Consider the following 144,179-nt stretch of genomic DNA (forward strand, 5'->3'; position numbering starts at 1 on the left):
GGAATGCCACCAGTAGCGCGTCTACCAGCGTGCGCTTGTACTCGCGCATCTTACGATCACGCTCCGGTGACGGAATTAAGGACGGTACGTTGTCCTTGTAACGGGGATCCAGCAGCGTGGCCACCCAGTAATCAGCACAAGTTAGAATGTGGGCAACTCGGCGGTCGTTGCGGAGACACTGCAGCATGTAATCGCTCATGTGTGCCAGGCTGCCCAGAGGCAACGAAAAGCTGTCCTCTGTGGGAGGTGTGTCGTCTGTGTCCTCTGTATCCCCCATCCACGCACCAGTGATGGCCATGAGCTGGTCTGGGTGCCACCCTGCTGTGAACATGGTTCCTCCTCCTCCATCTCCTCCTCCTCATCCTCCAGAACTGTGCCCTGGCCGGACAATTATGTACCTTGGGTTTGTGGGTGCAGGAACCCACCCTCGGAGCCATTTGGGAATGACTGGTCTAAAACCCTACGAAATGATTCCTCTTCCTCCTACTCCTCCTGTGCCACATCCTCTTCCAGCATCGCCAGGAGCGTTTTTTCAAAGAGGCATAGAAGTGGGATAGTAACGCTGAGAACTGCATTATCGGCACTGGCCATGTTGGTGGAGTACTCGAAACAGCGCAACAAGGATCACAGGTCTCGCATGGAGGCCCAGTCATTGGTGGTGAAGTGATGCTGTTCCGCCGAACGACTCACCCGTGCGTGCTGCAGCTGAAACTCCACTATCGCCTGCTGCTCGCACAATCTGGCCAGCATGTGCAAGGTGGAGTTCCACCTTGTGGGCACGTCACATATGAGGAGGTGAGCGGGAAGGCTGAAGTTACGCTGCAGCGCTGACAGGCGAGCAGCAGCAGGGTGAGAACGCCGAAAGCGCGCACAGACGGCCCGCACTTTATGAAGCAGCTCTGACATATCGGGGTAATTTTTAAGGAATCTCTGCACCACCAAATTCAGCACATGCGCCAGGCAAGGGATGTGCATCAATCCGGCTAGTCCCAGAGCTGCTACGAGATTTCGCCTATTATCGCACATTGCCAGGCCGGGCTTGAGGCTGACTGGCACAAACCACTCATCGGTCTGTTGTTCAAGGCCCGTCCACAGCTCCTGCGCGGTGTGGGGTTTGTCCCACAAACAGATAAGTTTTAAAACTGCCTGCTGTTGTTTACCCCTGGCTGTGCTGAAGTTGGTGGTGAAGGTGTTTCGCTGACCGGATGAGGAGCTGGTAGTGGATGAGGAAGCAGAGTAGGAGGAGGAAGCAACAGGAGGCAAACTGAAGCGCCCTGCAATCCTCGGTGGTGGAAGGACATGCGCCAAACTGCTATCCACCTCAGGCCCAGCCGCCACTGCATTTACCCAGTGTGCTGTTATGGAGATATAACGTCCCTGACCATGCTTACTGGTCCACGTATCCATAGTCAGGTGCACCTTCCCACAGATGGCGTTGCGCAGTGCACACCTGATTTTTTCCCCTACTTGGTTGTGCAGGGAAGGGATGGCTCGCCTTGAAAAGTAGTGGCGGCTGGGCACAACGTACTGTGGGACAGCCTCCGCCATAAGACCTTTAAAACTATCCGTCTCCACCAGACGGAATGACAGCATTTCAAAGGCCAGTAATTTAGAAATGCTGGCATTCAGGGCTAGGGATCACGGGTGGGTCGGAGGGTGCTTCCTCTTCCTCTCCAGCGTTTGGGAGATGGAGAGCTGAACGCTTCCTTGGGACATTGTGGAGATGCTTGGTGACCCAGGTGTTGGTGTTGCTGGCAGATCCTCTGTTTGCAGGGTGGCATGTGGCACTGTCACTCCAGAGGTGGATGAAGAGGCCGAGACTGCAGCAGAAGAGGAAGCAGCTCGTGCTTTGCACTTAGATGCCTGGTCATGCAGGTTGTGCTAAGGTTGAGAACGTTTATGCCTCGCTTCAGGCTCTGATTGCACAGCGTGCAAACCACTCGTGTCTTGTCGTCAGCACATTGTCTGAAGAACTGTCACGCCAGGGAACTCCTTGGAGCTGGCTTTGGTGTGATTGGTCCCTTGCTGTGGTGCGCAGTAGCAGGCGTACTGTCTGGAGGACGGCCGCTCTGCTTTTGCACCCTGCTCCCCCCGCAGTTGGCACCTGTGTTTCGTCATCATCCGAGACGTGCTGTGATGGTCCTCCCATGTACTCATCTTGAAAGATAAGTGGTTGGGCATCGGTGCACTCAATCTCTTCCACTTCTGGGGCAGGGCTAGGTGGATGGCCCTGGGAAACCCTGCTAACAGAGTCATCAAAAATCAGAAGAGACTGCTGCATGACTTGGGGCTCAGACTGCTTGGCTGATTTGCAAGGGGGTGAGGTGAAAGACTGATGGACATCGGCTGCAGGTGCCAACTGTGGTCTTTCAGCAGGAGACTGGGTGGGAGACAATGTGAAGGAACTGGATCCACTGTCAGCAACTTAATCTACTATTGCCTGTACTTGTTCAGGCCTCACCATTTGTAGAGCAGCATTAGGCCCGACCAAATACCGCTGCAGGTTTTGTCGCCTACTCGCACCTGAGGAAGGGGTTTCACTTGTGCCTGTAGATAGCACAGATCGACCACGTCCTCTCCCTGCAACCGGAGCTCCACCAGCAGCACCACGACGTGGGCCACGTCCCTTATTTGACGCTCTCCTCATATTTTTCGAATTTAGGATCTTGCCCTAAATGGGTGTTTAATTAATAGTAGAATAGAATGACAGTATGTAAAGGGTGTATCTCACACGGCCTGAACCAGACTAGGCCTCAATTAAAGATTTTTTTGCCCAAAATGGCTGTATTTCAAATGCCTGAATCAAACCCCTCTATGTAGAGGGTGTATCTCACACTGTCTGAACCAGTGTAGGCCTGAATTCAATATTTGTGCACCAAATGGCTGTATTTCAAATGCCTAAATCAAACCCCTGTATGTAGAGGGTGTATCTCACAGGTCCTGAACCAGTGTAGGCCTAAATGAAGTATTTCTTTGCCCAAAATGGCTGTATTTCAAATGCCTGAATCAAACCCCTGTATGTAGAGGGTGTATCTCACACTGTCTAAACCAGTGTAGACCGGAATAAAATATTTCTTTGCCCAAAATGGCTGTATTTCAAATGCCTGAATTAAACCCCTGTATGTAGAGGGTGTATCTCACATGGTCTGAACCAGTGTAGGCCTGAATTAAATATTTCTTTGCCCAAAATGGCTGTATTTCAAATGGCTGTACAGGGAGTGCAGAATTATTAGGCAAGTTGTATTTTTGAGGATTAATTTTATTATTGAACAGCAACCATGTTCTCAATGAACCCAAAAAACTCATTAATATCAAAGCTGAATATTTTTGGAAGTAGTTTTTAGTTTGTTTTTAGTTTTAGCTATTTTAGGGAGATATCTGTGTGTGCAGGTGACTATTACTGTGCATAATTATTAGGCAACTTAACAAAAAACAAATATATACCCATTTCAATTATTTATTTTTACCAGTGAAACCAATATAACATCTCAACATTCACAAATATACATTTCTGACATTCAAAAACAAAACAAAAACAAATCAGTGACCAATATAGCCACCTTTCTTTGCAAGGACACTCAAAAGCCTGCCATCCATGGATTCTGTCAGTGTTTTGATCTGTTCACCATCAACATTGCGTGCAGCAGCAACCACAGCCTCCCAGACACTGTTCAGAGAGGTGTACTGTTTTCCCTCCTTGTAAATCTCACATTTGATGATGGACCACAGGTTCTCAATGGGGTTCAGATCAGGTGAACAAGGAGGCCATGTCATTAGATTTTCTTCTTTTATACCCTTTCTTGCCAGCCACCCTGTGGAGTACTTGGACGCGTGTGATGGAGCATTGTCCTGCATGAAAATCATGTTTTTCTTGAAGGATGCAGACTTCTTCCTGTACCACTGCTTGAAGAAGGTGTCTTCCAGAAACTGGCAGTAGGACTGGGAGTTGAGCTTGACTCCATCCTCAACCCGAAAAGGCCCCACAGGCTCATCTTTGATGATACCAGCCCAAACCAGTACTCCACCTCCACCTTGCTGGCGTCTGAGTCGGACTGGAGCTCTCTGCCCTTTACCAATCCAGCCACGGGCCCATCCATCTGGCCCATCAAGACTCACTCTCATTTCATCAGTCCATAAAACCTTAGAAAAATCAGTCTTGAGATATTTCTTGGCCCAGTCTTGACGTTTCAGCTTGTGTGTCTTGTTCAGTGGTGGTCGTCTTTCAGCCTTTCTTACCTTGGCCATGTCTGTGAGTATTGCACACCTTGTGCTTTTGGGCACTCCAGTGATGTTGCAGCTCTGAAATATGGTCAAACTGGTGGCAAGTGGCATATTGGCAGCTGCACGCTTGACTTTTCTCAGTTCATGGGCAGTTATTTTGCGCCTTGGTTTTTCCACACGCTTCTTGCGACCCTGTTGACTATTTTGAATGAAACGCTTGATTGTTCAATGATCACGCTTCAGAAGCTTTGCAATTTTAAGAGTGCTGCATCCCTCTGCAAGATATCTCACTATTTTTGACTTTTCTGAGCCTGTCAAGTCCTTCTTTTGACCCATTTTGCCAAAGGAAAGGAAGTTGCCTACTAATTATGCACACCTAATATAGGGTGTTGATGTCATTAGACCACACCCCTTCTCATTACAGAGATGCACATCACCTAATATGCTTAATTGGTAGTAGGCTTTTGAGCCTATACAGCTTGGAGTAAGACAACATGCATAAAGAGGATGATGTGGTCAAAATACTCATTTGCCTAATAATTCTGCACGCAGTGTATTTCAAATGCCTGAATCAAAACCCTGTATGTAGAGGGTGTATCTCCCACGGTCTGAACCAGTGTAGGTCTGAATTAAATATTTCTTTGCCAAAAATGGCTGTATTTCAAATGGCTGTAATTTAAATGCCTGAATCAAACCCCTGTATGTAGAGGGTGTATCTCACACGGCCTGAACCAGTGTAGGCCTGAATTTTATATTGGTGCACCAAATGGCGGTATGTCAAATGCCTGAATCAAACCCCTGTATGTAGAGGGTGTATCTCACACTGTCTGAACCAGTGTAGGCCTGAATTAAATATTTCTTTGCCCAAAATGGCTGTATTTCAAATGGCTGTATTTCAAATGCCTGAATCAAACCCCTGTATGTAGAGGGCGTATCTCACATGGTCTGAACCTGTGTAGGCCTGAATTAAATATTTCTTTGCCCAAAATGGCTGTATTTCAAATGCCTGAATCAAACCCCTGTATGTAGAGGGTGTATCTCACAGGGCCTGAACCAGTGTAGGCCTGAAATAAATATTTCTTTGCCCAAAATGGCTGCATTTCAAATGCCTGAATCAAACCCCTGTATGTAGAGGGTGTATCTCACACTGTCTGAACCAGTGTAGACCGGAATTAAATATTTCTTTGCCCAAAATGACTGTATTTCAAATGGCTGTATTTCAAATGCCTGAATTAAACCCCTGTATGTAGAGGGTGTATCTCACATGGTCTGAACCAGTGTAGGCCTGAATTAAATATTTCTTTTCCCAAAATGGCTGTATTTCAAATGGCTGTATTTCAAATGCCTGAATCAAAACCCTGTATGTAGAGGGTGTATCTCACACGGTCTGAACCAGTGTAGGCCTGAATTAAATATTTCTTTGCCCAAAATGGCTGTATTTCAAATGGCTGTAATTCAAATGCCTGAATCAAACCCCTGTATGTAGAGGGTGTATCTCACACGGCCTGAACCAGTATAGGCCTGAATTCTATATTGGTGCACCAAATGGCGGTATTTCAAATGCCTGAATCGAACCCCTGTATGTAGAGGGTGTATCTCACACTGTCTGAACCAGTGTAGGCCTGAAATAAATATTACTTTGCCCAAAATGGCTGCATTTCAAATGGCTGTATTTCAAATGCCTGAATCAAAACCCTGTATGTAGAGGGTGTGTCTCACATGGTCTGAACCAGTGTAGGCCTGAATTAAATATTTCTTTGCCCAAAATGGCTGTATTTCAAATGCCTAAATCAAACCCCTGTATGTAGAGGGTGTATCTCACAGGGCCTGAACCAGTGTAGGCCTGAATTAAATATTTCTTTGCCCAAAATGGCTGTATTTCAAATGGCTGTATTTCAAATGCCTGAATCAAACCCCTGTATGTAGAGGGCGTATCTCACATGGTCTAAACCTGTGTAGGCCTGAATTAAATATTTCTTTGCCCAAAATGGCTGTATTTCAAATGCCTGAATCAAACCCCTGTATGTAGAGGGTGTATCTCACAGGGCCTGAACCAGTGTAGGCCTGAATTAAATATTTCTTTGCCCAAAATGGCTGTATTTCAAATGGCTGTATTTCAAATGCCTGAATCAAACCCCTTATGTAGAGGGTGTATCTCACACTGTCTGAACCAGTGTAGACCGGAATTAAATATTTCTTTGCCCAAAATGGCTGTATTTCAAATGGCTGTATTTCAAATGCCTGAATTAAACCCCTATATGTAGAGGATGTATCTCACATGGTCTGAACCAGTGTAGGCCTGAATTAAATATTTCTTTGCCCAAGATGGCTGTATTTCAAATGCCTGAATCAAACCCCTGTATGTAGAGGGTGTATCTCACACTGTCTGAACCAGTGTAGACCGGAATTAAATATTTCTTTGCCCAAAATGACTGTATTTCAAATGGCTGTATTTCAAATGCCTGAATTAAACCCCTGTATGTAGAGGGTGTATCTCACATGGTCTGAACCAGTGTAGGCCTGAATTAAATATTTCTTTTCCCAAAATGGCTGTATTTCAAATGGCTGTATTTCAAATGCCTGAATCAAAACCCTGTATGTAGAGGGTGTATCTCACACGGTCTGAACCAGTGTAGGCCTGAATTAAATATTTCTTTGCCCAAAATGGCTGTATTTCAAATGGCTGTAATTCAAATGCCTGAATCAAACCCCTGTATGTAGAGGGTGTATCTCACACGGCCTGAACCAGTATAGGCCTGAATTCTATATTGGTGCACCAAATGGTGGTATTTCAAATGCCTGAATCGAACCCCTGTATGTAGAGGGTGTATCTCACACTGTCTGAACCAGTGTAGGCCTGAAATAAATATTACTTTGCCCAAAATGGCTGCATTTCAAATGGCTGTATTTCAAATGCCTGAATCAAACCCCTGTATGTAGAGGGTGTGTCTCACATGGTCTGAACCAGTGTAGGCCTGAATTAAATATTTCTTTGCCCAAAATGGCTGTATTTCAAATGCCTAAATCAAACCCCTTATGTAGAGGGTGTATCTCACACTGTCTGAACCAGTGTAGACCGGAATTAAATATTTCTTTGCCCAAAATGGCTGTATTTCAAATGGCTGTATTTCAAATGCCTGAATTAAACCCCTGTATGTAGAGGATGTATCTCACATGGTCTGAACCAGTGTAGGCCTGAATTAAATATTTCTTTGCCCAAGATGGCTGTATTTCAAATGCCTGAATCAAACCCCTGTATGTAGAGGGTGTATCTCACACTGTCTGAACCAGTGTAGACCGGAATTAAATATTTCTTTGCCCAAAATGACTGTATTTCAAATGGCTGTATTTCAAATGCCTGAATTAAACCCCTGTATGTAGAGGGTGTATCTCACATGGTCTGAACCAGTGTAGGCCTGAATTAAATATTTCTTTTCCCAAAATGGCTGTATTTCAAATGGCTGTATTTCAAATGCCTGAATCAAAACCCTGTATGTAGAGGGTGTATCTCACACGGTCTGAACCAGTGTAGGCCTGAATTAAATATTTCTTTGCCCAAAATGGCTGTATTTCAAATGGCTGTAATTCAAATGCCTGAATCAAACCCCTGTATGTAGAGGGTGTATCTCACACGGCCTGAACCAGTATAGGCCTGAATTCTATATTGGTGCACCAAATGGCGGTATTTCAAATGCCTGAATCGAACCCCTGTATGTAGAGGGTGTATCTCACACTGTCTGAACCAGTGTAGGCCTGAAATAAATATTTCTTTGCCCAAAATGGCTGTATTTCAAATGGCTGTATTTCAAATGCCTGAATCAAACCCCTGTATGTAGAGGGTGTGCCTCACATGGTCTGAACCAGTGTGGGCCTGAATTAAATATTTCTTTGCCCAAAATGGCTGTATTTCAAATGCCTAAATCAAACCCCTGTATGTAGAGGGTGTATCTCACAGGGCCTGAACTGTGTAGGCCTGAATTAAATATTTCTTTGCCCAAAATGGCTGTATTTCAAATGGCTGTATTTCAAATGCCTGAATCAAACCCCTGTATGTAGAGGGTGTGTCTCACATGGTCTGAACCAGTGTGGGCCTGAATTAAATATTTCTTTGCCCAAAATGGCTGTATTTCAAATGCCTGAATAAAACCCCTGTATGTAGAGGGTGTATCTCACAGGGCCTGAACCAGTGTAGGCCTGAATTAAATATTTCTTTGCCCAAAATGGCTGTATTTCAAATGGCTGTATTTCAAATGCCTGAATCAAACCCCTTATGTAGAGGGTGTATCTCACACTGTCTGAACCAGTGTAGACCGGAATTAAATATTTCTTTGCCCAAAATGGCTGTATTTCAAATGGCTGTATTTCAAATGCCTGAATTAAACCCCTGTATGTAGAGGATGTATCTCACATGGTCTGAACCAGTGTAGGCCTGAATTAAATATTTCTTTGCCCAAAATGGCTGTATTTCAAATGGCTGAATCAAAACCCTGTATGTAGAGGGTGTATCTCACATGGTCTGAATCAGTGTAGGCCTGAATTAAATATTTCTTTGCCCAAAATGGCTGTATTTCAAATGGCTGTAATTCAAATGCCTGAATCAAACCCCTGTATGTAGAGGGTGTATCTCACACGGCCTGAACCAGTATAGGCCTGAATTCTATATTGGTGCACCAAATGGCGGTATTTCAAATGCCTGAATCAAACCCCTGTATGTAGAGGGTGTATCTCACACTGCCTGAACCACTGTAGGCCTGAATTCAATATTTCTTTGCCCAAAATGGCTGTATTTCAAATGGCTGTATTTCAAATGCCTGAATCAAACCCCTGTATGTAGAGGGTGTATCTCACACGGCCTGAACCAGTGTAGGCCTGAATTCAATATTGGTGCACCAAATGGCGGTATTTCAAATCTCTGAATCTAACCCAAATGTATTAAGGGTGTATCTCACAATGAGATCTGCATCAAAGGCCAACTAAATTTTTTTGGCCCAAACGAGTGTTTGTTTAACAACTGAATTTGACAGCAGTATATAAGCCTGTAATTTCACACGTGCTGATGCTGCAAGGCCTGAAAATACAGTTTTTTGCCAAAAAAGTATGTTTTTAAAACCCCAGAAAATGATGGGTGTATTTCTAGCTTAAATTGCACACTTACTAATACAGATGTTGTAGATTGCCAAAAAGGTGTTTTTTTGGTAACAGAATATGAAAACTGTATATATTAAACTTGAATTTAACACTTGCAGATCAGGAAAATTTTGTTTTTTGCCAAAAAAAAGTGTTTTTTTTAAATCTCAGAAAATGATGGGTGTATTTCTAGCTTAAATTGCACAGTGACTAATCCAGATGTTGTAGATTGCCAAAAAAGTGTTTTTTTGGTAACAGAATATGAAAGCTGTATATATTAAACTTGAATTTAACACTTGCAGATCAGGAAAATACAGTTTTTTGCCAAAATAAATTGTTTTTAAAACCACAGAAAATCATGGGTGTATTTCTAGCTTAAATTGCACACTGACCAATCCAGATGTTGTAGATTGCCCAAAAAAAGTGTTTTTTTGGAAACAGAATATGAAAGCTGTATATATTAAACTTGAATTTAAAACTTGCAGATCAGGAAAATACTGTTTTTTGACAAAAAAGAGTGTTTTTAAATCCCCAGAAAATGATGGGTGTATTTCTAGCTTAAATTGCACACTGACTATTAACTAATCCAGATGTTGTATATTGCCAAAAAGGTTTTTTTTTGGTAACAGAATATGAAAGCTGTATATATTAAACTTGTATTTAACACTTGCAGATCAGGAAAATACAGTTTTTTGCCAAAAAAATGTGTTTTTAAAACCCCAGAAAATGATGGATGTATTTCTAGCTTAAATTGCACACTGACTAATCCAGATGTTGTAGATTGCCAAAAAAGTGTTTTTTGGTAACAGAATATGTTAGCTGTATATATTAAACTTGAATTTAACACTTGCAGATGAGGAAAATACTTTTTTTGGGCAAAAAAAGTGTGTTTTTAAAACCCCAGAAAATGATGGGTGTATTTCTAGCTTAAATTGCACACTGACTAATCCAGATGTTGTAGATTGACAAAAAAGTGTTTTTTTGGTAACAGAATATGAAAGCTCTATATATTAAACTTGAATTTAACACTTGCAGATGAGGAAAATACTGTTTTTTGCCAAAAAAGTGTTTTTATTTTAAAACCCAGAAAATGATTGGTGTATTTCTTGCTTAAATTGCACACTGACTAATCCAGATGTTGTAGATTACCAAAAAAAAATATTTTTTAGGTAACAGAATATGAAAGCTGTATATATTATACTTGAATTTAACACTTGCAGATGAGGAAAATACTTTTTTTTGGCCAAAAAAAGTGTGTTTTTAAAACCCCAGAAAATGATGGGTGTATTTCTAGCTTAAATTTCACATTGACTAATCCAGATGTTGTAGATTGCCAAAAAAGTGTTTTTTTTTGGTAACAGAATATAAAAGCTGTGTATATTAAACTTGAATTTAACGCTTGCAGATCAGGAAAATACAGTTTTTTGCCAAAAAAAAGTGTGTTTTTAAAACCCCAGAAAATGATGGGTGTATTTCTAGCTTAAATTGCACACTGACTAATCCAGATGTTGTAGATTGCCAAAAAAGTGTTTTTTTGGTAACAGAATATGAAAGCTGTATATATTAAACTTGAATTTAACACTTGCAGATCAGGAAAATACATTTTTTTTGCCAAAAAAGTGTGTTTTTCAAACCCCAGAAACTGATGGATGTATTTCTAGCTTAAATTGCACACTGACTAATCTAGATGTTGTAGATTGCCAAAAAAGTGTTTTTTTGGTAACAGAATATGAAAGCTCTATATATTAAACTTGAATTTAACACTTGCAGATCAGGAAAATACTTTATTTTGGCAAAAAAAGTGTGTTTTTAAAACCCCAGAAAATGATGGGTGTATTTCTAGCTTAAATTGCACACTGACTAATCCAGATGTTGTAGATTGCCAAAAAATGTTTTTTTGGAAACAGAATATAAAAGCTGTATATATTAAACTTGAATTTAACACTTGAAGATCCGGAAAATACTGTTTTTTGACAAAAAAAGTGTGTTTTTAAAACCCCAGAAAATGATGGGTGTATTTCTAGCTTAAATTGCACACCGACTATTAACTAATCCAGATGTTGTAGATTGCCAAAAAGGTGTTTTTTTGGTAACAGAATATGAAAGCTGTATATATTAAACTTGTATTTAACACTTGCAGATCAGGAAAATACAGTTTTTTTTCCAAAAAAAGTGTGTTTTTAAAACCCCAGAAAATGATGGGTGTATTTCTAGCTTAAATTGCACACTGACTAATCCAGATGTTGTAGATTGCCAAAAAAGTGTTTTTTTGGTAACAGAATATGAAAGCTGTATATATTAAACTTGAATTTAACACTTGCAGATCAGGAAAATACAGTTTTTTTGCCAAAAAAGTGTGTTTTTCAAACCCCAGAAACTGATGGGTGTATTTCTAGCTTAAATTGCACACTGACTAATCCAAATGTTGTAGAGTGCCAAAAAAGTGTTTTATTGGTAACAGAATATGAAAGCTGTATATATTAAACTTGAATTTAACACTTGCAGATCAGGAAATTCCTTTTTTTTTTTAAGTGTGTTTTTAAAACCATATAACAAAACAATAACAACAAACACAGGTGCACTCTGTAATCTCACTAAACCCTCAAACTGATTTTAAAATTAGCAGGAGGTGCTCGAACCCACATGCAGTTGTGCATATATACAGGGGAGCAAATCCTGCACTTGTGGCCCGTTGCTAATGGCAATCCCCAGCAAAATGCATACGGTGGAGGATGCCCGCGGCGAACCACAAGTACCACAATAGACATCCTACACAAGATAACAAGTGCGGATGTGATAATTAATATAACAATATAACAAAACAATAACAACAAACACAGGTGCACTCTGTAATCTCACTAAACCCTCAAACTGATTTTAAAATTGAGAGATTAGTCAACATGTTCTACGGTATAGAACATGTCTAAGCCCGGGCACCACGCCAAGGTTTCTCAAGTAGCCCGGGACCTAACACTCTCCTACCTGAGCCGTATGGGTGATACCAGGAGCCAGTGGGCAAATTACAGGAGCATAAGGCCGACTCACAAGCAGCTCACCAGTTACCTCCAGCATGTAGCCATGCTTGCAATGGGAGGAGGGAGGAGTCTGCGAGTCCCACTCAAGACTGGCTGATATGTCCCAGGCCTCACAGGTGCACCTAAATGTGGCCTGTAGATGGAAAACAGGCACATTTAAATTGGAGTTTATACACCTCCAGGAATCTATATATACAAACTAAGAAGACAGGTTGGCATTAGCAGGAGGTGCTCGAACCCACATGCAGTTGTGCATATATACAGGGGAGCAAATCCTGCACTTGTGGCCCGTTGCTAATGGCAATCCCCAGCAAAATGCATATGGTGGAGGATGCCCGCGGCGAACCACAAGTACCACAATAGACATCCTACACAAGATAACAAGTGCGGATGTGATAATTAATATAACAATATAACAAAACAATAACAACAAACACAGGTGCACTCTGTAATCTCACTAAACCCTCAAACTGATTTTAAAATTGAGAGATTAGTCAACATGTTCTACGGTATAGAACATGTCTAAGCCCGGGCACCACGCCAAGGTTTCTCAAGTAGCCCGGGACCTAACACTCTCCTACCTGAGCCGTATGGGCGATACCAGGAGCCAGTGGGCAAATTACAGGAGCATAAGGCCAACTCACAAACAGCTCACCAGTTACCTCCAGCATGTAGCCATGCTTGCAATGGGAGGAGGGAGGAGTCTGCGAGTCCCACTCAAGACTGGCTGATATGTCCCAGGCCTCACAGGTGCACCTAAATGTGGCCTGTAGATGGAAAACAGACACATTTAAATTGGAGTTTATACACCTCCAGGAATCTATATATACAAACTAAGAAGACAGGTTGGCATTAGCAGGAGGTGCTCGAACCCACATGCAGTTGTGCATATATACAGGGGAGCAAATCCTGCACATCCAGATGTTGTAGATTGTCCAAAAAAAAATTTTTGGTAACAGAATATGAAAGCTGTATATATTAAACTTGAATTTAACACTTGCAGATCAGGAAAATACTTTTTTCGGCAAAAAAAAGTGTGTTTTTAAAACCCCAGAAAATGATGGGTGTATTTCTAGCTTAAATTGCACACTGACTATTAACTAATCCAGATGTTGTAGATTGCCAAAAAAGTGTTTTTTTTGGTAACAGAATATGAAAGCTGTATGATTAAACTTGAATTTAACACTTGCAGATCAGGAAAAAACAGTTTTTTGCCAGAAAAGTGCGTCTTTAAAACCCCAGAAAATGATGGGTGTATTTCTACCTTAAATTGCACACTGAGTAATCCAGATGTTGTAGATTGCCAAAAAAGTGTTTTTTTGGTAACAGAATATGAAAGCTGTATATATTAAACTTGAATTTAACACTTGCAGATCAGGAAAATACAGTTTTTTTGCCAAAAAAGTGCGTTTTTAAAACCCCAGAAAATAATGGGTGTATTTTTAGCTTAAATTGCACACTGACTAATCCAGATGTTGTAGATTGCAAAAAAAAGTGTTTTTTTGGTAACAGAATATGCAAGCTATATATATTAAACTTGAATTTAACATTTGCAGATCAGGAAAATACTGTTTTTTGCCAAAAAATGTTTTTTTAAAACCCCAGAAAATTATGCTTGTATTTCTTGCTTAATTTGCACACTAACTAATCCAGATGTTATAGATTGCCAAAAAAAATGTTTTTTTTGGTAACAGAATATGAAAGCTGTATATATTAAACTTGAATTTAACACTTGCAGATGAGGAAAATACTTTTTTTTGGCAAAAAAAGTGTGTTTTTAAAACCCCAGAAAATGATGGGTGTATTTCTAGCTTAAATATCACACTGACTAATCCAGATGTTGTAGATTGCCCAAAAAGTGTTTTTTTGGTAACAGAATATAAAAGCTGTATATATTAAACTTGAGTTTAACACTTGCAGATGAGGAAAATAAATTTTTTGGGCAAAAAAAAGTGTGTTTTTAAAACCCCAGAAAATGATGGGTGTATTTCTAGCTTAATTTGCACACTGACTATTAACTAATCCAGATGTTGTAGATTGCCAAAAAGGTGTTTTTTTGGTTACAGAATATGAAAGCTGTATATATTAAACTTGAATTTAACACTTGCAGATCAGGAAAATACAGTTTTTTGCCAAAAAAGTGTGTTTTTAAAACCCCAGATAATGATGGGTGTATTTCTAGCTTAAATTCTACACTGACTAATCCAGATGTTGTAGATTGCCAAAAAAGTGTTTTTTTGGTAACAGAATATGTTAGCTATATATATTAAACTTGAATTTAACACTTGCAGATGAGGAAAATACTTTTTTTGGGCAAAAATCGTTCATTTCTAACGATAATTTGTTTTCCCTTAGTCCAACAGCAGCACAGATGGGGTTAACTGCCCCTGTGGACTGGTAGGACCGGCGGAATTTTTAATGAGCCCAAGAACCAATAAACGATCTTCAGCTCCCTGAAAGGGAGGAGATCGCCCCCCCCAGCCCACCGTGTTTTTAACAAGCATAATGTACTTAGGGTGGGATATTTGTGTGCTGCTGTTAGGACTTAGGGAAAACAAATTATCGTTAGAAATTAACGATTCCCTTACGTCCTACCAGCAGCACAGATGGGGAGATAGCAAGAAGAATCCCCTAGGGAGGGTCCTCATGCCTGGCAGAACTAAGAACTGTCTGCCCAAAGGCCAAAAACTCTGCCATCCTAGCATCTATCCTATAATGGGAGATGAAGGTTGACTCAGAACTCCAGGAAGCCGCCTTACAGATCAACTCTAAGGGGAGAAGTCTTCTCTCCGCAACAGAGGTGGAGACAGCCCTAGTAGAATGGGCTATCACAAACTCCGGAGGATCTAGGGATTGGGAGACGAAAGCCTCCCTAATGGCTTCCTTGATCCAGCGACTAATGGTAGCTTTAGACGCTTTACGGCCTTTAGACTTACCGGCAAACAGGATGAGGAGATTCTCATCTATCCTGAACTCTCTGGATCTATCCACATAGACCTGGAGGCATCTAGAAATATCCAGCGGGTCTCTAGCTGGAGTATCAGAGGAGGAGGCTGAAAACAAAACTGGTAAAGAGATTACCTGGTTAATATTTTGGAAGGTTGGAACTTTAGGCCTGAAGTAGGGTAAAAACTTCAGGAGTACTCTGTCCTGCAGGAAAATGATGTAAGGGTGAATTGCAGAAAAAGCCTGCAATTCAGAGATCCTTTTGGCTGAAGCTACAGCCAGAAGAAAAACCATCTTTAAAGTCAAAAATCTCAATCCCACCTCCTCCAATGGCTCAAAATGGGGAGATGCTAGCCCCCTGAGCACTACTGAAAGATCCCACTGGGGAATAGGTTTCAGTATAGTAGGCTTTAGTCTTTCAGCTCCCTTAAGGAAGCGTTTGATGAGTGGGTCCCGAGAATGTGGCCTGTTGAGACAGGCCGAGATGGCACAAATCTGTACCTTCAAGGTAGCTTGAGAAAGACCTTTATCTAGTCCATCTTGAAGGAATTGTAATATCGCAGGAAGGGGCGGATCTGCAGACGCCACCTGTTTGGAATCACACCATGACATGAAGATTCTCATGATCCTGGAGTAGGCCTTCTTCGTAGACTCTGCTCTGGAATGCGACAAAGTTCTCAGGACCGACTCGGAAAGCCCTTCTATGTTGGGAAGGGACTGATCAACCTCCAGGCTGTCAGGTTGAACCTGTGCAGATCTGGGCAGAGGTGAGTGTCCCACGACACCAGGGTCTGCTCCGGGGGGAGTCTCCAGTTTTGTCCCCGACTCATCTGAATGAGCTGGGTAAACCAGGATCTCCTGGGCCAGAACGGTATGATGGCTATTACCGAGGCCTGATCCTGACGGATTTTCGTCAATACCCTCGGTATCATGGAAAACGGAGGGAAGATGTAAGCCAGCCTGAACCTCCACGGTATCGACAGAGCATCTATCGCCAGGGGGTTGTCTTCCCTGTACAGGGAACAGAACCTCAGCACCTTGGCGTTGAACCTGGTCGCCATGAGATCCACCTCTGGCATACCCCATCTGTGAACTAACTGCCTGAAGATCTCCGGATGCAGAGACCACTCCATGGTCGGTAATCCTCGACTTAAGTGGTCCGCTATCATATTGAGGGAGCCTCGAATATGAGTGGCAGATAGATGGGAAAGGTTTGTCTCTGCCCACCGAAGAATTACCCCGATCTCTGAAAGAAGGGGCAATGATCTTGTGCCTCCCTGCTTGTTTATGTAGAGAACCGCAGTCATATTGTCTGACTGGACTTTCACTGCTTTGCCCCGGATCTGAGGGGCGAAGTGAAGGAGGGCTAGCCGGATAGCTCGCATCTCGCGAAGATTGGAAGAGAGACGCCGCTCCAGAGGAGACCAAGATCCCTGAATTGGGGATCCGTCCAGGTGAGCGCCCCAGCCTACAAGGGACGCGTCTGTAGTCAATATGAGCCAAACTGGTTGGGTCATAGACTTCCCTGCTGGTAGCTGGAACCACCATCTGAGGGAATTCCGGGTTTGACCGAACAGGGAGCACAAGGAATCTAGCCCCGCAGGGCTGCCGTTCCATAAGTGTAAGACCTCCGACTGAAGAGGACGGAGGTGCCATAGCGCCCAAGGGACTGCGTCCGCAGCCGCTGACATGAGCCCCAGCATCTTCATGAGAGTCCGAATGGAGACTCGACGAGGGACATAAAGGACCCTTGCCAGGTCCTGAATCCGCGCTCTCCTTTCTAAAGTCAACCGGAGGGACATCTCCACAGAGTCGACCACGAATCCTAAATAATGGATTGAAGTCGATGGGCTCACATTCGACTTCTGCCAGTTGATAATCCAGCCCAGGCGGAGGAGAAAGGAGATTGTGATCTGAAGATGGTGGGTAAGGATCGGAACTGAAGAGGCTATGAAAAGCCAATCGTCCAGATAAGGAATAATAGTCAGTCCTTGAAGTCTCAAAGCTGCCACCACCTACACCACCACCTTGGTGAAGATAAGAGGGGCAGAAGAGATTCCGAAGGGAAGCGCGGCGAACTGAAAGTGCCTGCGAACCCCTAAGATCTGGACCGCGATCCTGAGGAACTTCCGGGAAGCGGAATGGATCGGGATGTGAAGGTACGCATCCTTGAGGTCCAGAGTAGCCATGACGTCCCCAGGGTTGAGGATATGGCTGACTGACCTTATGGTTTCCATCCGAAACCTGGTTTTCCTTATAAATCGATTGAGGAATCTCAAGTCGATGATCATCCGGAGATCTCCCGTCTTCTTGGGAACCAGGAACACTGGAGAATAAATCCCTAGGCCTCTCTCCCCTGCCGGCACCTCCTCCAGGGCTCCCTTGGAGATATAGTCCTGAAAATAAGACTCTAGAATCTTTTGTTTGGCAGACCCGAAGTTTTGCGTGGCGATGAATCTCTCTGGGGGGGGAAGGGATGAGATCTACCCGGTAACCGGCAGAAATTATATCCTGAACCCAGGGGTCTGCAATCTGCTGGGCCCAAAAGTTTTTGAAGTGGGAGAGATGGCCCCCCACGGGAATCTGGGGGAGGGGTACGGGAAAATCTAGAGGAGATACTGCAGGGGCAGCAGGGCTTATCCAAGAGCCTCGGGGAGGCCCATAGTCAGGAGGGTTTCGCCTCCCTGGTGGGTTTGCGGGGGCGTCTCGAGAATCTACGAGACGGCCCCCCCCAATCTCTGCGCCTAGCCTGCTGCTCTGAACGGCCTCTGCCTTTTTTATCCTGTCTGGGGCGTCCCCGAAAGAGCTGCTGGGGGAGACTCTTCCCTTTCTTGTCGGAGAGTCCCTCCATGATTTTGTCCAACTCGGACCCGAACAGCCTATCTGGCTCGAAGGGGAGCCCACATAGATTAAATTTGGATGCATTGTCCGCGATCCACGGCTTCAGCCATAGTGGTCTGCGGGCAGCTGAAACTAGAGCCATTGTTTTGGCGGCCAGTTTCAACTGCATCTGGGTGGAATCAACACAAGAAATCCATAGCCAGATTGACTGACTTAAAAGCTGTCAAGATGTCGTCTCTGGAAACGCTCTGGTCCACGTCCGTCTGGATCTGATTGAGTTTGGAGCGTAGAAAGGAGTCTACTTCAGTGGCCGCAATTGATGACGATGCGGAGGCAGCGGCCGCCTCGTAACCCCTTCTGAGGGTGCACTCTGCACTCCGGTCTAGAGGGTCCTGCAGGCTAGACCCATCGTCTGCAGGGACCAGAGTGCGCCTGGACAACTTGGCTATTGCCATGTCCACCTTGGGAATGGAACCCCACGATTCCACCAAGGGTTTAGCCATTGGGTACATCAGCTTGAACTTCCTGGTGAGAACTGGACCTTTCTCAGGCTTTCTCCACTCTGTGCGCATCACAGAGAGAAGGGTCTCATCCGCTCTAAAGACACGCTGTGTCCGTCCGGCGGGATCGGAGGACTCCCCCATGTCAACATCCTGGTCCCCCGACCTGATGAACTTCAGCAACTTCTGCGTTTTCTCTGGAGGAAAAAAACAAGAAGTTAATTCTTCCTCCTCAGAAGATGACCCCACCGAACAGGGGGTAGGTCTCCCGACCGGTGCAGCCACTTCCATGGGAGTCTGAGAGGATCCTGGTAGCCTCTCATTAAGCAGGCGCACCTCTCCCTTAATGGAATCATCCACGTAGGTTTTCGTCCACTGGAACATCTCCTGCATCGTGGGTTCCGTGGATGCCTGTGTGCGACAACTTTCACACCTTGAGTAAGGGCAGTTGTCGTCCAAGGGTGTGTTACAATCGTAACTGGCCAAATGCTTCCTTTTGGCCCCGGACTTCCGCTGATCAGAATCCCTAGGGGAAGCCATAACTGTAAAGAAAAGAAAACAGGTCATAACACCTACAAACACCAGGTGGAGGTGAAAAGAGACCATATGGGCGCCCACCAGCACTGAAGCAAAATAGAGCTGGAAGAAAATACCCAAGCCAAGCAATATATCTAAGTAATATATCGAAGCACAGGGAACTCTGGAGCTAGCTTGTGAAAGCGATGCAACCAGAGCACTGAATGACAGGCTCTGGGCGCTTAAAAAGAGGAAGCCCCGCCCCCCGGAACAAACCCAGAGAAGTAATAGAGCCTTATACTAGGCTCAGCTCTCCTATGTGTCTCCCCAAACTTATCCTGAAGTTCAGGATGTTATAAGGTGAGAGAAAAAAACTCACAGCATCGGAGCCGAAGAACCGGAAGTGACGTAGCGCATCTGCGCGAGTTTTGCGAAGAACACCGCTGAGACGCCCGAAGAACCCAGGCGGAGGAAGAGGGGAGGGGGCCACCCCCCCCCCGATGGTACTCTATATCAATATGGCCGCAATTACGCCTAAGATAAAGGCAAACCGCAACAAAGGCGATTTTTTTTTTTATTAAAAAACAAGAGAGCCCTAGCCCTCTTCAGCTCCCTGAGGGGGGGAGCGACACGCCAGTCCACCTGTCCAAAGGACAGAAAAAAATACGGTGGGCTGGGGGGCGATCTCCTCCCTTTCAGGGAGCTGAAGATCGTTTATTGGTTCTTGGGCTCATTAAAAATTCCGCCGGTCCTACCAGTCCACAGGGGCAGTTAACCCCATCTGTGCTGCTGGTAGGACGTAAGGGAATAGTGTGTTTTTAAAACCCCAGAAAATGATGGGTGTATTTCTAGCTTAAATATCACACTGACTAATCCAGATGTTGTAGATTGCCAAAAAAAAGTGTTTTTTTGGAAACAGAATATGAAAGCTGTATATATTAAACTTGAATTTAACACTTGCAGATCAGGAAAATACAGTTTTTTGACAAAAAAGTGTGTTTTTAAAACCCCAGAAAATGATGGGTGTATTTCTAGCTTAAATTGCACACTGACTAATCCAGATGTTGTAGATTGCCCAAAAAAGTATTTTTTTGGTAACAGAATATGAAAGCTGTATATATTAAACTTGAATTTAACACTTGCAGATCAGGAAAATACAGTTTTTTGCCAAAATAAATTGTTTTTAAAACCACAGAAAATCATGGGTGTATTTCTATCTTAAATTGCACACTGACTAATCCAGATGTTGTAGATTGCCAAAAAAATGGTGATTTGCAATGTCCCAAAAGCTCAGAAGCAGTGCTGGTGCACTGAGCTTTCATAAAATGGCCGCCGCCACCACCCACCTAATTAACAGAATTATAAAAGTTTTTTTGTTTTTTTTTGGTCAATGGGCTCAAGGCAGGGTAAAGCGATTGTGCCCTGCACCCACACAACTATTTCTATGTAGATCGCTGAGTTAGATTCTCTCCTATTCTCTCCCTGAAATCACAAGTCCAGCAGCATCCTCTCCCTACACTTGAAACAGCAGAGTGACGTGCAGCGCTATGTGACTCAAGCTTATATAGAGCCTGGGACACATGCTGCTCTGGCTAATCTCAGCCATGCCATTAGTAGGCATGGCTGTGATGGCTTCTAAGGTCAGACAGTTAACCGCTTGTTGATTGGCTGTTGTGCAGCCTTTCAAAAAGCGCCAAGAAAGCGCCGAACACCGAACCCGAACTTTTACTGAAATGTTCGGGTTCGGGTCCGGGGTCCAAAAATCCTAAAGTTCGGTACGAACCCGAACTTTACAGTTCGGGTTTGCTCAATCCTAGTCATTTTCTGTGTTTTAGGGTTAGTGTTTTAGGGTTTCATGTGGGTAGTGATTAGTGTCAGCCTCCTTTGTCTGTGAAAATAAAACCAAAAAAAAGTATTTTTCTGTGTTTTAGGGTTAGTGTTTTAGGGTTTTGCATGGGTAATGATTAGTGTCATCGTCTTTTGTCTGTGAAAAAAAAAAGTCTTTTTCTGTGTTTTAGGGTTAGTGTTTTAGGGTTTTGCATGGGTAATGATTAGTGTCATCGTCTTTTGTCTGTGAAAAATAAAAGTCTTTTTCTGTGTTTAAGGTTAGTGTTTTAGGGTTTAGTGTGGGTAGAGTGATTCGTGTCATCGTCTTTTGTCTTTGAAAAAGAAAAGTATTTTTCTGTGTTTTAGGGTTAATGTTTTAGGGTTTCATTTGGCTAGTGATTAGTGTCAGCGTCTTTTTTCTGTGAAAAAAAATCCAAAAAAGTATTTTACTGTGTTTTAGGGTTAGTGTTTTGGGTTTTATGTGGGTAGTGATTAGTGTCAGTGACTTTTTTCCTGTGAAAAAAAAAAAACCCAAAAAGTATTTTTCTGTGTTTTAGGGTTAGTGTTTTAGGGTTTCGTGTGGGTAGCAATTAGTGTCAGTGACTTTTTTCTGCAAAAAAAAAAGTATTTTTCTGTGTTTTAGTGTTTTAGGGTTTAGTGTGGGTAGTGATTAGTTTTATCGTCTTTGTGAAAAAAAAAAAAGTATTTTTCTATGTTTTAGGGTTAATGTTTTAGGGTTTCATTTGGCTAGTGATTAGTGTCAGCGTTTTTTTTCTGTGAAAAAATAAATAAATAAATAAAAGTATTTTTCTGTGTTTTATGGTTAGTGTTTTAGGGTTTCATGTGGGTAGTGATTAGTGTCAGCATCCTTTGTCTTTGAAAAAAATGTAGTAATTAGTGTCAGCGTCTTTTTTCTGTGAAAAAAACTAAAAACGAAAAAAGTATTTTTCTGTGTTTTAGGGTTAGTGTTTTAGGGTTTCGTGTGGGTAGTAATTAGTGTCAGTGACTTTTTTCTGCTAAAAAAAAAGTATTTTTCCGTGTTTTAGGGTTAGTGTTTTAGGCCCCTTTCACACGGGGGAGTTTTCCTCACGGCATTGCACCCGCACTGAATCCGGACCCATTCATTTCTATGGGGCTGTGCACATGAGCAGTGATTTTCACGCATCACTTGTGCGTTGCGTGAAAATTGCAGCATGCTCTATATTGTGCGTTTTTCAAGCAACGCAGGCCCCATAAAAGTGAATGGGGCTGCGTGAAAATCGCAAGCATCTTCAGGCAAGTGCGGATGCGGTGCGATTTTCATGCATGGTTGCTAGGTGACGATCGAGATGGTGACCCGATCTTTATTATTTTCCCTTCTAACATGGTTATAAGGGAAAATAATAGCATTCTTGAAAGAAGACAAGCCGGGCTGCGCGAACAAGTGGATGAGGTGAGTTAAATTTTTATTTTTTAACCCCTCCATCCCTAATTTATTTAGCATTCTGTATTAAGAATGCTATTATTAAGATCAAGATAAGCGCTTGGCAGAAATTGATATTGGCACAGACAGATCGAATAGCATTAATTAAGATGATTATCTTGCCTATTGTTTTGTTCCCGATATGTGCTTCCCCTATTTGGGTCGACAATATCTTCTTCCATAGATTGGAGATTCTGATTAATGATCTAATCTGGGGAAGGAAGAGGGTGCGTATAAAGCAGAGATACCTATGGTTGTCGGAGGGAGATGGTGGGCTGTCACTCCTTTTTTTCAAGGTTATTTTTTATGTGCACAGATACAGCGTTGTTGCTTTTTGAAAGAGAGTTTACTTCTACGGTATTTGACTAAAGTTTTGGATAAACCAATAGAGAATATTTTTGCATGTTTGGAGACTGGGTATATGGGATTGAGGAAGTCTTTGCTGATACCTTGATCACTACAGAGGGTATGGAATAAGCTGAAGGAGATTCTTAAAGTTTCCAGTCCCTTTGCTTTTACCCCTCTGTGGGAGAACAGGGGGCTGGTGGAATTCTTCAAAATCACAGATTTTGGTTACTGGTCACGTAGGGGTATCAATAAGGTGTCTCACCTTTTATATAGGGGTCATTTTAAATCGCTTGGAGAATTTGGTATTACTTATAGTTCACCATTAGATTTGTTTATGTATACACGTTTAAAACACACATTTGAAGCCTCTAGGAATAGGGGCTGCATTTTTCCACGAGAGAATTTATTCTTTGATTATTGTGACGCTCAGAAGAATGAGAAGGGGAAGATATCTAGATTATACGCTAAACTCCGAATGGCACTGGCAACTGTAACTCCTTTTAAAAGCCCAAGTAAGTGGGAGCAAGAGTTGAACTGCTCTCCACTACAGTGGTCCACTATCTATAGGAACGTGAGAAAGGCAACAGTTTCCAATGCTCATAGATTAATTCAATTTAAGATCCTGCATCGATTGTATTATACCCCAAAAATCCAAGGAAAATTCCCACAAAATAAAGCCCGGGATTGTGGTTGCCCTAAATGTGGATATGTCAATGCGGACTATGTCCATTTGCTTTGGGGTTGTAGTAAAATAAAAAAATATTGGGAGCAGGTCTTTTCTACCCTACAAAAGGAGTCTGCGACGAACTATAACCCGGGGATCTTGACAGTGATCTTGGGATACTATGTGTCAGAAATAGAAACCCCGCTCCGGGTCAGACAGATCTGGATGAGGGGACTGATGGTGGCTAAAGCTATGCTGATCAAGTATTGGGGCTCTGTCTCCCCGCCCTCGATAAGCGAGTGGTGTTTATATCTCCAACAAATTAGAATTTATGAGGATATTGAAAAAAAGAAAAAAAAATGGAGGGTGGCACGCAAGACTACCTAGCTATACTTAATGCTGTTATTAGTCTATAGTTGACGGATTGGAGTGGACGGCAGCCAATAGGGGGGGGGAGGGAAGGGGGGAGGCTGTAGTGATCTGTATAATCTAGCTATAATGATGTTTATAATTGTCATATTATGTAGTCTGATTTGATTAATATTGGATCATGTATTAATTTGTGGCTTCTAAAATAAAAATTTATATTTAGTAAAAAAATGCTATTATTTTCCCTTCTAACCATGTTAGAAGGGAAAATAATAAAATTTACACAGCACCAATCCCAAACCCGAACTTCTGTGAAAAAGTCTGGGTTCGGGTCTGGGTACCAAACATGCTGATTTTTCTCACGCGCGTGCAAAATGCATTAAAACATGCATTTTCCCGCGACGCACCAGCATCCTATCCGGCCCTCACTCGCGACGCCTGTGTGAAAGAGGCCTTAAGGTTTCATGTGGGTAGCGATTAGCGTCAGCGTCCTTTGTCTGTGAAAAAAAAAGGTAGTGACTAGTGTTAGCGTCTTTTTGCTGTGAAAAAACGAACAAAAAAAATGTCTTTTTCTGTGTTTTAGGGTTTTGTGTATATTTTACTTTTCCTTTTTTGCCCCATTGTCCCCAACCCAATAAAGTTTGCCCAAATTCCCTCATTATTTTCCTTATATATATATTTTTTGTATATAAAAACAGATCATGAGTGCACATGGGCATGCCGGCAGCTGTGGTCGTAGTAGGGGAGTTGGTTCCAGTGTTGGACCTCTGCCAGCACGGGGCCGCTCCTCTACCCACGGAGGGGCGGATGCATGTGGCAGGGGTGTCCACCTCATCCGTGATTTTTTTGGGCATGGCAGTCGCCCCATTTAATCTCAAGACGCCGAGGCAGTGGTGTAATTCGTGACACAAGCCATTGTACGGAGTCCTCTGCCCCGGCTCTGAGCAGCAGCAGCTCTCCGCCTCTTGCGGGACCAGCCCCCAGCCCCCAAGACTCGTCCCTAATGCTGTTTGACAGCGACAGTGAGAGGGACATCTTGGGGGTGTTAATGCAGGAGAGTGAGCTAGTGCTTGGTCTGGATGCTCAGTACCTTTTTGAAGGGATGGCGGAAGAGGAGGAGGATGAGGAGGGGGTACTCCAGTGATATCCCTTTCAACTGGTGCGGGTGGTTTCAGCCACAGAACCCCTGCACTTAGTCAGACCCAGGCGTCAGCGAGGGGACAGCGGAGCCAGGTCAGGGGCTCCATGTCTGCTGTTCCCCTCAGTCAACCACTGGTCGACCTTGGGTCTGACATTACAGAGGCTGAAGAGGATGGTGACAGAATGGGTGCCACCTCCCTTGTCAGGTGACAGCAGCACTGATGAGGAAGGTAGGCACCTGAGGCAAAAGGTGCACCAGGTCACCAGGGAGCCCAGTGGCAGAGGCTCCACTGGTAATGGCAGCAGGAGGCAGCAGCAGGTTCCACCTCCACCTGTGCGCACCGAGCCCGAACAGGCGCAAGCCAGCACCACCCCATCTGACAGGAGATCGATGCGTAAGTTTCCTGTTTGGGATTACTTTACCCTGGCAGCAGATGATCAGACAATTACCATCTGTCAGCGGTGCCATGCCAGGGTGAGGAGAGGGAGGTCTGTTGCTCGGCTGGATACCACTGCCCTTACCCAGCACCTGAGAGTCAACCACTGGCGGGCAGTGGGAACAGATGCAGGGTCATCGCAGCAGCAGTGTGCAGGGAACAGCAGCTCCTGCCACTGTCCTGAAGCCACCCCATCTCCTTCCAACAATGCATTCCAACTCCCCCACTCCCTCTCCTAGAGGTACTGGTACCGGCCGCCAGACCTCTGCCTCCTCTGCACCCTATTCTGTCGCCTTCACTGCCGTCCGGCGCCAGCTGTCGGTTGCCGACGCATTTGAATGCACCGCGCCCTACGCCACCGGGGACCGAAGCGTGCTTTCACTCAATGGGCTCCTGGCAAGGGTTATCGTCAAACAACTGCTGCTCTTCAATATTGTGGACTGCAATCCATTCCGGAAGATGTTGGAGCAGGCCCAACCCAGATGGTGGGTCCCCAGCCGCCATTTCTTTGCAAGGACCCACATCCCTGCCCTACACCAGCACATTGTGCAGAATGTATTACTGTCGCAGTCAGCGACAGGGTGCATCTGACAATCACAGAACACACCACCCTTACGTCACTACCTGACACACGCTATACCCTCAATAGATACCACCACCCCACTAACACTCCCCAAAAACACACCATGGAAAAACGCAGCAGCACTGCAAGAAAAATAAAAACAAAAAATAAAACACAAACCACACTAGGCTTCTTAGACACCAAATATCCAAAAAAACGCACCACCGATAGAAAACAAACAATACTACAGAACCCTGATCAAATTAGAGAGCACCCTAGACACTGAACATGCCCACCATCATAAAAAATACTTAAAAAACGCATTGCTGAAAAAACGCACCATCGAAAACGCATCATAGAAATGCAGCGGTACCGCAGGAAAATATATATAAAAAACACAGAACCCCAACATGGATCCTCACACACCAACAATCTAAAATACACACCACCGACAGACTACACCACATAAATCACAATGGATCCCAAAACCGCATCCAAATCCTGGACCAAAATTTAGTAAAATGAGCAAAAACCACAATGGATAACAGGCACACCACCAAAAAATCTATTTCCCCCACTAACACCTAGAACGGCACGCACCACCCCAACCACCCACACCACCTGTCACCAACGTCACCACAGATACACCCTTCGCCAACACACACTCCTACACCCTATACCCTTAAAAAGATATGACCACCACACTCCCCAAAAAACGCACCATTGAAAAAACGCAGCAGTACCGCAGGGTAACAAAAACCACACAAGGTCCCTCAGACACTAAAAACGCACCACGGACAAAACACAGCAGGAAAGACCAAAAGCACAGAATCCAGATCAAATTAGAGACCACAAATTAATAAAGAACAAACCACTGAAAACGGTAGCAAAAGAAAAACCACAGAACCCAAATCAGGGTCCCCAAATAGGCCCAAATACAAAAACGCACAACCAGCAGAAAACGCAACGGTACCGCAGTAAACACAAACACTGCAAAAACCGTAGAACTAAGATCAAATTAGAAACTATAAGTTAACAAAGAACCAAAGCAATAACCAGCAAATACATCACACCGTCAATAGCAGCAAAAAAAGCAAATATATGTATATAAAAAAAAGCAAATAAAAAGAAGATACCCAACCAGTACTTATCCAGATTTTCGATGGAACCATCACACCCAAAAGTCTGGACCATACAAAATGAGATCCAGTCCAGGTCTTTGAAAGATCCACCAGCAGCATAAAAGGCAATACAACGGCAGTCAGAGGGCTACCACTGATGAAGAAGGCAGCTAAGTCCTTCGAAACGCGTCTGGTGACCTCCCTCTAAAACCTGCTAAGAATCCTATCCTGGAAGCGCTTCCAAACAACTGACATCATCCAAGTCCTCTGGATCGAGAAAGACCACCAGCGAGAATCTTAAAACTAAGTCCGGCAAAGAAAAGTAAGACGCCAGAGAAGTGACGTCATACCCACGCGGCACGCCGAAAAAAACGGGAAACAGATACCGCAGAGCGCAGCAAGGTCGCTCCAACAGCCAGGACATCTACACCTCGCAAGGAAGTTAAACAGTCAGGGTGCAGTCTTTTCTAATGTGTGGGACGCCACACTAAGTACAGCACCCGACTGACATACCATTTATAAATTTTTTATCTTTTTACCGTTCTATTTAAATACTACTTATATTTTTCTATGTGACCAATACAGGTCATACATAAAGACAATTTTTTATGAACTGCACACAAATGGACACAGCCATCTACTGTACCTACTGAAGGTGGAAATCACCACCAGACAATCACCGCATTGTCACATCCCCTTTGCACATTTTTTCCACTGTGCACCTCCACCGCTGCATATTGCAAATTATCATTTTTTTCATTTTTAGAACTTTATTATTTTTTAGAACTTCTATATTTTTAGAACTGCATCTTTTAGAACTTCTACATTTTTAGAACTTCTATTTTTATTCTCCATTCTTAAACGTATTCTCATAAAAATAAATACATATTTTTTACTATCATCTGTGTATATTGCTTCCTTAGTATTACTGATAGATGTAGAGTGCCGGTTTTTCACTATATATCTTATTGTCATAAACCTCTCTTCTGATTGGGTGAATCAGTTCAGAACCAGAGCACCTACACATTGTATTGATCAGGTGAGCCACCAATAACCCACCTTCATCTGACAATGGATGCCTGGACCAGCAGACATGGGCAGGGACGATACATCAGTTTTATAGCCAATTGGGTGTCCCTCCGAGGCGTCAGGGAGTGATCATCAGATGTGGCAGCATTTCAGTTTGTGGTGCCGCCCTGGGGTGTCCAGGGGCGAACTGCTGCTTTCCCTCAAGCTACTGTCTCCACCGCTGCTGAGCCCCCCCAGCAAGCATCCCTGTAGCTATGCAAGTGTGGGGCACATCCGGTGCCAGGCCGTGCTCCAGCTTGTTAGCTTAGGGGAATGGAGCAACCTCCTCACCGCCTTTCATGCTGGCAGTCTAACACACATGCCCTGCATGGCACATGTCCTCAACCTTGTGGTACAGAAGTTCCTATGCACATACCCAAGGTTGAGCGACATCATGCAACATGTACTTAGGATTGCCAGCCACTTCCGATGCTCCCCAACCGCCACAGCGTCCCTGCCCAAACTGCAGCAGGACAACAGCCTGCCACCTCATAGGCTGATTGTGGACAGCGTGACGCAGTGGAACTCCACCCGCCACATGCTGGAGAGGTTGTGGGAGCAGCGACATGCGGTGAAAGAATACACCCACTCCCCTACATCACCAATGCGGAGTGGAGGAAGATACACCATTCAAGCAGGGAACCAAGATGGTCAGCAGGGAGTATGTCGGCCTCAATGACGTGCTCCCCATAGTGATCCTGCTGGACAGGACACTAGATCGCCTGCTCAATGCTGGGGAGAGTGCCTTGGTGGATCAAGAAGAGGCAACAATGCTCCACCAAGACCAGGCCCAGGACAAGGAGGAAGAATTAGTTGAAAAGTTTGCAGACGTCCAGGAGTATGGGCCTTGTCAGGAGGGAGAGCCTGTACTGGGGGCACCGTTAGTCTGGGGGTGGGGCGGCTCCCACAGGGAGCAGCAGCAGCAGGAGGACCAAGATGTCATGGTCCCGGGCAGCAAAGAAGAGTCACAGCGGGCTGTCCTCTTCCCCATGGCTGCCCACATGCTGCGATGCCTCAGGAAGGACCCCCAGATCAAGAAAATTAAGGAGAGGGATGATTTTTGGTTCCCCACCCTTTTAGACCCTCGCTGCAAGGGGAAACTGGAGCAGTTAATCCCAGCCAGCCGAAGGGATGCACGTATGAATAACCTGCGGGCCTGTCTGATCTTCTGGCTGGAGCAGGCAAACGCTCAGCCTTACTCTCCAGTTATCCTCGCCCATCTCACCCAGCAGGTGGCTGGCCCAAGCAGCTCCAGCCGAGTAGGTGATCTTATGGGTGAGATGAAGTTGTTCTACCATTCTACATGATTCAGTAGCAGCAGCAGTCACTACCAACGGCTGGCCCACATAGTGGCAGACTACATGGGTTCTGCCGGTGCTTCCGACGGCATGGAGTACTTGGTTGCCAGGCTGGACACCTGCCGTGAGCTCGCTCAGTATGCGTTAGAAGTCTTTCCACCCCCTCCAGCGTATTGTCTGAGCGGACATGAAGCGCGGCAGTTGGGATGGTCACCGACAAACGGACCCGTCTGTCCACTGACTTCGTGGACAGACTGACATTTATCAAAATGAATGAGTCCTGGATCGGCAGCTACTTCTTGGCCCCGCCGTCGGTTCTGGGCGCTGAAGGGTCCCTTGTCAATCCTTCTCCTTAGCTCTCCCTCCCAAACTTTATTGTTTTTTTTAACTTCTGTATATATTTCTTGATGAATTTATTTATTTATTTACTTATTTATTTATGGATGAATTTTTAATATATTTATTTATTTATAACTTTATTTATATATTTCTGTATTGATGAATTTATTTTTGTATTTATTGCTGAATTTATTTATGTATTTATTTATTTATGGATGAAATTTTTAATAAATGTATTTATTTATTTATAACTTTATTTACTGTATATATTTCTGTATTGATGAGTTTATGTATGTATTTATTGATTAAATTATGTATTTATTTATTTATGGATGCATTTTTTTATATATTTATTTATTGATGACTTTATTTATATATTTCTCTATTGTTGAATTTCTTTACGTATTTTTTGGCAATTATAATTTTTTTTTTTCCAATCGAGTTTATTTATCTTTTTTTAAATTAATTTATTAAACCTCTTATTGATTTATTCATTCATTTAACTAATTGTTGATATATATATATATATATATATATATATATATATATTACACATTAAGCCCGTTAGGATAATGGGCGCTAGAACAGTAGTGCATAAACATTAGTAGGAACAGTAGATCTTAAATGTCAAGGGAACCTGACCACATTGGCTTTTTGTGTTGAATAACTCGATTCAATTGATTAATCTTTTCAGCCCTAGTATAGTGTATCCCTTAGTCCTCTGTGTGATCTTTGGACACTGCCCTCTGTTGTGGAAAATTATTGTTCGCCGTATGGTCGCTATCTATCCTATGGAGATGCGCAGATTCGTTCACATCTGCGCAGAAACTTTCGCGCGATGGTCTGGTCGTCCCAACCTGTAGCTGATTTGTGCCCGGCCTGGTATTACTGCAGGATACCAGTGTCATGGCGCCGGCTGAGGCGGGAGGGATGGGGACCGTCGAACAAAGGTTTCTTCATCCACGAGGATAAGCGCGGCAACGGAAAGGGCGCAAATAAGTGTGCAAACTTCATACCATAACCTGTCTTCCCATTGGTCATGATTGTAAGACCGCCTTCCAGCCAATCATTTCGTACCATAACCTGTCTCCCGATTGGTCATGATTGTAAGACCGCCTCCCATCTTCTGGTATAAATAAACCTTGCCTAGCTGTTGGAAGCAGGCACATTATTGGATCCTACTTGAGAACGTCTCTGTGATGTTATTTTGGAGGAATTGCGCACACATCGACGCACACTACACCAAGGATTTCCTGATTGTACTTCTGGCGGTCGTTTTCTGTTGTGAGAACGAGATAAAGGAGCAAACGGCGATATCACCTCCATACATAAACCATACTGGAAAATAGACCTCTCAGATACCAATTGGCACACAGCGCTCCACATTCTGCCCACACCGGTCTGCTCTCAATTTCCATATCGTGCACATCGAGTCTGGAGAAGAACACTGTGGTAACACAGCTTGCCGCGTCGTGTGCTGATTCCTCCAAGCTAGAGGACAGCAGGACTGGTGTGGTTTAGCAGCGGCTCTCTCATCCTCCTTTTGTCTGGAGGAGGAGAAAATTTCAGGGCTTTTAGGGAGAGATGGGGTAGATAGATAGATTATAGCATGATGGACAACATGTATATATCTATCTACCTCATCTCTCCCGGGAAGCCCTGCATTATTCTCCCCCTCCAGACATCTGCATTGTATAGGATGCAGACCGGTTTACTGTACGTTTTTCATGAACTTAAAGGAATATCAATTACTATGTCAAGTCCACAAAGATGAAGCAAAACTACATTCGTTTTGTGGGGTAAGTTTACCGGCTGTTTGATGTAACTCGAGAACACATGGTGCCTTCAAAACAGACTCCAAACTCTGCTCTGCTGGATGACAGTGTAGGTGCTCCCCTGTGCCTCTCAGCCCCTTCCTGGTGAAGTCTGCCCCGGGCTGTGTGACGCTACCCCCCTGTGTGTAGCCAAGCCTCGCAGCTAAAGGCTTAGTTAGCAGCATGACCTGCGATTGATGATCCGGGCTGCACACTGGAGCCGATTGCTGGAGCACGGCGTGTGTGTGGCACTGATCATGTATGGGTCGTGTGATCCGCGGTAACCATGCCTCTTCACAGACAAAAGGAGGATGACAGAGCCACTGCTAAACCACGCCAGTCCTCCTGCCCTCTGGCTTGGAGGAATCAGTACACGGACTGCGTTACTGCAGTGTTTTTCTGTAGACTCAATGTGCCCTATATGGAAACTGAGAGCATACCGCTGCAGGCAGCGTGTGGAGCTAATGTCGTACTAATTTATTGTGGGCTGTACAAACTTAAAATACAATTGATAAACAATTTTGTCAAAGGAAAATATTGCTTTTTGCATGCATGAGAGCACATTCCTGCTCTAGACGCCGAACCTGTTGCTGTAAGAGGTGTCTAAGTTTATTTTTGGTGTTGCCCAGGTCTTGTGTGGGCCCATTCCTGGGAACACATTCCTGCTGCAAACAAAGAACCTGCTGCTGTCAGAGGTGTATAAGTTTATTTTTGGTGTTGCCTAGGTCTGGTGGGGGCCCATTCCTGGGAACACATTCCTGCTATAAACAAAGAACCTGCTGCTGTCTGTTCCTGCTGAGTTAGGCTGAGCTATGTGTAGGCCTTAGACTCGACCATTACCATGTACCTGCTGCTGCTGTCTGTCCTTATCATGTTGAGTTATGTGTAGGCCTTATACTCCACCGTTACCTTTATCTGCTGCTGCTGTCTGTCCTGATCTTGATGAGTTATGTGTTGGCCTTGTCCAAAAGCGTTACCATTTCCCTGCTGCTGTCTGTTCTGTTCCTGCATATTTATGCCCAAATATTTGTGCGCCTAACACTACAGCATTACCATTTTCCAGCTGCTGCTGTCTGTCCTGATATTGCTGAGTTAGGCCCAGCTATGTGTATGCCCTATACTACAGCATTACCATTTCCCTGCTGTTGTCTGTTCTGTTCCTGCTGAGTTAGGCCCAGCTATGTGTATGCTTTACACTACAGAGTTACCATTTTCCTGCTGCAGTCTGTCCTGCTCCTGCTGAGTTTGGTCTAGCTAGGTGTAGGCCTTATGCTATACCCTTAACAGATGCTGCTGTCTGTCCTGATCCTGCTGAGTACTACCAGCATGGACCACTTGTTCACCCTTGGACTTTATCAACTATCGAGTATTAGAATTCTCTTAAACTGGTGTGCATGCTTCATTTTTTGCGCATGTGCTCTGTTCATCATATATTTTATATATATACACTTCTCAAAAAAATAAAGGGAACACTTAAACAACACAATGTAACTCCAAGTCAATCACACTTCTGTGAAATCAAACTGTCCACTTAGGAAGCAACACTGAGTGACAATCAATTTCACATGCTGTTGTGCAAATGGGATAGACAACAGGTGGAAATTATAGGCAATTAGCAAGACACCCCCAATAAAGGAGTGGTTCTGGAGTGGTAACCACAGACTACTTCTCAGTTCCTATGCTTCCTGCTGGCAGTGCTTTCACTCTAGTGGTAGCATGAGACGGAGTCTACAACCCACACAAGTGGCTCAGGTAGTGCAACTTATCCAGGATGGCACATCAATGCGAGCTGTGGCAAGAAGGTTTGCTGTGTCTGTCAGCGTAGTGTCCAGAGCATGTAGGCGCTACCAGGAGACAGGCCAGTACATCAGGAGACGTGGAGGAGGCCGTAGGAGGGCAACAACCCAGCAGCAGGACCGCTACCTCCGGCTTTGTGCAAGGAGGAACAGGAGGAGCACTTCCAGAGCCCTGCAAAATGACCTCCAGCAGGCCACAAATGTGCATGTGTCTGCTCAAACGGTCAGAAACAGACTCCATGAGGGTGATATGAGGGCCCGACGTCCACAGGTGGAGGTTGTGCTTACAGCCCAACACCGTGCAGGACGTTTGGCATTTGCCAGAGAACACCAAGATTGGCAAATTCACCACTGGCGCCCTGTGCTCTTCACAGATGAAAGCAGGTTCACACTGAGCACATGTGACAGATGTGACAGAGTCTGGAGATGCCGTGGAGAACGTTCTGCTGCCTGCAACATCCTCCAGCATGACCGGTTTGGCATTGGGTCAGTAATGGTGTGGGGTGGCATTTCTTTGGAGGGCCGCACAGCCCTCCATGTGCTCGCCAGAGGTAGCCTGACTGCCATTAGGTACCGAGATGAGATCCTCAGACCCCTTGTGAGACCATATGCTGGTGCGGTTGGCCCTGGGTTCCTCCTAATGCAAGACAAAGCTAGACTTCATGTGGCTGGAGTGTGTCAGCAGTTCCTGCAAGATGAAGGCATTGATGCTATGGACTGGCCCGCACGTTCCCCAGACCTGAATCCAATTGAGCACATCTGGGACATCATGTCTTGCTCTATCCACCAACGTCACGTTGCACCACAGACTGTCCAGGAGTTATAGATCCCAGAGAAGATACAAGCGGCACTTCTGCTTTCAGCGGTGCGGTGCGCGCGTCCCGGGAGGAAGATCCACAGATAATGGTATAGTAAGGACCAGCACTCGCTTCAGTAATAATTTCAAATAGATTTAATGGTCACATACAAATGATAAGTGACGCGTGCGTTTCGGCTACTGTGAGCCTTTGTCCAGGAGTTGGCAGATGCTTTAGTCCAGGTCTGGGAGGAGATCCCTCAGGAGACCGTCCGCCACCTCATCAGGAGCATGCACAGGCGTTGTAGGGAGGTCAAACAGGCACGTGGAGGCCACACACACTACTGAGCCTCATTTTGACTTGTTTTAAGGACATTACATCAAAGTTGGATCAGCCTGAAGTGTGTTTTTCCACTTTAATTTTGAGTGTGACTCCAAATCCAGACCTCCATGGGTTAAAAATTAGATTTCCATTTTTTTATTTTTGTGGGATTTTGTTGTCAGCACATTAAACTATGTAAAGAACAAAGTATTTCAGAAGAATTTTTAATTAACTCAGATCTAGGATGTGTTATTTTTGTGTTCCCTTTATTTTTTTGAGCAGTGTATATATATATATATATATATATATATATATAAAAGATTAGTTTGAATAAAATACAATCATGCGGTGTTACGCTTCATTCACCAAAAAACATTTTTTTATTCATTTTATTTAATCTGTTATTATTTTGATTTACTTGGGTTTTGGGCAGCCCTGGTGTGGTTACAAAAACTAGGTGGGGACCGCATGTGGGCTTCCCTTGTCAAAAGGTCTTGTGCAGCTCACATTGTACAAAACTGATTGAGGACCCTAATTAAATGTTATTATTTTATTATTTTCTTGTTTGTTTTAATCAGGATTTAGGTTCGAACATAGTGTTGTCTGTCGTCCTGAACAGGATGCCTGAATTCCATGTTGACCTCTCCTCATGGTTGGGTGTGACTGGCATTATACTCATCCGTGTGGTAATCCTGTTTTGGAAATGGAGCGTTATTGCCGCATGTATATATCTATATATACATTTTTATTTGATGTTACTTCTTGACAACTATATAATGATAGGTTTTCACTTTACAATATAAACTGTGGTATATATAATATTCTTAAAGCTATGTCACCATTTTGAGAGTTATTCTTATAATTTTCAAGGTTTGCTTTCATGTGACCGCATGGGCAAGATGCATTTGTGGCTCAGCTTGCCTTCAGTTTCTGGTGCGAACATGTGATCTGTTATCATGTGAACGCCCTGTCTATGGACACTCGCGGCCTGTGTGTTCCTCCTTCGATGCGATCACATTATTGCATCACATTTTTCTTTATGTAATGCGGAAGCAATGCGCAGTTAACCAAATGGGGCGCTATATTGAATCCATGCTGGTTAGTTCTTGGCCCCCTCCATGATGTTTTTAATCGGTACACAGGATATTTTAATGACAAAATTGCTTTTTGACATATTTTTTTAATCTGTAATTTTGATGAATTAAGGAGATAATATGAATTTGCATACTTTAATGAAAGTTATTAATCTCTTAACAGTATGGATACTTCTATATTATTGCATTTTTTTTACATTTTTTTCATGTTTAGACACAATACGAATCAAACACATTAAATCTAATTCAATTATTAATAGTTTTAATTAAATAATCACCTGAGTTTGTATTTGTACTTGGCACCATTCACTTTTGTCACTGCTTTAGATAGGTCCCATTGTGTGGACTGAAACGTCGCTTTTGGTTGAATAAATGCTAATTTTCTTGAGGCTATGTCGTGTCATGTGTTTATATATACAGTATATATATATATATTTTATTTTATTTTTACTTTTTTTTAAATTCTTGTGGGCTTTACAATCTTAAAAATCCTTTGAAATAATAATTGTCAAAGGAATATATTGCAATTTGTATGCATAAGAACACATTCCTGCGGCCAACAAAGAACATGCTGCTGTCAGAGGTGTATAAGTTTATTTTTGGGGTTGCCCCAGTCTGGCGGGGGCCCATTCCTGGGAACATATTCCTGCTACAAACAAAGAACCGGCTACTGTCTGTTCTAACTGAGTTTGACCCAGCTATGTGTAGGCCTCATACTACACCATTACCATTTACCATTATAGTTGGTTAGTTAGTAAAAGTTCAGTATGGTATAATGTTATTTAGTTGGTTAGTTAGTGCTAGTTCAGTAGAGTATAATTGTATTTAGTTGGTTAGTTTGTGATAGTTATGTAGAGTATAATGTTATTTAGTTGGTTAGTTAATGTTTTTTATGTAGATTACAGAGTTAGTGTCCAGTGTTGCTGTTTTCTATTACTGTAGTCTGTGTTGTCCCCTCATTGTTGGCCCTTTGTTTCTCTACATGTTATGGATACAGAATTATATTGCTGTGTGCACATTTTTATCCTCTTGGCGGGGGCTTGTGACAACCTCCTCTTCCTCATCAGGAGCTGGGGGGGAGATGCGACTGCTGAGAGGGACCAGCCTCTTCGGTCTCCACCTCCACCATTTCACCCACATCAGGTGGTGGTGGAGCATCAGGCGGTCCAGCATGCTCTCCCTCCTCCTCTGCCGAGACCACAACCACCTACATATCCTCTGTAGAAGGCCTGCTCCGTACAGAGGGGACTGGAACCCCTGTAATCACATAGTGTTCAGAATTTAGACAAACAACTCAGAACTCATAACAAATGCAAATTCACCCCTTAATGACCGGGCCATTTTTCACCTTTCTGCCCAGGCTATTTTTAGCAAATCTGACATGTGTCACTTTATTTTACTTATCCAGGCCATTCTGAGATTGTTTTGGGGTGTATTTTTACATATACCCATACTGTGTGTGAGAAATATCTCTGTAAATGACAACTTTTTCCATTTTTTTATACAAAGTTGTCAATTTACAGAGATATTTCTCTCACCCAACATGGGTATATGTAAAAATACACCCCAAAACACATTGCCCTACTTCTTCTGAGTACGGCGATAACACATGTGTGACACTTTTTTGCAGGAGGGCATTTTTAGGCATTTGGATTCCAGACTTCTTCTCACGCTTTAGGGCCCCTAAAATGCCAGGGCAGTATAAATACCCCACATGTGACCCCATTTTGGAAAGAAGACACCCCTAGGTATTCCGCGAGGGGCATGGTGAGTTCATACAAGATTTTTTTTTTGTCACAAGTTAGCGGAAATAGTTTATTTTTTTCTCACAAAGTCTCCCTTTCCGCTAACTTGTGACAAAAAGTTCAATCTTTCATGGACTCAATATGCCCCTCAGAGAATACATTGGGGTGTCTTCTTTCCAAAATGGGGTCATTTGTGGGGTTTTTGTACTGCCCTGGCATTTGAGGGTCTCCGCAATCATTACATGTATGGCCAGCATTAGGAGTTTCTGCTATTCTCCTTAGGCCTCATGCACATGACCGTGTGCTGTCCGCATCCGTGGCTCCGTTCCGCGGCCCCGCTAAAGAAATATAACATGTCCTATTCTTTCCGCACTTTGCGGACAAGAATAGGCATTTATATTGCCGGCGCCCGTTCCGTTCCGCAAATTGCGGAAGTCAACACTGGCGCCTTCCGTTTTTTGCGCATCCGCGGTTTGCGGACCGTAAAAAATGGCTTGGTTGTGTGCATGAGGCCTTATATTGAGCATACGGGTAATGAGATTTTTTTTTTTCGTTCAGCCTCTGGGCTGAAAGAAAAAATGAACGGCCATTCTCTAAAGTTCATAATGGATCTCCAGAATGATATGCTGCTTCTTGGCATAGACCTGGGTGCAGTCGTAGCCCCGCTCCAACATGCGCTGCAGGATAACGATGCAAGCATATAACCCCAATTTTTTTGAATACAAGTATTGAAAATAATGTCGTCAGCAAAACATCAAAAAGTATTTTGTCTTCGAAGGGGAAATATTAGATTTAATGTTACCGTTTTAAGCTCGGATTGTATTGCGATTGTATGTGTGTGGAGTCTGAGCAATCGGATATATTTGCCAGCTGAGCAGAGATGTACCTGTCTAGTGAAGTGACGGTACGGTATGGGGTGTAAAGCTGGTTCGCCTCCCCGTGGTGCACCCTGGGTAACTCTAAATGAACCAGCAAATACTGGCGGTAGGACAAAGAAAGCTTTTACTGAGTCTTGACCAACAGGACACAAACTCTAATCTACAGACTGTGTTTGTGTGTGTGTGTGTGTGTGTGGGGTATATAATGTGCGGCAGGAAAATGGATGTGCAATGTGCATGTGAGAGATATTTCTATGCTGTCCATACGTACATGCTACAGACATACCGTAGTGCTGTGATGTTACAACAATACTTGCACTAATCAGTAATATCTACTTAACCGCTTGCCGTTACACTAACGCCAAAAGGCGTGAGTGCGGCGGCAGTCTCAGGTCACACTAACGCCGAAAGACGTCATCACGCATTAGGCCGAGATTTCCTGTGAACGCGCGCTCACAGGAGCGCGCCTTCACAGGATCGCAAAGTTAACAAGTTGATCTACAGCCTGCCAGCAGAGATCATTCGCTGGCAGGCTGTAGATGCGATTTTTTTAACCCCAGAAAGGTATATTAAACGCTGTGTTGTTTCTAATATACCTGCTACCTGGTCCTCTGGTGGTCCCTTTTGCTTGGATCGACGACCAGAGGACACAGGCAGCTCTGTAAGTAGCACCAAGCACCACACTACACTACACCCCCCTGTCACTTATTAACACCTTATTAACCCCTGATCACCCCATATAGACTCCATGATAATTGATCACCCCCCTGTAAGGCTCCATTCAGACGTCCGTAAGTGTTTTGCGGATCCACGGATCCGCGGATTTGCAAAACACGGACACCAGCAATGTGCTTTCCGCATTTTGCGGATCCGCACATTGCCAGAACTATATAGAAAATGCCTTTTCTTGTCCGCAATTGCGGACAAGAATAGGACATGTTCTATATTTTTGCGGAACGGAAGTGCGGACCCGGAAGTGCAGATCCGCAATTCCGGATCCGAGCGGGACAAAGTCTGTCCCCATAGAAATGAATGGGTCCGCAATTCCGTTCCGCAAAATGCGGAACAGAATTGCGGACGTGTGAATGGGGCCTAAGGGTACCTTATCACCGCCAGTTAGTTAGCTACTTGTTAGGTAGTTAGCGCCCAGCCCACCGCACCGCAGTCACTGATTAGTCGCTGATTAGCGCCATTGCTGTCGCTAATCAGCACTAGTACTATATAGTATCTGTAAGTGATCAAGACTGATCGCAATCAGATCTATATCAGTATATTACGGTCACCTTAGGCTCTACAAAAAATGCAGTGTTCGCCCGATCAGGCCTGATCTTGTGCGCACACTTGCGTTCAGTCCGCCCCACCGCAGTGACAGAAATTTATTTTTTTCTGATCACTGGAAAAACACCGTAAAATCGCTGCGGTGCTATAAAGATCACTTTTGAGCTTTTTGGATCTTTATTAGCGATTGCAGTTTTTTTTTTTTTTGCACATTTTTGGGCAGAGATTTTTTCATCCACATTGATCGATGCGAATGAAGAAATCTGTGCCATTCATTTTTTCTTTCAGCCCAGAGGCTGAACGAAAAAAAAAATCTCATTACCCGTATGCTCAATATAAGGCCTAATGCACACAACCGTGCCATTTTTTGCGGTCCGCAAACCGCGGATCCGCAAAAAACGGAAGGCGCCCATGTTGACTTCCACAATTTGCAGAACGGAACGGGCGCCGGCAATATAAATGCCTATTCTTGTCCGCAAAGCGCAGACAAGAATAGGACATGTTATTTTTTTTAGCGGGGCCGCGGAACGGAGACACGGATGCGGACAGCACACGGTCGTGTGCATGAGGCCTAAGGAGAATAGCAGAAACTCCTAATGCTGGCCATACATGTAATGATTGCGGAGACCCTCAAATGCCAGGGCAGTACAAACCCCACAAATGACCCCATTTTGGAAAGAAGACACCCCAAGGTATTCGCTGAGGGGCATATTGAGTCCATGAAAGATTGAACTTTTTGTCACAAGTTAGCGGAAAGGGAGACTTTGTGAGAAAGAAAAAAAAAAAACAATTTCCGCTAACTTGTGCCAAAAAAAAAAATCTTGTATGAACTCGCCATGCCCCTCACATAATACCTTGGGGTGTCTTCTTTTCAAAATCGGGTCACATGTGGGGTATTTATACTGCCATGGCATTTTAGGGGCCCTAAAGAGTGAGAAAAAGTCTGGAATCCAAATGCCTAAAAATGCCCTCCTAAAAGGAACTCGTTGGACTTTCGGCCCCTTTGCGCATTTTGGCTGCAAAAAAGTGTCACACATGTGGTATCGCCGTACTCAGAAGACGTAGGGAAATGTATTTTGGGGTGTATTTTTACATATACCCATGTTGGGTGAGAGAAATATCTCTGTAAATTGACAACTTTGTATAAAGAAATGGAAAAAGTTGTCATTTACAGAGATATTTCTCACACACAGTATGGGTATATGTAAAAATACACCCCAAAACACATTGCCCTATTTCTTATGAGTACGGCGATACCACATGTATGACACTTTTTTGCAGCCTAGGTGCACAAAGGGGCCCAAATTCCAATGAGTACCTTTAGGATTTCACAGGGCATTTTTACGCATTTGGATTCCAAACTACTTCTCACGCTTTAGGGCCCCTAAAATGCCAGGGCAGTATAAACACCCACAAGTGACCCCATTTTGGAAAGAAGACACCCCAAGGTATTTCGTGAGGGGTATGGTGAGTTCCTGTAAAATTTTATTTTTTGTCATAAGTTAGTGGAATATGAAACTTTGTAAGAAAAGAATGTGTGAAAAAAAAACAATTTCCGCTAACTTGTGCCAAAAAAAATAAATCTATGAACTCGCCATGCCCCTCACGAAATACCTTGGGGTGTCTTCTTTCCAAAATGGGGTCACTTGTGGGGTATTTATACTGCCCTGGCATTTTAGGGGCCCTAAAGAGTGAGAAGTAGTTTGGAATCCAATTGCGTAAAAATGCCCTTTGAAATCCTAAAGGTACTCATTTGAATTTGGGCCCCTTTGTGCACCTAGGCTGCAAAAAAGTGTCACACATGTGGTATCGCCGTACTCAGAAGAAGTAGGGCAATGTATTTTAGGGTGTATTTTTACATATACCCATGTTGGGTGAGAGAAATATCTCTGTAAATTGACAACTTTGTATAAAAAAATGGAAAAAGTTGTAATTTACAAAGATATTTCTCACACACAGTATGGGTATATGTAAAAATACACCCCAAAACACATTGCCCTATTTCTTATGAGTACGGCGATACCACATGTGTGACACTTTTTTGCAGCCTAGGTGCACAAAGGGGCCCAAATTCCAATGAGTACCTTTAGGATTTCACAGGGCATTTTTACGCACCTAGGCTGCAAAAAAGTGTCACACATGTGGTATCGCCGTACTCAGAAGAAGTAGGGCAATGTGTTTTGGGGTGTATTTTTACATATACCCATACTGTGTGTGAGAAATATCTCTGTAAATGACAACTTTTTTATTTTTTTTATACAAAGTTGTCAATTTACAGAGATATTTTTCTCACCCAGCATGGGTATATGTAAAAATACACCCCAAAACACATTGCCCTACTTCTTCTGAGTACGGCGATACCACATGTGTGACACTTTTTTGCAGCCTAGGTGCGTAAAGGGGCCGAAAGTCCAACGAGTACCTTTAGGCTTTACAGGGTTGCTCACAATTTAGCCCCGCCCAAAATGCTAGAACAGTAAACACACCCCACAAATGACCCCATTTCGGAAAGTAGACACCCCAAGGTATTCACTGAGGGGCATAGTGAGTCCGTGGGAGATTTATTTATTTTTTGCCAGAAGTTAGCAGAAATGGAAACTTTATTTATTTATTTTTTTCTCAGAAAGTGTCATTTTCCGCTAACTTGTGAAAAAAATTAAATCATACATGAACTCACCATGCCCCTCCGCGAATACTTTGGGGTGTCTTCTTTCTAAAATGGGGTCATTTTGTGTGTATTTATACTATCCTGGCATTCTAGCACATCAAGAATCATGACAGGTGCTCAGAAAGTCAGAGCTGCTTCAAAATGCGGAAATTCACATTTTTGTACCATAGTTTGTAAACGCTATAACTTTTGCGCAAACCAATAAATATACACTTTTTGGATTTTTTTTTTAATCAAAGACATGTAGCACAATAAATTCTGACACAAACTTGTATAGAAATGTAATTATATTTGAACAATTTAACCAGAGAAAGTTTTTTTGAGAAAATTGCGGCCTATTTGGATTAATATCGAAAAAACAAAAAATCTCAGCATTAATCAAATACCACCAAAATAAAGCTGTATTTGTAAGAAGAAAAGGAGGTAAAATTCATTTGGGTGCCAAGTTGCATGACCGAGCAATAAACAGTTGTTTAGTGCCGATTTGTAAAAAAGGGCCTGGTCGCTAGGGGGGTATAAACGTGTGGTCCTTAAGTGGTTAAACCTGATAAAAAGTGTAGTATGTATTGCGAAAAAAAAACATTTGCATCATAAGTGCCGATTTTCGCAATCGTGAATATTTTATAACACTCTATTTGCATATAAAGCGATTGGTCTGACATGCATGTGAAATGTGAAATTACTACTATAGTGATCAGGATTCAGGAGTTCTTCCTCACTGTCGCGAAAATTGCTTCCGACCATCTTTTTTAATCGCCTCAAACTTTGGGTAGTTTGAAAACAGCTGCTAGGCCACGTCCCTTTTTGCAAATGTGCATTAAGCAAATTTTACATTGCGATTCTCGCAATGAAAAAAAAGTGAACGAAGATAGCAAATTCACTAATATATAACGAATATTCGCCCATATATTCGTGAAATATTGCATAATCAAATATTGCCCCTGCCGCTCATCACTAGTGTCTATGCATCTGTTTCTATATATGTCAGAGAAGTGGCTGCTCTAAACTCCCAATTTTGCATTGTGACTTTTCCTACTCGTACTGTATATATTGTGATTAGAGATGAGCAAATTTCTCAAAATTCATTTTGGGTCCAATGCTATCTATTCAGCTGTCAGATTCGATTTGGTTTGAGTAAATTTGGTCCTAATCAAACGTGCCCCAGTTGCCCTTGTATATGACACTCTGAGGTCTCCTAAGACTGTATCCATCCCCCTTCAAGCTCTTTAATACCAAGACAGTATTATTAATGTCAAAGTGACAGCAGCATATATAGCTGTGGGTAAATGGATGGTACTATACAGATTTTGTATGATTTTTTAAGTTTAAAGGGTCCATAAATTATACCTTTTCTGGTGCATGTTAGATAATATGCAAATCAATGGGTGACGTAACATCACTCACGTCTTTATCATCAGGAAGTTGCCCACTATCAGCACCAGGATTAATATATTATTGTAGAACATTTGTGATTGTGAATGTTGTAATGTCTTTTTTTTTTTTCCATATACTGTATTTTTCACTTTATAAGATGCACTTTTTTCCACCAAAAGTGGGGAGAAAATGGCAGTACGTCTTATAAAGTGAATACTAGTGAGCACTTCAATTATGGAAGAGCTCACTAGTATGCATTAGGTGCCGGGAGAGGGAAGTAAAGCACTGCGAGCACTTCCTGTACTCACCCTCCCTGGTCTTCCTTCCTGGTACAGCATCAGGACGTAGTGTGCGCACTATAACCCGATGCTGCATGCAGTCAGGAGACTGTGCTGTGTAGCGTGTGCTGGAGAAGACAAGGAAGCACAATTTCTAAAGAGACCACCGGACTAAGAGCTACATCGCGGGAGAGGTAAGAGAAGAGGAAGAGGACTACATCGCGGGAGAGGTAAGAGACCTTTTTTTTATTTTAAGGTCTTATGGGGGTCTAGTATGGAGGTCTAAAATGGAGGACTGATATGAGGTCTGATGGGGTTCTGATGAGGTTGTGATGTAATGTCCTGATATGGGGATTTCATGTGATGTCCTGATATGGGGGTCAGATGTAATGTCTTGGGGGTCAGATCTGAGGATTTTATTATTGGGGTATGGACTGAGAATCTTATATGGGATATTTTTTTTCTTATTTTCCTCCTTTAAAACCTGAGGTGTGTCTTATCAACAGGTGCGTCTTAGAAAGTGATAAATATAGTAATTTATTATTTTTCAAAACGACAAAAGAAAAGTAAACTGTGATTGTGAATGCTGTAATGAAGATTAGGATGATTTACATTAATAAGAAATTGAATTACACAGCATTAGCTGCAGCAGCACTTACATAAATAAAAAAAGCTATGTTTTAGAATGAAGGATTGATCTAATTGTGATTGAATAGTAGTGTTTCCCTTCATCCATATGCCCTGTTTGGTAATATGAACATTCCAAAAGGGAGTACTATTCTACTAGCCAAAGTGGAGAGCAACTGTAAGGCTGGTTTCACACTTGCGTTGTCCGGATCCGGCGTGTACTCCATTTGCCGGAATTACACGCCGGATCCGGAAAAACGCAAGTGAACTGAAAGCATTTGAAGACGGATCCGTCTTCAAAATGCGTTCAGTGTTACTATGGCACCCAGGACGCTATTAAAGTCCTGGTTGCCATAGTAGTAGTGGGGAGCGGGGGAGCAGTATACTTACAGTCCGTGCGGCTCCCGGGGCGCTCCAGAATGACGTCAGAGCGCCCCATGCGCATGGATGACGTGATCCATGCGACACGTCATCCATGAGCATGGGGCGCCCTGACGTCACTCTGGAGCGCCCGGGGAGCCGCACGGACTGTAAGTATACTGCTCCCCCGCTCCCCACTACACTTTACCATGGCTGCCAGGACTTTAGCGTCTTGGCGGCCATGGTAACCATTCAGAAAAAACTAAACGTCGGATCTGGCAATGCGCCGAAACGACGTTTAGCTTAAGGCCGGATCCGGATTAATGCCTTTCAATGGGCATTAATTCCGGATCCGGCCTTGCGGCAAGTGTTCAGGATTTTTGGCCGGAGCAAAAAGCGCAGCATGCTGCGGTATTTTCTCCGGCCAAAAAACGTTCTGGTCCGGAACTGAAGACATCCTGATGCATCCTGAACGGATTTCTCTCCATTCAGAATGCATTAGGATAAAACTGATCAGGATTCTTCCGGCATAGAGCCCCGACGACGGAACTCTATGCCGGAAGAAAAGAACGCAATTGTGAAAGAGCCCTAAAATGCATTGCCTTCTCTGGAACACTGAGGGAGAGCATGTGTTACATGGTTGTCCGTTCCTTTGTCCATTCATTTGATTGCTTTTACACACGCTCTGCTTTTAGTAGTTGTGGTACCAGATAACACAATTTTGACCTGTTCACTTAAAGGGGTTGCCATTTTCTGTTTACCAATGTGTTTGCAAATGATGACTAAATGTCACTTAATAATATAGCTTTTGAAATTCTGTGTAATTTTCTTTCTTTATTTCATAAGGTATGTCCCTTTGTTTGCCAAGTCTTACAGGGGTTATCCAGGCTAGGGAGGCTCGTCCCCGTCCGCGACTGCCATTGGCTGCCCCCCGACACCGGACGTTTCAATCCGTGGACCGGGACCAGGAGCACCGCAGGGAGCGGGGGTAAGTAAGGCCCGGCACATAGAAAGGCTGTTGTAGATACTGGATAACCCCTTTAAGTGCTGTCCACACAGAGATCGTGTCCATAACATGGCTGTTAATGGAGGGTCATGTGACCAGGCATATCACCTTCCATGTGATGCCTAATCCTTTCAAACACACTTCACTGTTGGGGTTTTAGTACAGGAATGGTGTGTTTGAATGGAGGAGGCTAAGTCATGTTTCTGAACACATGACTTTCCATCAGCGGCCATCTTATGGACAGGACCACTATGCAGACAGCACAGAAGTTTTGCCTAACAAGGCGATGTGGCTTAGGAAATATAGTAAACGGCACAGAACATCAACAAAGGGTAAATTGGTAAGTGCCACATAGTCATCTTACCTACACATTGGTCAATAGTAACCAGAAAGTGGCCAACCCCTTTAAAACTGTAGGACCATAGCTACGAAAATGTGGCGCGTACACTAAGAAAATCGTTCAGGCCAATGCAAACAAATAAAAATCTGCAGTGTTCATCCAAGTTCTAAAATGATTGGCAGGGGTGATAAGAATCAGACCACTGCCAATCTAGCATTCATGACCTATCCTAAGGGTAGGCTTAGGCTATCAATTTTAAAAGATTGGATAACATCCCTAACTTTGCTGCACTAACTGTAGTGCTATACCTTGCATGTCAAACTAATCTGAAACAGCATTGTGTAAGGTGCCCAGCATGTGGTGCTGATGTGAAAATAATATATTCATAAATTTCATAGGGCTGTGACAATACATTCTCCTTGGTCTCCCTTTCAAATCATCCTCCATTCATCTAATGCATAATGCATAGGTATCAGGCTAAGAATAGCACAAACCTCTAAACTTTCATGTGACATTTGCAGTAAGATACAAAACACAGAATGATCCACGATATAATGCAACATTAATTATTACACAACATGTACTTTAGAGTCATTCTGACAAGAACTTTGTGGAAATTATTAATAGCACACTTTCACCCCGGCTCAACTTCTGCACATAACATATGGGAAGATAATTGATTGTTGTTTAATGCTAAATGAAGACTTGTGCTAGAAATATGGTAGAAATGACCTCCGCCAGGATATTATAGGAGAACTAAATCATGGAGAATATAATCGTCTTTTATGTAAAGATGAATGGATGACAAGAACATATGCTTTACAAATATAAAAAAAAGGACATTGAACGTCGGATGAATCAATGGGACTTGATCTGTGGTGCACAGATTCATATGGGCACTGTTCATCTGTTGCATCTGTTCAGCTCTGTTGCCACTACACTACAAACTTTCCTCATCCTACTCATCTGTGACCCTGTAGATTCTAGAGTTTATGGCAATTTCAGGACTGTAGGATTTTTTTTTAGATGGGTATGAATGCTGATGCAACTTATGCTAACAGAAGGAAGTAGTGGATATACAGAAGTGAGTATGACTGCTGAATCAGACAACACAGAGTTTGTTTTGTTGTCTGTTACAATGGAGACACTTAGGTCTGCATTGGAGCTGTAGACATAGATTGTAAGCAGATATCATCAAAGGTATTTGCCTAGTCACTTGACTTTTATTTTAGATGCATTAAATGCACAATGGTGGATATACCCTTTAACCTTTATGTTTAAGATTGGCTGCATATTTTTCCAATTGTGGAATGTAATTCATAACTTATTATTTTCATCTAGTAGCCACATGCATGCTAAATTTAGCTAATCGGCAGCTCCTGTTTAGTCCCTTTACTTGGTAGCTCACTATACATGTATTCTATTTCTGTGTAATTTTATTAACAGTACATTGTGTAAACCAGAAGGACTTCAGTCTTGCAATCACCATATGCGAGCAATAGCTTACGGTCCAGGTATAAACATGGGAATGTTGGGCAACACACAGTATGCATCAGAACCAGTGATTAGGCCTATGGCATACTGCCAAGATATACCCCATGCTTATATCACTGAGAGCACAGTTGTTTTGTAGCTCCCCTTTAAATTTTGTCTTGAGTTTCTTTGCTTCTTTATAACATTCCAGGTTCCTCATAGATGAAGACCTTTAGAAAGCCAGGAAGGGTTGCTTGGAAGTATTTATAAATCTGTACAATATGTATATTGAGCTAAATGAGCATTTACATATGCTTGCTCACATGACAGGAAACCTCTCCGAATGATTGCCTCACAGGCGCATTAATAGGACAACCCTGTGTTTGGTAAACACGCTTGCTTAAGTCTAGTGTATAAGTACTTTCTTCCTGAACCAATCAATAAGAGCACTGTGTGCAAAAATTTCACTGGCGGTGGAAAAATTTTACTTTCCTTTTTATGTTCACATTTCACAGAAGTTTTCAAAGCTTCTTTCATTGAGAAAACTACTGCGAGGCTGGAAATACGCCTAAGTAGCTCCCAATCTATTAGTATACAGATTTATGAAATTCAAGACACTGTACCCAAGGTGTAAACCTTATTGTTTTTCATATGGCCCACCAAAGGTGGGTAAAGAAAGTGAAAATGTGAAAAAGGGACTTTATTAGTGTATAAGCAATTTTTACTCCTTTTTGCTTGGCACATAATTAGACATATAAACGATTTTATTGGAGAAATATACAGGTGGCTTTCCAGGAAAATAAATAAAGCTCTGTGTTTAAGCAAGTCATAAACAATCAGTAAACTTTAAGAAGAGTGCTGTGTTCCTTGCTAGGCACCAATTTCTAATACTTTCTCACTGTTAGTAATTGCTTCTCACCTCTTAAATTTTTACAACAAAAGTATTTCTCACGTTCATTGGCTGCTCTGTGCATTGTATATTTATGTGCATTGCAACAATCGGGAATTACACAAACGACATTGACATTACATTAGGGAATTACTGGATTACCATTCATTATTCACAATTGCAGGCCCTTTAGTCTGTTACATTTTGCAGTTTCCGGCCCAAGCTCAGTCATTCCATAAAACACATGGTGCTATTAGGATGGAAATACAGAGCTGCATCCACTGAAATCTAATTATGTCAGGAACAGGTAAAACAATTTACCAAGTTATTCAGTGCCGGCCACAGACATAAAACATAAAGACATCACTGCTGGTATTTTGCCGTATATCATGGAATTGGGTCAGGAGACAAAGATGAGCTTCGAGAAGAAGGTTGTTTCAAGGGTATGCTCAAACACAGTTTTTGGGGAATATATGTTACACAGTTTCACAATGTTTGGTTTAATATTTTTCTCTTATTTCAAAGTTCCACATGGAATTTAAACTAATTAGATATGTCAAAGTGAGTTCTAGGAAGATGCAATATACATATAGAAACAGCAAAATATGTTACTAGAGATGGCTTTGCGGTTTGCCCAGCGGTCATTTCGCAGCGAACTTTCCTCTTTCGCGGTTCGCCGAACAGGCGAACATATGGTGATGTCCGCCGGCGCCATATTCTTTTGCATTTTGCCGAACTTTGACCCATGACACATCCATCAGGAGGGACAGGACAGTCAATTGAGACGTTTCAGCACATGGACATACCCCCTACCCTATACATAAACTCGATCTGGTCGCCATTTTACATTCTGTTTTTTGCCAGTGTAGGGAGAGGTTGCTGTGTGGAGCAGAGACAGACTGATAGGGACACCAAATGCTAGCGAATAGGGCCACAAAAGTCCTTTTAAAGACTGGTATAGGTGTGCTACCGATAGGTGTGATATACAGAGGGGTGTGATATACCTATAATATACCTTCTAACATAGAAAGTATATTATAGTGCATTTGTATTGTGCAGCAGTTGTGTGCGGTTCTGCTGTGATACTGCAGCTAGATAGAGGGACAAATGCTATTGGAATAAGTAATTGCAACAGGTGTGATATACCTGTTGCCCCCAAAAAAAAAATGATCGAGGGGTGTGATATACGTATAATATACCTTCTAACATAGAAAGTATATTATAGCGCATTTGTATTGTGCAGCAGTTGTGTGCGGTTCTGCCGAGATACCACAGCTATACAGAGGGACAAACGCTATTCGAATAATTGATTGCAACTGGCGTGATCAGTGGCGGATTATAATTGGGGCGTTTGGGTCGGCAGCCCCGGGCCCAGGGTGAGTGAAGGGCCCACCACCAGACCCAAAGTTACTAAAATATATCTGCAGTAGCGACGCACAGCCAGCGCTTCACTTACACGTGCCGCTGCGTTGCCTGCTGCAGTGCAGACAGTAACAACCGGCCGGCTTGCTTGATCCCGCCCCCGTCAGGAGTTAAAAATGAAGCAGGGCGGATTCGTCGAAAGACAGAGTGCCGAGGAGAGGAGGGGGGGCACGTGACTCAGTCAGTCACTCACTGTAGCTCCGCCTCCTCCGTCACAGAACACAGAAGGCACGCTGCAGTGCTTTATTCCCGCCACCGATGTGCCCGCCCCCGATCTTCTCAGTGCCACCACTACTATTGCCAGCGCCAGGAGTCAGGACAGCCTGGCTGGAGTGGCTGGGTCTGTGAGAGAAAGCAGCAAGGAGGGAGGACCTGCTTCGTCGGGGTTAACTTCCAGCATTCCAGTGAGCAGGCACAGCAGCAGCCAAAGCTAGTACATTTTAATGAATGGTGATGCCTGGGCAGCAGGGCAGTGGGACTGTGGGTTGTGTCTGTGAGTGAGAGGCAGAGCAGCAGTGGCCATTTTAGTCAGATTACAGGTTACAGCCACTCTGCACCTTTGGCTCTAATCTGACTGAAATGGCTGCTGCTGTCTGGCCTCTGCTCTGCCTCTTTTTCACAGGTGCCACTGCCCATCACAAAGTGTGTTTGACTATAAAAATTATGGATTATTACACCAAGTGGTGGATTACAATTGATCCTTCTATTTACAGGTGCCTAGCCCAGCACACCAAGTTTTTGACCATCAAAATGATGAATTATTAATCCCTGTATGATATAGGGATTAATAATCCAGCATTTTGATGTTCAAACACTTGGTGTGCTGGTCTGGGCACGTGTGAGGAGAAGGATCAATAGTAATCCACCATTTTGATGTTCAAACACTACCACGCTACCACGGACCCTAAGTTATGGTTCCTGTTTGCAGAATCCATAACGGAATTCTTAGATAACCCATACCTTATATACCTTATATACCGAACTTGAAAACAGAAGTTCGCTCAACACTACTGGGCACCTGTGAGGAGAGAGACAGAGCAGTGGCACAGAGACATTGGCCAGCAGCCGCCATTTTAGTCAGAGTACAGGTTACAGCCACTCTGCAGCTTTGGCTCTAATCTGACTGAAATGGCTGCTGCTGTCTGGCCTCTGCTCTGCCTCTTTTTCACAGGTGCCACTGCCCATCACAAAGTGTGTTTGACTATAAAAATGGTGGATTATTACACCAAGTGTTTGATATTAAAATGGTGGATTACAATTGATCCTTCTCTTTAAAGGTGCCTAGCCCAGCACACCAAGTTATTGACCATCAAAATGGTGGATTATTAATCCTGTATGATACAGGGATTAATAATCCACCATTTTGATGTTCAAACACTTGGTGTGCTGGTCTGGGCACGTGTGAGGAGAAGGATCAATAGTAATCCACCATTTTGATGTTCAAACACTACCACGGACCCTAAATTATGATATACCGAACTTGAAAACAGAAGTTTGCTCAACACTACTGGGCACCTGTGAGGAGAGAGACAGAGCAGTGGCACAGAGACATTGGCCAGCAGCCGCCATTTCAGTCAGAACCGAGCCAAACCTCCAGAGTGGTTCCTTCTCAAATATAGAGATTACTAATCCACCATCATGTTATATTTATTCTACAGATCTGCTTATTCCACTATCATTACCTCCTGTGAAATCCAGCATCTCACAGAAGTAAAAAACACAAGGGCAGACAGCCCTACAAGAGGATCACAAGCCATTCTTTTTGACGGTAAGAAGCTGTGTCTGTGCAAACTGTTTGGTAGGCAGGTCGCTGGTGAGAAATTCCCTTTAAAGGGGTTGGCCACTTTCTGGTAATTGTTGACCAATGTGTTTCTGAGATGATATGACACTTACCTATAGTCCTTGGTGAAATTCTGCACCATTTTCTATATTTCATAAGGTATTCTCCCTTGTTTACAAAGTCTCTTGTGCTGTCCACACAGAGGTCCTGTCCATAAGATGGCCGATAATGGAGGGTCATGTGACCAGGCAAATCACCTCCATGTGATGTCTCCTCTATTCAAAGCCACTGCATCTGCCATCTGTACTTGTTCTGTTGGGAGTTTAGTACAGGTGCAGTGTGTTTGAATGAATGAGCCATCAAATGGAGGTGACATTATACACTGCTAGTTTCCATAGGTACAACCACCCTATAATCCAGCAGCGGTGGTCGTGCTTGCACACTATAGGAGAAAGTTCCAGACTCACTGGTGGCCGGGACCACATGAGTGCACAATCTTTCCTATAGTGTGCTAGCATTACCGCTACTAATGGATTGCAGGGTGGTCATAATAAGCATGAAAATGAGCAGTTTTATAATGTGATGGAAAAATGCATCCAGCAAAGGAAGCAATATGGACAATCACAATAAATTAGTAAGTGTCTTGTATTAACTTTCTCTACATGATAAATGCCATTTACTGAAGTGAGACAAAGCCTTATACTGTGGTCTCATTATACACAAGGCACATTTACTTGCGCCAACCTTGGAGGCAGTTACTGGGTGGAGAGTGCACATATGATTTTTTAAATATTTTTTGTAATATTTTCGGATGCTAGATTGTTCGTTTCCTGAACATGATTATGGGGGATGTTATAAATGTATGTGGTCTGTAAGAGTGTATGTCCTCTGACACTTACTATTGTATACAGTATAACACTATTGTACATTTTCCAAACTGGTTGTACAGAAAACGGACTTAGTTGTCCCGAGCAACCAATCAGATCCCACCTTTCATTTTTCAGATCTCATTTGGGAAATGAAAGGTGGAATCTGATTGTTTGCTATAAGTAACCAAGTCACTTTTCCTTTTAATTTAGTTTGGATAAATCTTTCCCTGTAATAATAAAAAATAATAATAATCCATTTAATATATTATTTGAAGGACCATTTACCATTGTTATAAAAACTTCAATAAAGGTTCGAAGTTTGCAAAGAATTTCATGTTGTGTAGTTATCTTTAAATATTTACTATAAATATGGGGCAGAACACCGAATGGGGGGGGTCATTGATAAATAGAGGAAAGGGGCCCAAGTTTGGGAAACAGCCCCGGGCCTATGATGCACTTAATCCGCCCCTGGGCGTGATATACCTGCTTGCCCCCCCAAAAAAAAATCGGATTGAGGGGTGTGATATACCTATAATATACCTTCTAACATAGAAAGTATATTATAGAGCATTTGTATTGTGGAGCAGTTGTGTGCAGTTCTGCTGTGATACCGCAGCTAGATAGAGGGACAAACGCTATTGGAATAACTTATTGCAACAGGTGTGGTATACCTGTTGCCACCCCAAAAAAAAATGATAGAGGGGTGTGATATACGTATAATATACCTTCTAACATAGAAAGAATATTATAGCGCATTTGTATTGTGCAGCAGTTGTGTGCGGTTCTGCTGAGATACCACAGCTAGATAGAGGGACAAACGCTATTTGAATAATTGATTGCAACTGGTGTGATATACCTGTTTGTCCCCCCCAAAAAATCTGATTGAGGGGTGTGATATACCTATAATATACCTTCTAACATAAAAAATATATTATAGTGCATTTGTATTGTGCAGCAGTTGTGTGCGGTTCTGCTGAGATACCATTGCTAGATAGAGGGACAAACGCTATTGGAATAAGTAATTGCAACAGGTGTGATATACCTGTTGCCCCCCCAAAAAAACAGATAGATGGCTGTGATATACCTAAAATGTACCTTCTAACATAGAAAGTATATTATTTGTGATCGGGTCGGCTATCAGAGTGTGATACCTAACACTTAGCAGTGGAGGTGTGGCGGAACTGCTTACGGAAGGATAGCCTAAAGGGGCCAAAAAGGAAACACTAGACACAAGTAGAGAAAATAGAAATCATGTTATACACAATTACAACGACAGTTTCTGAAAAGCGGCAGACGTTTCTATGGGAATATACCTGGTATAACAGGAGGACTCCCACCGACCTAATTTCTTGATGATATGAGCCGGTGTATTGTTCTTTGACGCAGCCGATGCCGTGCCTTTTCTGAAAGAATGTCCGGTGATTGACCATGGATTTACCCTTAAGTTGGATAACAAAATCCGTACATGCTTCAAGAAAACTTGAATACTAAGAGGAGCGGAGCCGTGTGCTAATAGTGGTGAATGTACCGTGGCATGTTTAATGGTGTCTAACCAACCGTGTAGAACTGCTACTGGGCACCAAGAATTCCCAGTGGGAAAATATTTTACTTGTACGGTTTCCCCCGGACGAGCGGTTTTGGAATGGCGTAAAGAAAGTGAGAAATAAGAACCATCCCAGGTGAGATGTTTCTTCTGTAGGAAATCTGGTGAAGAACCTGAGCATGTAAACTCGCCCGGACGGAGGAAACCGTAAAAACTCAAATATAGCGCTGTCTTAATTAGTAGGCTGGTGTAGTGCCCAAAAGGCTCATTATTCAACATGTGAGACAGAGATTTAAACATCCCCTGTGACAGGCTTTCGCAACGTTTTTGGTTTAACCGTCGTACACTGTATACCCTTCAAGACGGCTTTAATGGGGTGAGCTAAAAATAATGACGGTCTGTCAGGATGGAGTATATACCAGAAATGTTGGATACCGGTTAAATATAATTTGATCGTGCAATGGGATAGTTTGAGAGTTTTATGGCAATATGTGATGAATGCTAAAATGTATGAAACATGGTCTAGCTCAGATTGAGGGAACAAGCGTTGGAATCTAAGTGTGCACGTTAATTCTGGACAATGCATCTGCGGCCAAATTTGCCTTCCCTGAAATGTGCGCAACTTCATAATGAAAATGATGTTTTAATGCCAACCACACAAAGCATCTCAAAAAGGACATAATTTCCCGGGATGCTGATCTACCTTTGTTTACCAGATCCACCACAGCAGTATTGTCTGAAATAAACAACACTGTTTGGTTTGCCCAAAGACTACCCCAGGCCTGAGCTGCTGCAACTGTGGGGTAAAACTCAAAGAGCGGTGAGGATTTCGAAAACCCTGGGATTCTAGCTACTTCAGGCGGCCAACGACTTGCCATCCAGTGTTTACCATATATTGCTGAGAACCCCACAGATGAAGAGGCGTCTGTGTGTATGACCGTGGAGTCATTGGAGATCGCAGGTATGAATAACGACACTCCGTTCCAGTGCATCAAAAACTGATCCCACATTATGAGATCAGCCATGGCTTGGTGATCGAGATGAATCAGAGCCTCTTGATCTGTAGCAGAACAACAGCCGAAGGAGCCTATAAATGAATGATCTTCCTTGAGGGATTATCCTCATTGCGAAATTTAACATCCCTAAGAGGCTCTGTAGTTCCACTTTAGAAGTTACTCCCCCCTGAATCAGCCTGTTCACTGAATCTCTGATTCTTGACAACTTATCCTTGGGCATACTGGCCTGTAAAGTAGCTGTGTCTAATTGGATGCCTAAAAAAGTTAGCCTGGTGCCGGGCCCATCAGTTTTATTATATGCTACTGGTACCCTGAGATTCCTGAAAACCTGAGTCAACGTGTTCAGGTCACACGGGGACTGAGAAGGAGGTTCAATCAGTAAAAAATCGTCCAAATAATGTATGACGTGGTATGCGTTAAATTTGTTCTCCAAGATCCAATGCAGGCACTTGGCAAATTGATCAAATAGCCACGGACTAGATCTAGAACCAAATGTTAATTTGTTAGCGAAATAATAAGATTCATCCCATTTGATCCCATGCCACTGCCACAACTGAGGTAGTATGGGGAGGAGTTTAAAGGCGTCAGTAATATCCGCTTTGGAGAGCCATGCCTGTTTGCCCAAAGACAGAATGACCTGGATAGCTTCATCTATGGAGGATGGGTGTTAGTGAAGAATGTGGAGCTGACAAATCATAAATTAGTCGCTTTTTTTATTAGAAAATTTCCCAGAGACCACCCCTATGGGATTGATTCTGAATAACTCAAACGGGGGTTTAGAAAATGGCAAGCAGGTAAATGGCAAGCAGGTAAGCCTTCCCTAGTTCGGACTGGATCAGTTGAGAAACTGCCTCTGGGTCCCTCATGGCTGATTGTAAGTTTTTGCATTTAAAAGGTGCCTGGGGTAAGGCAACCTGACCTATATGGAAACCCGATGAAAATCCAGATATAATAAACTTAACCCATTCTGGTTCTGGATGACCCGTCATATAATCAGCAAGTGTGTCTATGTTTACCACGCCTAGTCATGTGGAACTGTGACCTTTTGGTGGGCATGTGACCCGGGGGTGTGCCCTGAAACAATTGGCGCATAGGTGCAATAGCCTGCACTGACTATAGAAGCAACCCCCTGCATTAAAATTATTGCAGATTTGCGACTTTCCTAAATATTTAATGGGCCGACCTAACTTATCCACCCCAGAGACTGTCTTTGAAAAAAATGGATCCGGGGAGCTCTTAGGAATGGGATTATCTGCCCTTGTGTTGGTATTTTAACACCATTCTGATGAATGGGAATAGGAACCACAATTAATACATGCAGGTGCTTTTGGCCCAGCGAAGTGCCGACAGAATAACTCAGTATCAATAACCGCCCAATCAACTGTATGCTGGAATTGGGCTAGTAATGCTGCAGCTTTGGCTGAGAATGAGAAAGAAAGCAGTACCCCCATATTTATGGCCTAGGTCCACCACCTTGTATAGATAAAGGTCTAACTCCTCTCTGCGGATGGGGGATACTGAACAAATCACATCTCTGTATAAGCTAAAGGCCAATACGAATTCCGTAATACTAAGTTTCCTGTTCAGTCTGATATCCCTGGATTTTAGTATGACCGACACTTCGCCACATGCTATTGTTTTATTGTCGGGAACCTCGTGAGTAGCTATCAATAATGAGTCTAGATTAACATCCTTACCATCTAAGATGTCTTTTCTTATGTTAGCTGTAATGAAATGAGAAGGGGCTATGTTAGGAAAATTAGACGGGCAATTAACGGACGTGGCATCGGACCACCGGACCCTGAATGACGGAAGTGGAGGAAGACGCCCTATTTTCAATAGCCTCGAGTCTAGACTGGAAGTTGGACATAGATGAAGACATGTTGTTAATCGCAGCGTGCAGCTGAGTGATTGACGTTTGTATCATGTTCGTCGAGACTGGGGCCTGGTTCCGAATGCAATAGACAATATAATTCGGCCTTCCTGGCTGATGCAGGGAAAGGGATTCCTCTCCTCAGGAGTTCAGCAGTAAGTTTAGGAATAGTCCAGGATCTTAAGGAAGGGGCGTTATCCCTGTCAGACTGAAGATCAAGACTTCTGGGTGATGCGACCGTACCCTGGCTCCCTTGATCTTGTGATGATTCCATCTAAAATAGTACGAGACATGATGACCGCGTTTCCCGAATGTGCCCCCGAATGAGCATGCACTAGTGCACCCAGTACCCCAGATCACCTGTGAAGTAGTAAACTTGGTCCCTCACCAGCCCCTAGTGATGACATTGAAAGATACTATGTGTGAGACTAATGCCACCAGCGTAGTGAGTAATGTGAAGCCTGCCTGCGTGTGGGAAAATGTATGCGACATGACAACAAGTTGAAGACATAAACTAACGCTTGAGCCTAAAAAAAACATATGTCAAACAAACTGAAGGAATTTTTATATATATATTTTTTTTTTCTGACTCCTTTTGTCTAAATGCGTGACAGGATTTAAATTGAGTCCGAAGACGTGACGCAGGCGCAGAAGATTGGGCATGAACGATGCCCGGAGTATTGAATTGCGCAGGCGCAGGATCGGGACTGGGGAGAGTTCTAGCCGCCGCCCAGCGAAGTGAATAATGATGAGCTGGGCGGGGCTTAAGAACGGCAGTTGGGAAGGCTGGCTGGGCACATTTTCACATGAAACGCCGCCCCTTGGGCAGATTGCTGACAGGAGAAGCAGGTTATAAAACTTTATATTTCGCTCTTCATAAGGTGGACAGGGGGGATACTTATATGCTTTTAAAAGGCTGTATAAGACCTGTAATGTGATATATCTAACTATATATGCTGTTTTGGCCTGTCAGTGTCCCTTTAAATCGTGTCCGAAGACGTGACGGACTTACGTATTTGCCTGAAGTCGTGACAGGACTTAAATCGTGTCTAAAGACGTGACGGACTTACGTATTTGCCTGAAGTCGTGACAGGACTTAAATCGTGTCCGAAGACGTGACGGACTTACGTATTTGCCTGAAGTCGTGACAAGACTTAAATCTTGTCCGAAGACGTGAAGGACTTGCGTAATCGTCTGAAAACGTGAATGGGCTCCACGTAGAGTCCGATAGAGTGATGGACTTGTGGTTATCGTAACGGAGCTTGTTTGGGTCGAAATAGGATAATGATGGATTGTACCTAAAATCGTAAGAATTCAGACTTAATCAAAACTCTAGTAACTCCAAAATGCACTTATATCATGGCCAGTCTCCTCCCAATATCGAGCGTGATATCTGGAATCTACCTAAGCTCGTCATAGGTCGCAAGCATTTTCCACAGCAGGGGTTATTTTTTTTTTTTTTTTTTACCTTGCTGTATCCGGAACAAAGCACAAGCTGCCGCCCCGTGGGAAACTCTACTTAAATAACAATAACCTCAATGAGTGTAACCGGGCTTCACGTACTTCGTACCGCCGACCGCACAATATGGATGCTGCTTGAAAGACGCGCTCCACGCCAGCGCATGCGCAGAAGACCCACCGGATTCGTCGACCTCGTAGATCACGTAGGTGAGGAGAGCGCTACCCTCCACCTTAAGTAGGCCGTGCAAGAGCCTCCCCTCACACAAATGTGGCGTCTACCGCTCCTATACAGTGCATTTGTATTGTGCAGCAGTTGTGTGCGATTCTGCTGAGATACTGCAGCTAGATAGAGGGACAAACGCTATTGGAATAACGAATTGCAACTGGTGTGATATACAGTCAGGTCCATAAATATTGTGACTTCGACACAATTCTAACATTTTTGCCTCTATACACCACAACAATGGATTTGAAATGAAACGAACAAGATGTGCTTTAACTGCAGACTGCCATCTTTAATTTGAGGGTATTTACATCCAAATCAGGTGAATGGGATAGGAATTACACCAGTTTGCATATGTGCCTCCCACTTGTTAAGGGACAAAAAGGGTTTCATCCCTGGTGATGCTCTGCCACGCCTCTACTGCAACTGTCTTCAGTTCCTGCTTGTTCTTGGGGCATTTTCCCTTCAGTTTTGTCTTCAGCAAGTGAAATGCATGCTCAATCAGATTCAGGTCAGGTGATGGACTTGGCCATTGCATAACATTCCACTTCTTTCCCTTAAAAAAAATCTTTGGTTGCTTTTGCAGTATGCTTTGGGTCATTGTCCATCTGCACTGTGAAGCGCCGTCCAATGAGTTCTGAAGCATTTGGCTGAATATGAGCTGATAATATTTCCCGAAGCACTTCAGAATTCATCCTGCTGCTTTTGTCAGCAGTCACATCATCAATAAATACAAGAGAACCAGTTCCATTGGCAGCTATACATGCCCACGCCATGACACTACCACCACCATGCTTAATGAGGTGGTATGCTTACGATCATGAGCAGTTCCTTTCCTTCTCCATACTCTCAATACTCTTCTCTTCCCATTACTCTGGTACAAGTTGATCTTGGTCTCATCTGTCCATAGGATGTTGTTCCAGAACTGTGAAGGCTTTTTTAGATGTCGTTTGCAAACTCTAATCTGGCCTTCCTGTTTTTGAGGCTCACCAATGGTTTACATCTTGTGGTGAACCCACTGTATTCACTCTGGTGAAGTCTTCTCTTGATTGTTGACTTTGACACACATACACCTACCTCCTGGAGAGTGTTCTTGATCTGGCCAACTGTTGTGAAAGGTGTTTTCTTCACCAGGGAAAGAATTCTTCGGTCATCCACCACAGTTGTTTTCCGTGGTCTTTCGGGTCTTTTGGTGTTGCTGAGCTCACTGGTGCGTTCTTTCTTTTCAGTTGTTTTGGCCACGCCTAATGTTTTTGCTATCTCTCTGATGTTTTTTTTTTTTTTTTTTCAGCCTAATGATGGCTTGCTTCACTGATAGTGACAGCTCTTTGGATCTCATCTTGAGAGTTGACTGTACCTGTTTCCCCTAAAAAAAATCTGATTAAGGGGTGTGATATACCTATAATATACCTTCTAACATAGAAAGTATATTATAGTGCATTTGTATTGTGCATCAGTTGTGTGCGGTTCTGCTGAGATGCCGCAGCTATATAGAGGGACAAACGCTATTCAAATAACTAATTGCAACTGGTATGATATACCTGTTGCCCCCCAAAAAACTCATTAAGGGGTGCGATATACCTGCTTCCACAAAATACTGATTAAGGGGTGTAATACACCAGCTTCCACAAAATAATGATTGAGGGGTGTGATACACCAGCTTGCACCAAATATTGATTGAGGCCTGCGATATACCAGCTTCCACCAAATATTGATTAAGGGGTTTGATATACCAGCTTCCAGGAAATACTCATTATTGGGTATTATATAACTGTTTCCACAAAATACTGATACAGGGTATTGATATACCGGCTTCCACCAAATATTGATTGAGGCCTGCAATACACCAGCTTCCACCAAAAATCGATTAAGGGGTTTGATATACTAGCTTTCAGCAAATACTCATTATTGGGTTCCATATAACAGTTTCTACAAAATACTGTTAGAGGGGATTGATATATAATTTGCCCAAAAATCGAAATTCTGAAATTTTATCTCCATTTGCCATTAACTCTTGTGGAACACCTAAAGGGTTAACAATGTTTGTAAAATCATTTTTTAATACCTTGAGGGGTGTAGTTTCTAGAATGGGGTTATTTTTGGGTGGTTTCTATTATGTAAGCCTCATAAAGTGACTTCAGACCTGAACTGGTCCTTAGAAAGTGGGTTTTTGAAAATTTAAAGATTTGCTTCTAAACTTCTAAGTCTTGAAAAGTCCCCAAAATATAAAATGTCATTCCCAAAATGATCCTTACATGAAGTAGACATATGGCGAATGTAAAGTAATAACAATTTTTGTAGGTATTACTATGTATTATAAAAGTAGAGAAATTGAAACTTGGAAATTTGCAAATTTTTCAAAATTTTGGGTAAATTTGGTATTTTTTACTCCATTTTACCAGTGTCATGAAGTACAATATGTGACAAAAAAAAAAAAAAAACAATCTCAGAATGGCTTGGATAAGTCAAAGCGTTTTAAAGTTATCACCACATAAAGTGACACTGGTCAGATTTGCAAAAAATTGCCTGGTCCTTAAGGTGAAAACGAGCCCAGTCCATAAGGGGTTAAGGGGTTTGATTTACCGGCTTCCAGCAAATACTCATTATTGGGTTCTATATACCTGTTTCTACAAAATACTGATACAGGGTATTGAGATACCGGCTTCCACCAAATATTGATTGAGGCCTGCAATACACCAGCTTCCACCAAATATTGATTAAGAGTTTTGATTTACCAGCTTCCAGCAAATACTCATTATTGGGTTCTATTTAACTGTTTCCACAAAATATGATAGAGGGGATTGATATACTGGCTTCCACCAAATATTGATTGAGGACTGCAATACACCTGCTTCCACCAAATATTGATTAAGGGATTTGATTTACCAGCTTCCAGCAAATACTCATTATTGGGTTCTATACACCTGTTTCCACAAAGTACTTATAGAGGGGATTGATATATCGGCTTCCACCAAATATTGATTGAGGCCTGCGATACACCAGATTCCACCAAATATTGATTAAGGGGTTTGATTTACCAGCTTCCAGCAAATACTCATTATTGGGTTCTATATACCTGTTTCCACAAAATACTGGTACAGGGTATTGAGATACCGGCTTCCACCAAATATTGATTATGGGGTGTGATTTACCGGCTTCCAGAAAATACTTATTATTGGGTTCTATATAACTGTTTCCACAAAATACTGATAGAGGGGATTGATATACCAGCTTCCACCAAATATTGATTGAGGCCTGCAATATACCTGCTTCCACAAATACTGCTCTTCCATAGGGACATTGTCACAGGGTCATTTTGAAAATTACAGGCAGAGGAAGAGGCAAGCCATTCTGCAGGGGTGGTAGGGGTCAGGCAGGTGCACCAGGCTGGAGCCTAAGTTTGAAGTTGGAGAAGGTGCGTGCGATTACTTCAAAGGACCAGAGTTGGTTGATTGGCTTGCTCAGCTTCCTGCTTCTGCACCCTCCTCCTCCTCTGTATTAGCACCCTCCTCACTCTCTGCTGTGTGCACCCCCAAAGACACCACTACCACCATAGCGCCTCCACTCGAGTCAGAGGAATTTTTTTCCCACCCATTCCCAGACCTTACCGATGTGCAGCAATTCTTGGCATCGGATCAGGAAGAGGAGGTAACAACGGCCGCCACCCAGCGGTCTGATGACAGTACCCAGATCAGACGAAGGAGGGTGGTCTCCAGGGTTGCTGCCTACTCCGAGATCTCTAATGTCAGTGGTGGTGAAGGTGACGATAACGTGTCGATGGACGTCACGTGGGTGACCACAACAGAGGAAGAGGAGGTTAGTTCAGAGGGAAAGACCGAGCAGCAGATAGTGAGGAGAAGGAGAAGTAGCAGGCAGAACTCACAGTGCACAGGAGGCAAAAAGCAGACTGCAAATGTATCTGGAGCAAGCCATCCACCATGCACGGTCACATCTGGCGTTTCCAGTACGCCGCACATGGCTTTTTTTAACATGTCAGCTGCTGACAATAGTGTTGCAATCTGCAGCCTGTGCTGTCAACGCATAAGTCGCGGTAAGCCCAACACTCACCTAGGGACGACCACAGTAAGAAGGCACCTGACGTCCCATCACTGAGCCCAATTGGAGCAACACCATCAGAACCCACAAAGCCACACTCCTGGCGCTCCATGTCCTGCTTCTCCGATTTGTCCTCTACTCCACTTTCCACCGTGCCATTGTTGTGTTCATCTTGCAAAAGGCAGGCTTCCATGGCCCAAATGTTTGAGCGTAAAAAGTTGATGACGCCGGATAACCCTCTTGCCCGATGGCTGACCGCCGGCTTGTCGGAACTGCTAGCCCGCCAAATACTGCCATGTAAACTGGTGGACTCGGAGGCCTTTAGAAAATTTGTGGCCATTGGAAAACCGCAATGGAAGGTCCCCGGAATTAAAAAAATTCTTCAAGAAGGGCATTCCAGAGCTATATGGAGATGTTCAGCAGCAAGTGAATGTATCTCTGGTACAAAGTGTCGGTGCCAAGATACATCTGACCATAGACACATGATCTAGCAAACACGGGCAGGGAAGGTACATAACTTTTACTGCCCACCGTGTGAACCTTCTGACGGCTGTCAAGCATGCAACCCGTGGAACCCATGTGGTTTTGGTGTTACCGCCACAGATAGCATGCAGGCCTGCCTCTTCTTCTCCTCCTCCAACTCCATCCTCCTTCTCCTCCTCGGCTAACTCCTCCTTTACCACTGCTACCGCCTCTTCCACTGCACCCCTTAGCTCCCCAGAACCTATTCAATGTGCCAGGTGAGACGTTGCCATGATGTGCTGCGGCTGTTGTGCCTGGAAGCCAAGAGCCACACCGGTCCTTCACTCCTTTCAGCTCTGCAGTCACAGGCCAATCAGTGGCCAACCCCGCTCAATTTGACAGTTGGTAAAGTGGTGTGCAACAATGGTGACAATCTGCTGAGAGAGCTGTAACAGGGCAAAATTACACACAAGCCGTGCATGGCCTGAACTTAGTTGTGCATCGATTCGTTGCCAAACACCTTGGGGTCCCAGGCGCCTTGCGGCAGGCCAGGAAAATCTCTGGCCATTTTAGAAGATCTTACACGGCCATGGCTCGCCTTGCTGACATTCAGTGGCGACACCATTGGCCCGTCAGACGTCTGATATATGACTGCCCGACGCACTGGAACTCCACCTTGTATATGCTTGATAGGCTGCTCCAGCAGAAATGTGCCGTTAACGACTAATTGTAAGAACTCTGCGGCAGGACAGGTTCTGGGGAGCCTGTTTTTTTTTTCACCACGCCAGTGGCTGCTCATGAGCGACACATGCAGACATCTGTGGCCATTTGATGAGTAGTGTTGAGCGCGAATATTCGAATATCGAATTTTTTCGCGAATATCGGCACTTCGCTAATTCGCGAATATTTCGAATATAGTAAGATAAATTCGATATTTCGAATATTCGTTTTTTTTTAAATTTTTATTGTTATATTTTTTTCTTTCCAACTTCCCTAAAGTTGTTCTTACCTGTCCTTTGGATTCCTGGCTTCCTGGCTGCTCCAGTCAGTGCCCGTTGCCGCTTCTGCCGACTTCCGTGCTCATGGAGCGTCCCCATCACCATGGGAACGTCTCCATATACTAGAATGTACTGTCGGATTTGAGAATTACGTTGAAATCGCAATTCGATTATTTCAAGTTATAATAATCGAATTTCAATTTTAACTTAGCACTGCTATATTTAATTCTAGCCTAATATGGAATATAGCAGTGCTAAGTTAAAATCGAAATTCGATTATTATAACTTGAATTAATCGAATTGCGATTTCAACTTGGACCTGGTTTACTATGGTTGGCTTGGTAGAATTAGCGAATATGACAAATGTATTCGTCATATTCCACAAAACTAATATAACAAATGTATTTGTCATATTCCACAAAACGAAGATAACGCAGTATTCTGCATCTTCGTTTTAGCTACCTATTCATCAACTTCGCTAATTCTAGCAATCATATAGGAAAGTTTACTATAGAGACAGCTAAGTTTAATTCGCTATGCGATTATATGACTGCTTTATTTTTAAAAATAAATAGAATAATTATAATACCTGATAATTATTATAATTATTCTATTTATAAAAAAAAGCAAAGTAATATAATCGCATAGCGAATTAAACTTAGCTGTCTCTATAGTAAACTTTCCTATATGATTGCTAGAATTAGCGAAGTTGATGAATAGGTAGCTAAAACGAAGATGCAGAATACTTCGTTATCTTCGTTTTGTGGAATATGACGAATACATTCGTTATATTCGTTTTGTGGAATATGACGAATACATTCGTCATATTCGCTAATTCTACCAAGCCAACCATAGTAAACCAGGTCCAAGTTGAAATCGCAATTCGATTAATTCAAGTTATAATAATCGAATTTCGATTTTAACTTAGCACTGCTATATTCCATATTAGGCTAGAATTAAATATAGCAGTGCTAAGTTAAAATCGAAATTCGATTATTATAACTTGAAATAATCGAATTGCGATTTTTCACGTAATTCTCAAATCCGACAGTACATTCTAGTATATGGAGACGTTCCCATGGTGATGGGGACGCTCCATGAACACGGAAGTCGGCAGAAGCGGCAACAGGCACTGACTGGAGCAGCCAGGAATCCAAAGGACAGGTAAGAACAACTTTAGGGAAGTGGGAAAGAACAAAATTATAACAATAAAAAAAAAAAAATTCAAGTTATAATAATCGAATTTCGATTTTAACTTAGCACTGCTATATTCCATATTAAGCTAGAATTAACGAATATGGAATATAGCAGTGCTAAGTTAAAATCGAAATTCGATTATTATAACTTCAATTAATCGCATTGCTATTTCAATAGGAGAGTAGCCTTTAAGTTAAAATCGCAATACGCGATTATTTAAATCACATATTAATCGCGATAACAAGAATAATGCCGAATATTCGATTTCGACGAATATAAAACGAATATTCTATCGAATATTCGCGAATTTCGTCAAAATCGAATATGGCACCTGCCGCTCATCACTATTGATGAGATGACTAAACTGGTCAGTCGCAGCCAGGGTGCCATCAGTAACATCGTACCTTACTACCTTATGCCTTCTTTCTGGAGTGTGCATTGCGTAGTGTCATTGATCAAGCCGTCGAGGAGCATGAGCAGGAAGATGAGAAACTCGCAATGCTGAATTAATTCCCAGGGGGAACTGCTCCATCTGAGACAAGTCAGCAGGAGTCTGAAGAAGAGTCAGAGGAGGATGGTGCATGGGGAGAGGAGGAGGAACAAGAAGAGCAGGCTTTAAACTTTTCTGGGATCCCTGGTGTTGTCCGTGGCTGTAGGGAGGAGACCGAGGAGGACATTCTCCTGGACGATGAGCAGGAGCCAGGCCGCTCCAACGCTTCCAATTTAGTGCAAATGGGGGCCTTCATGCTCCAATGTTTGAAGAGGGACCCCCGTATAAAAAGCATAAAGGGCAAGGACCAGTACCAGGTGGCAATGTACTTAGACCCCTGGTACAAACACAAAATGGAGGACATGTTACCAGCATCACAGAGGGCTGTCAGAATGCAGCATTTCCAGGTCTTGCTTCGAGAGATGCTGCATTCTGCTGTAGCGGGCGCTGGCAGAGGAATTTCTAACCACAGAGAAACAGTTGCAGGTACCAATCCTACAGTGCATGCAAGAAGAGGGCAGTTTGAAGATGTGTTGGTCACTTCGATATAAGATCATTCTTGCAGCCAACCCATTGACAGCCACCCTACGGATCCAGCCTCAGGGAACGCCTAAACTGACAGGTGTCTGACTACTTTGGGTTAAAGGCCGATGTGGACGCTCTGAAAAGCGAGAAACCCCTTGACTTCTGGGTGTGCGGGCTTGACCTGTGGCCAGAGCTGGCACAATTTGCCATGGAACTCTTGACTTGCCCCTCGTCGAGTGTCCTGTCCGAAAGGACATTTAGTGCAGCAGGGGGGATCGTGACCAATAAGAGCACTCACCTAGCTCACGACAGTGTGGACTACCTCAAGTTTTTAAAAATAAATGAGGAATGAATCTCGGAGGAATTCAACACCCGTGACGACCACGTGTTATCGAATTCCAACTATTATCATTTGGGGTTTTTTCATGAGTGGGGATTTCGTTAGCCATGTTATTAATCGAATTTTATATTTTTAGTTCTTTTAAACATATGTATTTGCCATATATTTGTACTGGCCTGCAGTAAAATTGATATCCAATGACCGTCTAATATACCCCCAGACAGATAATCACTTGTTCTTTTCTGTACGTTGAATGAATAATTTTTGGGGCCTGTACTCCACTGGCCTAAAGTAAAGTTGCTATTCAATGACTGTCTAATATACTGTACCTCCAGCCACATAATCACTTAATGTTTTCTGTATGGTGAATGCCTAATGTTTGGGGCCTGTACTCCAATGGCCTGCAGTAAAATTGATATCTAATGACCGTCTAATATACCTCCAGCCACATAATCACTTAATCTTTTCTGTACGGTGAATGCATAATTTTTGGGGCCTCTAATCTAACCGGCGAACAGTAAAAATTTTATACAGTGAATGAATAATTTTTGGCGCCTGTAGTCCACTGGCCTGCAGTATAATTGATATCCTTCGACCATCTAATATACCTCCAGCCACATAATCACTTGATGTTTTCTGTCTAGTGAATGTCTAATGTTTGGGGCCTGTACTCCACTGGCCTGCAGTAAAATTGATATCCAATGACCTTCTAATATACCTCCAGCCACATAATCACTTGATGTTTCCTGTCCGGTGAATGAATAATTTTTGGGGCCTATAGTTCCTTGGCCTGCAGTAAAATTGATATCCATTGACCGTCTAATATACCTCCTGCCACATAATCACTTGATTTTTTTCTGTACGGTGAATGCCTAATTGTTGGGGCCTCTGAGGAATTTAACACCTGTGATGACCACGTGTTATCAAATTTTACCTATTATCATTTGGGGTTTATTCAAGAGGGGGGATTTCATTAGCCATGTTTTTATTCTAATTTAATATTTTTAGTTCTTTTAAACATATGTATTTGACATGTATTTGTACTGGCCTGCAGTAAAATTGATATCCAATGAACGTCTGATATACCGCCAGCCACATAATCACTTGATGTTTTCTGTATGGTGAATGTATAATGTTTGGGGCCTGTACTCCACTGGCCTGAAGTAAAATTGATATCTAATGACTGTCTAATATACCTCCAGCCACATAATAACTTGATGTTTTCTGTCCGGTGAATTAATAATTTTTGGGGCCTGTAGTCCACTGGCCAACAGTAAAATTGTTATACCGTTACCGCCTATTGTACCTCCAGCCACATTATCAATTGTTCTTTTCTGTATGGTGAATGAATAATTTTTTGGGCCTGTAGTCCACTGGCCTGCAGTAAAATTGATATCCATTGACCGTCTAATATACCTCCAGCCACATAATGACTTGATGTTTTCTGTCCGGTGAATGCCTAATTTTTGGGGTCTGTACTCCCATGGTCTAAAATAAAAAATTTCTAGGCTCCAGCAGGGCACATTTTTGACAGTTTCCCTTTAAGATGCATAAAAATGGCCCCTAATTAAAATACATACATTTTTTGTGGGAGTTTTTCACTGATCCCCCTCTAGTATGTCACTGTCCATGTTGTGGGACTATTTATGCACTTCTAGTAAGTATTTGGTGGCTGCAAATATGACCTGAAGGTTTTTCAGTTTCACCTGCCATTAAAGTAAATGGGGCACCCCACGAACTTGCCGTTCGCGAACATTTGATCGCGTTCGCGCAATCACGTTCGTGAATCGTCCCGGGCGATGTTCGTCCATCACTATATGTTACTTCAAATGAGTACAATCTCTGTAACACTGGTGTTGGTACAGACTCCAAACACACAGGAGATGTGAGAAAATATAGCGAAGACTTCAACATCCCATCAAAATAGTGTTCCTTGGGTCAACACAGACACCAATGCCTTTCTTGTTTACTTTTGCGAGTCATAGAAAGTGTCGGTCAATGGATGCTCTAACTTTTCACCCAAGCCCTGACCAGTGGTAATCAGAAGTCCAATGGTGTCAGACTAATGGTTAAATATTTGGGGAAACGGTCATATTACAGTTCCATGTCTGAGCTTTTACATACAACCTGAGTTGCCTGTGCATTTCAGTTTTTTTTTTGCTTTCGATATCATGCAGCAGCAAAGTAATGAATAATTCTTGTTGATTGTGAATTCTGTTATTTTTCAGCTGTTTGGATGATCTCATCAAGGGATGCTATTTATACCCAGTAAGAACTCCTCAGGTGTGAGCTCGGCTCTGTTCCTGATCTTGTTCATGGTTATCTCCTTGGATTCCTCATCCGGAACTTGTAGAACCCTTTGGCCTTAGGTGCCTTCAGGGGCAGACTAGCCATAGACCCTACAGGGATATTTCCTGGTAGGCCAATGCCCAGTGGGCCACCTGAGTGCACCTCCTGGCTACTGGCCAGGTACATAATTATATGAGACTCTCAACAAAGCTTAGAACAGCAGGTACCTAGGCACATGACCATCAGCACTAATATTTGGTTATGCTAGGGCAGTATTTTGTGCTATACTACTATATTGCTGGTCATGCCTATGTCTGTTGTCCCTGCCTACTTGTGTTTGCCTGCCTTTTGTCAATTTGTTCCAGCCTACAACATGGGCCGACTTTCAGGTTTTTTTCCAGGGCCACTCTAAGTTCCCAGTCCCATTATGTGATTGCGCAAAATTTTGCGACTTTTTGCATGTGTTCACCACTCCAATATGGATGGAAAAGTGGGCGTGGTGAGCTATATTAATTAGTTTCACTCCAGATTTATCATTGAGAGTTTTTTAAAAGTCTCAAATAAGTCACAATCTCCCTCCAGGAGCAGGGTGGAGTAGGAAAACTGAAGTAGCTTCTCTAGACAGAAGTGTTAGGTTTAAGGAGAAGCAAAATTTATCAAACAACGTGCAACATTTGATAAATGTGGCACAAAGTACTCCAACACAGACTGAAGCAAAACTGACTTTAAATATTCTCCTAAAGATAAATTCCTCCCTATGTGCTGTGAGCCCATTGCTGTGCTGTATCCATGCTTGTCTGCTATCAACAAACCAAGACTATTTGGAGGACCTGGGCAAAGTCAGGGGTTAAAAGATGAAAACTTAGAAATCCCTTTGGCCTCTTTCACACGGGCGTTGCGGGAAAAGATGCGGGTGCGTTGCGGTAAAATGCACGATTTTGCCACGTGAGTGCAAAGCGTTTTAATGCATTTTGCACGCGTGTGAGAAAAATCGGCATGTTTGGTACCCAGACCCGAACACGGACTTCTTCACAGAAGTTCGGGTTTGGGATCGGTGTTGTGTAGATTTTATTATTTTCCCCATAACATTGTTATAAGAGAAAATAATAGCATTCTTAATACAGAATGCTAAGTAAATTAAAGATGGAGGGGTTAAAAATATAATTTTACTCACCTCATCCACTTGTTTGCGAAGCCCAGCTCATCTTCTTTCTTCTTCTCTGAGGACCTGGGAGGAAAAGGACCTTTGGTGATGTCACTGTGCTCATCACATGGTCCATCACCATGGTGATGGACCATGTGATGGACCGTGTGATAAGCACAGTGACGTCACTAAAGGTCCTTTTCCTCCCAGGTCCTCAAAGAAGAAGAAAGAAGATGAGCCAGGCTGTGCAAACAAGTGGATGAGGTGAGTTTAATTTTTTATTTTTTTATTTTTTAACCCCTCCACCCCTAATTTACTTAGCATTCTTGATAAAGAATGCTATTATTTTCCCTTATAACCATATTATAAGGAAAAATAATAAAGATCGGGTCCCCATCCTGATCGTCACCTAGCAACCATGAATGGACCCGGATTCAGTGCGGGTGCAATGCGTTCACCTCATGCATTACATTGAATTGTCGCCCGTGTGAAAGGGGCCTTAGACTCTACAGCCCAGTCCTGCTACACCTATCAGCCTGTAGTTTAGAACATAGCCAGAATGTAGCTGGCATATATTTAATTGTCACCTTACTTCACAAAAAGTGTAATACCAAGTGATCAAAAAGTCATATGCACCCCAAAATAATACCCATTAAACCGTCGTCTCATCCCTCAAAAAATGAGACCCCACCTAAGAAAATTGCCCCCCCCCCCCCAAAAAAAAAACTATGGCTCTCAGAATATGGAGACACTAAAACATATTTTTTTTTATTGTTTCCAAAATGCTTTTATTGTGTAAAACTTAAATAAAAAAGTATACATATTAGTTTTTGCTGTGTCCGTAACAACCTGCTGTATGAAAATATCACATGAACTAGCCCCTCAAGTGGACACCGTAAAAAAATAAAAATAAAAACTGTGTCAAAAAAGCAATTTTTTGTCACCTTACATCACAACAAGTGTAATACCAAGCAAACAAAAAGTCATATGCACCCTAAACTAGTACCTATCAAACTGACATCTCATCCCAAAAAAAATTAGCCCGTACATAAGACAGTTGCCCAAGAAATAAAAAACTATGGCTTTCAGTATATGGAGACACTAAAAAAATATTTTTTAAAAAAAAATGCTTTATAATGTAAAACTGAAACAAGCAACCAAAAAAGTAGTCATATTTGGTATTGTCGCATGCGTAACAACCTGCTCTATAAAAATAGCACATGATCTAACCTGTCAAATGAAAATTGAAAATAACAAAAAAATAAAAACGCGGTCAAAACAACTATTTTTTGTTACCTTCCTCACAAAAAGTGTAATATAAAGCAACCAAAAATCATATGTCCCATAAAATAGTACCAACAAAACTGCCACCTTATCCTGTAAATTCCAAAATGTGGTCACTTTTATGGAGTTTCTACTCTAGGGCCGCATCAGGGGGTCTTCAAATGTGACCACATGGCGCTCGTTTCCTGCTGCGCCCTGCCATGTGCCAGTACAGAGTTTACGATTACAAATGGGGTGTTTCTGTAAATTACAAAATAAGGGAAATAAATATTGAGTTTTGTTTGGCTGTTAACCCTTGCTTTGGTACATGAAAAAAAATGAATTAAAATGGAAAATCTGCCAAAAAAATGAAATTCTGAAATGTTATCTACATTTTCCTTTAATTCTTGTGGAACACCTAAAGGGTTAACAAAGATTGTAAAATCTGTTCTTAATACCTTGTGGGTGTAGTTTCTAAAATGTGATCATTTTTGGGTGGTTTCTATTATGTAAGCCCCACAAAGTGACTTCAGACCTGAACTGGTCTTTAAAAAGTGGGTTTTGGAAATTTTCTGAATGTCCCCAAAAAATAAAATGGCATAAAATGATCCAAACATGAAGTAGAGATATGGGAAATGTAAAGTAATAACTATTTTAGGAGGTTTCACTATCTGTTTTAAAAGCAGAGAAATTGAAATTTGTAAAGTTGCAAATTTTTAAAAATTTTTGTAAATTTGGTATTTAAAAAAAAAAAAATTAAAAAATATTGACTGAAATTGACCACAATCATGAAGAACAATGTGTCAGGAGAAAACATTCTCAGAATGGCTTGGATAAGTAAAAGCGTTCTAAATTTATGACCACATAAAATGACATGTCAAATTTCAAAAAAACGGCCTGGTCCTTAAGGTGAAAAATGGCAGGGTCCTGAAGGGGTTAATGTAGCTGTAGCCTTTCTTGGTTAGAGGTAGATTTTCAGCCTGTTTTTTAAAGTTTGGAAGGTGGGGGAAAGTCTCATGTGCTGGGGTACTATAGTATATACTATCCCAGCATATTATAGACGAAATCTTGAAGAAAATATTGTAAGGAGCAGCCATGCAAAAGCAACGAAGGAGGCCTTGAGAGCAGGGGCGGATTGGCCATAGACCTTACAGGGAAATTCCCTAGTGGGCCCACCAGGCCCGTCATGCCGGTCTGCCAGTGGAAGTTTTTGGGGATGTATTTTGTGCTGCTGGCAGTATTTTGTGATGGACTGTGGTTTTTGGCTCTGTTGGGGTGGTATATTGTGCCACGATATGGTATTGCTGGAATGGCCTTTCATCAATTTGGACCCAACCACAAAACGGGGCTACTTTTAGTATTTTTTTCAGGGCTACTTTAAGTTCCCAGTCTACCTCTGCTTGAGAGGATTGACGTTCACATATGAGGAGGGGACATAACGACCATATGAGAAGTAAGGAGCAAAGTGGTGGGAACAGTATTTCTACTATCTTTGATTCAAGCTAATTGGCCTTGATTTTGTATATGGAAAAATTGTGTTTATAACGTGCTTAGGGCTTATATTAATGGAAAAAGTTTCTCACCTCTCAAACATTATTTTACCGGCAATAAAGTAGTTGTTTAGCATATACAAAAAAATATATATTAAATTACTTTTTATTGATTTTCCAGGGCTATATGTGGTCAATACCAATGTCATGTGTAATATAACATTAATACAATTTATGTAAGATCGTCAATGGATATATCAATGACACCTGACATATCATTCAAATCTGAAAGAAAAAGCTTTTAATCTCATGTGATTCCATGTTTAAAGAGTATGTATGACTTTCCAAGCGGTTTTACATTCTGCTTCTACAGGGAGTGCAGAATTATTAGGCAAGTTGTATTTTTGAGGATTAATTTTATTATTGAACAACAACCATGTTCTCAATGAACCCAAAAAACTCATTAATATCAAAGCTGAATATTTATGGAAGTAGTTTTTAGTTTGTTTTTAGTTTTAGCTATTTTAGGGGGATATCAGTGTGTGCAGGTGACTATTACTGTGCATAATTATTAGGCAACTTAACAAAAAACAAATATATACCCATTTCAATTATTTATTTTTACCAGTGAAACCAATATAACATCTTAACATTCACAAATATACATTTCTGACATTCAAAAACAAAACAAAAACAAATCAGTGACCAATATAGCCACCTTTCTTTGCAAGGACACTCAAAAGCCTGCCATCCATGGATTCTGTCAGTGTTTTGATCTGTTCACCATCAACATTGCGTGCAGCAGCAACCACAGCCTCCCAGACACTGTTCAGAGAGGTGTACTGTTTTCCCTCCTTGTAAATCTCACATTTGATGATGGACCACAGGTTCTCAATGGGGTTCAGATCAGGTGAACAAGGAGGCCATGTCATTAGATTTTCTTTTTTATACCCTTTCTTGCCAGCCACGCTGTGGAGTACTTGGACGCGTGTGATGGAGCACTGTCCTGCATGAAAATCATGTTTTTCTTGAAGGATGCAGACTTCTTCCTGTACCACTGCTTGAAGAAGGTGTCTTCTAGAAACTGGCAGTAGGACTGGGAGTTGAGCTTGACTCCATCCTCAACCCGAAAAGGCCCCACAAGCTCATCTTTGATGATACCAGCCCAAACCAGTACTCCACCTCCACCTTGCTGGCGTCTGAGTCGGACTGGAGCTCTCTGCCCTTTACCAATCCAGCCCCGGGCCCATCCATCTGGCCCATCAAGACTCACTCTCATTTCATCAGTCCATAAAACCTTAGAAAAATCAGTCTTGAGATATTTCTTGGCCCAGTCTTGACTTTTCAGCTTGTGTGTCTTGTTCAGTGGTGGTCGTCTTTCAGCCTTTCTTACCTTGGCCATGTCTCTGAGTATTGCACACCTTGTGCTTTTGGGCACTCCAGTGATGTTGCAGCTCTGAAATATGGCCAAACTGGTGGCAAGTGGCATCTTGGCAGCTGCACGCTTGACTTTTCTCAGTTCATGGGCAGTTATTTTGCGCCTTGGTTTTTCCACACGCTTCTTGCGACCCTGTTGACTATTTTGAATGAAACGCTTGATTGTTCGATGATCACGCTTCAGAAGCTTTGCCATTTTAAGAGTGCTGCATCCCTCGGCAAGATATCTCACTATTTTTGACTTTTCTGAGCCTGTCAAGTCCTTCTTTTGACCCATTTTGCCAAAGGAAAGGAAGTTGCCTAATAATTATGCACACCTAATATAGGGTGTTGATGTCATTAGACCACACCCCTTCTCATTACAGAGATGCACATCACCTAATATGCTTAATTGGTAGTAGGCATTCGAGCCTATACAGCTTGGAGTAAGACAACATGCATAAAGAGGAGGATGTGGTCAAAATACTCATTTGCCTAATAATTCTGCACGCAGTGTATGTTTTATAAGGGAGAGTGTTGTGAGCATACTGTTAGAACTGCGCAAAGGTTACTGTGCAGAGAGGGAGGATTAGCTGAGCCATTCTCATCATCTATGGTATGGTGTAATTTACTGTTATCTGTCTCTAGTTTTGTTATTGAGGTGCTCATTTTTATTGTAATTATGTCTTATGAAAAAAAAGAGATAACTGCTGAAACATGATCTTTGCAAACCCTCCTATTGTGAGGGATCAGGGCTCAAGAGAAAAGTTTTTCAGTATTTCAGGATTACATGGACATAAATATAAAATTCACCGCTTAAAAAAATAATAATACCGTTGCATCAGTTGAGATCCGTTTTTTTAGATGGAAACAAAAGTACTGCATGCATTTTTTTCCGTGTAAAAAATGCATCTCAGATTGAAATAGCTAAACATGTGAACCACAACATCCAAATTGCAATTAATAGTACGGCTTATGTATAGTGTTTGTAGTATAATAAGTCTCTCTCTCTGTCAGTAATTTAAATTCTCTGCCTTTTTTAAATTTTCTTTACATTTTAGAAAGTTAATGTAATAACTAAAGATGAGCGAATCGAAGTTGAAGTGGAATTCGATATGAATTTTAGGAAAAATTTGATTCGTGCTGAAGTCTAATTTCATCACGCTTCGTGGTAATGAATCGTCTTTTTTCCTAAAATGGCTGCTGCACATGTTAGGACATGGAGCGAAGAACTCTGGGAACGAGGAAACACCCACAATGCCATGCCATGGAAAAGGACCTTCGGTGACGTAGTCGCGCTCACCACGTGGTGAGCGCAGTGACGTCAGCGCAGGTCCTGCTGAATGAAGATAGAAGAACCGAAGGTCCTTTTCCAGCCAGGTCCTGCAAGAAGAAAAAGAAAGAAGACGAGCCCGGCTGCGCGATCAAGGGGATGAGGTGACTTACGGTACATTTTTTTATTTTTAACTCCACAATGGACCTTTTACTTAGCATTCTGAATTAAAGAATGCTATTATTTTCCATTATAACCATGTTATAATGGAAAATAATAAAATATACAGAACACCGGTCCGAAACCCGAACTTCAGTGAAGAAGTCCTGGTTCGGGTCTGGGCACCACAGTCAGTTTTGTATCACGCTCTTACAAAACTCATTGCACCCGCGCGATAAAAACTGAACATCGGAACGCAATCGCAGTCAAAACTGACTGAAATTGCGTACCTACTCGCACGATTTTACCTGATCGCAGACACAACATATCCGGACCTAATCTGTACACGATCGTCTACAAGGGGCCTTAGAAGTTCAGTAAAAGATAATTCATAGTGTAGGGAACAGGGTGCAATAGGGGAGTGTACAGCCTGGGTAATAGGAGCGATTCTATTGCACCTTCCTGCACTAACTGGGAATCTAAATTGCTCTTATACTGCTGCTTTTAGGTTTGCACTATATGATAGTTCTGCAATTCCAGCAAACCTTGTTTGTTATTGGGGTGCAAGTGCTGTGTGATACAGCCATTTGCAGGGTGTATTAATAGGAAGTATACATACATCTTATTGGGAGATCTGCAGTGAATTTACATTGCTATACAGACATTTACGGGGTGTATTAATAGGAAATATACGTACATCCTATTAGCTGTTCTGTGGTGATTTTACATTGCTCTACTTTTTTTTGTGGGTGTATTAATAGGGGGAAAAAAATACGTCTTATTTGCCGTTCTGTGGTGAAGTTACATTGTACTACAGCCTTTTTTTGGGTATATAAATTGACTTTTAATTTAATTTGTTTAATTTACAGTATGTCAGACAGACAAATGACAGGCCCTTCAAAGGGAACAGGCAGTGGCCAAAATGTTTCTGTCGCAGGCAGAAGTAGCAGCAGAAGAAGGGGGGATGGCAGCAGGAGTCGCAGCGAGAGACCTCAGCTACCAGTATCATCTAGCTGTTGTGTCTTGACCAGCAACCCAGCGGTACTTGAATGGTTGACTCGGTCTTCGGTTTCATCGCAAGTGACATCAGATACCCCCAGCCAAGAGTCGGTGGGTTCCTCTGACACGACGCTTAGTTGGCATGGCCCGGGAGTAGGCCCTGTGCCCCCAAAAGTCCTCAACCTGCCTCTGTCATTTTCTGCTCCCTCAGCACGAGAAGTATTATATGACGTAGGCTCAGCTCCAATTTTCTGCGAGGACCACCTTCTAGAGGACAGTCAGCAGCTACTGCCCAGCCAAGATCTTGGACATCAGTGACGCACAGACTGTAGCGGATGATGATCATGTAGCCGGCATGTAGGGGTTTTATCATCATCAGGAGAAGAGGGTGGCAGCTTGCTCCTGAGGCAGCGGCTGAGCCAGTAAGATGGTAGCGTGGCCGTGAGTCAGCAGGGTGGAAGCAGTGGGAGGTCGGGAGACAAAAGTGCCCGGGGTAAACCACCCGATTCGCGGGAGCCTACCTGCCCAGAAAGTAGTGGTGCAGGGGTTCATGGAGGAAGCGGTAACACGCAGTCAGTGCGGAGTGTTAGGGGAAAATGCCCTACTTGGCAGTGTGGCAGTTTTTTGTTAAGCTGCCGCAGTAGGTGAACATGGCCATTTGCCAAATTTGTGGGCAGAAGGTGAAGCGTGGCCAGGGTGCCAATGTTAGCACCATGGCCCTGCATCAACACAGGCAGTGTCACCATGAAGTGGCCTGGGAGAACAGTGGCTCCGATGTGGTGGAACCTCTGCATCACCTAGTGGCACACACCCGATTTCATTCAGTCAAGGATCCACCACCTGAGCCGAAGGTAGCCGTCTGTCCTTCCCATCATCTACTGGTCGTGATGCTTCTGCTCCTCGTCCTCCTACTCCTCATCAGTCATTCAACATCAGCAATTGATCACGGAAGCGATTGCCAAGAGACAACAATACACGTGTGCTCATTCAAGGGCGCAGAAGCTGAACGTGCTCCTGAACTGATGGCTTGTGCCAAGTCGAGGTGGAGAGTCCCAAGCTGTCATTTCTTTGTGAAAAAGGCAGTACCAGCTCTGCACACATATGTAGAACAGAAGGCATGCCAGTCCTTGTGCCTGTCGGTGTCTGCCAAAGTGCAAGGCAATGCCGACGGGTGGAGCTGTAACTACAGTCAAGGACAATATAAGTCCTTTACAGCCCACTGGGAAAATGTGGTTCCTCAACAGCCACACCAAGAACTTCGCCAGGTGACGCCGCTTCCGCCTCCACGTTGTCACGTCATTGGTCCTGCTACAATGTCCGCCTCTGCCTCCTCATTCTCCACTTTGTCCTCAGTCTCCACTGCAGGAACAATTCACAATGCTTCTTCAGTATACTACATGTGCAGGGCACGACGGTCTCACTCTGTTCTGCACCTAGTTTGTCTGGGAAAACGGAGTCACACAGGCGAGCAACTGCTCCATGTCCTCCATCAAGAAATCGAACCCTGGCTTTCTCCTCGACAACTCAAAATCAGAATCATGGTGACCGAAAACAGGAAGAACATGGTGTCAGCGCTGCGTCAAGGAGTGCTGAGCCATGCGCCCTGCATGGCACGAGTGTTCAATCTGGTTGTAAAGCGATTCCTGGGTCCTAAAGTCTTCACCCCATCTGAAAGACATCCTGAAAAAGGCCAGGAAACTTTGCATGCAATTCAGCCACTTGTGCACCCCAAAGCACACCCTCCTTGAGCTGCAAAGGCAGAAAGTCGTCCCCCAACATAGGTTGATATGCATTAAAGATAAATGGGTGGTTGGCTCTCACCTAGTGGCTATGACGGGTGCTACTAGCTCACAAATCGGGTGCCCGACCCCAAAGTGATATAAATAATGGAAAAAGAAGGGAGTGAGCACTCACAACACTTGGACCATAGGATATAAGGATATATTTATTATAATAGGACCTGCTGCGTCCAATAAATGAATGACAATCACATATAACATGTACTAAAATGCAATAAAAAATAATTGGTACCAATACATAAAAGTATACTGATAAAGGGGTGGAAACCTTATTGTCACAATCCTTAGACAATTCATGTACAAGAATGTCTCTTTGAAGCACCTAATTCCTAACTGTAAAAATCACTTGCAGTGAAATCACTATTGACGTGTGTGGTGCCGCAAACCGCAAGTTGAATGGAAGTGTCCCAGAAATGCCTGTAACAGGCCACTCCAAGTGATGGTTAATTTCCTAGTGCATACAGATAATAAATAGTTCCAGCGCTGTAGCACAATAAGTCCCTCCAAAAATTGTCCTCTTTCAGCTATTAGTATAACTGCCCAGGACGGTAAATTTTGAGACACTCCTGCTAAGATTAGCAATTCAGGTTCCTACCTAGTTCCTGGTACTGCGTCCCGCTATCGTGTCTCACAGTCCTTCCATGAGGGGCGAGCGATGCCGGCCGCCTCGGCGTCTCGCGTCGCACGTCTCAGACTGATGACGTCACACTATCGCGGGACTAGGCAGGCAGAATTAGTACCTTAACAGTGGCAACCGTTGCTGTATGCTGGACCGGTGATTGTAGCTGGGAATTTTTCTATCGCATGGCCATGCAACACTTTAGTAGAGGTCCAATAGATTAGGTGGGCGCTTTATTTATGACCTATATATACTCTGGATCTGAAACCTGGTGTCATGAAGTCTTATCTGTGTGAATGACCCCCGGAGAAGAGCTAACCCCTCACAATATACACTCACCTAAAGCATTATTAGGAACACCATACTAATACGGTGTTGGACCCCCTTTTGCCTTCAGAACTGCCTTAATTCTACGTGGCATTGATTCAACAAGGTGCTGATAGCATTCTTTAGAAATGTTGGCCCATATTGATAGGATAGCATCTTGCAGTTCATGGAGATTTGAGGGATGCACATCCAGAAAACGAAGCTCCCGTTCCACCACATCCCAAAGATGCTCTATTGGGTTGAGATCTGGTTACTGTGGGGGCCATTTTAGTACAGTGAACTCAGTGTCATGTTCAAGAAACCAATTTGAAATGATTCGAGCTTTGTGACATGGTGCATTATCCTGCTGAAAGTAGCCATCAGAGGATGGATACATGTTCTCATTCTGTTTACGCCAAATTCGGACTCTATTATTTGAATGTCTCAACAGAAATCGAGACTCATCAGACCAGACAACATTTTTCCAGTCTTCAACAGTCCAATTTTGGTGAGCTTGTGCAAATTTTAGCCTCTTTTTCCTATTTGTAGTGGAGATGAGTGGTACCCGGTGGGGTCTTCTGCTGTTGTAGCCCATCCGCCTCAAGGTTGTGCGTGTTGTGGCTTCACAAATGCTCGGTTGTAACGAGTGGTTATTTCAGTCAACGTTGCTCTTCTATCAGCTTGAATCAGTCGGCCCATTCTCCTCTGACCTCTAGCATCCACAAGGCATTTTCGCCCACAGGACTGCTGCATACTGGATGTTTTTCCCTTTTCACACCATTCTTTGTAAACCCTAGAAATGGTTGTGCGTGAAAATCCCAGTAACTGAGCAGATTGTGAAATACTCAGACCGGCCCGTCTGGCACCAACAACCATCCCACGCTCAAAATTGCTTAAATCACCTTTCTTTCCCATTCTGACATTCAGTTTGGAATTCAGGAGATTGTCTTGACCAGGACCACCCCCTAAATGCATTGAAGCAACTGCCATGTGATTGGTTGACTAGATAATTGCATTAATGAGAAATAGAACAGGTGTTCCTAATAATTCTTTAGGTGAGTGTATATATATTTCAATAATAAGTTAAGGGAATGAATAAATAAATAAGAGGTTTAATAAATTAATGAAAGAATAGACAAATAAAATCATTGATTGACAAAAATAAAAATAAATTAATCGATAAATATATACATAAAGAAATTAATTGATAGATAAATAGATCAATAAAATCATCAATACAGAAATATATAAATAAAGTCATCAATAAATAAATAAATACATAAATAAATTCATCAATAAATAAATACATAGATAAATTCAACAATAAATAAATACATAAATGAATTAATCAATACAGAAATATATAAAGTCATCCCTAAATAAATAAACATATTCATTCAGAAATATATACTGAATTTAAAAAAACGATGTTTTAGAGGGAGAGCCAAGGAGAGGGATTGACAAGGGACCCTTCAGCGCCCTAAACCGACTGCGGGGGCAAAGAAGTCGCCACCAATCCAGGATTCATTCATTTTGATAAATGTCAGTCTATCCACGGAGTCTGTGGACAGATGGGTCCCCTTGTCGGTGACCACCCCAGCCTGGCAACCCAGTACTCCATGGGATTGTCGGTGATCATGCTGTCGGAAGCACCGACTGACTCCATGTAGTCAGCCACCATGCGGGCCAGCCGCTGGTCGTGACCGAGCTGCTGCTGCTACTAGATCGTGCAGGCTGGTAGAACAGCCTCATCTCACCCATAAGATCACCTGCTCAGCTGGACTGGAGGTGCTTGGGCCAGTCACCTGCTGGGTGAGATGAGCGGGGAGAACTAGAGCATGAGGCAGAGGGTTGGCCTGCTCCAGCCGGCGGAGCAGCCTGGCCCGCAGGTGTTGCATACGGGCATCCCGCCGGCTGACTGGTATGAACTGCTCCAGTTTCCCCTCGCAGCTAGGGTCTAAAAGGGTGGCCAACCAAAAATTATCCCTATCCTGAATTTTCCTGATCAGGGGGTCCCTCCGGAGGCAGCGCAGCATGTGGGCAGCCATGGGGAAGAGGACAGCCCACTGTGACTCTTCATGGCTGCCCGGGACCAGGACGTCTTGGTCCTCCTGCTGCTACTGCTGCTGCTCCTTCTGGGAGTTGCCCCACCCCCGGCTCTCCCTCCTGACCAGGACCAGACTCCTGGAAGTCAACAATCTCCTAAATAAATTCTTCCTCCTCCTCCTCATCCTGGGCCTGGTCTTGGTGGAGCATTGTTGCCTCTTCTTGCTCCACCAAGGCACTCTCCCCAGCATCGAGCAGGTGTTCTAGTGTCCTGTCAGGAACACTATGGGGAGCACTTGATTGAGGCCAACATGCTCCCGCCTGACCATCTTGGTTGCTTGCTCAATTGGGGCCAACACTTGGCATACCTGGCGTATCTGCCCCCACTCCACATTGGTGATGTAGAGGAGTCGGTGTGATGAGCCGGAAGTGCCTTTGTCTAGCAGGTACTCTTTCTCCGCCTGTCGCTGCTCCCACAACCTCTCCAGCATGTGGAGGGTGGAGTTTGACCACGTCACACTGTCCACAATCAGTCTGTGAGGTGGCAGGCTGTTGTCCTGCTGTAGTTTGGACAGGGACACTTCCAGTGTGTCTCCATTCCCCTAAGCTCACAAGCTGGAGCACGGCCTGGCACCGGACATGCCCCACACTTGCATAGCTACGGGGATGCTTCCTGGGGGGCTCAGCAGTGGTGGAGACAGTGGCTTGAGGGAGAGCAGCATTTATCCCCTGAACACCCCGTGGAGGCACCACAAACTGAGATGCCGCCACATCTGATGCTCCCTCCCCGGCGCCTCGGAGGGACACCCAATGGGCTGTGAAGCTGATATAGCGTCCTTGCCCATGTCTGATGGTCCAGGCATCCATTATCAGATGCACCCTGTCACTGACAGCATGATCCAGCGACAGGGATACATTCTGCACAATGTGCTGGTGTAGGGCAGGGACGTTGGTCCTGGCAAAGAAATGGCGGCTGGGGACACGCCATCTGGGTTGGTACTGCTCCAACATCTTCCGGAATGGATTGCAGTCCACAATATTGAAGCGCAGCAGATGTTGGGCGAAAACCCTTGCCAGGAGCCCATGGAGTGAACGCGCCCGTCGGTCTCCAGGTGCATAGGGCATGGTGCGTTCAAATGCCTTGGCGACCGATGGCTGGCTCTGGACGGCAGTGCAGGCGACAGAGGAAGGTGCAGAGGAGGCAGAGGTATGGCTGCTGGAACCAGTACCTCTAGGAGAAGGAGTGGGGGAGTGGGAATGCATTGTTGGAAGGGGGTGGGGTGGCTGTAGGACAGTGGCAGGAGCTGCTGTCCCCTGCGCACTGCTGCTGGCACTGCTGTAACCACCCTACATCTGGTCCCACTCCCGCCAGTGGTTGACTCTCAGGTGCTGGGTAAGGGTTGTGGTACCCAGCCAAGCAACATACCTCCCTCTCCTCACCCTGGCATGGCACAGCTGAAAGATGGCGATTGTCTGATCGTCTTCTGCCAGGGTTAAGTAAGCCCAAACAGGTGACTTACGCACTGACCTCCTGTCAGATGGGGTGGTGCTGGCTTGCGCTTTTTCGGGCTCGGCGCGCACAGGTGGAGATGGCACCTGCTGCTGCAGTCGCCTCCTGCTGTCATTACCAGTGGAGCCCCTGCCACTGGGCTTCCTGGTGACCTGGTACACCGTTTGAATCGGGTGCCTACCTTCCTCATCAGTGCTGCTGTCACCTGACAAGAGAGGTGGCACCCATTCTTGGTTACCCTCCTCTTCGTCGCCTTCATTGTCAGACCCAAGGCTGACCAGTGGTAGACTGAGGGGAACAGCAGACATGGAGCCCCTGACCTGGCTCCGCTGTCCCCCGGCTGATGCCTGGGTATGACTAGGTGTGGGGGTTCTGTGGCCTAAACCACCCGCATAAGTTGGAAGGGATGTCACTGGGGTTTTGACGGGCGGTACCCCCTCCTCCTCCTCCATCCCTTCCAAAAGGTCCTGAACATCCGGACCTAGCTGCAGTTCACTCTCCTGCATTACCTCCCCCACAATTGTCCCTCTCACTGTTGCTGTCATACAGCAGCAGGGACGAGTCTTGTGCGCTGGGGGCTGGTCCTGCAGGAGGCAGAGAGCTGCTGCTGCTCAGAGCCGGGGCAGAGGACTCTGTGCCACTGGCTTGTGTCGCAAAAGACACTACTGCTTAGGCGTCCTTAGACTAAATGGGGCAGCTGCCACGCCCAAAAAATCTCTGATGAGGCGGACACCCTTGGAACTGGAACCAACTCCTCTACCATGACCACGGCTGCCAGCACACCCACTGTCGGGATTCAAACCCGTGACCAGCCACATCCCAGGCGGTAGCCCTGCTTACTAGACTACCGTCCTCTCTGGACATTCCTCCCTGAAGCCTATTAGTTAACCTCAGTCTTGCCTAGCCTTGCTCATTACCCTTGATTCCCCACACCTGGTACTTCCCTATATAGTCCAGCCCCTTGCACTCCAGTTTGCTGATTATTGAGCTCCTGAGCCTTGATCAAGCTTCTCCTCATCTGTTGCTCCTGCTACTGCTGGAAGTCCACTGCTGACCAGGAATTGCCTACCGACTACTCTTCTGCCTTATCCCTACCTACTGAACTGCTACCACCGTTGCCTTCCGGATTGTCTGACCACGCTTACTGCCGCCTGCCCTGACCCACCGCCTGCCTACCGACTACTCTTCTGCCTTATCCCTACCTACTGAACTGCTACCACCGTTGCCATCCGGATTGTCTGACCACGCTTACTACCTGCCTGCGGTCCTTGCCACTGGGCTCCACTCCTACCTCCAGCCAGCGGTCCTCTGACTCAGGTGAGCCTGTAGGACTGTTACACCCACGTCCACTCATGATTGACACACAATGTTTTAAAAAAATATATATATATATAGAAAGAAAAAGAAGAGGGAATTTGGGCTAACTTTATTGGGTTTGGGAAAATGGGGCAAAAATGAAAAAAAATATATATAGTCACATAACCCTACGATAATGACAGAAAACCAGATAGCAAAAGATTTTTTTTCACAGATGAACGATGATGACAATAATCCCTCCCTAGCACACGAAACCCTAAGACAGTGAAATTAAAACAGCAAGCAAAATACTTTTTTTTTGGTGTTTTTTTTTTTGTTTTCTTCACAGACAAACGACGATGACAATAATCCCTCCCTAGCACACGAAACCCTAAGACAGTGACACTAAAACAGCAAGCAAAATACTTTTTTTTTTTATTGTTTTTTTTTCACAGACGAATGACAATAATCATCATTCACTATTCACTAACTAAGCTACACTAACTATCTCCCCCTAACTAATTATCAGTATTATATATTTGAGCTAACTAACTATATAATGTCCCTGAAACCCTGCACTGGAACCTATCAGGTACATTATTCACTAACTAAGCTACACTGAGTATCTCCCCCTAACTAACTATCTGTATTATATATATATATATATATATATATGAGCTAACTAAGTTTATAATGTCCCTAACACCCTGCACTTGAAACTATTAGCAACACTATTCACTCAGCTACACTGAGTATCTCCCACTAACTAACTATCTTTATCTAATATATAAATCTGAGTGTATGTGTGTGTATGTTCACTAAAGGAATCCGCACCGTCGCATTTGCAATCACGAAATTTGGCGCACAGGTACATCAGGTGTCTGGGAAGGTTTTAGAACAGGTCTCAGCTCTCTAGGATGTACCGTTCCTGTGATAAATGCATTAGCCAATAGAAGCTTGGTCACATGACCCTTATCAACCAATAGAAGCTTGCAGGTCCTCCAGCCTCCACATACAGTTTTACTCCAGGTTTCCATAACAACCCAGCCATTTATTTTCACTGCTGTGGGTCAGCTTTAAAGGAAATCTGTCAGAAGGATAATCGCTATTGAAGTAAAGCCATGACCTAATAGCACTTAGTACCTTATTTCAAGATGTGCCTTTGTTCCAGCAATAGATTTTTTTATCCTCTGAAAATCTAGTTTATCTGGTATGCAAATGAGCCAGTAGGAAGAGCCCAGACATGCCCCCTGCAACAATGTGTCACCCTCAAAAGACGAACCCCCAGGTCCCGCTAAGTTACGCCCCTGTTCCAGTTAGGCCACGCCCCCTCCCACTCCTCCGACAGGGATTGAAAAAATGAAGTTAAAAATCAACTTCTAGGTCCCGCTAAGCCACGCCCCAATCTGGTTAGGCCATGCCGCTCACACTTCTCAGCCGACAGGAATTGAGAAAATGAGGTTAAAAATCAACTTCTGTCAGCTGCAGGAGTGGTAGGAATGGTGATTTTCTTCCTGCAGCTCACACTCAGACAGCACGGTGCTGCTGTCTGAGAGTGAGCTGTTAAAAAGGACATCCTTGTGTCCTTCCAGGCCCTGCGCCAGATGGAGGACAGGGAGTCTGAAAGCCGGACTGTCTGGCCCAAAACTTGACCTCTGGCCACCCTAGGGGACTGCTGTGGAGGTGACAGTTAAGGGAATGGTCCGCTATGGAGGTCAGTGTTAAGGGGCAGATTGCTGTAAAGGCCGTCAAGGGGTGATGTGCTGTGAAAGTCACTGTTAAAGGAGAAGGCTGCTGTAAAGGTCAAAGTTAAGGGGGTGGGCTGCTGTGGAGGTCCAATTTTAAGGGACGGGGCACTGTGGGGGGGTCAGTATTAAGGGGTGGGGGGCTGTGGAGGTCACAGTTAAGGTGGCGGGGTGCTGTAGATGTCACTGCTATAGTGGATAGTGTTGATATCGTTAAACGGCACACACAAACATTAAATCAAATAGATTAAATATACCCGAGCGAAGCTGGGTCCTTCTGCTAGTATATATATATATATATATATATATATATGAGCTATCTAATGTAATGAGTCTGACACAGCAAAGCACAACACTCCTCTCTCTCTCTCTCTCTCTCTCTCTCTCTCTCTCTCACAACTGCAAAAAACAGCAGAAAATGGCTGCTGGGGAGGTTCTTATATAGTAAGGGGTAGGCACCTTTCAATTGGTTGCTAGGGATGTTGCTAGATATTCTCATTGGCCCACAAGCTAGAAGCAGAGAGGGATCATGTGTGCTGCGATTACGAATATATAGCGCTATATTCTAAATATTCTAAATTCTCAAAGTGCCGATATTCACTATAAAAATTTGCAATACAAATATTCGTGCTCAACACTATTTACTATATGGGTCATATTTCTTATGTATCAGTTTTTATGTATATGAGTCATATAAATTATATATCAACTATGTACTTTATACATCAAATTCTTATATATCAGCTATTTATTATGTTATTTATTTATACAGTGTATTAATGATATTTATTGTGCATTTGCTATCAGCCATATTTATTACATAACAGCCGTTTTCCTATAGCAGCCATATTCTTTACATGTCAGATATTTACTGTATCAGACATTTATTATTTCACTTACATTCGCTGTATAGCAGCTATTTCTGTCAGGGTTATAATGTTTTACATTATAGTTTTAGTTTGTTATGCTACGTGGAATTTGTACATAATCCAGTCCATTCAAATAAGGAGCTCATAACCCTAGGCCTGCTGATATTTCTATGTACTCAACACTGCAATTAATTTACTGCTTCTGTATGCAAATAATACCATTAGTCACACCGCCTGATACATAAATGCAAAATTATACACATCCCCTATTCTTATTATACAATGTTTTCCATTGTTAATCTTAATTTACAGAAGTACAAATTTAGCATTTACATGTTCATGTGCAAAACATTTCCATTACTCAATACAAGAGCAAGTATCAGTCAGTGCTTATCAAGACTTGCATTTTCACTTCTCAATTATTCTATTACCTGTTTTTTATTTAAGTTCTTGGAAAATTATTAATGAATAAGAAAATAAGCAGAAAGCTTCTTGTGTTTTACACATATATTTGCAGTATATTTCATGCAAAGTTGTATTCTTTTCAAATTTTATTTCTCCTCTTCAAGCTAAACATGGCTATGCTAAAACCTAGAACTGTCAATAGCTTTATTTATTTATCACTTTCATTACACTGTATAGAATTTTTTTTTTCTCCTTTTCTGGTGTAATCCCCATTAGCAAGTATGTGCTCCATACAATGCAGTCTTGGAACAGCCAGGAGCGTAACTACCATAGCGGCAGACCATGCGACTGCTATGGGGCCTAGGGCAAGAGGGGGCCCAGTCTTAGTTGAGATCTCCTCTTCTACTTGAGGTGAAAACTTGGTCAGGACTCTACTCTCTAAATGAACAACTTTTAACAAATAAAGCAGTGGAAAAATCCCCCAAGGGTCATCGAAAGGGGTTTAGGTAGAAACCCTTCTGTCCTGTGTGGGGTGCCTGGTTTGATCCTTGCTATGGGGCCCTTAAATTGCACATTTGGAAGCCCTTATTCTGTGTCTGAACAAGTGAATTTCAACTCTGAGATCGCTTGATACTATGGAAAAGAGTTTGCTCCCAGAGCTCTCGATGGGATAGATGAGGAGGAGGGTGGTAGTAAGGAGCAGCAGCAAAAGTGAGGTAGATAGCTGGGTACCAGTCAGAAGGTGGGGCAGAGGGACGAGTACCAGGGAGGCTAGCCATGATCTGAAACACTCCAACAAGTTTGCAAAGTTGGCAGAGGAGGGGGATGTCAAATCAGGGATGGCAATGCTGCAGCAAGACACTTCCTCTGACAGTTGGCCGAATATCAGCTCCTATTAGCTGCAAGTACTACCTTCAAGTACTACATTAAGTACAGTAAAGAGATATTGCAGGAGACTGAAGAGATTGAAGAGAGACTGCAAGAGATTGGCTTAGAGTCTGCATCTGGCTCATCTGTGTTGTTTTTTCTGACCATTGCTTGAAAAGAGGTAAGGAATTTGGTCAGGTGTTTGCTATTGTGCGTTTGCTAATGAGCCTAGCTCACTAAGGTGTTACATTTGTTGCTGGGGGAGGAGCTTGGGAAGCAGGGTGTGTATATATAGAGACAGACTCATTAGCTGGCCTAATTCATTAGCTGCAAGTACTACATTAAGTACAGTAAAGAGATATTGCAGGAGATAGTCAGGAGGTAGGCTGGAAGGTGGAAACAATACAAAAAAAAAAGGTAAGATTTGTTTGATTTAAACTTTTTTTTCCCTCCTCTTTAAAATGGCAGACTTGGTTCAGTGCAGGAATTGTTGTGCATTTATTTCATGTTCCACTCTTTGGAGATTCGAATGCTGTCAGATCTGTAGACAGTTCTCCTTACTGCAGCAGGAAATTACATTTTTGAAATCTGAAATATTTAAATTATCTGTTAAACAAACTCCAGCTAGGACTGCTGCAATGCCACTGCCACAGAGGACCCCCATAAATGGCAGATGGGTTAACGTAGGTTCTGGAAGACTTAGAGTGGTGGATAGAAGACATGTCCCACAGTCGGTGGTTCTCCATAATTCATTTGCAGCACTCTCAGAATGTAAGGACAACATGGATATGGACTCAAGCACAGAGGGTGAGAAACCATCGACTCCTATGTCTAATGTATGCAACAAAAAAGATAAAGTGAAGTCTCAAAGGAAGCAGCTGTTGCTGGGTGATTCAATCATAAGAAGTGCGGAGCTTAAAGAAAATGGTTTTGTGAGATGTCTCCCTGGGGCTACTGCTAGAAGAGATAGAAGACGTATTATTAATATTGTTAAGCAAGCAAAGCAGGAAGGGGACGTGGATGTTCTTGTCCATCTAGGGACAAATGACCTGGCTTGCAATGAAGTGTAAGAGGTGAAAAAATCTTTTATCACACTTGGTAATGACGTACAGGATTTTGCATCCACCATTTCATTTTCTGAAGTTCTGCCTGTGCATAATGTTCAGAATGATAGGCAGAGGCGCATAAAGGAGTTCAACATATGGCTTGGTAAATGGTGTCAAGAGCAAGGATTTGGCTTTGTTTCTCATGATAGCTCTACTTGGAATAGAAAGGAACTGTACAAAAAAGATGGTTTGCATCTTTCTCTCAAAGGAACAAATGTACTTAGTGAACAACTCCAAGAATTTGCAAAAGAGTATTTAAACTAGGAAGGGGGGGCAAAAGAGTGAAAATAAAAGAGTCCAATTGCCCCCCGAAACAATGCCAGAACAGGTCAGAAGCACAGAGGTTAAGAAATGATAAGCTCAGAGTCCTGTCTACAAATGCTCGCAGTTTAGGTAAAAAAAATCAATGAACTTGGGTCAATAATGGCATCTGAGAATGTAGATTTAGTGGCTGTTACGGAGACATGGTTTAATGAAAGAAATGACTGGGACATAACCATACCAGGGTACTCTTTATACAGAAGAGACAGAGAAGGCAAGAAAGGAGGAGGAGTGGCCCTGTATGTGAAAGATAGCATTAAATCTAACCTAATACAAGTTGGTGAAGCCAACATAGAGTCAGTTTGGGTTACGTTGCAGTTTGCTAACCATGCAGTAACTCGTGTAGGTGTGATATATAGACCACCTGGTCAAGTTAAAGAACTAGATGATCTACTAGTTGAAGAAATAGCTAAAATGACAATGAAAGGAGAAGTTATCATTATGGGAGATTTCAATCTTCCAGATATAAACTGGAAAACCAAAATAGCAAGTTCTGCCAGGAGTACAGATATTCTAAATTCCCTACTGGGGTTATCTCTACAACAAGTGGTTGAGGAGCCAACCCGGAGGGAGGCCATTTTGGATTTGGTATTCACAAATGGGGATTCGGTATATGATGTCATTATAGGCGAAACCTTGGGATCTAGTGATCACCAGTCAGTGTGGTTTAATATAAGAACTGTGAAAGAGTACCACCACACAAAAACAAAAGTTTTAGATTTTAGAAAAACAGACTTTTCAAAAATGAAATTAGTCATAAATGAGTCCTTATCAGACTGGAACGGATTACATGGAGTCCAGGAGAAATGGGACTACTTAAAAGGTGCATTATTGAAGGCAACAGAAAATTGCATTAGACTTGTCAGTAAAAGCAAAAAAAGGAAGAGACCACTGTGGTACTCAGCAGAAGTGGCCCAAATCATTAAAAATAAAAAGCTAGCATTTTGTAATTATAAAAAAAAACAGCAATGAAGATAAGGAAATCTACAAGATTAGGCAGAGAGAGGCCAAGCAAGTTATAAGAACTTCTAAAGCGCAGGCAGAAGAAAAACTAGCTCAGTCTCTGAAAAAAGGGGATAAGACATTCTTCAGATATATAAATGAAAAAAGGAAATTAAAACAAGGAATGACTAAATTAAAAACAAAGGACGGAAGGTATGTAGAAGAGAATAAAGGGCTAGCCGACTGCCTTAATGAATACTTCTGTTCAGTTTTTACAAAAGAAAAAGGAGAAGGACCTCCACTAGAAAGGATGACTAATAAATCATTTGATGCATGTATCTTTGCAGAGGAAGATGTTCTAAGTTTGCTGTCTAAGGTGAAGACAAATAAGTCACAGGGGCCTGATGAGATACACCCAAAATTATTAAAAGAGCTTAGTGGTGAGCTGGCAAAACCGCTAACAGATTTATTTAACCAATCATTAGTAACAGGAGTCGTCCCGGAAGATTGGAAATTGGCAAATGTCGTGCCCATTCACAAGAAAGGTAGTAGGGAGGAATCGAGCAACTATAGACCAGTGAGTCTGACATCAATAGTAGGCAAATTAATGGAAACCGTATTAAAGGATAGGATTGTGGAACATCTAAAATCCCATGGATTGCAAGATGAAAAACAACATGGGTTTACTTCAGGGAGATCATGTCAAACAAATCTTATAGATTTTTTTGACTGGGTGACTAAAATAATAGACGGTGGAGGTGCAGTAGACATCGCATATCTAGATTTTAGTAAGGCTTTTGACACTGTCCCACATAGAAGACTTATCAATAAACTGCAGTCATTGAGCATGGACTCCCATATTGTTGAGTAGATTAGGCAGTGGCTGAGTGACAGACAGCAGAGGGTTGTAGTCAATGGAGAACATTCAAAACAAGGTCATGTTACCAGTGGGGTTCCACAGGGATCTGTACTGGGACCAATTTTGTTTAATATCTTCATAAGTGATATTGCAAAAGGCCTCGATGGTAAGGTTTGTCTTTTTGCTGATGACACAAAGATATGTAACAGGGTTGATGTTCCTGGAGGGAAACGCCAAATGGAAAAGGATTTAGGAAAACTAGAAGAATGGTCAGAACTCTGGCAACTGAAATTTAATGTGGATAAGTGCAAGATAATGCACCTGGGGCGTAAAAACCCAAGGGCAGAATATAGAATATTTGACACAGTCCTGACCTCAGTATCTGAGGAAAGTGATTTAGGAGTAATTATTTCAGAAGACTTAAAGGTGGGAAGACAATGTAATAGAGCAGCACGAAATGCCAGCAGAATGCTTGGATGTATAGGGAGAGGTATAAGCAGTAGAAAGAGTGAAGTGCTTATGCCGCTGTACAGAACACTGGTGAGACCTCACTTGGAGCATTGTGCGCAGTACTGGAGGCCATATCTCCAGAAGGATATAGATACTCTAGAGACAGTTCAGAGAAGAGCTACTAAACTAGTACATGGATTGCAGGATAAAACTTACCAGGAAAGGTTAAAGGACCTTAACATGTATAGCTTGGAAGAAAGAAGAGACAGAGGGGATATGATAGAAACTTTTAAATACATAAAGGGAATCAACTCGGTAAAGGAGGAGAGCATATTTAAAAGAAGAAAAACTACCACAAGAGGACACAGTTTTAAATTAGAGGGGCAAAGGTTTAAAAGTAATATAAGGAAGTATTACTTTACTGAGAGTGTAGTGGATGCATGGAATAGCCTTCCTGCAGAAGTGGTAGCTGCAAATACAGTGAAGGGGTTTAAGCATGCATGGGATAGGCATAAGGCTATCCTTCATATAAGATAGGGCCAGGGACTATTCATAGGATTCAGATATATTGGGCAGACTAGATGGGCCAAATGGTTCTTATCTGCCGACACATTCTATGTTTCTATGTTTCCAATAATTAGGGAACCAGGAGAGCAGGGATATGCCAGAGAGGTGCTGGTAGTATGGGATTCAATCATTAAGGGTACAGATAGAGCAATTTGTCAAAAAGACCAGGATTGTGGAACAGTGTTGTTGTCACGGTGGGGAGTGGGGGGAACTCCACACCGTACAATGTAGGTTGGTGGGATATGCCACTAGGCCTGGAAACAGGAATAAAGGGAGCAGGTCACCTTCTAGCACATCCCTAAATCCTAGCCGTGACATCCTAACTGAATGAGTGAATCCTAATGGTGGGAAGGCTCATACCCGGTACCTATGGCCCTACTAACCCTAGAGATCCCTGGTAATAATGTCAGGGCTAGGAGACGACCTGTTCATCCATGACACGGATGAACCGGAGTCTCCAGCAGGCCTAGCAACAAGACAGGAGCAGACAGTAGCATAAACCAGATTGGCAGGTAAGCACCCAGCACAAACACACACTGGAATAACAGCACTTACCTGCCACAACAACTGGATGAAACAACAACTGCTACTGACTAGTGGTTCCCCCTCCAGGAAACCCTGGAGTCCCCTCACCGGAGGCACAACACACAGGGAAACGCTTTGCATACATGCTGTATGAACAACACCAAAAGACCAGACATGAAACAACAAGACGTACACCACATCTTGAGCATAAACCCACACCAAACATCAACACAGATAAAGTAGGGAAAATGGAGGATACATAAGGGATGACAATGTCATGCCCCACTCTGACGATGTGCGGAGGTCGGCCAGGATAGCAGTACGAGTTTAGTGTTTGTTTTGGAGCCGTGCTGGATCCGCCTCTCAAGTGCTCTGAGTGGATTATACTCATCATTGTGGTCTTGGAAGCTAGGAAGGAAGGTTGGCTGTCTGTTCCAGCTCAGGAAGATAAGTGTTATTTCAAGTTTGGTTGTTTTGTGTCATCTATCCCATCCAGGTTCTGTGCGAGCAGGCTGCTCCTATTTCCCCACTTCACCATCTCAAGGAATTCAGGGTTTTGTCAGCCCAGGCACGGGGACACCTCATACCTACCTTAAAGGTCTGTAGGTGGGCTGAGCAGTGCAGGGAAAGAGGTCAGGGATTAGCTAGGAGGTGACCCTTCCCCTGTCTCTCGCCCAGAGCCTGGTTGGTGCGTTATCTGTTATACTGAGTGCACGCCCGCCGTGACACTATAATCCGCCATACTGTGACTGCCATCACTCAGCGCTTTTGTGATGGCGTCAATTGATGCACTGGGTGACCGCATGCAGGGTTTATCCCTAGAGGTTGCGGATCTGTGTAGTTCGGTCACACAGTGTCAGAGGGTTCTGGCATCAGGTACAGGTCAAATTAGTGGGGAGCCTAAAGTCGCTCTTCCCGAGAGATTTACAGGGGGTACGGATGATTTTTTCCGCTTTAAAGAGTCATGCAAATTGTACTTTCGACTGCGTCCATTTTCGTCAGGTAATGAAGATCAGAGGGTTGGTATCATCATGTCTTTGCTTAAAGGGGACGCGCAATCCTGGGCTTTTTCTCTGCCGCCCGGTTCTCTGGCTCTCCGGTCGGTGGAGGAATTTTTCCAAGCCCTGGGATTGATTTACGATGACCCAGATCGGGTCTCGATGGCAGAATTGAAATTGCATAACTTACTACAGGGTAAACATACTGCAGAGGGTTACTGCACAGAGTTTAGGAGGTGGGCTACTGAGTCGGGGTGGAACGACCCCGCGTTACGTAGTCAGTTTTGTAAGGGGTTATCTGAAAGGTTGAAGGATGCCCTGGCTTTTCATGAGTATCCGGATACTTTAGAGAATGCTATGTCTTTGGCTATACGGTTGGATAGACGTATCAGAGAGAGGTGTAAGGGTCCCTCCGTGCAGGGGATCCCTCCTGCGTGTGGTTTTGTTTCTCCTACTGCCCAGGGTGATATTACTTATAACTCTGGGGTAGGGGAGGAACCCATGCAGTTAGGTCAGATATCTTGCCATTCTGATAGTAGAGACTTTAGAAAGGTGCACAATCTATGTTACTATTGTGGAAAGAGAGGTCATTTTATTTTTTCTTGTCCTTATGTTAAATCACAGGTGGAAGAGAAAAAGAAAAAAGAAAAAGAAACTTCCCTCACACTTGGTAGTATGAATGGTGTGGTGGAGCAGACACGTATGCAAGCTCCCTGCAGTTCCCGTTTTCTCCTTTCAGCTATGGTGGCGTTAGAGTCAAAAAATGTGTTTGTTGATGTATTCCTTGATTGTGGTGCTGGGGTAAACCTAATTGACTTTCTTTTTCTTCAAGGCCTGGGACTAAGTACGTGCACGTTAGAGAACGAGATTCGTGTTTTTGCAATTGATTCTTCCCCTCTTTCTCAAAGGAGCCTTACTCACATTGTTCATGGTATTCACTTAAGGGTGGGTGATTCACATGCTGAGATTATTTCTTGTTTTGTCATGAAGGATTTGCCAGCTCCTATAGTTTTGGGGTTGCCATGGTTGACTAGACATAACCCAATTATAGACTGGCAAGCGAAATAAATCATTGGTTGGAGCGAGTTTTGTTCTGATAATTGTCTTGGCACATCTATCTCTGGTGTGTCCATTACGGCTTTAACTCAGTATCTCTCAGATTTTGCGGATGTCTTTTCGGAGGGTGGGGCTCAGGAATTGCCCCCTCATCGAGACTATGATTGTCCAGTTAATCTCATTCCTGGGGCTAAATTGCCAAAGTCTCGGCTTTGCAACCTCTCTCAACCCGAAAGAGAGGTCATGCGAAAGTATGTCGCCGAGAGTTTGGCAAAGGGTCATATTAGACCATCTAAGTCTCCAGTGGCAGTAGGTTTGTTCTTTGTGAAGAAAAAAGATGGATCACTGAGACCGTCTTTGGATTTCCGGGAATTGAACTGTATTACAGTCCGGGATCCATATCCCCTGCCCTTGATCTCTGATCTTTTTGATCAGATTGTTGGAGCCAAGGTGTTCTCCAAGTTGGATTTGAGAGGAGCCTACAATCTGATCAGGATCAAGGAGGGGGATGAGTGGAAAACGGCCTTCAATACGCACGAGGGTCATTTTGAGAACCTGGTGATGCCTTTTGGGTTGACGAACGCGCCAGCAGTATTTCAGCGATTCGTCAATGACATTTTTCATCACTTGGTGGGGAGGTTCATAGTAGTTTACCTGGATGACATTTTAATTTATTCTCCTGATCTGAAGACCCATCAGGATCATGTGAGACAGGTTTTGACGATCCTTCGGGAGAATAAGTTATATGCCAAATTGGAGAAATGTTTGTTTGCGGTGCAAGAGCTTCCGTTCTTGGGATACATGCTTTCTGATTCCGGTTTTCGTATGGACCCCGAAAAGGTCCGGGCGGTTCTGGAGTGGGACCGACCAGAGAATCAGAAAGCTTTGATGCGGTTCTTGGGGTTTACGAATTATTATAGAAAATTTATTTCGAATTATTCTACCCTAGTAAAACCTCTTACTGATATGACCAAGAAGGGCGCCGATGTCTCTGTCTGGTCAGATGAGGCATTGCAGGCCTTTTTGGCTGTTAAGGAGCATTTTGCGTCTGCTCCCATTCTGGTGCAGCCGGATGTGTCTCAGCCATTCGTAGTAGAGGTTGATGCATCAGAGGTGGGGGTTGGGGCGGTGCTGTCACAGGGTTCATCTCATGGCAAGTGGGTCCCGTGTGCCTTCTTCTCCAAGAAGCTCTCGGTCGCCGAGAGGAATTATGATGTTGGAGATAGAGAGTTGTTGGCTATCAAGTTGGTCTTTGAGGAATGGCGTCACTGGTTAGAGGGGGCGTCTCACCCCGTTACGGTGTATACTGACCATAAGAATTTGGCTTACCTGCAATCTGCCAAGCGTCTGAACCCTAGGCAGGCCAGATGGTCACTATTTTTTACCAGGTTCAATTTCGTGGTTACCTTTCGCCCAGGGGTCAAGAACGTCAAGGCAGATGCCTTGTCTCGCAGCTTTCCTGGGAAGGTGATTCAGAAGATCCGGCGCCGATTTTGGCGGATGGGGTGGTGGTCTCCGCTCTGTACCCTGAATTGAAGATGGAGGTGTTGGGAGCCCAGGAGGGGGCTCCTGGTTCTTGTCCCCCAGGGAGGTTGTTTGTTCCTGAGGGCCTACGATACAAGGTGTTCAAGGAACATCACGATACTGTTCTCGCTGGACATCCTGGTGGTAAGTCCACCTGTGATCTAGCATCCCGGAGGTTCTGGTGGCCAGGGTTACGTAAGAGCATTGAGAATTAAGTGACAGCTTGTGAAACCTGCGCTCGGTCAAAGGTTGCTCATACTCGACCGGCTGGTTCACTTCTTCCATTGTCTATTCCATCTCGTCCTTGGACACATTTGTCTATGGACTTTATTACGGATCTGCCGAGTTCCTCCGGGAGAACAGTGATTTTGGTGGTAGTTGACCGTTTCGGTAAAATAGCTCACTTTATACCACTAACGAGTCTCCCTAACGATAAGACTCTTGCGCAGATTTTTGTGGATAATATTGTGAAATTGCATGGTATTCCTTCGGATGTGGTCTCTGATAGGGGCACGCAGTTTGTCTCCAGGTTTTGGAGGGCGTTCTGCTCTCGGCTTGGCATTCAACTTTCATTCTCTTCGGATTTTCATCCGCAGTCGAATGGTCAGACGGAGCGTACTAATCAAAACCTGGAGACCTACTTGAGGTGCTTTGTGGCTGAGAATCAGGAGGACTGGTCCTCATTCTTGTCTTTAGCAGAATTTGCGTTGAATAACCGTAGGCAGGAGTCCACGGGTAAGTCGCCATTCTTTGGCGCATACGGTTTCCATCCTCAGTTTGGTACCTTTTCTGGGTCTGGTTCCTCTGGGATGCCAGAGGAGGAGAGATTCTCTTTTACCTTATCCTCTATCTGGCGGAGGATTCAAGGGAATTTGGAGAAGATGGGTGAGAGGTATAAACAAATGGCTGACAAGAGACGTATGACTGGTCCGGACCTGTGTGTGGGTGATCTGGTGTGGTTGTCCACTAAGAATATCAAATTGGGAGTGCCATCTTGGAAACTGGGTCCAAGATTTATTGGTCCGTATAAAATTTCTGCGGTGATCAATCCGGTGGCGTTTCGGCTGGATCTTCCGCAGACTTGGAGGACCCATGATGTGTTCCACAGGTCTTTACTAAAAAAATATGTGAGACCGGTGGAACCATCGCCATTGCCTCCTCCTCCTGTTCTAGTCGAGGGAAACTTGGAGTTTGAGATCTCCAGGATTCTCGACTCGAGAGTTCTTCGGGGTTCCCTTCAGTACCTGGTGCACTGGAGGGGATACGGTCCTGAGGAGAGGATGTGGGTTCTGGTGTCGGATGTCAACGCCAGCCGACTGGTGAGGGCCTTTCATAGGTCCCATCCGGATAAGGTTGGTCCGGGGTGTCCGGAGGTCACCCGTAGAAGGGGGGGTACTGTTATGCCCCACTCTGATGATGTGCGGAGGTCGGCCAGGATAGCAGCACGAGTTTAGTGTTTGTTTTGGAACCGTGCTGGATCCGCCTCTCATCAAGTGCACTGGGTGGGGTCATTAGTTTAAATAGTATACCAGCCCAGTGCTCTGAGCGGATTATACTCATCATTGTGGTCTTGGAAGCTAGGAAGGAAGGTTGGCTGTCTGTTCCATCTCAGGAAGATAAGTGTTATTTCAAGTTTGGTTGTTTTGTGTCATCTATCCCATCCAGGTTCTGTGTGAGCAGGCTGCTCCTATTTCCCCACTTCACCATCTCAAGGAATTCAGGGTTTTGTCAGCCCAGGCACGGGGACACCTCATACCTACCTTAAAGGTCTGTAGGTGGGCTGAGCAGTGCAGGGAAAGAGGTCAGGGATTAGCTAGGAGGTGACCCTTCCCCTGTCTCTCGCCCAGAGCCTGGTTGGTGCGTTATCTGTTATACTGAGTGCACGCCCGCCGTGACAGACAATCTATGTCCAACAAGGTGGCCCTCAAACTTAACAGATGGTAAGGTCTAGGATGGCAGCATAACTCCAGCTCCACAAGAAGCTGAATTCCCACTAACCTCAGGCTTAAAGCCCAAGTACTATAAGAGCCCACACACAGCTCCATCTTGCAGACACTTTAACCCCATACCCACCAGAATGGAAAGGGACAACAACCTTAAAAGGGAAGTGTGTAAACAAGCTAAAAACTACACGTTGCCACCGGCAACAAGCATGCACGTCTAAAGTGTCACGGTCCACTACCACCAGACTGTGACATAGCCGTTGTCTTCCTGGTGCTCAATTGCAATATATTACATTCGAGTTGATAGATTACTGGGAGGGGTTGATGAAGACTAAGCGGTCATGGTGTACATTGGAACCAATGATTAAAGTTAGAGGTAGGTGGAGTGTCGTGAAAAATTATTTCAGGGACTTAGGTTGCAAGCTCAGGGCAAGGACCTCAAAGGTAGTATTTTCTGAAATACCACAAAGGCAGCGGGAGATTAGGGAGGTAGACAAGTGGCTCAAAAACTGGTGTAGGAAATAGGGGTTCCTGGAGAACTGGACTGACTTCTCTGTCAGCCAGAGACTCTATTGTAGGGATGGGCTGCACCTCAATGCGGAAGGTGTAGCTCTTTTGGCAGAGAAGATGGCTAGAAGAATGAGGAGTATTTAAACTAGGGACTAAGGGGGGAAAGTGACTACACTATAGAAGGGGAAGATAGTGCAGATAGTGAGGTAATGGAACTAGGGGTGGATTTAGCAAGGAAATAAATTAGTTTATAAAGGTAGGTGTAGGGTAAAAAATTTCCAAAACCTCTAAATTATATGTATACTAATGGCTGGATGATAGCTATGACTGGACAGTTACAGTTTGTTTGGAAAGGATCATGAAAACCGGAAAGAGAGTGGCATTTGCCTCTATGTAAAGTTCTGTATAAAGCCCACACTCTGGGAAGTGAGGGCCATGAATATGTGGAGTCACTGTGGGTAGAAATACATGAAGGCAAAAAAAACAATACTAAAATTCTGATAGGAGTTTGTTATAAGCCACAGAGTCTATAACAGAGTCTACAGAAAATATACTACTAAGGGAACTAGATGAGGCTGCAAATGATAATGAAGTTGTTATTATGATTCAACTACCCAGATAAAGAGTGGGAAACTGAAACCAGTGAATCTCATAAAGGAAATAGGTTCTTGGCAAAAACAATTACAAAGACAATTACCTTTCTCAACTGGCACAGGATCCAACTAGAGGGACTACCATACTGAACTTAGTTTTAACCAATTAACCTGACAGAAAAACAGACATACAGGTTGAGGAACACCTGGGAAATAGTGACCATAATATAAAAAACTTCCAATTGTCATTCAAAAGAGTGTTTATCCAGTGAGGCACCAAAATACTGAACTACCAAAAAAGCTAAATTTGACAAGCTTAGAGAGTCCATCAGCCTCACTAACTGGGGCAATGTCCTAAAAAAAAAAAATAGCCACAAAATTGGATAGTTAAGCATCCTAAACTCTCATCGTGAGAGATACATACCCTATGGGAATAAAAGGGCCAGGAACAGGAAAAGAAAAACAGTGTGTATACATAAAAATATTAAGGGTAGCAATAAAAAAAAAAAAAGGAATCCTTTGAATTACATATATAGGATTGTAGCAAAGAAGCACTAGAAAACTAGAAGGAGAAAAATAAAATATGTAAAAGACAGATAATGGTAGCAAAGCTGGAGACAGAGATGTTCATTACCAAAGAGAGTAAAACTAACCCTAAAATGTTCTTCAATTATATAACAGTACAAAATTTTAACCAGAAAGTTTTGGCCCTTTAAGGAGTGATGAGGGAGGAGTTGTATAGAGCAATGAGAAAAAAGGAAGTTTATTAAATATTTTTTAAATCTTTATTCAGTAATCAAAGATTACAGCAACTCATTTAATCCAAAATAAATTATAAAATATAGCAGCAGTGCAGGCAAGCGCTGCGACAAGCAGCTCACCTGCTGACCCACAAGGTACCTAATCCCCACTAATAGTAATGCTCTATACATAAGTGAATAAAAGAGCAAAGGTGAGCATATTTCCCAAGGTAACTCCAAAAAATATATATCAACTGCTATGTATATGATCATCCACCATGGAACCCAATCAAAGTGGTCAACTGTGGGTATACTAATAGCAGGTGGCTAAAAGAAAATGAAAATAATGAAATACCTTGGTAGTCAACAAAAAAAAAAGAGATCGGACCTCTGGTCAGCTGGGAGCGCACCCCGACACACGTTTCGCTCCGCTTTTTCAAGGGGCGTGTCTGACTAGATCACCCCACCAGAATATATACCCCAGGTAATGATTAAAAATGCAGGACATCTGTGCAACAGCCAATAACTGCACGCCGGTATGTTACCCTCTCCCGAGCATAGTCTCACGAGATCTAACCGAAGTGACATCACATGTCACGTGATGGATAACAGAGTGATTCTCATAGACCTAAGATTGCGTGAGACTTCGCCGGGGGGAAATCACATGATCGCGGTCACATGACCGCATGCAAATGCCCAATCGTCTCACCATGGAGACACCGGAACAACAACAAAGCAGTCCCAACACAGAACAGCGCGTATATGACCAGCGGTATTCACAAGTATGTATGGATGTCCACATAAAAATATAGTTACAAAAGGGCAATGTCAGCATCGGCAAGCTATCACAATTAGCACGTTCAATATGTTAAACGCCCATAAATACTTATGTGTAACTAACCATAAATATCTAAAATATTAGCAAACATCCATACTCAAATTAAGTAAATATTACAGAAATAAATAATAAATGATAAAATTCATGAGTGATAAATAAGACAAAGAAGACGCGCTAAACAAAGCACGATAGTGTGCAAGGTGCATAAAAATACATAATGTTAGTACATTGATTTAATAATTAAAATCCATATGTAAAGTGATGAACAACAACTCATTATCTAATTATGACCCAAAAAGAAAAATGTTTATATTATTAAAGTGCAAGTGCTAAAATAAAGTGCAAAAGTGAAAAGTGATAACGTGACATTCAGTGAAATGTGAACATGTCGCCAGGATAAAAATGCATATAATAGCAAAAAAATAAATAAAGATAATTATCAACAAATACATAATTAGTAAATGTTCCTAAGTATCTTCTTCATATCGATTGTATGTGCAGTATACTGATTGTTGCTGGAAATACATAAATATAAATATAATTATGAATGTAAATATAAAGAAGGGGGTCCCATCATCGGATATGGATTCCATAGCCCGAAATCCCACATCACAAGCTCTATTCAATAAGGATCTTCCTCCCCATCTCTGTATCCTCATCTGAACTCCAAAAATGTCCAAAAACCTGGAATGTATACATATAAGTGGAGGTGATTAATAACACATGTGTACAAACTGTTAAAAATAAACTATATGTATATACAATAAAAAGACAGCTAAGAACAACACGAATAGACACCGATTTGAACTACTAGACCGCAGGGCACCAACACACAACAGAAGAACAATACCCACATAGTAGTGGGACAAGGGCTCCAACTAAATGAATGGGGCATAACTTATGCCCTCATTTAGACCCAGGGGTGAAATAGTATTGAGAAGGAAGATCCATTTTGTCTCCCGCTGAGCTAGCATTTTCTTCCAATTACCCCCTCTCGACGGGATTATAACTCGGTCAATTCCTCTGACCCGCAGCAAAGATCCATCTGAATCATGTTTTTCTTTAAAGTGCCTTGCCAAGGTCTTCAACTGTGTGGTATCCTCCTCCTCTCTTGCTGCATTGATGGATAATACATGTTCTCTTACCCTTCTTCTTAGTTGACGTGAGGTCAACCCCACATAAATGAGGCCACATGGGCAAATCGCCCAATATATGACTCCAACAGTCGCACAGTTGATGGTATGTGTGATCTTGAAGGTCTTATCCTTACTGGAATTGTGGAAATGGGTTGCTCTCTCCATATTGGTACGAGCAACACATTTCTCACATGCCTTACTCCTCCATGGAGTTCCCTTGGTCCCAAACGGACTCACCTCCCTGCGGGCATAGTGACTATGGACCAAATGGTCACGTAGATTCCTTTCCCTCCGGAAACTCATTGAGGGGTGTGATGCAATAACATCATGTAATTGGGGATCTTTTAACAAGATGTCCCAATATTTAGTTAATGCTGTATTTACCTCTTTCCACTTTTTATTGAATCCAGTAATAAATCTTATTGGTTGTATGTCTTGGCTTCTATATTCTCCTATTTTCTTATGAAGAAGATCTTTTTTCCTGGATGACCTTGCTCTTCTGCAGGCTCTTTCAATACAGCGTTTGCCATAACCCCTCTGTTTAAATCTTTTTCTAAGATCCTGTGAGCACGCAAGAACTGACCCACTGGTATGTTTTTGATTAAATTACCAGGATGTGAGGAGTTCGCATGTAATAAGGCGTTCACTGATGTTTGTTTTCTATGTAAGTTGGTTACTATCTGTCACACACAATAGTCCTTAAAAGGACTTTTGGGTCTGTAAAGTTTTAGCAATTTAGCGCAGGTTGCGCTAAAAATATATATCGCTGCTGCCACACTCCCTACACTATCTTTCCCTTCCTTCAGCACAGCTCTCCCTGACTAACACTGAGCCGAACACGATGACGCGTCCCGGCCAGCCAATCACTGTAATGCCAGTAACCAACATGGCTACAGCATTACAGTGAAGGGCAGTACTTACCTGCGGGGAGGAGACCCGAGCATTGAGCTCAAGCACATGCGGTATTCAGCCAAATGCCGCCATGTGCCGAGTATTGAGATGTTCGAGCCGAACTAGTGTTCGGCCGAGCATGCTCGATCAACACTAATCAGAACACAGATCATCAGATCAAACTACACCCCCCAAATCAGACTATTGCATTACAGCCACAGATAAGAACTAGTGTTGATCGCGAATATTTAAATTGCTAATTTTTATCGTGACTATTGGCACTTCGAGAATTCGCGGATTCGTAATCACGAATAGTCTAGATTTTTTTATATCAGTGCCCATGATCCCTCATTGCTTCTTGCTTGTGGGCCAATGAGAAGCCTGCAATATCTTTGAGTTTAGGAGTAGTGTTGATCGCAAATTTTTATCGCAAATTTTCCAATTGCCGATTTTTCGCAATCAAGAAAATAATTATGAGATCACGAGTTCTCAAATTCGCAAATATTTGACGAATATTCGTGAAATATTGTGAATTTGAATATTGCCCCTGCCGCTCATCACTGGATAAGACCCCCCAAGTCAGTCAGCCTTGCCCTCAAATCAGTCCTCCCATGCCTCAAGTCTGTAATCAGACCCCCATGCCACCATGTTCAGACCCCCAGGCTGCCACCATCAGAACCTCCCTTGCTGCAATCAGAGCAAGACCCCCATGCCATATCCCCCACTCCCCCAGTGCCTCCATGCCATCCATTGCCATGTGATGTCCCCCACTGCCATGAAATCAGCCCCTCCATGCCATGTCACCCACTCGCCCAGTGCCATCAGATAAGCCCCTCCATGCCATGTCCCCTACTCCCCCAGTACTATCAGCAGCCCCTTCATTCCATCCATTGCCAGCCCAAATGCCATGTCTCCGAATCCCCCAGTGCCATCAGATCAGCCCCCCTCCATGCCATGTCCCCCACTCCCCCAGTGCCATTAGCTCCTCCATGCCATCTATTGCTAGCCCAATTGCCATGTCTCCGACTCCCCCAGTGCCATCAGATCAGCCCCCCTGCATGTCATGTCCCCCACTCCCCCAGTGCCATCAGCTCCTCCATGCCATCCATTGCCAGCCCAATTGCCATGTCTCCGACTCCCCCAGTGCCATCAGATCAGCCCCCCTCCATGTCATGTCCCCCAGTGCCATCTGCCCCTCCACGCCATCCATTGTGTCCCCCTCCCCCAGTGCCTCCATGCCATCCATTGCCATGTCCCCCTCCCCTAGTGACTCCATGCCATCTACCATGTCCCCCACTCCCCCAGTACCCTCAGATCAGCCCCTCCGTGCCATGTCCCCCACCCAAAGCCATCAGCCCTGATATGCCATCTATGTCCCATCCTCCACGACCCCAAGTGCCATCAGCCCCTCCATGCCATTGACATGATCATCCATGTCCCCCAGCACCATCAGCCCCTTCAAATTACAGGTGCCCCCTTCATCACAGGTGCCCCCTTCAAAATCCCCCTGCTAACTTTATACTTACCTTTCCTGGCACTGGCTGCGCGCTGACATGGAGTACACAGGAGACGGACCGCGTCTTCTTCCCAACAAGCTATGGGAGTTACTTGACATCACACACAGTGTCAGCCAGCGTGCTAACAATGTGTGCATGCAAGGCCCTGGCCAGTGCAGCGCAGTGCAGAGTCGGGAGGCCACAGAGCGGTGAGTGAGAGGCTTCACTTCATTCACGCTCCGTGGTCATGTGATTTAAATGAATCCTTGATGCAGAGAAACTGCATCGAAGATTTTTTTGACTTGATTACATCAATTAATCATTTCAGCCCTAGCCTGCACTATATATTACAAATGGTACAGGTGCCATTTTGACCACACATAATAGTCTAAAATTTAAGTTCAGAATGTTATATATTTAGTTCTTTATTTGGCATTAATGGCAGCCAAGCTCATCCCAGAAGGGTCCAAGAGAGGGGTTACCCAGCTTTCACTCTCCCTGCCACTCTCCCTTCCTCTTCTTTGCAACTGTCCCTACCTTTGTCCCTTTCTCAGCCTAAGATCTGCCCCCACCTCCATCAGCCTCCTATCAGACCTCCCAGCCTACATCAGCCTCAGATCAGACCCTCATCAGACCCTCCTAGCCTTAGATCAGGCCCCCAGCCTCAGATCACACCCCCATCAGACCATCCCTAGCATCAGATCAGCCCCCATCAGCCTCAGATCACAACCCCATCAGACCTTCCAACCTCAAATCAGACCCCCATCAAACCCTCCCTACCCTCAGATCAGCCCCCATCAGACCCCCCAGCCTCGGATCACTGTATCCTGGGGAGCCCACCCCGATACACAACTTACACCAATAAGTCATGATCCCTTGGCCTGGGAATTTAGAGACATGAGTAGGGGAGCAAGCTAAATCCTTGCCCAATATTTAGGAAGACTGGGCTTGCTGTACTAAGGCTTGCTCTACTGGGCTTTCTGTACTAAGTGAGCTTCTGAATAAGTGGAGTTTAAAGAACCGGAGTGCTGGTGCTGAGTGTAATTTTGTGGGAGTGATTGCAAATAGTTGCATATGGTTTATAGCAAAGGTCCTTGTGAGTTAAGTGCTTGCATTTTGGTAATGACATTGTTTAAACCCATTTTCTTCTCTGCTGTGTACCTGGATAAAGGGGTTCTCCAGCAATTAAGAAAATAAAAATACTTAAATATTACTTTATCATAAATATATTCCCAAATACCTTTCATTAGTTCTAATGGCTAGTTTTGTCTAGGAAGCAATCATTAGGAGAAATAAAATGGCCGCCGTCCTATTAGTACCCACAAAGCCTGTCCTAATCACAGGAGGACAAGTTACTTCAGAACACTGAGCTAACAAGCTGCCTCATTCTCCTCTCTGCTCTACCTGTCAGGGATTATGATCCTGAATACAGTTTAATATGATCTTTAGCTTAATCTCTAAGGAATGGGGTTCATGAGGAGACATAAAGTACAGAGAAGACTGACAGGATAGACTGTGGTAATGTGGGGCTGTGGTAATGGAATGCTGCTGCTCATTAGCCTCACCCCCATCCTCCTCTCTGTACTTCATGTCTCCTCATGAACTCAATTCCTGCAGAGCTAAAGCTGTATTTAGGATCATAATCACTGACAAGTAGAGCAGAGAGGAGGATGAGGAAGCCTTTTAGCTCAGTGTTATGAAGTAACGTTTCTTGCTGCGTGATTAGGACAGGTTTTGTGTGTACTAATAGGATGGCGGCCATATTATTTCCTGTGATGATCGCTCCCCAGACAAAATGAGCCACTAAGTGTGTGTCCTATGCAATGTATGCATGCCTTGAAGAGCCATTCAAGCATGAATACATTTGTACTAGATGCAAGCATTAATGATTAGTGGCATAGGCAATATTAGTTTTCGTGATATTTCACAAATTTTTTGCATAATATTCGCAATAAATTAGCGAATTCTAGAATTCACGATCTCCAGTCATTATTTTCTCGATTGCGCAAATCGGCACTAATGATAATGAACATATTTTTTGCGCGATACATGCAACTGCACATTTTATCAGGTCTGAGTAGATATTACTGATTGGTGCACTAAGTATTGTTGCGAAATCACAGCACTATGTCTGTAGCATGTATGTATGGACAGCAGAGAAACAGTAAGTCCTATCACACTACCTAACACCCTGCACTGGAATCAGCTACACTAGATCACTATCTAACCTACACTGACTGACTATCTCCCTCTAACTATCTGAATTAAATATATGAGCTAACTAACTATCTAATGTAATTGGATAAGGAATAGGATCCAAATGAATTCACAGAGCACAGCAATGACACTGGTCTCTCTCTCAGAACTGCAAAAAACTTCAGAAAATGGCTGCTAGGGAGTTTCTTATATAGTAAAGGGGTAGGCAACTTTCCTATTGGTTGCTAGGGATGTTGCTAAGCTCTGACAAAGATATTGCAGCCTTCTCATTGGCCCACAAGCAAGAAGGGTGGTTACTGATGAAAAAAAATCTAAAATATTCGCGATTACGAATATATAGCACTTTATTCTACATCTTCACGAATTTTTGAAGTGCCGATATTCGCGATAAAAATTCGCGATTAGAATATTCGCGATTAACACTAGAAAGCATGTTGCATATTTGGAAGCTCAGATCTTGGATCTAAATAGGCAGTTTTAAATACTTAGGGGCATTGCAACCCTGGAGAGAGGCTTAGACCTCACTGTGCAGGCACTGACTGGGGTCAGTGAAATAGTGAAATGTAGTTGGGAGGAGGAGGACAAGATCGGCACTATCAGGTTGTCAGTTGGGTTAATGTAGGAAGAAGGGGTAGAGCGAAAAGTGCCAGGGAGGCTAGTCCTGAGCTGGAACGCCCTAGTAAATATAAAAAATGTAAAAGTGAGGCGGCTCTCTATTGACAAGAGGATCGAGTATGGTGCTCAATCCGAACAGAGCGTACCCAACGCTTGTGGTGAGGAAATATAAATAAAAGTAAAGGGATGGCACTCAAAACAATTGAGGTGTATGGAAAAGTAATACTATTTAATATAGAATAGCTGATAGTAAAAATATAAAACACATGTAATCGATAATCAATATAAAAAGTACATGGTGGTAGTATCGATAAAAAGATAAAAATATGAAGATGGTTGAGGGATCTATAATAAATAGATAATAGATGTCAATTCAATATAATCCTGCTGGGAAGAAAGAGGGAAAAAAAGGTAGTCTTATAGGCCTGTTGGAAAAGAATCTGGTCATATATTGTAATGACCAATATAGTCCTGGTATCATGTAATGTCAATTATGGAAAATCCTGCTGGAAAAGAATACTCCTGGTATGGGAGGAGAAAAGGCAGTCTTGTGAACCTGTTAGGATAAAGGAAGGTCCAGTATCATGGCATATTTTCCAGTAGGGGGATGGGGTATCCTGATGTTAGTTGAAAGGTGGATACCTTTCTATAAGGGTTTAGTTAGAGATCGCAAGATTATGGGGAGGAAGCAAAACAGGTCCGATTTTGTTTCAAGTTGTTATTCACAGATCCGGTATCGGCAAGCTGTGGAATAAAGACTGCTTTGTAAGCAGGTACATTACCCTCCTTGCGGCTGTTGATGAGCTGGTCAGCGGTTCCTAGCTGGGCGGCGGTGTCCACGTGTGCCGTTCCCGCTCGATGTCTGCTCAGGCCGTTGGTTGCTGCTGGGTGTCGTCACTTCCGGTGACGTCACCTGCGTTCCTAGGATCTCCCGCTCGGTGCTGTTTGCAGCTTGCCATGTGGAGGCAAATGGCGGGAAATAGAAAAACGCTGCAGCTTCTTTAGGGGGGAAGCAGATAGATAGCTCCGGAGCTGATCTATAGTTGTAGGATCCTTCTGTTTGTTGCTAGCTAGATGAGATAGGCTTACTCAGTGACCCATACGCGTTTCAGAGCGTACTGCTCCTTCGTCAGTTGGGTTAATGTAGGAAGAAGGGGTAGAGCGAAAAGTGCCAGGGAGGCTAGTCCTGAGCTGGAACGCCCTAGTAAATATGCCTGTTTGGCTGATATTAGGGATGAAAGCCCAGGGTTAGCAATACTGCAGCAGGACGTTTCTCCTAGCAACCAGGAATATGACCACTGCAGGAAGGATGGGAAAAGGAGTGCAGCAAAGGTCAGACAGATGCTGGTGGTAGGGAACTCTATAATTAGGAGGACAGACAGGGTCATCTGTTGCCGAGACCGTGAATGCCGAACATTGTGTTGTCTTCTGGGTGCTTGGGTTTGGCATATTGCGGATCGGATTGACAGATTGATGGGTGGGGCTGGGGAAGACACGGCGGTCATGGTACGCATTGGCACCAATGACAAAGTCAGTGGGAGATGGAAGGTCCTTAAAAATGATTTCAGGCAACTAGGAGAGAAGCTCAAATCCATGACCTCCAAGGTAGTACCAGTGCCACGAGCGTCACCTGAGAGGCAACTGGAGCTTAGGGAGTTAAATAAGTGGCTCAGAAGCTGGTGCAGGAAGGAAAGGTTTGGGTTCATGGAGAACTGGGCTGACTTCTCTGTTGGTTACAGGCTCTACAGTAGGAACGGGCTGCACCTTAATGGGGAGGATGCAACTGCTCTGGGGGAAAAAATGGTTAGATGGCTGGAGGAGCTTTTAAACTAGGATCTGGGGGAGGGTGGGGGATCATACTAATAAGGGGATAGATAGTGTAGATAGAGAGTGGAATATAGGAGGGGACAGTGGGAATTTAGTGGGAGCTGGGGTTAGTGAGGAAAGTAGGATGAAGACTGGGCAGAACTGTAAACTGATGAAAAATAGAGCTGTTGGTAACAAGAACCTATTACATACAAACCTCAACCAAGGTAACCAAAAAATAATGGATATTCACTTTATAGGTAATAGTCATTTAAAATATATTTTCATAAATGCCAGACGTCTAGCTAGCAAAATGGGGGAGCTGGAGGCTATGGTATTAAAAGAACACATAGATGTAGTTGGTGTGGCTGAGACATGGTTGGACTCTTCTCATGACTGGGCTGTTAATATTGAGGGTTTTACACTATTTAGGAAAGACAGGGTCAATAGAAATGGCAATGGCGTGTGCCTGTATGTGAGGAGTGATCGGAAGACAAGTGTGAAAGAGGCAATTGTGGGTGCAGATGGTGAGGATGTTGAAACCTTATTGGTGGAAGTTCAAAGGGATATAAACACTTGATGTAATCTATAGACTCCTTAAAATCACAGAGGAGATAGAAGGTTAACTGTATAACCAAATAGAGCGGGCCGCACAGGATGGTACAGTAGTCATAATGGGAGATTTTATCTTCCCAGACATTAACTGGGGTCATGGTTCTGCCTCAACCACAAAGAGGAGAAAATTCTTCAACTTGCTGCAGGACAACTTTATGGGTCAGTTTATAGAAGCTCTCACTAGGGGCAATGCTGGATCTGGTAAGTTCTAATGATGCAGAGCTTGTTGGAAATGTTACTGTTCGAGAAACACTAGTTTATAATTATGTTCCCCCTACACTACAAGAAGCAAACTGTGTAAGGCAGAGCAATTTTAAAAAGGCTGATTTCCCTGGGTTGAGGGCAGCATTTCAGGGCATAGACTGGGAGCAGCTACTGTCACATAATAATACTGAGGATAAATGGGAGAGCTTTAAATCCACATTGAGTAATTGCACAAAAAAATGTATTTCTTCAGGCAATAAGTATAAACGGCTACATTTAACCCCGTCCCCCCCCCCCCCCCACCCCATGGCTTAAAGCTACTGTAAAAAGGGCAATAAATGACAAAGGGGGCATTTAAAAATACAATTTTGTGGGGTCAGATGTAGCCTTTGAAGTTTACAAAGGGCTTAACAAAATCTGTAAAAAGGAGATAAAATTAGCAAAAATACAAAACGAACAGCAGGTGGCATAAGAGAGCAAAACAAATCCAAAAAGTTATTTAAATATATAAATGCTTAAAAACCAATGTCTGAGCAGGTAGGTCTCCTAAATAATGGTAAATGGGGGTTAGTCACTGAAGATAAGGAAAAGGCAGAGTTACTAAATGCTTTTTTTTAGCTCTGTATAAACAAACGAAGAGAAAGGAGATGATATCTGTTGTGCTGGGGCTGTTAGTACATCCAGTAACATGCTCAATTGGCTAACTGTACATATGGTCCAAGCTAAGTTAAATAAGGTAAATGTGAACAAAGCTCCGGGTCTAGATCGATAACACCAAAGAGTTCTTAAAAAGCTCAGTTCAATCATTGATGTGCCCCTGTTTATCATTTTTAAAGATTCTCTAGGTACTGGTACAGTGCCAAGTTATTGGCGCAAGGCAAATGTGGTGCCCATATTCAAAAAAGGATCTAGGTCCTCCACAGGAATTTGTAGACCAGTTAGTTTACCTTCTGTCATGAGAAAAATGTTCGAAGGACTCTTAAGGGACTGTATACAGAAGTATGTGACTGTAAATAATATTATAAGTGATAACCAAAGTGGGTTTACCAGTAGTGATGAGCAGCATAGGCAATATTCGAATTTGCAATATTTCACTAATTTTTGGCTTAATATACGCCATAAATTAGCAAATTTGAGAATTCGTGATCTCCAGTCATTGTTTACTTGATTGCGAAAATCGGCCATGTAAAATATTCGCGATAAATTCGCGATTAGAATATTCAACACTATTCGCGAATACGAATATATAGCACTATATTCTAAATATTCGCGAATTATCGAAGTGGCAATATTCGTGATTAAAATTTGCGATTAGAATATTCGCGCTCAACACTATTTCCAAGGACAGAAGTTGCCAGACTAACCTGATGTGTTTTTATGAGGAGGTGAGTAGAAGCCTGGACAGAAGAGCGGCTGTGGAAGTAGTGTTTCTGGATTTTGCAAAGGCTCTTCATACTGTTCTTCATAGACATTTAATAGGTAAAGTAAGGTCTATAGGCTTGGAAAGTATAGTTTCTAATTGGATTGAAAAGTGGTTGAAGGACCGTGTCCAGAGAGTTGTGGTCAATGATTCCTATTCAGAATGGTCCCAGGTTATAAGTGGTGTACCCCAAGGTTTAGTGCTGGGTCCTCTATTATTTAGTTTATTTATTAATGATATCGAGGACGGGATTAATAGCACCATTTCTATTTTTGCGAATGACACTGAGCTATGTAGTACTGTGCAGTCTGTTGAGGATGTCTATAAAATACAAACTGACTTGAACACTCTGAGTGATTGGGCATCAACTTGGCAAATGAGGTTCAATGTGGATAAATGTAAAGTTATGCATCTTGGTAGTAATAATCTCTGTGCATCATATGTCCTAGGTGATACAACACTGGGAGAGTCACTTATAGAGAAGGATTTGGGTGTCCTTGTAAAAGGTAGATGAAATAACAGCATACAATGTCAATCAGATGCTTCTAAGGCTACCAGGAAACTGTCATGCATTAAACCAGGCATGGACTCGCGGGGCAGGGATGTAATACTACCGCTTTACAAAGCGTTCGTGCGGTTTCATCTGGAATATGCAGTTCAGTACTGGGCACCAGTCCATAGAAAGGACGCTCTGCAGCTGAAAAAAGAACTGAGGAGAGCAACGAAAAAGATAATGGGCATGGAGGGTCTTAGTTATGAAGAAAGATTCATAGAATTAAATGTATTTAGTCTTGAGAAGAGGCGTCTAAGAGGGGACATGATTAACCTATACAAATATATAAATGGGCAATACAAAAATACGGTGAAAAACTGATCCATGTCAAATGCCCTCAAAAGACAAGGGGGCACTGCCTCTGACTGGAGAAGAAAAAGTTCAGTCTTCAGGAACGCCAAAGCTTCTTTACTGTAAGAACTGAGAATCTGTGGAATAGATTTCCTCAGGACGTGGTCACAGCAGGAACAGTGGGCACTTTTAAAAAGGGTTTAGATTAATTCTTAAAAGTAAATGACATTAAGGGCTCATGCCCACAAGTGTAAGCGCTCAATGCCTGTGCTGCGGACCGCAAACTACTTTTTTGCGGAATGGAAGCATGGAGCGGAACCCCACGGAATCACTCCGTAGTGCTTCTGTTCCGTTGTTCCGTTCCGCACCTCATCTCCGAATTTGCTGGCCCATTCAAGTGAATGGGTCCTCATCCCTGATGCATAATTCACATGGACAGTGCCCCGTGTATTGCGGACCCGCCAGATGCAGGCTGAAATATGGCCACGGTGGGGCAACGGTCGTGGGCATGAGCCCTAATGCTTATGAAAATGTGTAGAAATCGCAGTCTCACTTCCTTCTGGGATTCGCGTCCCCACTTATCCCTTGGTTAAACTTGATGGACTTATGTCTTCTTTGAACCGTATTAACTATGTAACTACAGTGAGGAACTGAAGTATTTGAACAACCTGCAATTTTGCAAGTTCTCCTACTTAGAAATCATGGAGGGTTCTGAAATTCACATTGTAGGTGCATTCCCACTCTGAGAGACAGAATTCTTTTTTAAAAATTCAGGAAATCACCTTGTATGGTTTTTAAAGAATTTATTTGTCTTGCTCTGCTGAACATAAGTATTTGAAAACCTAATAAACAGCAAGAATTCTGGCTCTCATAGACCTGTAACTGTGCCTTTAAAAAGTCCACCTCTACTCCACTCATTAATCTAACTTAGTAGCACCTATCTGAGCTCTTTAAAGACACCTGTCCACTCCACAGTCAGTCAGATGCCAACTACTACCATGGGCAAGGCCAAAGAGCTGTCAAAAGATACCAGAGACAAAATTGTGGACCTCCACAAGGCTGGAAAGGGCTACGGGGCAATTGTCAAGCAGCTTGGTGAAAATAGATCTACTGTTGGAGCAATCGTTAGAAAATGGAAGAGGCTAAAGACGACTGTCAATCTCCCTCAGACTGGGGCTCCATGCAATATCTCACCTAATGGAGTATCACTGATGATAAGAAAGGTGAGGAATCAGCCCAGAACTACAAGGGAGGAGCTGGTCAATGACATGAAGAGAGCTGGGACCACAGTTTCAAAGGTCACTGCGCCGTCATGGTTTCAAATCATGCATTGCACAGAAGGTTACCCTGCTCAAGTCATCACATGTCCAGGCCTGTCTGAAGTTTGCCAATGACCACCATCCCTACTGTGAAGCATGGGGGTGGTAACATCATGCTTTGGGGGTGCTTTTCTGCAAAGGGGACAGGACGACTGCGCTGTATTAAGGAGAGGATGAATGGGTCCATTTATTGTGAGATTTTGAGCAACAACCTCCTTCCCTCAGTCAGAGCATTGAAGATGGGTCATGGCTGGGTCTTCCAACATGACAACGACCCGAAGCACACAGCCTGGATAACCAAGGAGAGGCTCCGTAAGAAGCATATCAAGGTTTTGGAGTGCCTAGCCAGTCTCCAGACCTAAATCCAATAGAACATCTTTGGAGGGAGCTGAAACTTTGTGTTGCTCAGCGACAGCCCCGAAACCTGACAGATCTAGAGGAGATCTGTGTGGAGGAGTAGGTCAAAATCCCTGTTGCAGTGTGTGCAAACCTGGTCATGAACTACACAAAACGTTTGACCTCTGTTATTGCAAACAAAGGCTTCTGTACCAAATATTAACACTGATTTTCTCAGGTGTTCAAATACTTATGTTCAGCAGTGCAAGAGCAGAAATGAATCAGAGCACTGAATCTATTCAGGCTATGTTGGCACTCCAAGGTAAATGGACAGAAGGGGGCCCCCTGCAAAGGGGGGGGGGAGTGTAATTATTTTAAAATATAACTTTTAATAAGGTCTAGAAATATCAGAATAATAAGACTCACTACAATATACAGACATACATACATATAGAGAGGGACCACATTAATGGTACCCTGGTGGCTGGTAGAGACAAAAAATCTGCTCCGTCTAATGAAAGACGTGAGCAGTCTTACCAGACCCTTGTAGATACTGGGATAAGTCCGGGATGATACGGTTCAGGAAACTATGGATGTACAGTACAGACCAAAAGTTTGGACACACCTTCTCATTCAAAGAGTTTTCTTTATTTTCATGACTATGAAAATTGTAGATTCACACTAAAGGCATCAAAACTATTAATTAACACATGTGGAATTATATACATAACAAACAAGTGTGAAACAACTGAAAATATGTCATATTCTAGGTTCTTCAAAGTAGACACCTTTTGCTTTGATTACTGCTTTGCACACTCTTGTCATTCTCTTGATGAGCTTCAAGAGGTAGTCCCCAGAAATGGTTTTCACTTCATAGGTGTGCCCTGTCGTGTTTAATGAGTGGGATTTCTTGCCTTATAAATGGGGTTGGGACCATCAGTGGCATTGAGGAGAAGTCAGGTGGATACACAGCTGATAGTTCTACTGAATAGACTGTTAGAATTTGTATTATGGCAAGAAAAAAGCAGCTAAGTAAAGAAAAATAAGTGGCCATCATTACTTTAAGAAATGAAGGTCAGTCAGTCAGCCGAAAAATTGGGAAAACTTTGAAAGTAAGGGCTATTTGACCATGAAGGAGAGTGATGACCTGGCCTCCACAGTCACCGGACCTGAACCCAATCGAGATGGTTTGGGGTGAGCTGGACCGCAGAGTGAAGGCAAAAGGGCCAACAAGTGCTAAGCATCTCTGGGAACTCCTTCAAGACTGTTGGAAGACCATTTCTGGGGACAACCTCTTGAAGCTCATCAAGAGAATGCCAGGAGTGTGCAAACCAGTAATTAAAGCAAAAGGTGGCTACTTTGAAGAACCTAGAATATTACATATTTTCAGTTGTTTCACACTTGTTTGTTATGTATATAATTCCACATGTTAACCATGTAGGGATATCAGAAAGAATATGCGGCACTCACCGGAGTTTTCACAAAGTGTTGCTCTTTATTGATCCTTAGTACAGGACGGATGAGTGGGGTGCTGGGGCGGACGGGCTCCTGCAGATGAATGGCGGCTACGGCCGTTTCGCGCTGTGGATTGCGCTTCTTCTGGCCGCACTAAACGTCAGAGCGCAAATATTGCGCCATATATATGCGACGCCCCACAGCCGACATCATGTGCAGCAGCTGTGCGCCGCCAGTAAGTGACGTAAAAACATATGACAGAGGGAGCAAAACAAATCACACAAACATGTATAAAAAACAAGCAGACAAAAGTTAGATAAGTCACGCTGGCACGGCAGCTGTTCCACATGCAACAATCATTATTATAAGTAACAATATTATTCGGTGCAGCATTGGGAAAGGAACAGGGCATAGAGGGGTTAATCTCTTAAAGGGACCTAGAGCCTATTCAGAAAAAGCTGGCTCACACCTGCAACTGGATAGTTTGACATCCCGCTCTTAAAGGAACACGGACTGATACGTGTGCTGATTTACCCAGCAGCACCCCCGAATGTTACTGGGGAATAGTATCGGGCCCTTTTGTGGTTGAAACAACAGGATAACATCATTATTAAGCCGGCCGACAAGGGAGGGAACGTGGTTCTGATGACCAGGGAGTATTATAAGGAGGAGGCAGGGAGGCAATTGGGAGACGGCACAGTTTATCTCAAATTGAAGGGAGACCCCATACAGGGAATTCTTGTTAGACTTCATGCATTTGTTGAGAAGTACATAGGGGCCGGTTTTTTACCCGAAGGCATGGCCAAACGGCTTATCCCCACCCACCCCAAAGTCCCCGTCTGGTATTTTGTACCGAAAATTCACAAGTCGCTGACCCAGCCCCCTGGTCGCCCAATAGTGGCTGGGATTGGATCAGTAACGGAACCACTATCTGGCTATGTGGATTGGCTCCTCAGGCCACTCCTCGTAGGGACTCCGACGTATCTCAAGGACACCGGGGACTTCCTCCGAACACTCCAACACTTTGAGTGGCGGAGGGAGTTCTGCCTGGTGTCCTTGGACGTCGAGAGTCTATATACTAGGATTCCTCATGACCTAGGACTCCGTGCTGTTGATACAGTATTGAGTAGGAGTGACAAAAGAGGCCTTGTTTAATAGCTTTATCATGGAGGCACTGGACCTGGTTCTCACCAGCAATGTGTTCCAGTTTGACGGTCAATGGTACCGCCAGGTACTAGGTACTGCAATGGGCACGCCCGTGTCGTGCACATTTGCAAACCTGTACCTGGCGGTATTTGAAGAGACTTATATATTCTCGGTGGGTAACCCCTTCCTACGGTTTATGCATTTATTTCTACGCTATGTGGATGACGTTTTTATGGTCTGGTCAGGCGGCGAGGAGTCATGCCGCAGTTTTGTGGAATATCTCAATGCGCACAACAGGATGAACATGCGGTTCACCCTCAATTTTGGGGGTGAGTCGCTTGACATCCTGGATGTGCGTATTACAGTGAGAGATGGTGTATTACATACCACGGGCTTCCGCAAGCCCACAGCAACTAACTCGCTGCTTCACCAGACCAGCTTCCACCCGCCATCGGTGAAAAAAGCCGTCCCATACGGACAATTTGTCCGTTTGAGGAGGATTAATGACACCGATTCCGGGTTCCACAGGCAAGCTGATGAGCTTAGTAAGCCTCTTATGGATCAGGGTTACCCACCGGGAATAGTCTCAGCAGCCCTCCAGAAAGCTGCCGCACTTGACCGTAACACATTGCTGGTGGAAAAGAACAAAAACATTGAGCGACCCCGTTTTGCTTTTGCATTCAAGTACAGTCCTGCCGCGGACATCATCAAACGGGTAATACATGAGAACTGGGATCTCCTCAAGGGGGACACAGCTTTAAACAAACTCTCTAGTCAGCGACCACTAGTTACATTTAGAAAATGCGCAACTCTTAAAGATAAATTGGTGAACAGCGTATTCCGCACATCTCAGGCGGAGACGTGGCTCACCGGCAAAAAACCTGCAGGTAATCATAAATGTGGGCATTGCTCCTTTTGCGCACTAAATAACTGTAGCAAGTGGCTACAAATAGGAGGGGTACAGCATGCAGTACGAGATTTCATAACATGCCGGACGCCCTATGTTGTGTACGCCGTGTTTTGTCCATGCAATAGATACTATATCGGTAAAACGATTCGCCCGCTCTTTGAGCGAATACGAGAGCATGTCAGTTCCATTCGTTCAGGTAGAGGATGTCCCCGCCTGATTGAACATATCAGGGCAGCACATGGTGGCCGTCCGCGTTGTCTTTCCTTTGCGGGAGTGAAACAGGTCCGATCCATCCCTAGGGGAGGGGATCGTCACCGGCTGCTCCTGCAGAGGGAAGCAAGGTGGATTCTTCTCACCAAAGCCACTGGTGCGGCAGGACTGAACGATAGGAACGACATGTCCGTGTTCCTTTAAGAGCCGGATGTCAAACTATCCAGTTGCAGGTGTGAGCCAGCTTTTTCTGAATAGGCTCTAGGTCCCTTTAAGAGATTAACCCCTCTATGCCCTGTTCCTTTCCCAATGCTGCACCGAATAATATTGTTACTTATAATAATGATTGTTGCATGTGGAACAGGTGACTTATCTAACTTTTGTCTGCTTGTTTTTTATACATGTTTGTGTGATTTGTTTTGCTCCCTCTGTCATATGTTTTTACGTCACTTACTGGCGGCGCACAGCTGCTGCACATGATGCCGGCTGTGGGGCGTCGCGTATATATGGCGCAATATTTGCGCTCTGACGTTTAGTGCGGCCAGAAGAAGCGCAATCCACAGCGCGAAACGGCCGTAGCCGCCATTCATCTGCAGGAGCCCGTCCGCCCCAGCACCCCACTCATCCGTCCTGTACTAAGGATCAATAAAGAGCAACACTTTGTGAAAACTCCGGTGAGTGACGCATATTCTTTCTGATATCCCTACATGGTTACCATTTACTCAGCTTTCATCTTCACATGCTGAGCACCACACACGGAGTGTGTGTTTCGCTGCGGTGCCGCTATCTGGCCAGCATCTAGGACCGGCTTGACTTGCCTGATTCATGCAGTGCCGCTCCGTTCAATTCTTGTTTGCATAGTATAATTCCACATGTGTTAATTCATAGTTTTGATGCCTTCATAGTCATGAAAATAAAGAAAACTCTTTGAATGAGAAGGTGTGTCCAAACTTTTGGTCTGTACTGTATGCCGTACGGGAAGTTGAAGATTTGCTGTGTTGCTGTGTAGATGAAGCAGCAGGACTTGTCCTGAATGACCCTACCAATGATGGAGGGGGCTATTTTACTTCTACCTACCTATACAGAGCACTCGCCCCAAAAGGGGCGACCCCGTCCGGATACCTGTCCTTATCTTGGACCTTATCCCTAGATCTACAATCTAATTGCCAGTGCAAAAATTATTATAGTGCTTCCAATGACCTCCCGACGTGGCACGTTTCTGTCTGTGACTCTTCAGGGGAGTGAATGCAGGAAGATGACGGATAGGTAACCGCAGGTGTGTAGCCTGAGGCTAAGTAAATACTAGGAAGAAAACAAGCAACAGAGGCCTGTATCCGCTATCCCAGGGTGGTCCAAGATAGGGACGAGTATCTGAACGGGGCCGCCCCTTTCGGGGCGAGTGCTCTGTATAGGTAGGTAGAAGTAAAACAGCCCCCTCCATCATTGGTAGGGTCATTCAGGACAAGTCCTGCTGCTTCATCTACACAGCAACATAGCAAATCTACAACTTCCCGTACGGCATACATCCATCATTTCCTGTACCGTATCATCCCGGACTTATCCCAGTATCTACAAGGGTCTGGTAAGACTGCTCACTCTTTTCATTAGACGGAGCAGATTTTTTGTCTCTACCAGCCACCAGGGTACCATTAATGTGGTCCCTCTCTGTATGTATGTATGTCTGTATATTGTAGTGAGTCTTATTATTCTGATATTTCTAGACCTTATTAAAAGTTATATTTTAAAATAATTACACTCCCCCCCTTTGCAGGGGGCCCCCTTCTGTCCATTTACCTTAGAGTGCCAACATAGCCTGAATAGATTCAGTGCTCTGATTCAATTCTGCTATTCTCTCTCTAGTGTGGCATGGCAGGGTTTCTGGCGACAGGTTTTGACGCAGACAATTGGTTACATGAAGCTAAAGACATCTTTTCCAACAAACAATTCTATCAGAAAAAATATTTGCCCTCTTTTCATACTGCCTTTACTGATTTGACACAGGTATACAAGGAGCAGTTCACCTCGTGGTGGGAAGTCCAGAGTCTGGATAATTATATTAAAAATAACATAGTCCTTCGAGGCCTCCGTATTTCTCTTCTTTCGTCAGCTCGGTCACGCAACCCAGGTTTCATGACCAAATGGGAACAGGAGGCCACGAATAGTTCCTTTAGACTCATGAGGCTACTGGTGGAGGAAGAGAAGGGCACACTAACCACTCTGAATCAGAAACTGACCAAACAAATTGAGGTGGTACGGACCTTCTCACAGGAGACGGAGTTCTCCAATAGGGAAAAACAGTTACAACTTACCCTTGAGAAGTACCAGTACCACCTCAAGGAAAGAAAACATCGTCAGTTCATAAGAGACCTATCTGACTTTAAGGAGAACCGTATATAATCTTCTTTGAGTAACGTAAAAAGGGATAACAAACAAAGCAATTCAGAGAGATCCTCAACAGAAACGGATTACTCTGACTCAGAACGTGAAACGGGCCCTAAGACAAATGAATACCCTAACAGGGGCACACCAAGAAGAGGTCGGCCTCGGGGCTCCTATAGGGGACGTGATAACCGTTTTTTAGGGCAACCCAGCCAGACTCTGGACTACCATCTCCGCAGTCGCACACAACCACCACCAACTCAACCACAGGACCAGAGGTAATCAACCTGTCCTCGCGTTCTCTTAACCAGGACGAAACCAAAGCTCTTGAACTGGGACTTTCTTTTGTGCCACCCCTAAGTTTGATAGATTCACTGCTGTCAAGGATATGAAATCTATTCATCCATAAACTAAGGTGGAACAAGCATTTTAAACACATGGATAGACGCCAATGCCTGGAGTTGGGTATCCCAGTCGAGTTGCTAGGAGATGTACAACTACTGAACTCTCTCTCTCTGCAGTGGATAACTCAACCTCAGGCCTTGGTCCTTTTACAGACCTTAAATGTAAAAGTAATAAGATGCCACCCAGTTCAAATGAAATCTCCTGTATAGACGTCTTTCTTAATATGGTCACCAATGACCTTAAAGATCTCCGGATCTCCTCGCATCATTCCAACTGCACTGAGTCCATGGCCACTGCTATTTCCTCTTTAGCCTAAGACCCTCAAATCACTATTAAACCTGCTGATAAGGGGGGCAACATTGTGGTCATGGACTCGGTGCAATACAGGAATATTTGTAGGAGCCTCCTCTGTGATAAGGAGATCTATGAGACCCTGGTGAGAGATCCTACCGATGTCTATAGACGAGAACTCAAGTCTATTCTTGACGAGGCTAAAGCCTCTAAGGTAATTTCATTAGACGAGTACACCTTTCTGTTACCTGATTATCCCCGTAGGTCCACATTTTATTGCCTCCCCAAAGTCCACAAGGGGACATCCCCTTTGAAAGGGAGACCCATAGTATCAGGGGTAGACAATCTAAACCAAAACCAGGGGATCTACAGTACAGACCAAAAGTTTGGACACACCTTCTCATTCAAAGAGTTTTCTTTATTTTCATGACTATGAAGGCATCAAAACTATGAATTAACACATGTGGAATTATATACATAACAAACAAGTGTGAAACAACTGAAAATATGTCATATTCTAGGTTCTTCAAAGTAGCCACCTTTTGCTTTGATTACTGGTTTGCACACTCCTGGCATTCTCTTGATGAGCTTCAAGAGGTAGTCCCCTGAAATGGTCTTCCAACAGTCTTGAAGGAGTTCCCAGAGATGCTTAGCACTTGTTGGCCCTTTTTGCCTTCACTCTGCGGTCCAGCTCACCCCAAACCATCTCGATTGGGTTCAGGTCCGGTGACTGTGGAGGCCAGGTCATCACTCTCCTTCATGGTCAAATAGCCCTTACTTTCAAAGTTTTCCCAATTTTTCGGCTGACTGACTGACCTTCATTTCTTAAGTAATGATGGCCACTCGTTTTTTCTTTACTTAGCTGCTTTTTTCTTGCCATAATACAAATTCTAACAGTCTATTCAGTAGAACTATCAGCTGTGTATCCACCTGACTTCTCCTCAATGCCACTGATGGTCCCAACCCCCATTTATAAGGCAAGAAATCCCACTCATTAAACATGACAGGGCACACCTATGAAGTGAAAACCATTTCTGGGGACTACCTCTTGAAGCTCATCAAGAGAATGCCAAGAGTGTGCAAAGTAGTAGTCAAAGCAAAAGGTGGCTACTTTGAAGAACCTAGAATATGACATATTTTCAGTTGTTTCACACTTGTTTGTTATGTATATAATTAGAGTTGAGCGAACACCTGGATGTTCGGGTTCGAGAAGTTCGGCCGAACTTCCCGGAAATGTTCGGGTTCGGGATCCGAACCCGACCCGAACTTCGTCCCGAACCCCATTGAAGTCAATGGGGACCCGAACTTTTCGGCACTAAAAAGGCTGTAACAACAGCCCAGGAAAGGGCTAGAGGGCTGCAAAAGCAGCAAAATGTAGTTAAATCCCCTGCAAACAAATGTGGATAGGGAAATTAATAAAAATAAAAATTAAATAAATAAAAATTAACCAATATCAATTGGAGAGAGGTCCCATAGCAGAGAATCAGGCTTCATGTCAGCAGAGAATCAGTCTTCATGTCATAGCAGAGAATCAGGCTTCACGTCACCCAAAACTGGAACAGTCCCAATTATCATAATTTAGGCCCCGGCACCCAGACAGAGGAGAGAGGTCCCCATAACAGAGATTCAGGCTTCATGTCAGCAGAGAATCAGGCTTCATGTCACCCACCACTGGAACAGGCCACTGTCAGATATTTTTAGGCCCCGGCACCCAGACAGAGGAGAGGTTCATTCAACTTGGGTTTGCCCCGCAATATAATGGTTAAAATGAAAATAAAAATAGGATTGAATGAGGAAGTGCCCTGGAGTACAATAATATATGGTTAAGGGGAGGTAGTTAATGTCTAATCTGCACAAGGGATGGACAGGTCCTGTGGGATCCATGCCTGGTTCATTTTTATGAACGTCAGCTTGTCCACATTGGCTGTAGACAGGCGGCTGCGTTTGTCTGTAATGACGCCCCCTGCCGTGCTGAATACACGTTCAGACAAAACGCTGGCCGCCGGGCAGGCCAGCACCTCCAAGGCATAAAAGGGCTAGCTCTGGCCACGTGGACATTTTGGAGACCCAGAAGTTGAATGGGGCCGAACCATCAGTCAGTACCATGTTAGTGAAATGTTGCCCCCTGCTAACACGTTCCGTATCAGGTGGTGGTGCAGTTAGCTGTGGCGTGGTGACAAAACTTTTCCACATCTCTGCCATGCTAACCCTGCCCTCAGAGGAGCTGGCCGTGACACAGCTGCGTTGGCGACCTCTAGCTCCTCCTCTGCCTTCGCCTTGGGCTTCCACTTGTTCCCCTGTGACATTTGGGAATGCTCTCAGTAGCGCGTCTACCAACGTGCGCTTGTACTTGCGCATCTTCCTATCACGCTCCAGTGCAGGAAGTAAGGTGGGCACATTGTCTTTGTACCGTGGATCCAGCAGGGTGGCAACCCAGTAGTCCGCACACGTTAAAATGTGGGCAACTCTGCTGTCGTTGTGCAGGCACTGCAGAATGTAGTCGCTCATTTGTGCCAGGCTGCCCAGAGGTAAGGACAAGCTGTCCTCTGTGGGAGGCGTATCGTCATCGTCTGCGTTTCCCCCCAGCCACGCACCAGTGATGGGCCTGAGCTGCGTTGGGTGCCACCTCCCCCGCTGTGAACATGCTTCATCCTCATCCTCCTCCACCTCCTCGTCCTCCTTGTCCTCCAGTAGTGTGCCCTGTCTGGCCACATTTGTACCTGGCCTCTGCTGTTGCAAAAAACCTCCCTCTGAGTCACTTCGAAGAGACTGGCCTGAAAGTGCTAAAAATGACCCCTCTTTCTCCTCCTCCTCCTGGGCCACCTCCTCTTCCATCATCGCCCTAAGTGTTTTCTCAAGGAGACATAGAAGTGGTATTGTAACGCTGATAACGGCGTCATCGCCACTGGCCATGTTGGTGGAGTACTCGAAACAGCGCAACAGGGCACACAGGTCTCGCATGGAGGCCCAGTCATTGGTGGTGAAGTGGTGCTGTTCCGCAGTGCGACTGACCCGTGCATGCTGCAGCTGAAACTCCACTATGGCCTGCTGCTGCTCGCACAGTCTGTCTAGCATGTGCAAGGTGGAGTTCCACCTGGTGGGCACGTCGCATATGAGTCGGTGAGCGGGAAGGCCGAAGTTACGCTGTAGCGCAGACAGGCGAGCAGCGGCAGGATGTGAACGCCGGAAGCGCGAACAGACGGCCCGCAATTTATGCAGCAGCTCTGACATGTCGGGGGTAGGTTGCGAATGACTTCTGCACCACCAAATTCAGCACATGCGCAGGCAAGGGATGTGCGTCAAATCCGCTAGTCCCCAGAGCTGACAACGAGATTTCGCCCATTCATCGCACACCACCAGGCCGGGCATTGAGGCTCACCGGCAGCAACCAACTCATCGGTCTGTTGTTTCTATACCCCGCCACAACTCCTGTGCGGTGTGGGGCCTGTCCCCCAAACATATGAGTTTCAGAACGGCCTGCTGACGTTTACCCCGGGCTGTGCTGAAGTGGTGGGTGAAGGTGTGTGGCTGACTGGATAAGCAGGTGGAAGAGAGGAGGGAGAAGCTGAGTAGGAGGAGGAGGAGACAGGAGGCAAAGAATGTTGCCCTGCGATCCTTGGCGGCGGAAGGACGTGCTCCAAATAGCTCTCCTCCTGGGGGGCCCAGCCGCCACTAGCATTTACCCAGTGTGCAGTTAGGGAGTTATAGCGTCCCTGGCCGTGCTTACTGGTCCACGTATCTGTGGTTAGGGTGGACCTTGTCACAGATGGCGTTGCGCAGTGCACACTTGATTTTATCGGATACTTGGTTGTGCAGGGAAGGCACGGCTCTCTTGGAGAAGTAGTGCTGGCTGGGAACAACATACTGTGGGAGAGCAAGCGACATGAGCTGTTTGAAGCTGTCTGTGTCCACCAGCCTAAATGACAGAATTTCATAGGCCGGCCAGTAGTTTAGAAATGCTGGCATTCAGGGCCAGGGATCGAGGGTGGCTAGGTGGGAATTTACGCTTTCTCTCAAATGTTTGTGAGATGGAGAGCTGAACTCTGCCATGTGACATGGTTGAGATGCTTGGTGACGCAGGTGGTGGTGTTGGTGGTACATCCCATGTTTGCTGGGCGGCAGGTGCCAACGTTACTCCAGAGGCGGAGGAAGAGGCCGAGGCGGCGGCAGCAGCAGAAGAGGCCGAGGCGGCAGCAGCAGAAGAGGTAGCAGGGGGAGCCTGAGTGACTTCCTTGTTTTTAAGGTGTTTACTCCACTGCAGTTCATGCTTTGCATGCAGGTGCCTGGTCATGCAGGTTGTGCTAAGGTTCAGAACGTTAATGCCTCGCTTCAGGCTCTGATGGCACAGCGTGCAAACCACTCGGGTCTTGTCGTCAGCACATTGTTTGAAGAAGTGCCATGCCAGGGAACTCCTTGAAGCTGCCTTTGGGGTGCTCGGTCCCAGATGGCGGCGGTCAGTAGCAGGCAGAGTCTCTTGGCGGCGGGTGTTCTGCTTTTGCCCACTGCTCCCTCTTTGTCTTTTGCTACGCTGTTGGCTCGGTCTCACCACTGCCTCTATCTCCGAACTGTGAAAGTCAGTGGCACGACCTTCATTCCATGTGGGGTCTAGGACCTCATCGTCCCCTGAATTGTCTTCCACCCAGTCTTGATCCCTGACCTCCTGTTCAGTCTGCAACACTGCAGAAAGACGCAGCAGTTGGCACCTGTGTTTCGTCATCATCAGAGACGTGCTGAGGTGGTATTCCCATGTCCTCATCATCAGGAAACATAAGTGGTTGTGCGTTAGTGCATTCTATCTCTTCCACCCCTGGGGAAGGGCTAGGTGGATGCCCTTGGGAAACCCTGCCAGCAGAGTCTTCAAACAGCATAAGAGACTGCTGCATAACTTGAGGCTCAGACAGTTTCCCTGATATGCATGGGGGTGATGTGACAGACTGATGGGCTTGGTTTTCATGCGCCATCTGTGCGCTTTCTGCAGAAGACTGGGTGGGAGATAATGTGAATGTGCTGGATGCACTGTCGGCCACCCAATTGACTAATGCCTGTACCTGCTCAGCCTTACCATCCTTAGAAACGGCATTGGGCCCCACCAAATATTTCTGTAAATTCTGGCGGCTACTGGGACCTGAGGTAGTTGGTACACTAGGACGTGTGGCTGTGGCAGAACGGCCACGTCCTCTCCCAGCACCAGAGGGTCCACTAACACCACCACGACCTTGTCCCTTACTAGATGTTTTCCTCATTGTTACCGTTCACCACAATAAGAAAAATATTATTCGGGCCAATGTATTGAATTCAAATTCGGGCCTTTTTTCACAGACTCCTAACACTATCTGGCTATCTTTTTAGGTACCGTATTACACTAATACAGGCACACCAGTAATGACAGATTTAGCTGAATATAAATTTGAGGCCTATTATTTAGGTGCTGGGTGACAGGTATACATTTACGGACAGAATTAGACTTGGATCTGCACAGTAGCGTGTGTGTGAAGTTATTGAGAATTACCCTATCAGCACCTTAAATCTAATATACCCTTTTAGATATAGATTTAAAGTAGGCCTGATACAGCAGAAACCACTAATTTAGAGAATTGTAAAATTGGGAATTGTATTTCAACTCAGAACAAAAACTGTGCTTTGACAGACACTAAATAACTTGACCAGCTAAAGCAGTAATGACAGATTTGGATGAATATAAATGTGAGGCCTATTTTTTAGGCGCTGGGTGACAGGTATACGTTTAATCACAGAATTAGACTTGGATCTGCACTGTAGCGTGTGTGTGAAGTTATTGAGAATAACTTCGTGACAGGCTCAGCTTGCCCCTGATGTAGTATATGGCCAAAAAATAACCACACTATTGATGATTAAATGCACTTGATGACAGCTTGACCCTGATGTAGTATATGGCCAAAAAATAACCACACTATTGATGGTTAAATGCACTTGATGACAGTTTGACCCTGATGTAGGATATAGCCAAAAAATAACCACACTATTGATGGTTAAATGCACTTGGGTGACAGGCTCAGCTTGCCCCTGATGTAGTATATGGCCAAAAAATAACCACACTATTGATGGTTAAATGCACTTGATGACAGCTTGACCCTGATGTAGGATATAGCCTAAAAAATAACCACACTATTGATGGTTAAATGCACTTGGGTGACAGGCTCAGCTTGCCCCTGATGTAGTATATGGCCAAAAAATAACCACACTATTGATGGTTAAATGCACTTGATGACAGCTTGACCCTGATGTAAGATATAGCCAAAAAATAACCACACTATTGATGGTTAAATGCACTTGTGTGACAGGCTCAGCTTGCCCCTGATGTAGTGTATGGCCAAAAAATAACCACACTATTTATGGTGAAATGCACTTGATGACAGCTTGACCCTGATGTGGGATATAGCCAAAAAATAACCACACTATTGATGGTTAAATGCACTTGGGTGACAGGCTCAGCTTGCCCCTGATGTACCTGATGTAGTATATGGCCAAAAAATAACCACACTATTGATGGTTAAATGCACTTGATGACAGCTTGACCCTGATGTAGGATATAGCAAAAAATAACCACACTATTGATGGTTAAATGTACTTGGTGGCAGCTTGTGCTGGCGCACCACAAGCCACAAAATGGCCGCCGATCACCCCAGAAAAAAGTGACTGAAAAACGCTCTGGGCAGCCTAAAAACTGTGAGCAATTGAATAGCAGCAGTTCAATGATCCACAGCTGTAGATCGATCACTGAATGAAGTCTTTTGGAGGAGTTAATCACTGCCTAATCTCGCCCTAACGTCCGCAGCTGCATCTCTCCCTACATTTTGTATCAGCAGAGTGACGTGCAGCGCTACGTGAACCCAAGCTTATATAGAGGCTGGGTCACATGCTGCACGTGGCCAATCACAGGCCATGCGCAATAGTAGGTGGCCTCTTGGGGCAAGTAGTATGATGCTTGTTTGATTGGCTGCTTTGCAGCCTTTCAAAAAGCACCAAGAAAGCGCCGAACACCGAACCCGACCCTGACTTTTACGAAAATGTGCGGGTTTCGGGTCCGTGTCACGGACACCCCAAAATTCGTACGAACCCGAACTATACAGTTCGGGTTCGCTCCTCCTACACATGTGTTAATTCATAGTTTTTGATGCCTTCAGTGTGAATCTACAATTTTCATAGTCATAAAAGTAAAGAAAACTCTTTAAAATGAGAAGGTGTGTCCAAACCTTTCGTCTGTACTGTACATCGATCGAGTCCTGGCACCATTTGTCACCATGCTGCCATCCCACCTGAAAGATACTACGGACCTCCTAAAACAATTGGAGGGTCTAACACTTGAGAACGATTGTCTCTTGTCAAGTATCGACGTAGAGGCCTTGCACTCCTCTATACCACATCACTTGGGATTGGCAGAAGTGGAATTTTGTTTGAGATCTCGGGTTGTCAGTACCGTGCCCACAGCCAATTTATCGTCCGGATCCTAGAATTTACCTTGAACAGGAACTTCTTCTCTATTGACAACAAAATCTACCACCAGCTCAGGTACGGCGATGGGGAGCCCCTGTGCCCCCTCGTATGCTAATTTATTCCTGGGCTGGTGGGAAGAGACCCTGGTATTCGGGGATAGACATCCGGATGACCTATCTAGAATTGGGCTGTGGGCGCGTTACATTGATGACATTTTCATCATTTGGAGTGGCACCCCTACTCAATTTGAGTCTTTTGTATCCTGTCTAAATCAGAATGACATAGGTATGAGGTTTACCGTACGAGACACACCCCACCAGTCTACCGTTCTGGATATCAAAATCACCAAGATTGATAGAGGGGAACTGGATACTTCTATCACAGAAAACCAAATGCGACGAACTCCCTCCTGAGATGGGAGAGCAGTCATCCCCTCCCACTCAGGAGAGGGATACCAAGAGGGCAGTATCTTCGTTTGCACAGAAACTGCTCAAACAAAAAAGATTTAGTGGCGCAAGCAGCTGACCTAAGGGCCAGATTTTTACAAAGGGGTTACCCTGACTATACCTTAAGATCTGCCTACAAGGCAGCTCTTGCGCGACAGAGACCTACCTTACGAACCCCCAACAGCCGAGCAATTCTGCGACTAAACTGTTACGAGTAATCACCACTTTTGACAGAGGTTCGACAAGTCAAAAAGATCTTACAACATCACTGGGGGATCCTTAAAATGGACCCCGACCTTCAGGATGTATTGGGAGACCACCCACAGATTACATATAGACGTGGCTCCAACCTACGTGACAAGCTGGTTCACAGTCATTTCTCGTCTATCAACACACATTCAACATGGCTGCGGTCAAATGTAGTAGGCAGTCACAGATGTGGCAATTGCGTTGCCTGTAAGCACATTATGACCACAAAATCATTTACCAGCTCTGTCACGGGTAGGAGGTACCCCATTCCACATTTTTATCAATCTAGGGTGGGTGATATATCGCATCCTCTGTGAGTGTGGTTTGGAATACGTTGGCAAGACCATACGTGAATTCCGGAGGAGGATTGGTGAGCACATGGGCGACGTCATTCACAAGAGAGACACCCCGGTGTCTAAACATGTGCACACTGACCATAATGGAAAAGCTCAGTTAAAATTCATGGGCATTGACCTTGCAAAACCCCAGCCGAGAGGGGGTAACTGGGACAAGAACCTCCTCCAACGTGAAGCACGCTGGATCTTTAACTTAAAAACGTCAGCGCCATACGGCATGAATGAAAGATTAAACCACACTTGTTTTATCTAAAATATTGCATTGATGTCCACTGTACTGCCTCGCCTGTCCACCCAATACTGTGGGTTCACACTTACAACTGCGCTAATACCTCCATCCTACAATTGCGCACGCGCCCTTAGTGACGCACGGTCTCCACTTTTGACTGTGGATTCATCTATATCCACACTTGCTTAAACCTAAATTGAGCACTGTCTGAGTGTATAATATGCTGTGGCTGTGCCTTGACTGCACATCCATATGCATTTGTGCAACCTGTTTGAATTGTGTCTTGTCTGCACGCCGTGTGTATTGTTGATGCGCACCATTGTGTGCGCATCACCTTACCTAAAGCTGCTCAATGCGCCCTTAGCGACGCACGGCCTCCATGTTTGATTGTGGATTCATTTACATCCACACTGGTTTAGCCTTACCTATAGCTGCTCTAGTAACATCTAGTTTAACAATGTCTGTATCATACATAGCCTGTTACCTCTTTCCCTGCGCTAAATGTCATTAGCCTGTTCACGGCAACATATTCTTATTGTCACTATGGTGATGCATACACTTTGCATCCTACGTGATCGCCGGCCCATCGTTGGCCGTGAGATCTCTGGCTCAGCCTATCCCCTATCGCCAGTCACCGCCCCTCCACGTGGCGTCCACCGGCATGTGACATCATATGCTGCGTCCACGTTTGATCTCGGGCGCAATTCCTCTGCCCATGCTACCCTCCTGACGCACGGGCCCTCGTGCCCTGGAGATTCGCGGCGCTCCGGCCTGGCGTCGCATCCTGATGACGTAAGTGAGGAGGGGGGGTGACGGAGGAGAGGCACGAATATTTAAAGTCCACTACTTAGGTACATTACTGCGGCTGGTTGACATCGTTGTTTCCCCCAACCATAGGGGATTCATTAGATACTGGATTATTGTATCCCCCTGATCGTCCAGCAGAGGACTAGTGTTGAGCGCGAATATTCGAATTGCGAATTTTTTTCTCGAATATCGCAATTTCGAGATTTCGCGAATATTTAGAATATCGTTCTATATATTCGCGAAATAGAATATTCGTTTTTTTTCTTTTTTTTTTTTTATTATATTTTTTTCTTTCCCACTTCCCTAAAGTTGTTCTTACCTGTCCTTTGGATTCCTGGCTCCTGGCTGCTCAGTCAGTGGCGCTTTCAACTTACTGCTATATTCATATTAGCTAAATTACAATCTAATCTATATGTGTATTTTACGAAATTTCGCAATAGTCGCAATTGCGATGCGAGTAATATAACACGAAATATTCGCATGAAGATTTCAACTTAGCACTGCTATACTCCATATTCTATCCCAATATGGAATATAGCTGTGCTAAGTTAGCACTGCTATATTCCATATTAGGCTAGAATATGGAGTATAGCAGTGCTAAGTTGAAATCTTCATGCGAATATTTCGTGTTATATTACTCGCATCGCAATTGCGATGCGAGTAATATAACACGAAATATTCGCATGAAGATTTCAACTTAGCAGCGCTAAGTTGAAATCTTCATGCGAATATTTCGTGTTATATTAGTCGCATCGCAATTTAATAGAAACGCATCGAGTAATATAACACGAAATATTCGCATGAAGATTTCAACTTAGCACTGCTATACTCCATAATCTAGCCTAATATGGAATATAGCTGTGCTAAGTTAGCACTGCTATATTCCATATTAGGCTAGAATATGGAGTATAGCTGTGCTAAGTTGAAATCTTCATGCGAATATTTCGTGTTATATTAGTCGCATCGCAATTTCGACTTTTTCAAATGTTCTTAATATTGCTCTAACTTCGTCTTTTAGAAATTCGTAATATTGCTCTAACTTCGTCTCTTAGAATATTACGAATATTCTAAAAGACGAAGTTAGAGCAATATTACGAAATTTCTTAAAATACACATATAGATTGTAATTTAGCTAATATAGTGCTATAATCCCTTTTTTTTTCCTGTAATTTTTTTTGCCTCTTCTGAACTTAAGTTTTGTAAAATATGTACACTATTAAAAATTATTACTATAGCAGTATATTAGCTTAAATACAATCTATGTGTATTTTACGAAATTTCGTAATATTGCTCTAACTTCATCTTTAGAATATTACGAATATTCTAAAAGACGAAGTTAGAGCAATATTAAGAACATTTGCAAAAGTCGAAATTGCGATGCGAGTAATATAACACGAAATAGTCGCATGAAGATTTCAATTTAGCACAGCTATATTCCATATTCTAGCCTAATATGGAATATAGCAGTGCTAACTTAACACAGCTATATTCCATATTAGGCTAGAATATGGAATATAGCAGTGCTAAGTTTAAATCTTCATGCGACTATTTCGTGTTATATTACTCGCATCGCAATTTCGACTTTTGCAAAATGTTCTTAATATTGCTCTAACTTCGTCTTTTAGAATATTCGTAATATTCTAAGAGACGAAGTTAGAGCAATATTACAAAATTTCGTAATATACACATATTAGCCTAGCCAGTCATTAGCATAGGAACGTTGCCTTATACTATTCAAGATAAATTTTCGCAATATGCGATAAAATAATTTCGCGATAATTGGGAATAATTGCGAATATTCGATTTCGACGAATATAACACGAATATTCATGCGAATATTCGCGAAATATCGCGAACCGAATATGGCACCTCCCGCTCATCACTACAGAGGACCACCCCTCCTCTGCAAGACCGCATCCCACCACCCTGGGATAGCGGATACAGGCTCTGTGCTTGTTTTCTTCCCAGTATTTACTTAGCCTCAGGCTACACAACCTGCGGTTACCTATCCGTCATCTTCCTGCATTAACTCCCCTGAAGAGTCACGGACAGAACGTGCCACGTCGGGAGGTCATTGGAAGCACTATAATAATTTTTGCACTGGCAATTAGATTGTAGATCTAGGGATAAGGTCCAAGATAGGGACAGTTATCCGGATTGGGTCGCCCCTTTCGGGGCGAGTGCTCTGTATAGGTAGGTAGAAGTAAATTGCCCCTCCATCATTGGTAGGGTCATTCAGGACAAGTCCTGCTGCTTCATCTACACAGCAACACAGCAAATCTACAACTTCCCGTACGGCATACATCCATCGTTTCCTGTACCGTATCATCCTGGACTTATCCCAGTATCTACAAGGGTCTGGTAAGACTGCTCATGCCTTTCATTAGACGGAGCAGATTTTTTGTCTCTACCAGCCACCAGGGTACCATTAATGTGGTCCCTCTCTGTATGTATGTATGTATGTCTGTATATTGTAGTGAGTCTTATTATTCTGATATTTCTAGACCTTATTAAAAGTTATATTTTAAAATAATTACACTCCCCCCCTTCGCAGGGGGCCCCCTTCTGTCAGCAGTGCAAGACAAATAAATTCTTTAAAAATCATGCAATATGATTTCCTGAATTATTTTAAAAAAATTCTGTCTCTCAGAGTGGGAATGCACCTACTATGTGAATTTCAGACCCCTCCATGATTTCTATGTGGGAGAATTTGCAAAATCACAGGGTGTTTAAATACTTCTGTTCCTCACTGCATGTAACTTATAGTATAACTCTCACCTATAATAGGATCACCTCTGTTGCTGTGTCGGCCTTGGCATCTTCGCGGCACATCTGCGGAAGATCTCAGCAGTATTGTGACACTCTTCTAGATGGTTGCTCATTTACATTTATGAACGCTGCTTTTAATACGGAGATTTTTGCAAATCATATTTCCTAAGCATATTTTCAGCATCAGTAAGGTTAAAAAATAATGGCCCATGTGGCATATTTCCTGCATATAGCAATTCACAGATGATCTCCAAGCTGCTTATTAGTCAGACACGGTTCACCCTGACAATTATTCATAGCTTACATTTCCTGCCCACAGATTTACATAGTTCCTCCAGTTGAGAGACGCTAACCTTTCTAAATGATTATCCTGCTAAGCAGAGATGGTTTATCTGTTTGTGGTCCTGTACCATGATTATCTCTGACCATTACAGCCCCCCGGCTCCTTTTATACCTTCGCCACGGTGTTCACGTTCATAAATTACAGTTGTTCTCATGGCAACTGGACAGCTGCAGTGATGGAGTCAGACACTTCATGCCCGCTCTGAGTTCTGCCTACTTGCTCTGAACAGGTGCAGTGCAAAGCCGAGCTGTTGTTGTCCTCTGAGATGACACTAATTTCATTGTCAGAGGCAAGCTGTACAATTAGGCGAGTGTGTCAGGATGAAGTGGAGGAATTCACACTCACATTGCAACCACTGCCCTTTACACTCCTTTATAATGCCAGTCTCAGATGGCATATCGGTAGCTTAAGATCTGCAGCAGCATGGTACAGTCCTGCTGCAGGATCACCCTATTATAAATAATATAACGCACTGGTTATTACAGGTTATTTAGGTTTCACCTAGAACGATGAAGATACACAGCGCAACTTATAAAGGCAGAAGCAGGGCAGATATACAGAGCTGGATTATGGGCACAGGAGAACGGGTCACCCTGGAACAACAATAGCTAACTTGTCTCAATAAACATCGCTGTCACATGACCACGTAATTGCTGACACTTGTGGTTCTACGACTCTGATACTGTTACTCTCTTTGCCTGTAATTGCCAGCCTCTGCCTATTACTTGACGTTTGCTACTCTTACATGGCATGACATCAATCCAAGGCTACTTCAGGTGAGCGTATCCAGGAGATTCACTGCCAGAAAGAGGACATAGGATGAAGAATACATAATCCCTGCACCAATCAAACCAGTCTGCACCAATCAAATGTCATCTTAGAGTATTCACCACTGCCCCAGTATTGTATCATCCTCCAAATATTATGCTGCTTTGAGAAGACCACCCACCTAGTAGACCACTTTCAACACAACTTTAGGTGGTCATCTTAAAGGGTATCTGTCAGCAGATTTGTACCTATTAAACTGGCTGACCTGTTAAGTGTGCTCTGGCACCAGAAGGCATCTGTGTTGGTCCCATGTTCATATGTGCCCGCATTGCTGAGAAAAATGATATATTTGAACACCCTGCGATTTTGCAAGTTCTCCCACTTAGAAATAATAGAGGGGTCTGAAATTCACATTGTAGCTGCATTCCCACTCTGAGAGACAGAATTAAAAAAAAGATATTCTGGAAATCACATTGTATGATTTTTAAAGAATTTATTTGTCTTGCACTGTTGAACATAAGTATTTGAACACCTGAGAAAATCTGTGTTAATATTTGGTACAGAAGCCTTTGTTTGCAATTACAGAGGTCAAACGTTTCCTGTAGTTCTTGACCAGGTTTGCAAACACTGCAACAGGGATTTTGGCCCACTCCTCCACACAGATCTCCTCTAGATCTGTCAGGTTTTGGGGCTGTTGCTGAGCAACACAGAGTTTCAGCTCCCTCCAAAGATGTTCTATTGGATTTAGGTCTGGAGACCCTGCTAGGCCACTCCAGAACCTTGGTATGCTTCTTACGGAGCCACTCCTTGGTTATCCTAGCTGTGTGCTTCGGGTCGTTGTCATGTTGGAAGACCCAGCCACGACCCATCTTCAATGCTCTGACTGAGGGAAGGAGGTTGTTGCTCAAAATCTCACAATAAATGGACCCATTCATCCTCTCCTTAATACAGTGCAGTCGTCCTGTCCCCTTTGTAGAAAAGCACCCCAAAAGTATGATGTTACCACCCCCATGCTTCACAGTAGGGATGGTGGTCATTGGCAAACTTTAGATGGGCCTGGACATGTGATGACTTGAGCTGGGGAACCTTCTGTGCAATGCATGATTTGAAACCATGATGGTGTAGTGTTCTACCGACAGTGAAGTTTGAAACTGTGGTCCCAGCTCTCTTCATGTCATTGACCAGCTCCCCCCTTGTAGTTGTGGGCTGATTTCTCACCTTTCTTATCATCAGTGATACCCCACGAGGTGAGATCTTGCATGGAGGCCCAGTCCGAGGAGACCTGACAGTCGTCTCTGGTGTCTTTTGACAGCTCTTTGGTCTTGCCCATGGTAGTAGTTGGCGTCTGACTGACTCTGGGGTGAACAGGTGTCTTTAAATAGCTCAGACAGATGCTACTAAGTTAAATTAATGAGTGGAGTAGAGGTGAACTTTTTAAAGGCACAGTAACGGGTCTTTGAGAGCCAGAATTCTTGCTGTTTATCGGGTGTTCAATACTTATGTTCAGCAGAGCAAGACAAATAAATTCTTTAAAAATCATACAATGGATTTCCTTATTTATTTATTTTTTTATTCTGTCTCTCAGAGTGGGAATGCACCTACAATGTGAATTTCAGACCCCTCCATGATTTCTAAGTGGGAGAACTTGCAAAATCGCAGGGTGTTCAAATACTTCTGTTTTCTCACTGTATGTAAATGAGCCTCTAGGAGCAACTGCTGAGGCCTCTCCACTTTGACAGAACTAGGCACTGAAAACGTAATCACACCTGCCTGGCTCTGTCACTCGAAGTGCAGAGGGCACAGCAGTTGCAGAGAGAGCTGAGCTTCTAGGTGTAATGACAACGCCCCCCATTGCTCCTAGAGCCTCATTTGCTTATATAAAAACTCAATTTTTCTCAGCAATGCAGAAACATATGAACATGAGACCAACACAAATGACTTCAGCTGCCAAGCACACATATATCTGTTCAGCCAGTTTCATAGGTACAAATCTGCTGACAGATGCCCTTTAAAGAGCTTTCACTGTACGTCTATTATCAGAACTTTTCTATTCATGAACAGATTTGCTTTGATAACAGAGCAAGGAGGCTTTGGTAAACAGACCCCGCTAATGTCTCTGTGCTCCATCAGGAGATCACGGCCACTTTAACTATAGGAAACTGTGCAGGCTTCTTTAGCATCATCATTTTCAACTGTGATTGTATTTTCTAGATGCAGATAGAGTTGAAAACTACAGGAGGCACTTTTCCCATGCCTGACTTTTCTCCAGTCATACATACTTCTCCCACATGTAGCACCAGTAGCCAAGCATCTATCTTTGCATCCGCTAACCAGCATGTCAGGGGGAAGCTTCTTCTCTACTCCTCCATACAAAGCCCTGTGGTCCTTGTCATGTCAGTTCCGGTGCACTTTTGACACTCATGGTCATAAGACTCCCTTATGACCTGCTGTCACTGCTGAGGATGACAGCCATAGGAACACAGAAAACAGTTGGAGGTACAGAAAAAGAGTATCTGTAGGGAAAATTACAAGGGGCACCATTTAGGCACTATTACCCTGAGGGACACCTTCTTTGCCCGATTTACAAATAACATTGTACATGGAGGAGGACCTACTCATGAAACCTCTGCACAGGGCCTCTGCGCAGGAGATACAGGCTGGTTTACAAATGCCCCTGTCTCCATTGGAACAAACAGAATACGGACTACCTTGAAACGTAGCCTGTATCCTACTGACACCCTCTCAGATCATCAACAAAAACTACTGCCCTGTAACTGTGATAATGGAAGTTCATTAGAGAACTGTTTGGAATCCCTTATAAATAGGTGCAGGACGTATGCCTCTAAGCATTATACTGTATACTAATGAACAGAACAATCCATAAGAGATCTATGAAAAACAATTCTGGCAACAGAGTGATTAAAGAGTGGTGCCAAGAAAAAGCACCATTCATTTCCAATACAAATAGCAGTGTTATCACAAGTGTGTGTATGAATGAAACATCTATGGTAACAGAGGAAACATCCCGCTCATCCACCACCTGCAAACGGAAAAACATCCTGTTTTTAAGGACTGGCTATTTAAAAGATTGCTAGCACTTCAGTCCGCCGGGAGGAAGTCATTGTATACAAGTGTCCAGGACATTTCCTATTTTAAACAAATATTTACACTAAAAAGCAAATTTAGGGTTTTTTAGAAATCAGATGGACCCAGGTGACTGAATACATTGGAGCAGTCCTTTCTGTGCATAGCAAGCTAAATAATAGGTTTTTACAAAATTAAAGAGGATTCCACTCAAGATGCAAAACTCGACATCTACTTATTCATATTAGTAATCACACAATATGGCAGATCTATAATTTGGTATTATGTTTTATTTACTCACGGTTTTGTTGTGGCCCCCATAACTGCAAAAGTAATGACAGGAGGTGCAGCCACAATGGTTGCCACCTTTGAATAATCAAAAACTGATGGTAAATTGTCCTTTTGTCAGCAGCTTCACAGACTATGATAACAGCTTACTAGTGGCTGAGAAGTTACAATATTGTTAGAAATAAATTATTGTTAGTTAAAATAAGTTCCTAGTTCCGAATGCTTTTGAAATTGCATGTTATTTCAAATTTCAGATAGCCACTGAGTTAAGCAATAAAATGTATTTGTATAGCGCCACCTGCTGTTTTTTTTTTTATTTCTCTGTCCACATCTGTAACATCCACATATGCTCAGTTCCATCTTTCAACCGCCACCAGCCTTATCTTTTGTTACAAGCTGTGACAGTTACAAGGAGAGATCTGCAGCAGAAAGGACATGCCCCCTGAGAATGGACATTCCCCTGCGCTGCCAGCTTGAAATAAATCTAGCGGAGCAACTGGAGTAGTGAATGGGGGAGCCCTAGATCCATGTGAGGTACAGGGCAGTTCTAGCTGTGTTAGAAAGAGATTATCATATACTAAATAATGTCTGATTTTAATTTTTTACACTAAACATAGGATAATGCCCTTTAATTGAAATCTGGCAGTAATATGGTTGTTCTCTCCAGTGGCTTTTGGAAAAATGTTCACCTTTTTTTATTTTAATTTTTTATTTCTTTATTCAATTTTCTTATACAAAATTACAATAATTAACAGTTTGACCAGTACCGAGTCCGAATACCTCCATACAACTTCTGTCAACAGGCAGGCATAATAAAACATTAAATGTCCCGTTATAAAACTAATACAATAAAGATCAATGTAATATCTTGTTATTATTGGGACCTTCACCAATTTTCCAATTCCCTGCCATATTGAATCGGGCTCGATCTCCAACTGTCAATCCTAGTTTATCTAAATTTGAAAAAATCCCACCCATAGAAAAATGTTAAGAGCTCCATACGTAACAGGCTGAACTGGTGAATAACATGCTGAACTGGTGGATAACAGGCTGAACTGGATGGACGAATGTCTTTTTTCAAATTTACAAACTATGTTACTATGTAAATAAAACATACCGTCTGGTTTACTGAAGGATAGCCAATGGTATGTTTTGGGTGGAAATTGTGTTTAAAGGGATTCTGTCACCTGTATTTTGCCTATAGAGCTACGGACATGTGCTGCTTGATCCCTGCTAGCACATCCGCAATATACATTCCCCATAGCCAGTGCTTTTATTTAGGCAAAAAAAACGATTTTATATATATATATATATATATTGTAAATGAGGCAAGTAAGGAGCCCAATGGGCTGTTACTAACATTTCTGGAGCCCAGCAAAGCCCACTGTTAAGGAGCCCGGCACCGCCCCGCATCCTCCGAGTCTCCTCTTTGCTCCCCGAGGTCACCAAGTTAGAGCACCGTGATCTTGCGCATGCGCGAGTACGTGGATGTCAGTGTCGGCATAGTGTTCCTTCCCTGTGCTGGCATCAGCCTCAGGAACGAACTGCGCATGCGCTAGCTGCGAGATTACGGCGCACTAACTTTGTGACGTCCGGGAGCAAGGAGAGGATTCGGAGGGTGCGGACGGTGCTGGGCTCCTTCACAGTGGGCGTGGCTGGGCTCCAGAAACGTTAGTAACAGCCCCTTGGGTTCCTCACTTGCCTCATTTACATGTATATAAAATCGTTTTTTTTTGCCTAAATAAGGGCTCTTTCACACTTGCGCTTTTGTTTTCCGGCATAGAGTTCCGTCGTCGGGGCTCTATGCCGGAAAAATCCTGATCAGGATTATCCCCATGCATTCTGAATGGAGAGAAATCCGTTCAGGATGCATCAGGATGTCTTCAGTTCAGGACCGGAACGTTTTTTGGCCGGAGAAAATACTGCAGCATGCTGCGCTTTTTTGCTCCGGTCAAAAATCCTGAACACTTGCTGCATCGACGGATCCGGAATAATAGCCCATTGAAATGTATTATTCCGGATCCGTCCTAACATCTTCAGTTGTTACGACGCAACGACGGATCCGGAAGTTGCGTCTGCACCTGTGCCAGGAAGTAGGAAGGACTTGGCTGGCACGAAAAGAGACTGATCCGGAAATCCTGAAGCCAACATCAACGTTTTTTTTCCGGATCCGTCGTACGGATCCGGCCCCATACCTGATCCGTACGACGGATCCGGAAAAAAACCGTTGATGTTGGCTTCAGGATTTCCGGATTAGTCTCTTACCAAAAAAGCCGGAAAGACGCATCAGAAAAGAAAAAATTATGCGTTCTTACGCGTTTTTCCGGATCCGGCGTGTAATTCCGGCAAATGGAGTACACGACGGATCCGGACAACGCAAGTGTGAAAGAGCCCTTAAAGCACCCCACAGCTATGGGGAATGTATATTGTGGACGTGCTAGCGGTGATCTAGCAGCGCATGTTCGCAGCACTATAGGCAAAATCCAGGTGACAGAATCCCTTTAGAACCAATACATCAGCTGTTAACTCCTTCAGGACCCTGCCTTTTTTCATCCTAAGGACCAGGCCATTTTTTGCTAATCTGACATGTGTCACTTTATGTGGTGATAACTTTAAAACACTTTTACTTATCCAAGCTATTCTGAGATTGTTTTCTCGTCACATATTGTAGTTCATGGCAGCGGTAAATTTGAGTCAAAAAATTTCATTTTTATTAATAAAAAAATACCAAATTTACCAAAAATTTTGAAAAATTCGCAATTTTCAAAATTTCTATTTCTCTGCTTTTAAAACAGATAGTGATACCTCCTAAAAAAGTTATTACTTTACATTCCCCATATGTCTAATTCATGTTTGGATCATTTTGCAAATTACATTTTCTTTTTTGGGACGTTAGAAAGCTTAGAAGTTTAGAAGCAAATCATAAAATTTTTAAGAAAATTTTCAAAACCCAATTTTTAAGGAGCAGTTCAGGTCTAAATTCACTTTGTTAGGCTTACATAATAGAAATCACCCATAAATGGCCCCATTTTAGAAACTACACCCCTCAAAGTATTCAAAACTGATTTTACAAACTTTGTTACCCCTTTAGGTGTTCCACAAGAATTAAATGAAAATGGAGATGAAATTTCAGAATTTCACTTTTTTGGCCGATTTTTCATTTTAATCCATTTTTTTCAGTAACAAAGCAAGGGTTAACAGCCAAACAAAACTCAATATTTATTACCCTGATTCTGTAGTTTACAGATGCACCCCATATGTGGTTGTAAACTGCAGTACGGGCACACGGCAGGGCACAGAAGGAAAGGAACGCCATATGGTTTTTGGAAGGCAGATTTCACTGGGATAATTTTCAGCTGCCATGTCACATTTGAAGAACCCCTGATGCACCCCTAGAGTAGAAACTCCAAAAAAATACCCCATTTTGGAAACAAAGGGGTAAGGTGGCAGTTTTGTTGGTACTATTTTAGGGTACATACAGTGGCGTAGGGATCGCCATAGCAGCCATAGTAATGGCTATGGGGCCCTACACCACTGGGGGGCACGGGCTGCCAGCTGAGGATTAAAAAATATACATATTTGAGTGGCGGTGCGATAGGGGCCTGGGCCTCGGGCCCCCCCTTCATTGGTGGCAGCAGCAGGGGCAGTTCCGATCGGAGTCCCAGCAGTGTAATGCTGGGGCTCCGATCGGTTACCATGGCAGCCAGGACGCTACTAACTCGTCACCGGTCTGTGCGGCACATTGCTATAAGCATAAGCAATGCGCCGCACAGACCTGTGAGTTAGAAGAAGAAGGAGCGCCCGGCGGCCACAGCGCATGTAAGTATTCTGCAGAGTAACTGGCCATGGCAGCCAGGACTTCAGTAACGTCCTGGCTGCCATAGTAACCGATCGGAGCCCCAGCATTACACTGCTGGGACTCTGATCGGAACTGCCGCTGCCACCAATGAAGGGGGGGGGGGGCCCGGGGGCGCACTGCCCACTGCCCATCAATGATTTTTAATACTACAAAGGGCGGGCGGAGGGCACACTGCCCACCAATGATTGCCGGGGAGGGGGGGGCGCACTTCCCACCAATGATTTTTAATACTGGGAAGGGCGGGGGGAGGGCACACTGCCCACCAATGATTACCAGGGAGGGGGGGGAGGGCACACTGCCCACCAATGATTTTTAATTTTAATACTGGGAAGGGCGGAGGGAGGGCACACTGCCCACCAATGGTTATCGGGGAGGGGGGGTGCACTGCCCACCAATGATTTAAATACCGGGGAGGGCACACTTAGTGTCTCCATTATCTGTAAGCCATCGTTTTTTTAAAAAAAATTGGGGCAACTGCCTTATGTAGGGGCTCATTTTTTTTTTGTATGAGTTGACGGTTTGATTGGTACTATTTTATGGTGCATATGAATTTTTGATCGCTTGGTATTACACTTTTTGTGATCTAAGGCAGTGTTTCCCAACCAGTGTGCCTCCAGCTGTTGCAAAACTACAACTCCCAGCATGCCCACACAGCAAATTGCTGTCCAGGCATGCTGGGAGTTGTAGTTTTGCAACAGCTGGAGGCACACTGGTTGGGAAACACTAATCTAAGGTGACCAAAAAATAGCTTTTTTGACATCGTTTTTATTTTATTTTGTTTACGGTGTTCACCTGAGGGGTTAGGTCATGTGATATTTTATACAGCAGGTTGTTACGGATGCGGCAATACCTAATATGTATACTTTTTTTATTTATATAAGTTTTACACAATAAAAGCATTTTTGAAACAAAAAAAATCATGTTTGAGTGTCTCCATATTCTCAGAGCCATAGTTTTTTTTTATTTTTTGCGAGATTGTCTTAGGTAGGGTCTCCTTTTTTTGCGGGATGAGATGACGGTTTGATTGGTATGATTTTAGGATGCGTATGACATTTGGTATTTCACTTTTTGTGATGTAAGGTGACAAAAATAGCTTTTTTGACACCGTTTTAATAAAAAAATAATTATGGTGTTCACCTGAGGGGTTAAGTTATGTAATATTTTAATAGACCTGGTTGTTATGGACACGGCGATACTTAATAAGTCAACTTTTTTTTTCACTTTAACACAAAAGCATTTTTGAAACAAAAAAAATCATGTTTAGTGTCTCCATATTCTGAGAGCCATAGTGTTTTTATTTTTTGGGCGACTATTTTAGGTAGGGGCTCATTTTTTGCGGGATGAGGTGACAGTTTGATTGGTACTATTTTGGGGGCCAACGCCTTTTTGATCACTTGGTGTTGCCCTTTTTGTGATGTAAGGTGACAAAGGAAATTGTTGTTTTAGCACACTTTTTATTAAATTCTTTCTATGGCGTTCAGTTGAGGGGGTGGATAATGTGATATTTTTATACAGCTGGTCATTACAGATGCGGCAATACCCAATATGACAGGTTTTTTTCACAATTTTATGTGTTTTATTTTGGGAATTTGAATATTATTTTTTTACTTGAAACTTGTTTTTTTTTACTTTTTTTTACTTTTTATTTTTATCCCACTATGGACCCGTACACCTGTACCCTCCGCGAACCCTCTGCATGCTGCGGTCAGCTTTGACCATGGCATACAAGGGGTTAATACGCCGGCATCTGTGTCTTTACTGATGCCGGCGTATATGTAGCAGGGACCCGGCTCGTGCACCCGCCCAATCAGCCTGCCGTACATGTACGTCGGTAGTCCTTAATTCACGTCCAGCTGTGACATACATGTACGGCAAGGGTCCTTAAAGGGAACCTGTCACCTGGATTTGGAGTATAGAGCTGAGGACATGGGTTGCTAGATGGCCGCTAGCACATCCGCAATACCCAGTCCCTATAGCTATGTGTGCTTTTATTGTGTAAAAAAAACCGATTTGATGCATATGCAAATTAACCTGAGATGAGTCAGAGCTTGAAAATATGACTCTCTCTGGTCACACAAGTAAGATATGACTCTTTTATGTTAATTTGCATAAAAGGTGGGAAGTACAAAAATGCATAATACTTATTGAATTCATCTGCAAATTAAATTAAAAGTGTAATTTATATGTTTAGGGTAACACAATGAACATTTTGAAATGCTCAGTGAGGGTAGCATAGTAGAGGTGACAGGTTCCCTTTCAGGAGTTAATAGGGGTTAATAGGGGAAATGGCATTTGGGTAAGTACTGCTACCTCTTCATTGCGTTCTAGACAGAGCGTCGTTCATTGTATGGCGACTGTGCCTGTTATTGCATCTCAATCCATTCACTTGAATAGGAATGAGCTGCAAAAATGCCAAATGACAAATGAACCTGACAATACAAGCCCGCAATGATATTGATGACCTGCCGTAAACCTTTCTGCATTTTACATATGCAACACCCTGGAAGTTAAACTATAACAAAAAGAGACCTT

This window comes from Bufo bufo, chromosome 3 (genome assembly GCF_905171765.1).
Source record: "Bufo bufo chromosome 3, aBufBuf1.1, whole genome shotgun sequence".
Lineage (NCBI taxonomy): Eukaryota > Metazoa > Chordata > Amphibia > Anura > Bufonidae > Bufo > Bufo bufo.